The following is a 144179-nucleotide window of genomic DNA, read 5'->3' on the forward strand; positions in this document are numbered from 1 at the left end:
TATAACGCTTTAATTTCACGCCAGTTAAGCGACCACGCATCTGTTCCCAAAGACAGCGATAGCCCATTATTACGAAGGTGGGACGCCAATTAAAATCTCTAAATGCGGGTGCTCCGAGCGGACAAATAAAACCAAACGATTGCCGGCCTATTGCACTACTATCTCCATTTTGACAAACGCTCAGTAAGATAATACCGTTGTAATGAAACGGCTATTATAAGGGGAGGAGCCGATGGGAAATCGGTGGACCACCTTGCCATAGACCTCGCGACCTAATCCTTACTTTGGAGGTCACGAATTCCAAAATAGTGGCCGTTTCGAATCGCCACTTTTACCTCTTCATCATGCTCGTGTGACAGGTTGTCTGCTACAGGTATCATCTACTGGGGGATTTCACTTGCAGATTTGTAAATTATTGTTTACTTTAGAAACTGTTCCCTTACGAAGATAAAATATTTTTTCATAGTAGGGGTGGGGGGGGGGAGGTTTACCAATGAACAGGTTAAGACAATAATATTCGTTTAATTCAGTGATTTAGTTCAACTGTAGTAGTATTCTTGCTAGCACATAGTAGTATTGTCAGCACATAGTAGTAGTGCTAACATCAGGTACCGGTATTAAATGTAGTCAGTCCATTGGACGTTGCCAGGTTGTAACTATATACAGTCCACATGACATGAACACGAATAAATAGTTAAACATTTACCGATCGGTAAATTACGACAGACACAGACATACACATGTAAGTTTATAGTGACAAGTGACATCTAAGCCACAATTTGATGTAGGCCTAATACGACTATAGTTAAACTGGACGACTGCAGGTAATTAAACCATTATTATAGATATTATATTGTAGTACATGTATCTGGTTCATGATGGTAGCCAGTTGTAAACATAAGCACTTTCCGAGCAGTAAAAACTATATTGGTTTACTTTTGCCATTGTTTGGATTATTGCTTATTAAGTTTCTTTTAAAACATTACGACTTAGGTTGTAGGTTATACGACTTTTTTAATAGCACTAACTCAACTAAAATCCAACCATAAGAAAAATCCTCACGCATTGGAAGCGTACAAATCCATTCTGGTGGGGAGCGAGCTGGTCCAGTGGTTGAGCGCGGGACTTAGCCCCCGAGGTCCTGGGCTCAAATCCCAACAATCCCAAATTGATGTAGGTCTAATCTAAGTGATAATCCTGTGACCCTCTCTAGGCCTAGTCTGGAAAGTAATGTGGTAAATAATTCGGGGATCTAACCTAGAAAAACCCCCACTCTCTTAAATGATTACCTGATGATAACGTAGAAAACTCTTCCTAAGTATTTAGGACCAAAAAGGAATGTTTACGCCATTAGTTTTTGGGATATTCCGTTGTATCGTGATATCTAGTTTTTTATGTTAACTTACTACATGAACATAGTAATGGTAAAGCAGAGATTTCCCTCTCAACCTCTCCACATTAAACCTACGTTATCCCCGGCAGCATACCCTGAAGCCTCTCTAGCTGGGGATACAAAGGAGCCGAAAGACCAGGTCCAGATGAACAGTTGGTCAACGCGTGAGGAGGAGTGTGAATGTAAATCTAAATGTGAGTTGAGCAGAATCTGCAGTTCGTTGGCCTCCGTGACCACCACAGGGGTGATCATTACAATATCCAGCCATGAATTACCAAGCAAATCACATCATACAATTCATTGAGACGATTCAGGAGCCTGAGTTGAGTTTCATAATCGTATGAATCGTTTTATCATTGAAGTGGGGAAACTACAACGATGAGATGATTTGACATTGCATGATTGAGGTAGTTACAAACTATTACGTTTTTCTGTCATCTATTTGCTTTAGCATATACCTACTCTCACTCCGAAGGTCAATGCCTATTCACACAACGATGAACCCTAAAGATAATTAAACCATGCACAATATTTTTCATCAATAAGAAGACAAGTATGTTAGCAAAATAATTTGTCAGGATAAGGTGTGTCATTACAGTGATCAACCTTAAGTAGGTACTCTTTGTGCATAAAACAGTCTCATACTATGTAAACTATTAAGGCATCTTATCATTAAAGCAGTTAAGTTAACATCTTACATTAGCATTTTAAAAATAACATTGGGAAAGGTTGTGAAAGGAACTTGGCCTACATTGCCTATTCTTATATTTTGTATGAGTTGCGTTAATTTTCGAGCGTAAAATATTTGAAACTTGTAATTCCTATACACTTTTTGTCAATATACAGTTAGTTTCAATCTAAGTTCATACCATTGGCACTAGATAAAAACTATATACTATCATAAAAACTGCTGTAAATCGTAATAATGTACATCAGCCCTTTTAAAATCCGTCCACGCAATATTCAATACAAAACATGTAGTTGGAACTAGTAACATGTAATGAAGAATATAACGGTACTAAGCACACATCAGCGATTCTGTGCATGATCCATTGTGCAACGAGATGTGACATTTGCAGATCATGGAACCAGTTCCTGTAACCTGTTACTTGGAGCGGCTCCGCCCATCACAACGTTACTGGCTCGCGTTACGTGACGAGAAATAACGTTGCGATACGACAAGGAGGTAGTGAAGGGTTGTATGCTACAATTACGGCTCTAACTGTCCAGGAGTGTCTAAATATCCCAGGAGGATATCTTTCGTGTTGGCTGCTTCCATTTACATTAGAAATAAAAGACGAAATGGTTTAGAGTAATTTATAATAGTAATTTATAGTGTTGAAAATGCGAACACATTTAATAAATTAATTGTTTAGTAGGTAAATCGTAGAGTTTTATTTCGTAGCAAAATATGTGAGGATCATACATTGAATTCTTCACTTATCTTAAATTTTTTTTAACTATGTGACAACACTTTCACCCTGTACGGAAACTTGTAGTTACTGACAAGGAACTAGTGCAAATACAACAGTCAATGTTCAAACCAATAAATAAACTACACGATGAAATCTTTTATGAAATTTTCCATACACCTTTTCATTTTTAACGCTCGTTGGTTTAAAAATACAAAAACCCCTAATTTTGTATTCTATACCCAAATTTATCAAAATGCAATTATTAACTTGTATAATTAGTTTCTAAATGCGTATAATATACGTAATCAATAATTTTTTTTCGAAAAAGAAATTCAATACCCACGGTTATAAGGTGTATTTTACCTGGTATGAAGGAATATAAATCTATTGTTTTAGGAAATGCTACGCTGTTTGCAACACTCAAAGAAAGAGGGTGCCTTTGTACGCCAGAGATGACATTTCAGCCGCGTAAAATGTATAACCATTCATATACAAGGGTTTTAAAATGTCTCAGTAACTCTGTATATGGTTTACGCCTGTTTTGAGATAAAATACCACCGTACGGTACCAAAAAAACTATTATAAATCCACTGAACAACTTCTGAACACCCTAAGTAATCCATTACCCTGTTACTTGTGTTACTTGTCACTGCTACAAGCGATTACTTATTCTGACAGGTAACATGGCCTTGAATGATTATCCTCATCTACAGCAGGTTGCAGTTATCCCTGCTGTCACTTACCAGATCCAGTGAAAGTCTGGAGCACTTGCCTCGCAGCCGTTCATCTATTTATTGATGCACTTTTCATTTCGTTCCGTCGACTTTCAGACCTGTTCTTGATAGAAATTGTGTAAAATATTGATTGATGGGTGGCTAGTAATTTAGACGCGTGACTTCCAAAAGTTGTAGATGTTTCAAGTAGATTTTTTTGTAAAAGAGGATGAAAGAAACATAAACGGTTGGGGCTCATGAATGTTCTTTATGCAAAAACCTAAAGTTCTAATTGTAAATTCAAGCAGTTAGGCTGAACAACTTTACGGCACCGATTTGTATTTGATCAGAACCAGTAAATATTCTGTTTATCTGTATATCTATGCCAGTGGCATATTTTTCGTTTTTGTTAGGTAACTTTCCGTACACTGGCCTTCTTACTATCTGATTGTGACCTTTTGTTAGATAGCATAATTAATTGATATCCCAATGAAAAAAAGTCCAGAAACGACTTTGCTTGGTATTGAACCAGCGACTTTCAGATTTGAAGCGAGTGTTATAACCAGGAGACTAGTACCACAGAATTAATATTGATTCAATGGATCAGAAACAACTTTCGGGTCAAGACAGAATTTTGAACCATTTAAAGTGCACATAACGTCTGCCAACTATAATCTAAATTTATTTAATTAATCACATGAGTTGTTATGTACATTATTTCGTAAATAACTCACTGTTGGTCATAACGAGGTTTGCGTGCGGAAAAAGAAATAACATTATACAATAGAGAGAAGCTTCCGTTATGCTCTGTGGTGGTATGCTGTACAATATGCGCTAATCATGGTCTAATTAGGTTATGTGCCTCGAAAATTGTTTACTGACACGAAATGAAAGAAACGGATACATAACCTTACAATATTTTTAAATTTTTTAAAGCAATTGCACAGTGGTACTTAGGTTTTCAAATTGTAGTTGGTTCCAACTTTATGGTTAACTTATATTTCTACGACTGTATTCTCACAGGTAGTATTGGCATATGGTAAAATAAATTAATAACTTATTTATGAGAAGTAAAACATTATTTTACGGCAACTAGATTGTCTTTTGCATATTCACGGAAAAATAAAAAATACATTGATATAGTTCATTGATAACAATATGTTTTCACGTAGTTTCCTCCCTCCCTTTTGCTGTTTGAATACTCGTTCGTGGAATTTTACAGGTTTTGTACAGGACGGAGTTTTTTGAGAATGTATAGACTGATTTGATACCTCAACAGTTAAAGTTTTGGCCATAAGTACAAGTAAGTGTTGGAGGTGGTACACATTCATACAATTTCCGTAAATGAAGAAAAGACTGACGTTTGATCTATGACTGGTCCATTTTCTGGACTTTCACATGTTTCAGCAATGAGCACTATACGATCAATCAGTATTGACTAATTGCAGTTTTCATCCCACATTTTCTAAACACCCTATCAATGAAGTATCTTTCTAAACAACCCCGATTCTTATACAAAATCTACCCGACGTACTTACGTTCTAGCCAATTCAAAATGTTCTCAATTTTTTCACAAAATCCAACAATTGGGTGTTTTCAAACAACCACCAATGATCTTGCAATTTTCATCCTAGATTTTTCAAACACCATCAATCAAAGTATCTTTCCATCTTCAGATAAAAATATCTACTTGACTTTCCAGTCTCCGAGCCATATTCCTCTCCGCAAAAGGCCCGACAGAGATTCTCCAATGCCCTCTAAGGCCGGCCCACTTGTATAGCAGGTGCGGTCCTCACCTTTGTTTATGACCTTGCCATTGGGTGCCGTTTGCTCGGGACCGGTCCCTTGACCCCTGCCTGACCCCTGCTAACGGCCGCACGACATGTCTGCAGAACAGGGTCAATGGAAGGTGTGGTAATGGAACTTGAGTGGTGGTCATCCGCAATGGTCTGATCTGCATACAGATGTGAAACGAAAGGAACGTGGAATGGACACGGTGTAGTGGTGTATGCAGAGGAGAAAATGGCTTTATCTGGTAATACGAAGTTGAAATTTCTTTTTGTTCGTATGTTTGATATTTTTTTTATATTTATGAATTTTTACGGTAATGCCATTTTACAAATAAGGTACAACAGTCATTACAAGTAACTAGTTTTGTTGATTGCACTATAGTAATTTTCTAATAGTCATGACAATTTGAAATCTTCATAGCTAAATTACATTCCAATGTTGGTGGTACGGAAGCATATTTTACTAGGGGGTTGTATTAAACTAAGTCTTTACTAAGTTCATTATGTCCACACTATTTGTCTTTAACTTGAAATTACGACCCGATGGGAGAAAATCCATATGCAATTGTTGATGCAGTTCATAAACCTGCAAAAATGAAAAACATGTAGGCTATTTGTAGGGTTTTTGATACGGTAGATGGAGTTTAAAGTGATGTAGTTCAGAAGGCTTCTTAAATAAGTTGAGTTTAACATTGATTTTGTCACCAAAGAGAATTTGCATAGTGACACAGAAACAAAGTTATCAATTATACAAGTGTAACTATATAACTAAGCCTACCTTTATCTAGCTCGTCCTATCCACACTTTCCTAAAAGTTCCCCAGTTGATGTTAGGCCTGACACAGTAAACGCCTATGTTACGTCACTGTCTCGAGTTACGTGCAAACTTGTATCGTCAGGAGTGTAAATGTTACGCACATCTGGGGCGACAGTTACTGCTTTGCACAGTTGTAAATATTCGCCGTCACCATCAAAGCTTCGAGGCCATAACTTTCAGTTTCAGGTAGTTTCTGCGGCCCTAGGACACTTTCCATGGAGTAGTTTCCCTTCTTTTGAAGTAAGAGGTAGCTGGGTGCGAATAGTGCTTGCCTCGTAAACAAAAGATCGCTGGTTCGATCCTGAGAAATTAGTAGCTTTTTGATGGACTAGACTCAGCTGTTCTTGATCGTTGGCTTTTAATACAATGGCTTGGCTAAGAAACTTTGGTCTTAGTCAATAACAATGCTTCACAGATCATCTCAGTCCATTCTACTCTCAGCTTCAATTACATTTAGCTTAAATTACGCACCATAGTCTAGCTGTCTTAAAAAAGTAATTTATTTTAATCGAATTGAGATAACTTTGTTGAACGACTCTTTTAAACCAATAAAAAATGACATTAAAGAAGAATCAATGGCTAAATAGACTTATGCTTTCTAGTGTGTCTGTTGAGTACATTTAATGCAACAGTTCAAGGCAAATGATAAAAAGGCCACACGAACCCACCTAATAATTATAATCTAACCTAAAAGAGGTTTATCGGTGTGGTCGGTATAATACCAAAGTACAGTAAAATTATACAAAGTTACACAATCATGTTTGTATAAGTTAGCTTACATAAAATTAGATAAAGAAAATTTTAATTCTGTAACCTTAACAGTGAATGTGATTTCTTTATAATTCTGTATCACCAAACCACAATCATATGCATTTAAAACATCTGAAAATATCTAATATGTAAATGAATAAAATTATAACTATTTTATAACATTTAGCTGTTAGCAAGAGAATAAATCCAAGAGAAGTCGTTGCTATTGAGCGTGGATTAACCACAAATTTAAATAATTCCTTAAAATACCTCTACATCGGAATGAATTAACACACCCCTAAATCATATAAATGGCAAACAACACTAAACACGGAAATAAATATTAACCCGATAATAAAATACAGATGTTACTGCTATGTGTTGACACTTCATTTCGGTTTTGGCCCCTTAAGTGGTCAACTAAGATTGTAAAATCAAAAGTTATGGATGTAAACCGAACCGGTTGGTGATAGTTTAGACCAACTCGATCGGTCAGCTGTTTTAACGCCAATTAACTGTCAACACCCGGCGGCAAAGTTGTCATCGTTTCCCGCCAAACTAAATCAGCTGATAATTGGACTTTGTTGCTGCAAAATATAGCTTAACAAGCACGATTATGTTTTTGACGAGTTTTCAGCTAAGTACATCGGTTGATCCCTTAGCTTAGATAATCTTTACACAACATGTGAGTATAATGTGAAGAAATCGGGCGAGTTTATGTTTGTAGTACAGTATTATGATAATCTTATTCTACCATCGTTAGTTCAACCAGAAGCCTATCATCGCTTAAGTGTAATCCTAAAAACATACTCTTGTTAAGGGAGAATATTAATTCTCGTTTCTTAATCCAATGAGATGATTAATCAAAAAGTAACATGTTTTTAAATAACAAAAACAAGTTTAAAGGAAGTTTGCTTTTAATTTGTTAATCCAATATTAAACAGTTGTATATAATAAATAGCAATTACATTTTTATTCAGTAAAAAACACATTATAATATACCTTAACCAAATTTTTTGTAGTTTAAATCAACTTTTAAAACAATTCTTCTTATGGTAAATTGTAAAATCAGTATATTTGAACATTCTTTAACTGACTGGAATATAAATTCAATATGGTGACTCCGTTTAAAATGTATTTTTTTATTTTGCGGCCAGGCGTTTCTGCGACATACAAACCACAGATATCTTATGGTAAACTCTATAAAAAGGCAAAACGGTTTTGTAACCGTTCTGCCAACAAATATTTTCACCCAAGCCTCTAGTCTGTCTGATCTACATTTTCATCGGCCTTGGAAATAGCAATCCGATCAGAATTTATGTAAATCCCCGCATTTCTGTGTGAGCCAAGACGCACTAGTTTAGTGACTAGAGTCATTCTTGCGGACTTGGTTCTTTTTCTTTCTCAATTAGCATATACCCCCATCCTAGCAGACTTGGCAGATGCCCCTTGACCAGTTCATTACCGAGCGTCCTGGATGTTTCTAGGAATGCGTCGTGGAGATAGCCTCAAAAGATCCGACATTATTAAAACTTTCTATGATTTCACATACGTTTTAAATTAGCATTGAAATATTTGTTTGGACTCAATGGATTTTTGTGATTAATGTATCTATAAACCTAATTTTACGCAGATGTAACTGTGATGTAAAATTGTATTATGGATGAATGTTCTTTTCTCTACAGAAAAAAGAATTCTTTATTTGTACCGAGTACAAGCATATAGCTTACCCTTTAAAGAGGAATGAAATAATAGTCTAGTGATTCATTGCTTCGTTGATTTATGATTGGTACATTTGTTATATGCATCACGCAATTTTGTTTTACTTTTGCTTTATGTAGGAAATATGAAAATCAACTAAGAACAAGACATAATATTAATTGACACGTCCATCAACGTTTTGGTAAAATAGGTATACATTCCGAACTAACCGCTATCATTTGAAAGGATGTAAACACATTCGAAATACTCGTAAAAACTAAAATCACATTATATGACTTGGAAACGTTGCGGTATTTTCTCCACGGGGGAACATACGACTTTAAATTTATTTAAAAAAATTATTATTTTAAACCGGAGTAATTGTGACTTTTAGCACCGGCTAATGTGAATACATTTTCGACATACCTATGAATATAATCGACGTTCGAAGCAACGTAATCCAGTATAGCCAGGAAAAGCAAGCACTTGCTACACAATAAGTTCAAAATGTATGCTTTGAAACCTCAAATCCAACATCAATAAGCAGTAAATCAACACATCGAAAGCAAATGCTGTCACCGTATTTGATATGCACCCCATCAATTCACCATAACCGGAGAAACTGCACGAGTTCAACTTGAGGTATTCACGGTTGTTGTTCACAGACAGGCAGTGTTTAAAGTAAAAGTGCTGTAGTAAAGTCCAAGGCAGTAACCAGCTGGTAATAGAGTGTTTGACCAGCGATTCATGCGGTAGTTTATCCTTCCGCTGCCTCCAGCCGCGCCGGCGACTCCCTGGAGAAAGACTACGGGAGAGCAATTTGATTTATTAGAAAAGTTGAAGTGAGATTTTTGTGATTAAATATTTATTTCGAATGTTTAATTGATTTATTCAATCAAAACAATAATACGGTTGACCTCTATGGCCTATAGTGACTCATTTCGGCCCAAGCTATGTCTAACTGTTGTTATTCAGATGCATTACGTATCACTCCGCCAAACAAACATAGCCTATATTTTAAATTACAGAAATTCTTCAACATTTGAACCTGTATTTTAGTTAAAGGGGTATCTTTGTCGTGATTTATACAATATAACACCATGATAAACACAAATGAATTTTAAAACGATACATCAAATATTTGTTATTTGGGACTGTTTTTTTTTTTAAGTAAGCTGATGAATTTTTACAAATATAAACTTGTACAGCTGATGTAGTTTCTAATTGATTATTTTTCTCCCCAAGAAGAGCTACTTTAGCCCCGCTACGCATGTATTGAAAACTACCGTTGTTGCGGCTCTGTAAGGAAAATAAGTTTAGTGTTTGATTCTATTTATGAACTAGGTACTATATTTTGTAAGGGAATGCAAAATACTTTCCACAATGCCAAGTAATTTTTCTACTAATTATAAAATAAGTTCTGAAAACCAACTAGAATTATCAATTTTATTCAGGTGAACAAATTTTAACTAAACGACTATGATAATTTTTCCTAAAACTTTTTAAGTTTTAGTTGCAATAGTACAAGTTAGGGCATCTATTTTTCACTAGGACACTATAAAAAATAATATACCACACACGAAGTTAAAAAAGTGTGCATTTTTGAGAAAGAAGATCTTTAATTCTAAAGTAGTTTTCATTGCTTAAGAGGCTTTTCTTTTTTGTTCGTTAAAGTCCTTTAGTTTGAGGTTCTAAATACAAGATTAATCTCACGATTTCATCTATCACTTTAAACTTATAGTTGATACTAAAGAGAAGCACGAAGACCTAGAACCACTAAGTACTACTATCCCACAGTAGCTATCGCTATTCCCACGATCTTAGCAGAAGATGATGTCTCGATTTTACACCTCGCAGCCACCAACACTTCCTGCCTCCTCGCTGCACAATATCTCTAAAGACGGTCTTGGTCAATAAATACGCTGCTTTCTAATCGGCAAAAGATGGAGTTTGATTTATTGAAATGTTTAACGTGAAATCGAAAGCACAAAAAGCTTTAGCATTGTTAGAAAACTCGTGACTTTGTGCAGGGAGAAAAGTAATTTTCTTGCAAGTCTTGTTTGGAATAGAAAATAGTTTCTATTAGTTTTGTTTAAAATATATTAACCTATAAATCCCTGACAGTTACGTTGAAAAATACAATAGTGGGCTTAGACAGTTTCTTGCTTAATGATGATTTGATACAGAAAACATTGAAAGATTTATGATATTCACAACCATAACCTTTTTTGAGCACTCATTTTTGTGGGATATTGAGTTACATTAATTTTAACCACCCAAATCATAGATATTTGATATTGCAGTTTACGTCTGATTCAATTCAAAATCTGATGCCTCTTTAGATCAGTGGCGGTGCTAGGACCTTGTAAAGGGGGGCTACCATTGGGTTTGGCGGTGCTAGGACCTTGTAAAGGGGGGCTACCATTGAGTTTGGCGGTGCTAGGACCTTGTAAAGGAGGGCTACCATTGGGTTTGGCGGTGCTAGGACCTTGTGAAGGGGGGTACCATTGGGTTTGGCGGTACTAGGACCTTGTAAAGAAGGGCTACCATTGGGTTTGGCGGTTCTAGGACCTTGTAAAGGGGGGCTACCATTGGGTTTGGGGGTGTGGAGACATTTGGAGCGTCCACCCCGGAAAATGTTGGTGTTTGTAAAGTCTTTTGGTGACTTTCTAAAGCTATTTTTAACGTTTGGAACTGCATCCAAAAACCTGCGTAATGTTCGAAATGTATGTTAACATTTATTTTTCCACGATCCAACGGGAGAGTGGTGGGCTTTAGCCCCTGTAGCCCTCCTTTACAAGGTCCTAGAACCGTCACTGATCTAAACAGGCATCAACTTCGAATAGAATGATAAGTTAACTTCAGTAACACAGATCTATGATTTGGGCGGTTAAACACATTCCTCTAAATTTTCCTCAACCACCCAAAGGTCCAGCCCGAGCAGATATTGATGGATGCCACTCGTCCAAGGAGAAGTGTCGGGCGGATTAGCATGCCGCCATTTTCCGGTCGGTAAATCTGAGAAAGTGAAATGCGCGGGAAGCGATACCGGAAGCGCGGGATGTTCGGGGAAACGCCAAATCGGCCATAATGGCGCGAACATAATTATATATGAGCGACCGAAAGTGAGTCGGATCGCACTGGGTGACAATATTGTCAATACTGTGTCACAACATTCTTTACAGTGGGTAAACTCAATAGAACAGAATGTGGTGTGGTGGTATTTTCCTAATTTCTTTTTAAGAGGAATTTTTTTTTATGACTATTTGCTGGAGTAGAAAAGGTCATCTACATTACATTCGGTTTGTTTTGGACTTCTTTCACTAGCTTGATTGACCAATAGCTGTAGCCAAGCTACTGATAAAAATCACACAATGGTTAATAGAGATGGAATGTCCAAACTATTTAAGTACCCAATCGTTCTGACCCAAAATCATTATTTTCAACATGCATCATCAAACTATAAGCTATACGATTCTACTTTGACTCAAGTCTTCAAGTAAAAATATCCACACAATCCTAACCATCTTGATTAAAGCATATTGCAAGGAAACCTCATGAAACAAAAGTGGAGAATACTTTGTTTACATTCAACACTAATGATATTTTTTCTTTACAGAATGTTGACGAGAATGTTACAAAGGATATATCAGATGTCACTACAGTGAACGTCCATGGCAACCTTACATCTTCTGGTAATCCTCGCCGTCGCTGCTGTTTCCCAAGGTAAATTCCACATCAAACAAGTAGTGCATGGAATTTGATAAGTTGTGTAGTAATAAGTAAAAAGAAGCGGGATCTACGGGATTTGGAGTGTAGAAGAGGGTGGGATAACCGGCACATGTGTTTTCAAAGATGATGCCGTTCATTAATATAACTGTGCTATAGAGCTATGATTAACATTTTTTTGCTCACCGTACCTTACATGATGTAGGAAATCTTCAACTATTGATTGATTGAAATCTTTACTTAATCTGTTTCCAAATTGTCTTAAGCAAAAATATCATTTTGTTGAGTGTGTCACATTCAATTACACCTTTGAGAAAAAACTACGCAAGCTTTAATGAAAACACTGGTGACAGGTTGTTCATATAGAATGTCTATTTCACGTTCCTAATCCAATACCTCTATCAGAAATCAGATGTAGGTAGCGCTGGGTTTCAGTCCCAGATTCAAATCTTTCCATCACTATTCAGATTGAGCCATATGATGATGTGACCTACGACCTTCTTGGTATAGCCTGATTTCCTCCAGAAGAACGCAGGGTCCCATGGTGTACAGCTGGGTAAACAGCTGAGGATGAGACCGCTAGCCAGTGATCTCCGACGGCTGATGTGACGGTAGTTAAAAGCGATGATCAAGTGCAGTCACTGTATCGTCTCCGTTCCGGACTCTGGAGTCTTTGTTGAGCTCGATCAAGGCGGATCTAGACCTAGCGGGACTTTGGCGACGAAACATTAGGAAAGAAGAGACTAGTAGCAAAGTGGTAACAAACTGGAGGTTTGAGCAGTAAAAGTTGAATTCAATAACATTGCGGATTGCTAAAATATCTGCCTAAGGTGTAAAACAACAGGAACAAACTTGGGTGTTTAGTATCCATCCTAGGAAACTTGTTTTTATCATATATTAACCGACAAAAGTAGCCCTCTCATCCCATTGTAAATTTTAAAGCTAGTTTTTCGTCTCTAGTTCATGTTCGGTGACTCTAATCGCTAGAGACGAAATGTTGTTTCTATTATTTTAGGGCTATTTTCATGATTTGTGCTTTAATTTTTTGATTACATATCTAAGGGGCAAGTTATTATCTACGATTAGATCGTTTTGTTTGGTTAAACGATGTTTTAAATGATAGAAATAATAAACAAATTGTAAATAAAACACGACATCTACAGTACACTGGACGGAAGTAGCAATACAATTTGCTTCGAGAAATCCATTAAGGGAGTATGTTTTATCTGTTTTTATTTACTCATCCCTACTGGTTAGTTGTTTCGCCTGTTTAATACACAAATCTATGGAAGAACAAGTGACGTGTACAGCAACAACGCAGAGTTCTCGGAAGATGTAAAAACCGCCTAATTAATTGCTTGTACCTCAGTTCCACTGTGGCAGATAAAATATTCTTCCACCTCGTACGTTCTCAGTTCCACAAACCCGTGAGGCCATACATGGAGACTCCCAACGGAGCTGCTACCTTCAGTAATGACTGGCAATTGGCTATAAACCGATGGCGATTGGGAATTGTTGGATAGCTTAACCAACGCCAGCTGGGCAACGTAGGCACTGTTATGTGTAGAATCAGAATCGGCCCAGTTCAGTGGAAAGCAACCGATGATGCCTGACGAGCGGTTCAGGCTAGTTGATGACGGCTGCTTATGTTAACAGTGGTTTTGTAATTTATAGCTGCGTTATTGTTATTTAGTCTACAATTCAAATTAGTGGAGTTAGAGTTTCGACCTTAAGACTCGTCATATCGTCATACCCTAGGCGTACTTGCAGCTTAATCACTCGAGCACTAAAATCACTCGGCTACCCAATGCTATTGTTATAGATAGATAGGTAGGTCACATGGCTTACAACAGTTTATAATATAACAATTGCTGTAAATAATAATTTCCTAGGAAGGCTCTCGATAACTCGAAATGTAGAATTGAAAAGACCTTCCACAATAAGGGAAATAAACTATTTAAGTTTTGACAACGCTATTCAGAATAATAGCGTGGTTAGAGTGATGGAGAATTTATTTTTGACACTATTTATTGTCAATTATACTTAATTTCTTTGTAATACTTGTGTACACTCTTGATTTTTTATATGACTTGAACTTGTAAACCAAACATTAAATCAACTGTTGCATTAAACGGAATTGTTATGTAAAATCAAATATCACATTTGCAATTACCAATTTTAAAGATCGAAAGTATCCAAACTTAAAATACACCAGTTACAACACCGCATTGGACAAGATCTTTCTCGACGATTCTCATAAAGATCACGAAGTTGTTGACATTAAAATGCAACCAGTGGACCAAATGTCAAAGATGGGACTTTCAAATGCAACTTTCCCGTCCCATCTTTGACCCGCAGTTTATTGGGCGTTTATCGCTCGACTTGCAAAACTTTACTGCCTGGTTGATGTAAACCAAGGAAAATCACTTTACTGCTAATGATTCACTTGAGAAACCAGCTGGTGATACATGGCTTATCCGCTAACTAGGGCTAATCACCTGATAAAACAGCTGGTTAAATACCTATGATGATGTAAAGTTTGCTATCGTCCGGTACGACAGGTGTAATATAAACATGAACAGTGTTTCACTTCCCTTTAATAATAATGAGAGATGCATACAATCTGATAATTTTTTTCCGGTTTTGATGAAAGTAGCTTTTTGGTGGTTAAGACTTCGTAGTTAAGACTTTAAGCTTGGTTAAGATCTTCGAAATTAGACCCAGCTGCCCTTGATCATTTGGCTAATATACTAAGAAACAGCTGATCTTAGTCAGTAAGAAGGTTACACAGTTACATCGCCTCACGCCATTCCACTCACCTTGCTGCTATCTAGGTTTGCCTTGCTGTCTCAAAGAATTGTTATTTGATCAAAAAAATCAGACACGACGGTTGTCTTAAATTTCATTATGTGTCATGTTATAATTAGTTTCACTGGCATCAAACCACACACATGGTGCTGCGTACACTTTGTTCTTTAACACGTAAAAGAACCCCTAGACTCTTAAATCTTAGATAAATCCTTTTAAGTTCATCCAAAGTAATAACTTTAAAGTAATATTGCAGAAATAGTTTAATTTTTCACAATCCATAGTGCAAGTACTCAAATATCAATGTAAATTGCTATCGACCCCTTTTTCACACACAGAAAAACATTTTTTATCCAAGAGATTGTGCACCTCCTAACCAACCCACCTTTAAAGTCACTGAATAATATACGCTCGAACGCTAACCTTCTCTCTGTTTCTGATTTTCCTAACAAGATCGTAGTTGAGTTGTCAAGACACTGATGATTACATTCAACTCAGACTATCCACCCAATGATGACGTCATAGAACGTGACAGCTGGGCTCTGTCACGTGATGTACGTGTTGGCACGTGCCCGCCCATTCAGCCGCCCAGTCACCACGTACTAACGATTTTCATAGCTTGATGGGTCCAAGTGTCCGGAAAACTGGTTGACGGGTTCGCTCACGTTCAAATGTTTTACAAATTGTATACAACATTATTGTAATTGTAGTTTAGTCATTTGAATTTTTTATAAATTTTTGAATACATGAAATAAATAATTTCATCTAATTTTTTATTCGGTGGATGTTTGCCAGTTGTTCGACAACCTACTTGACCGTCAAACCAGTTGACTGTCATTAATGTATTTTACATTACAGTCAACTATCTTGTCAAGTGACTTGTCGCGCAAATGGTGCACTCCTCTATTTGATGGGTGTATTAGTTCAACATGCGCTTAAAGAGTAGGTATGGATACTAGTGATATGACAAAACCAAATCTCAAAACCATCAAAACTTAAGAAAAGTTTCGGTTTCTAGATTCGATAGGCGAGTTTCGAGATTGAAAAGTTTCGAAATTGAAAATTTTGGCCATTTTTTTAAACTGCTGAGATTTTTTTTTGTCAATATTATTGTTTTTAACACTGTTTACAAACAAGCTGGTAGAAATGGAGCAAACAGATCACCATTAACACTAATGAAACAAGTAAATTGTATTCTCAACTGCAAAAGGCATCTTAAATACTGGAACAACTTTCAATTCAGTTTCATGTCAATATTTATTAGACTCAAAGACATTTTTATTGACCGCTAAATGTTCAAATTATTCTAATATCATTATAATGTCATATCATCTGATCATTAATTTAATATCAGGAGTTCAAATTTATTTTAATGTTAGTTGCTTATAAAAAATAGTTATTATACATCGATGAAAAAATATGTTGTTTTGGGTTTGAAGTTTATCTGCCACATTTATGTTATTATTTCTGGATCAGGAGTCAATCTCTTTCAGTTTTGATAACATAATCATAATGAAAATTTTATCTTTACCTGTATTTTTCGGGTAACTAAAAAGTTTCGCGTTTAGGTTTTGAAATAAAAGATGCGGGATTCGATGTTTTAAGTTTCGGTTTTGGTTTCGAGATTAGAAATGTCTGGTTTTTGGTTTTGACCATCACTAATGGATACCTCAATACACAACAAAAAACCGCAAGATATTACGTACTTTCAAAATTTTAAACATGTCTATAGTCTATTAAACTGGAAAAGTCTTGAACTGCATACTGATTTGAAAGTAAAAATAACTTTTAATATTAAATAGTGAAGGAAGGACATAAAAACGATAAAAAATCAAACATAATTTTCTATTTACTTATTATTTATGTTCAGCATATATAAAAAAGGCAGCTGCTCTATCGAAATCGTGGTTAACATAGTGAAATTAACCATATAATCTTATGAATTACACTTGTGAAGAACTTCATAAAAAGAGTTCTATTCGTTTTCAGTGTTACACAATATACCAAACCATTATGTACACCCTCACAATGTATTAAAGAGTGTAACAATGGTTTCCCGCCACAACAGACGCCCGAGCCAGTAATTGCCTCTTTTCCCCGCCATTTGTTCAGAGTGTGCAGCGTTGTGTACTCTATGGTCTCGTCTCTATTGCTTTATGTCCCGCTGCGTCGTGTAACCGCTTCCTTCCTCAACCTCCGATAACAGCTGCTGCTGAGATTCCTTCCTTGTCTCTTCAAGACTCGAGGATGATTTCTTCCTGTCTTGAAAAGACACATTCTTGAAGAGATGTCTGTTTGAAACTTTTTTTCAAAACAGGGATAAAAATGTTAAATTATAATTTTTTTTGTAATGTAATGAAAAAAGATAAAGTGTAGAACCTCGATAACAAGTTTCTCATGAGTATTACCGGTATCACATAAGATTTGTAATTGAGGAATGTTTTAAATCAAGGTGCATATATGTGGTTAGGTGTAATACAAATTAAGTGAAAATTACACTTTGTTTACAAGGGTGACTTGCTAATTCCAATATTTTATTTTATTAAGATTTGCAGAAATGTACATTGGATGCAAGTATTATCATATTTAGTTTTATGATTGGTTTGATTGAAAATTATTTGATTGATGAAGGCCCCACTACAAAAATATATTTAGGTAAAAAGGACAACAATGTAATTCTTTGTTATAGCCCAACTAACTTACAGTAGTGATTTTAGACAATATATGCCATCAATACTGTACTTTGGTTCCTAAAATATCAGGTTCAATACAAGTTTCTAAAACATGAGGGAATACTTAAGCAAATAATATACGTAAACATTTGTACTAGTAATTAAAATTTATTTACATTCGAATATGTAAAATAACAATGAATATAGATTACCTACAATTACAAGTATTTCAAAATTAAGAACTAAATTCAAAAAATTTTTGAATTAATTAGTTTAACTAGTTTACGTTTAAAAGTGTAAACCACAAAACCAATTTTTAGACTTACAAATTTCCTTCAGCAGAAATTTATGCATGTGTACATCACAAACGTAAACAAAAAACATTTCAGCAACAAAAATTTTTTTTAAGTTTTAGCAACTGTAAAAATCAATTTAAATAATCACTCACCAATTGATTAATGTAAAAACCCACCTCTCTCAATGTCGCAATACTAACTACACTACAATAAGCATTTCCAAAATATTTTAAAACGTAATCGCACCGGGAACGATGGTCATCTGTCAAAATCCTTCGACCGTAGTGGCAAATAACGTCGGTCGTGACAACAATGAAGATAGTTGCGGATATTTAGGTAAAAGGGACAATGGTGCAACCACCCACCGACTCCTTGATATTACTGCGCAGTTGTAAACCAGAACATTGTCCACCGCCTGTTTGATAGCTCCGACTGTAGAAAGTGAAAAGATCTATGCCTCCCTTCACATTGATTATGCGTTTTCATTATCACCTTTCGAACTTGTGAGTTATGAGGCTGGGCTAAAGTGATCGCATAACCGACTATCGTAACTGTTACTATAGTTCGGCCGCTTACGACCTGCGCGCTAATGCTAAACCAATGCTGGAGGAGGTCGCTTTCTAAGCGGCCGAACTATAGGAAATTGTGAGCTGAATGACAGTTTGGTAATATTTTCATTGGTTGTGAAGGTCTCAAAGGAAGATTGTAGGGCAACCTAAAACGAACTTTTGTGTAAAAGCACAGAATATATTACTGGATGTGATATATTTGGATCAAGTGAGCTTTGTTTAGAATTGGAATTGGTTACGACGACCTAGAACAATATATAGCATTGTATTCAAAAGTATCCATCAGGTTACCATAACTTGAAGACGTTTGGTTCAATGTATTGTTGAAATACAATAAATAGCAAATAGTGTCGGACATGGTCATTCACAGGGGGGTGCAAGGGGGTGCACTTGTAACCCTGACTAAAAAACAAGAAACAAATGTAATACCCATAATGTTCTGTGATCAATTTTACTAATCAAAAGTGGGGTTTAAGAAATTTATTTATTTTAAAGTACTTTTATAATGGTAATTTTTAAAAAGGTTTTGAATTGATGTTTAAATCAAATAAGTAGTTGAAGTACCATTCTTTTATACTTTAACAAAACTATTTAAGAAAACAAAACATACATCAACTGTTAACTTATTTTTCTTTATTGTTTGGCTTGTGAATTTAACCGTATAAACTATACACAATAACTTCAAATAGCTTATTAATGTTTTTAACCGTATAAATAATACACAATAACTTCAAATAGCTTATTAATTTTTAATGTTGGCATATAGAACGATGACTGTTTTGGTTGGTAGTTGGTTATATGTGTTACCAAATGGCGTTAAAATACGTTTTAAAACACAATATTTTCAGAAATTTTCCCCCACTACACTATATTTATCGGACCCCCAAGATGTTTGTTAGACCTAAATATTGTACCCCCTGTTCCAAATCCTGCAAGCGCTCATGGTTTTCGATAAGTATTCTTTTGGCCAAAATGAAATTAGTACATTACACATCCATTGAGAATCCATAGCTACATAGAAATATATTTTCCATTATTTTGTTTCGAGTTGATAATTTTTTTAACATTTTTTGTTTAGGATAAGTATTTTGTATTATCAGGGTTTTTATTTGTCTTCGTTTATTTGGTGTACACGTTAGTAAAATTAATTATAATCTAAAAACCTTCGTTTTAATCTTGCAATTTGGAAGACTCAATTGTTGGTACAGTTATAGTGCTCGCCTAGCTTGATTGTTTTGACAAATATTTATCAGTGGTAAAAAAAAAAATGATTGCCTTAGGTTGAATACTGAGAAGTGTTCAGTAATACATTTCAGAAATCGCTTGATAAACACTCTTTTAAGCCACCAAAATAATGTAAATATACTTTTGGAAAAAAAATGATTGAATGATGACATTTGCCTCGTGTAAACTTTGAATGTAGTAAGAAGGGGTTTTCGTTTTTCGGCCCTCAGGAATACAATTCCTTACCTGAAAGAATTAAAAATTTAAGTTATAAGGCTTTCAAACAAGAAAAAACACTCTATTTGTAAATATAGGTTAGTTGTATTAGTTTTAATTGAATTATTTGTTCTATTTTATTATTGTATTGAAGACTGTTTACCTGACTTGAGTTGTTTTGAAAAGCGGTGCATTTTTGTACTGAAAACAGCTTCAAATAAAATACGTTTCTATTCTATTCTATTTATGGTCCATACAGTTTATAATGGTTCAAAACTGGACCCAGCTGTCCTTGAATATTTTTTACTTTTATGGTCCTGCTGACCAAACAAAACAGCTGATCTTTATCATTAACAAAGCTACAAAGATTATCTCACTCCATTGTATACCCATCCTTCACTCATATTCAGAATTTAACATGGACATCAGAGTTCGTCGCTGTTTTAAAGAATTTGATTAAGGAATTTATTTGCGAAAGCTAACTGGAATCAAACTCTCTAAAGATTTTAAACGGTTTGGTCACTCTGTGACTTGAACCCTTGACCTTCTGGTCCATAACGCTACCGTTAGGCATTCGGCACCTAAATACTTTACCATAAACTTGAGTTTGTAATTGTTGAAATTTCTTGACGCAATTTGCATTTTATGTCACACCCAAGTATACGTGATGTGCTCAATTGAACAGACACCAACCAATGGCAAATTAAAAAAATTAACAACAATATAATTTTACTCGTCCTACGTAATAATTACAGGTTGTTTCAATTTCCTAACGTGAAATTCCTATTGGATAAATTGGGAAGCGATTTCAAACACGAAAACGGTTGATAACGTATTTGATTGAAATGCAGGAATCGAGTTTTTTGTTACTAAATGGAGTTAGGTTTGGGATTTTGAGGTGGTTTCTTGCACGAAACATCTTTGCTGCAGTCAGATTTATTGGATGCAAGATCAAAACCCGTTAACCGGCACAAGCTTGCTGGCCGGCGTAGTTAGTTATCTTCAACTGGCACCTCTATTAATTTCAACGAAATAAGTTATACAGTCCAAGAGTAATTATTTAAACTGTCAACATTTCTTTTTACATATTTTATTGATGCAATTCCCATTAATACATCCATACTATGTTTGTTAGCATTAAGATATTCAAAGAATATATAAAAATTAAATGTTGGTGTATGAAAACGTGAACCCCACAAGACTTTTTTTTTAATTCCATCTATTGTTTGCGATACAGTAGAGAAAATTACTTACAGTTTGGAAAACAAATTTCAAACTAAATCATACTCTTTGTCGGACTCAAGCAATCAAGGTCATTGTAGTTAATCGACATTTTGACACAAATAAATATAGTTTCTTTTGTGTTTATGAAAATCCATTTACGCTTCTCTAAGGTTCTAAGGCTTTCTGTCTATAGACATCTTTGTTTGAAATTAATGTCTATGTACATATATTTCTTTAAAAAGTGGTTTAGCTTAAAGAAATGGATGTAATAATTAGTGTACAAAAAATCAGTACGGTAGGTTCAGTGATTTTCATGCTATTTACTTGAACTTCTAGATACTCCCCATTTAAAAAGCATTGAACCATAAAATGAACAGTTCTCCAATTTTTTCAACAACATGAATACAAATTTGTAAGTTTCATTTTTTTCAATTCCCTTGTTAAAAACTTGAACTGTATCACTACATCGAAGTTTGAGATGGAGGAAAAGAGATGAGAATGGCGGTACACCCTGACTCGTCTACAGTAATTACAACTCGGTGTCGAGATGTCCAGGAAGCACCCTACACATTCCAGCACACTACAGAACTTTCTCGTCACATGTTACACAGCACTCTAAAGTCTACGTCTACAGTCTACAGTCTAGTTGGATATAGTACGGACGTTTCTCTGAGCCACAACACTTCAGATGGTTTCTCCTTGGACTTGCCAACTGCGTCAACTTACAAATCGTCTTAACGCCACTCCTGCCATTAGCAGGACAGAAAAGGATATAACTTCCTCAAGTTAAAGATCCTCTTTGGGCAGATGTTGCCAACGGAGTGGGAAAAGATCACTAGTTGGGTATCAAGCACCGTTGCAGAATCCGTATTAGGTGTATTCCATGTGCCGTACGCTTTAGGAGTCTTTGAACGAATATGATGCTGGACAATTCTGTTTGTAAAGTCATATGAACTTTGTTAACTGCCGAGGCAAAAATAATATTGAATTTTGGTAACCTAATACGCAAGAGGTTTGTTTGTATAGACCAAAATTTCCGATGGATTTTGAATCATTTTTTGGGGGTTATTCCTGTTGGAATTCATCAAGAAAGGTTGTCCCTAAGAGGAGTGAAATAAATTATAAAAAAATAATGTTGGCCTACATCGAAATAAATTAGAAACTATAATAATAATAGACTTGAAGTCTAGAAGAATGATTGATTGCATTAAGCACGTTTTGCCAATTTAGGGAGATGTTTCCGTAAAAAGGAACAGTGCAGTTGTCATCCAAAATTATATTGTGGTGAAAACTGATAAGGTACCTAGAGACCTAGTTGAAAATCGGATAAACATAATTATTTGCTTATAGGAATACTTGACTCTAAAAATTATTCATAAATGTTTACACATGATACCAAACAGTAAACAAAGTCCATTTTCACCATCAAAAAAGGTGCATATACATTTAAAATTGAAACAGGCGATAGTGAAAAAGATATTTATCGTCAACCCCAAAGAGAAAATTGTGGGCTTAAAAAAGTGTTTGAAATTAAGCTAAACATAATCTAAGGCTAAGATTATTTTCAGTCTGAACATAATGTATTTATATTCTATATTCAGTTATTGCAATCGCTAAGGAAATTTTTATTGCAATAACACAACTTTAAATCCGAATGATTCAACTGACCGAAAAAGCTCTTCTCTTTAATCATTATAAACCGATACAACGTTACCAACTTAGTCACAAGATGTTATCCAGTTCCCTTTTTAATTCAACTAAGGAATGCAGCCCATAAGCCATTGCAACACCAACTGGAAATAACAATTACCCGTCGTTAGTGAGTCGAAACAAGAATGAGTTCGTTAAAATTTTTCAAGCAGCACAAATATGGTCGCGGATCTTCCTCATGTTTTGTTCAAACTGCGAATACCCACTCAATGCCGATCACGGACAGTCGTGCGTCTTACAACTATGTGGATCTTTTATGGAACCGAAGACGGTAGAGAACATCGACCCCCCGGTCTGGTGCTTCGATCACTAGTGGATAGTGGAGGCAGTGACATCTCCATGTAACTTTGTAGACATCACGAGAGGATAGTGGAGGCAGTGAAATCTCCATGCAGCTTTGTAGACATCACTAGGGGATAGTGGAGGCAGAGACATCTCCATGCAACTTTGTAGACATCACTAGGGAATAGTGGAGGCAGTGACATCTCCATGTAACTTTGTAGACATCACTAGAGGATAGTGGAGGCAGTGACATCTCCATGCAGCTTTGTAGACATCACTAGGGGATAGTGGAGGTAGAGACATCTCCATGCAACTTTGTAGACATCACTAGAGGATTGGAGTCTGTGACATCTCCATGAAACTTTGTAGACATCACTAGGGGATAAAGGAGGCAGAGACATCTCCATGTAACTTTGTAGACATCACTAGGGGATAAAGGAGGCAGAGACATCTCCATGTAACTTTGTAGACATCACTAGGGGATAAAGGAGGCAGAGACATCTCCATGTAACTTTGTAGACATCACTAGGGGATAAAGGAGGCAGAGACATCTCCATGAAACTTTGTAGACATCACTAGGGGATAAAGGAGGCAGTGACATCTCCATGAAACTTTGTAGACATCACTAGGGGATAAAGGAGGCAGAGACATCTCCATGTAACTTTGTAGACATCACTATAGGGGATTGGAGGCTGTGACATCTATATGAAACTTTGAAGGAATCACTAGGGGATAAAGGAGGCAGCGACATCTTCATGCAACTTTTTAGACATCAGTAGGTGATAAAGGAGAGACATCTTTATGAAATACCTAAGGCATATGGTAGTAACCTAAAAATATTGTATTTCATTAGTGGTAGGTGAAGTTTTGAAATTTACATGAGACAATTTGGTAGTTTCTAAGGTATGAGGTTGTAGTGATATCTTTAAGAAAATATTTAGTTATTACTATGGGGTAGTGAAATAATTTGATAATCACTAAGAATTCTGAGTAGTGACATTCCAGGTAAGAAACACTGTGTAATCATCAAAGTATATTATGAGGCACTTTAAGTTACGAGTACTGTATATTAGGGGTTTACAAGTTTAACGCAACTCATTTATTAGTATTCAAGGAAACGTTAGTGTCCAAATTGACCAGCAAAAAACTAGACCAAAAGTTTTGAATGTAAAAAAATTTCACGAAGAATGTTTGAAAAGGGCAACTGCACTATGTTCCCCTTTAACTATCACAGGTAGAAGAAATGTTTAGGAACAGGTTGGGCCGCGAAACAAACCAGAAGCTGTATTTGATTTTAAATTGTCTACAAGTTATGTTCATGAGGTACAAGTTATGTTCATGAGGAGTCCTGGAGGAAAGCTCTGTTATACCTTATCAATCTTGCCAAGTCGTAATTCCGCTGCACTCCGGAGGAACTTGCTAAGAGCTTCGATAACACCGAGTATACGATCCGGACACACGGGTCTATTTTACGAGTGTAGTGAAGTACGTCGAGGTATTTAACACCGGTCATTATGAATTGTAAATCGGGTAAATTTCTTCCAAGAGTAGAAATCTTGGCACATTGCAGATCAAGTTGATTTACTATTAGTTCTCCTCGTATGAATATTCCTCGCCTGATTATTCCTTATATGCTCTGCGGTCCTTGGATGATTTCATATTCAAAAATGAATCATTGGTCTAAATGAATACGTTTTGACCTTACTCATGGCCTAACCTAAACCATCTATTATATTCTATTGTTATAACTTATATTTTACTTTAAATAAATATTGAAAACTATAGAGTCAAACTTCTTGCTGAGGTACCTCAGTATCTTAGGAAGAATGCTGTAGGATGATAGGCTCAAATATTTTTATTTCACAATAATATCAACCTCGGATTAAGATATCGCTTGAAATATACTTAAGAATCAAAATGGTACAAAGTATAAAGCTAATGCAAAGTGTTTAAGGAAATTTTTAATTATTTACAAGCTTTACCGCAACAAGCACTCATATGTTTATGCAGAACACACCAACACTTTAACTCAAAACAATTAATCAAACTTATTTCTTCAATATCTATTCATGTTTAGTGTTGACAGATGAACACAATGTGTAATAAATAACGCGAACAAAAGAGTCCGTCAGCTGTCCCTTCATCGTCTGAAATAATTCACATCCATCAAACTGACAGTCAATCTGTCGTCTGCTTCCGCGTTGCGGCGGGAGAGTGGCGTTATGGCGGGAAGATGGACCGACCTGTACGGTGTACAATTATCGACCAATAGCACTCATCACAACGAACACAAAGAGTTAGAAAGTTACTGCTGCGTTATAAATTATAGTACAAAGACTACATTACGTATGTTGTTATGGTTAGAATAACTACGAAGCACTGTTCGTGACGGAGAAAAACTGCTTGTTACAGTTTTAGACTATTTGGATTAGGTTTAAATCAAATTAGCAGTGTATGATCATTGAATGTTAACCTAGGTAGTCCCATCTACGTTCACTGAGACAGTACATATGCCACTATCACAACTTGTATGGAATACTAAACCCTTACAGATGTACCTGTCCAACACATAAATATTTCACTAACGTTGTGAGCAGAAACTCTCTATCCTTCAACATTCGGTTTTTGGAGTGCGAGGAAATCATCGTGATTTTTAATAATGCTTTGCTGAAGTACTGACCCTCTTTCATCAAACTGACCTATGTTATTGACTGAACCAACATGTTGGTCATTGAAACCCCGATTTTGGTTTTGTTTTACAGTTTAAATTACTAGAAAATCTTAGGAATAAGGAAGCGACAGTTTCAAAACTGGAGTCTAAAAACTACGACCACTCGCAGAAAGAAAAGTTAACACCTTTAGACAAGAATGCTGTACGGGCGTTGAGTATTGTAATAATTCAATGACTGAAATGTGGGGTTTTCCGTGTCATAGAAACAGTTTTCAAGCAAACTTTTCAGCCATTGAAGAGACACATGAAGAGGTACATGATTAGATGCTGTGACTGATTAATAAAATTGTATAACACTGCAACCTCTAAAATGACGGTACCAGTAATCGCGCATTGGTAAGAATAGTTTAAGTCTTGCACAAAATAAAATGTTTTCTGCATGCATGAAATCGCCAACGTGTTACTATAACTTCTATTCACAATTTCCACGGTTGGGATTTCACAAAGATTCGCATTTACAACAATGTGAACACTATTCCTATCCATAAATTTGCAATATGAACTGAGCAACATATTGCATAGTTTGCATATTGGTGAAGAACTGTATTTACAAATTTGGGACGCGCGCCAAATATGACTAGAGTGTCTCAGAGTTAATATTTCTTCTGGACAACATTCCTACGGCTGCCGTGTAAGTTATAATGCTGGATTAAATTTATCACTGCAGTTATTAGTTAATATTTCATTAGGATGGAAATTAAGTGAAAATTATAATCTAGCATCAGAGAAGACCTGTCAAATTTTATTTTCGTCAGTATTTATTGAGTGTAAATAACGTGAAGTATTTATTGAGATTGCTTGTCAAGCTGTTGTACTTCGAAAAACATTGAGTTGTTGAACGACAGTCTATTGAAACCTTTAAACAAAGCTATAGATTTAAAATGTTTTATTTATCGTGAAATATCGAATAGACTTGTACTGTATAACCATAACAAAAGGGAAATATGTATCACAGTCAGTAAAAAGTAATATTACTTTGATAAATTAACATTTAGTTTGATCTTGATCAATTTTAATTCCTACTGTGTAAGTCTGTACGAGTTATAAAGTAAGATCTTTTGTTTGAAAAAACACTAGAGGATCATTTGAATTCTGTTTTAGCTTTGTACATGTTTCCATGATTCTTATAAAAAGATCCGACAAGGAAATAAAATTAGCCTCCACTACTTAAAATAATTTAATTTTATTATGAATTAACCAAATCTTTAATTTATTTTAACTACTTTAGTTCCTATTTAAAACTTCACCCCAGTCACCTTATTCGGGTAAAAAATATGTCTCATTTACTAGAATGTAGATATTGCAAAAATTGTCTCCTACCTCTAAACCAACGAACACTTATAACTAATTCAACAAAAAAAGAGAACGTAATTTATACTAATTGTTATCTAGACTTGTTATACATATGTTTTTGATGTCTATTGTTATTTTTTCTGTCATTCTTTTGGTCAACTGCTATTGTTTTCGTGCAATGAATATTAACTTATACTCTTCTCTTGTGTCTACCAAAAAAGATTTTTTTGTAAAAAATCTTTGTATCAGTTGATATGAATAAATAAATAAATATCTAGTTCCTACTTTTTCTATGTTGTGCGTGTAAATGTTACACAAGCAAGGCACTTTTTATATCAATTCTTATGTCTACTTTTCGTAGACATTAGCATTGATCTTTTACATTTAACCCCACTGCTAAGTATTTTATTAGAGAAAGTCACTTTGACCTCTGAATACTTTAACCAAATACAGCGCTGAACGTGAGATAAAGCTTTGGCACAGCATACTTCTCCTTAAGGAGCTGCATTTCTCTGGGTGAAAGAATGGGACTCTTTCTGGGCGTGTAAACGGCAACGTTCCACATTCTGGGTGCTCAAGTGCAATGCCGTGTACGGAGGTACACAGGGACAGTTGCAATTAATAACCTTGTCCCAGCATGACTCCAGCACTTATGTGTCCCCCACATCACATGAACAGCGTGCAGTAGTCGTGTACAGCTGCATAGCGCCTTCCGTCTCTACGATAAGCATGTTTAACATTCATATAGGTGGATAATGAGAATCTACTGCAGTTGGCTAGCGAGTATTCAAATGGTAAAGGGTCATGTTTGAGGAGATGTTTCTAGTATGCAAGCTGAAGTGTGGTGTAAAAGAATGACAATTTTCTAGTTTTAAAGTGACTTTTGTTTGGTTTTCGATTGTATTTAATATGTAACAACACAAATAGCTTGTTGTAAGTTTTTTGTAATCGGCCCAACCCCTATTGTTAGTTGACCTATTGTTATATTTATTGATAGCACAAATTGAAAGATTAAAACGAAGGTTTTTAGATTATAATTGAGGACGAACTACTCATATCTTGTTCAATCTATTTCTATAGGTAAAAATTTATCTTTAAAACAAACCAATCGGGTTTTCACGATTTCTTTCTGTAGATAAGGGGTTTTCCGGTACGACCTTGTACAAAACGATGAAACCTCATTCCTCACCAACGTTTAGGCCTCAATGTAGATTAACATCTTCAAGGTGACTTGACTTCACCACAGTTGATAAAAAGATTAATACATTTTTAAGTTTGCCATACATCGAAAACTACGAACCTACGGTATTTATGTCACAATTGCGCGGATCTATTATTTTGTAACGCAAGTTTCCTACCAATTAAATGAAGCAACCACAAGGGAATTGTAGGAATAAATCTACCACACATACATTACTCTCTTCCAACACGTTCACCTGCCCAGTAATGTCCTGGTTTCCTGCACTTGTCAGGGTGACTTGTACAGGAAGGTGAGAATGAGCGATGTCTACTTGATCCAGGTTACCCTTACGTCACCAACTGGAACTGTTATGGCGCGACATTTTCCGACTCATATCTGAGGATGTCTGGTTTTATGTGACAATCTTTCGCCATTTACTCCCTAAAGAGTTTAAGGGGTTTTAATTGTGTAACAAAGTGAGAGGGTTTTATAAACGTGACTGAGGTCGTTGGGCTTTAGTTTTATTTGGAATTTTCACTCAGGAGTTATATATTTTGGTTGAGTGGGTAGTAAAGAATTAGATTGCTGTTTACGTAACATATCGAGTTTGTAACAAAATGGTTACTTATGCTTGTTGTTTTTGGTAATATTTATGTTTAAATCGCTTTTAACGTAGTTTATTAAATTTAAACTAGTTCTGACCTAGTAATCGTCAAAATATAATTAAATTGTCTATTTCTCCCTAAATTACTGCAAATTAACGACAAATAATTAATTTAGGGTTGATATATTTTTGAAGGGCTAATATCACAGATAAACATACTAAAAACAGATTAGTAGACAGTAAACAGATAAACAGATTAGTAGATTTCTCGTCCTTATGGATTAGCTGAAGACAATGTTATTGTTAGTTCTGTCCTGTGCACTGTAGAGGTCGTGTTCTTCAGCATTTAAAACCTCGCTTAGCCAAATAAAACTATCCAATCATAAACAATAACTCGTCCCCTAGCTATTTAACCAAACAGCAAATCACAAATCATGAAATTACCCTAAAATAATCGAAAACATTTCGTCGACACTAGCGATCAGAGCCACCGGACATGAACTAGACACGAAAAATGAGCTACAAAATTTACAATGAGCTGGGAAGTCTACTTGTGTTGGTTAGTCTATGCTCGTAGTAAAGTGGTTACAAAAATGAGTTCTTTCATGCATTAGCAAAAATCGTTAAACGAATTACTACAATCAGCATTCCAATGGTTTTAACGCTTTACCACTTTAGCTACGTTATAGTATTTTAAATATTTTTAATAGATACAGTCCCAATTAACTATCAATTGCCAACTAAACAGTTAGTTTGCGCAACACAGTAACTTACGACTAATCCATCGACGCAACAAAACAAACTTTCACCAAACTGTTGAGATAATCCAGAAAACAATGAAGGCCAATTGTCCAACAATTTCACGACTAATTTTATTACTTACATAATTTGTCGGACGATCTTGATAAAGGACAGTTGACCAAGACGAAGAGAAAGAAAGAGAAAGATATAATTAGAATGTCCTTGGTCCAGTGGCATAACTGGATCTAGGTTATAGTCTATTGTTGACTCAAAACTATATCTAAATTACTTTATTGAGCGTGAAAACTTCAGTGTCGAGACAAAAGGGAATTGAAAATGTCAAAGTCGTAAGATGTAAGACTCAACTTAAAACTTAAAACTCAAAGCGTAGTGAAACACCCGTGTTATTGGTACTGTATTAGAATAAAAAAATCAAGTTGATATAATGCTCAATTACGTCACACAAAACAGGAGGAAAAATAATAGTGTGAAATTGAAAAAAGTAAATAGACACAAAATGAATTTTTACTATATTGTTTCTGTGGTGTACACATTTATGGTAATAAGAGCCTTAAATTTAGTCATTGAGTTTCTGCTTATAAATCTTAAAATCTATTTGTCACGTCATTACAGTAAAACCTTTTAAATTTATTATTACCTCGTTTTCAAAACGTTACCCTAAATATCTGAGACTTAAAATATTTCTGGCCAATCCTAATTGATAATGTTAATTTGTAAATGTATATAGGAAATGTATATTTTTGGCAAAAACTGGATAGTTGGAATTCAGCTGAACGCACCAAATAGTATTATTCTAAAATTCAAGAAATTATAAGTTCCGCCACATTTGGTAAAAAAAGTGTTCACAATGTTACACCCTATACAAAAATACAAAAAATTTGTCACAACAAAATAACAAGTAGGGTATTGTCATTAATTACCCCTTGCAAAGTATAGCCTTCTGATACGTTTAATCAAAACCATCATAAGCGGTACAAAACTTCAATAAACAATACTGCAACTCAAACATGACAGCGGGGAAAACAGATAATGGAGTGACTTAATTTATTACCAGAGCAACACAATTGTTAATGAGGTGTTCTGTAATTGGATAATGCATACGATAACCGATGGAGCTAGGGTAGGCTCTATACATATCTAGACATATCTAGTGGCTACACACGCAGGAGGCTTGATGAAGAGGGAACTCGCAGGAACGGAAATGCAATGTATGCAATTATCCACGATTTCTCCGTAAAGGCCTTCTTGTGTTCAGCCACCTAATGGGACCTGTGTTTGTAATGGCACTAAATGACAGATGTATGCCAGCGTAACTGGAAGAAAGTTTATCTGTCAGTTTATTTGTCGCGGTTAACTGCAAAGGTGATGTTCAGTACCTAATGAAAAATTAACACTCAACATAATTTAGCTATTTTTCTATCCAAAATTACTTAACTATTGAGACCATCTTAATACTTACAAAGTGAATATAAGATGAAGTACGGGATATTTACTCAGATAGTTAACAAAACTTTCAAAGTTGTTTCAAGCGTTCAAATTTGTAATGCTCACTAGCCAAAAGTCGTCAATGATTTGCGGGATTAAAAATCAATCCTTTAGGACTAAATCCCCACACTATAAGCCCTCAGTCTTGGCAGTCTTGGTCCTTTTAAAATCCTTACAACACACGGATATGATAGAGTAATCATGGTTTGCACCACCAGTTTAATGGTTTGTACCTTCAGTTTGATGATTTGTATCTCCAGTTAGATTAGATGGTTTGTACCTTCAATTTGATGATTTGTACATCCAGTTTGATAGTTTGCACCTCAATTTTAATGATTTGTAGCTCCATTTTGATGATTTGTACCTCCAGTACGAAGGTTTGTACCGCCAGTTTGATGGTTTGTACCTCCAGTTTGATGGTGTGTACCACCAGTTTGATCTTTTGTAAAAGGTAAACACGTGCTAACTTATCTAGAGCAGCAACCGTACTGAAGCCGTGTTCAGGACGTTCACTGCTATAACATGGCGATAATACATGTTATTATACCTACATCCTTCGTCGAAAGTGAACCGCTGCCGAGCGAGAGAGAAAGGATTAAACAACTTATAAACCAGATCGGTAGTTTAATTTCACCTGTTTGCAAACAGATCATTGTCTTTGGTAACGTTATCTTTACTTAATGTCAATTTGTTATCCATCTTTATCCATAACCCTAAATGACTATCGGTGTGTTTACCTTTATTTTATTTAGTTCTATGAAATTCTTTGACAACAACGCGTCCTCCTTGTATTGTTGAGTAATAGTAATAGAGTAATAATATAGTGAGATAATCTGTGTAGCTTTGTTTCTAACTATACCAGATTTGCATTAGCCAGGAAAAAGGATAAATAATCACAATCTACTAACATTTAGGATTGAACCAGCTACCTTTAAATGATCAGACGAGTACTATAACCAATCAGCTACCCAAAAATTGCATTTCAACAGCAGATGGGAACTAAACTGTAATCTCCTAATCCGTGGCATCACCGATTCGATCGATGATTGTGAACGTTGGTAAAATTTTTCTTAGGAGGTTTGTATATGCCACGTGATAGGAGCACGTCAATTATACAGTTTATATCTCCTTATGTTTGTACCCTGGTTTGGTCAACCTCCATGTTACCCTCGGTTTGTGGTGTTACAGGATGCCAGTTCTACCCGGCAGGCGAGTACCTCAGGTTTGTCCGGGTCCGTGTATTATACAGTTTATATCTCCTTATGTTTGTACCCTGGTTTGGTCAACCTCCATGTTACCCTCGGTGTGTGGTGTTACAGGATGCCAGTTCTACCCGGCGGGCGAGTACCTCAGGTTTGTCCGGGTCCGTGTATTATACAGTTTATATCTCTTGTTACCCTCGGTGTGTGGTGTTACAGGATGCCAGTTCTACCCGGCGGGCGAGTACCTCAGGTTTGTCCGGGTCCGTGTATTATACAGTTTATATCTCTTGTTACCCTCGGTGTGTGGTGTTACAGGATGCCAGTTCTACCCGGCGGGCGAGTACCTCAGGTTTGTCCGGGTCCGTGTATTATACAGTTTATATCTCTTGTTACCCTCGGTGTGTGGTGTTACAGGATGCCAGTTCTACCCGGCGGGCGAGTACCTCAGGTTTGTCCGGGTCCGTGTATTATACAGTTTATATCTCTTGTTACCCTCGGTGTGTGGTGTTACAGGATGCCAGTTCTACCCGGCGGGCGAGTACCTCAGGTTTGTCCGGGTCCGTGTATTATACAGTTTATATCTCTTGTTACCCTCGGTGTGTGGTGTTACAGGATGCCAGTTCTACCCGGCGGGCGAGTACCTCAGGTTTGTCCGTGTCCCGGAGTCCCTCCCTGTTGGAGGGGAAGTGCTACAAGTAGAGGTGCATCCTCGTCGCAACCTCACCATACAACCAGTAGATAAGGTAAGTCTTAATGTTAACTTTGGGGTTTAATTGGGCTTAGTTTAGTGTGGATTCTTCATCATTATTATATGAGCCTGCTGTATGTTATGTTCACATTTTATTGTTAAAACGAAGGAAATTTTCGACTTACTCTTTGTCAAACAGAAAAGTCAACCATGTACAGTAATGAAAATTTTCTCAACAAATAGGTACAGTCGTTTTCGCATTTAAACAATAGTTAGCTAATGTAGAAGAGTGTTTTAAACTTATATTAGTTCCTATGTGAAGTTTACCCTATACTATTTTACAATAATTTATTATTGCATAGAATAGCATAGCTAAGGCGTTACCTTTAATATTTTGGTTACGTATATTGGTCCATGATTTGTTTTGAAGATCGTTTCTTTTATTGTAGGTGAACAACCTACGACAAACAAACGATTTTTTTAGCGTCTTGTCACTTTTACAAAACTAAACTCTGTTGCTTGCAAAGTCAATGTGTATCATCAAAACTTGTTCTAAAATTAAAGTTGCAATAACTCTAACTTCTAAATATTTTTGCTTGAAGTCTAGCGAGAAACAGTGGACTGTTACAAAAACGAGACCTTCATACGGTTATAAGACGAAACGTGTACACTAGTAAAGAGGCTGTCATTGTCGATGGTTTCTACCAATAACGAAAATATTAAAATTTACGCACACGCAAAATGCAATAAATCTTCAAAAGGGGATAAGATTAAACTACCCAGCTGGGCGAAGGCCGGAAAGAAAGCCAGAGGACGAGGAGGCGAGGAGGACTGTAGAACAGGTTGCGGTGGTTCAAGGTCTCAGGACCCAAGGCCGAGAGAATGTGTCAATGATCTTTGCATAGTCATCTCCATCGACTGACTACTATAGCATGACTCTCAGCAATGCTTGATATTGTTGCAATACCTAATGTTTACACTCAATTTACTCCTATTCATTCATATTTGTTTGCTCGCTTATACCGCGACTAGTTCTTAGAACCCCATAACGGGTTTGTAAATTAAAAGGGTACGGGGAACGATTGTTAATAGTTGAACCGTGAGTTGAACGCAAAAATGTTCACACATAGCATTTCCCAATTCAACCGAAACGTCTCTTGTTAGTCAACCGATGTCAAATATCTGGGGAGCTGCCACCAGAGGTTACGCGACCTTTCTGGGGTGAAGATGCTTTTTGGTCCTATCTTTACATTATAGGATGTAGGTTCTAGCCCGGAACCATTCTGCACATTACTTCAGGCTTGGCTAGGTTTTGCGGGACTACCACTCAGATAAAATGCATTGGGAATTATCAGGATTTGAACCATGGACCTCAAAGGCCAGAGTCCCGCGCTCTACCATTAGACAATCTTGCTCTCCTAAGGTGAAGATGCTTAGGCACTATGTCCTCTTGTCCTCTCTTTGGCTTGCGCACCTAAGACTCGTAGAATCTTTAGCCAGAATATTAATTTCATGAATTAAGAATCCAATCATACAGTCTTGAATCATAATTAAGCCTTGAAGATTTCTTTGATATGAACCGGTAAGAGTCTAGCACAAACCAGCTTTACCCTCTTCTACTTCTAGAGAAAACTTGATAAATAAGACACAAGTTAAGGACTTCTATATTTAGTGATGTCCCTTGGTTTCGCAGGCGGAGGATGTCGAGTTCTTCAGGTACAGGGCCATCAACAAGACGACAGTGTCTGTACGGTTGGCTCAGTCACTGGAGGATCTTGTAGACTCTCCCAACCCCAGAAATGTGCTCAAGTTGCGACTGGTGTGTGACTATGACGATGGTGACGACACGGTAAGTCTACTGATGCTTAGTGGTATATACTTGAGCGATTTTGCAAGGTGTACAACCCCTTAGTCGTAATTATTGAAATATCCAGAAGTAAACACGCAATTTTTATTCTGGAATGAAATATTTCAACTTTTACCAAAGATTACATATGCTTGTTTTTACATATGGAAAACACCTATACATTATTATTTGTAATCACAAGTCGCTGAATTAAGAGCGAATTTGGTCGACCAACTAAAAATAATACGTAAAATTCTATATTCAATGAGATATCCTTCAATGTAGCAACAAAAATGGAATATTGTAAAAATCCTAGTAATTTCATGGCCATCTAATTGCTGTTGTATTAGTAAGTTAATTCCATTTCTTTCTATGCTGGCTATTCGATGATGAGGTTCATAAACTACGTGAAATGAACTGTACTAAGCTAACCTAACCTAACTTAAACGCTGCATCACACTGTAAAATAGTGACGGCTTTCTTGTTTAAGAGACCCAACCGTTAAAGAAACACATGAAAAATGTGTCAAAGATAGGTTAATTGAATAATCTTAGTTCCAATTGTACCTGGGTACATTTAGGTTATAATATCAATAGCAAATCCTATAAAAATACCTAGCATACTACTAGACTGATATCTGAGTTCAAGATGTGTGTTATAACAACTAAAACATGACGTTTGTTACACAGATAATGTCGTATCTATCAGTGACTGTGTATGTAGAGGACGTCAACGACCACGACCCAGAGTTTCTGAACACCCCGTACAAGGTCAGCGTGGACGAGCTCACCCCTACAGGTGTGTATAGTGTATACTTTGTATAACAACATAAAATAAATATGGGGTACCCTTCCTTCTCTGTGTAAAAAAGATTTGAAAAGTTATTATTTGACTTACAAGGTGATGTCTAAAGCCGTAAATAAGTTCATGTATAAAATAGCGCGATCAATGCTGCTGAGGTTTTTAACTTTTAAGCCATATCTAATAAATATAAACCATATCTGATTATAGATAAACTCTTGGTACATGCTTTCAAATGTTTGTAAACAATTGTTTTCGAGTACATATAATGTTAATACATACATTAGGCGTTATTTTTTTCTGACTGGAAGATCTTAAAAAAGAGTCATATGCATAAACAACTATATAACCCAACAAACGGGCAAATAAATATAAAAGACAAAACAGAATAGAATATAATTTTGCATTAATAGTACACAATGTAAACAGTACATAGTAGTTCTTTGAATCTTGTTCTTCCTGAAAGTTTGTTTTTTAATTTCATCAAATAACCCAAAAACTATTTTTACTGTAACTGTATGGTGCAACCTACCTTTCGCCTAAAACCTTCCCAAAACACCAATTAAATAGAACTTAAATAACCATTATATTACCAGTACCTCATTTGTTTCTTAGCAAAGCTTTGTCCAGAGGAAGAACTGCACTAATGTAACAGCTGTTTTGTGAGGTTTTGGCGGGAGAGTGACAGTAATGTTACAGCTGACTGACATCATATCTTGGGACTACTTTCCCACTCGGTTCACACACTTCTCCATTGTACAAACAAATCAACCAGTATAGCTGATACACTGTATCTACTTTGACAGTTCAATTTACTGTTCTCGCCGAATAACACGCTTTACGACTAGTTTATGTGTGTTTAGTAGTCAAAGTTTAGAGGTCTAGCCTTATATTATACAGTTAAATAACAATTAACCGTTTAGTAATCCGTTGGAAGTTGTATGTTAAGTTTGTCTCTGCAATAAACTGGGAATTTTCAACTAAAAGCCTCCCGTCTACCCTCGAATTTGAAGTACAATGTTTTGTTATGTCAAACAGTTTCCAAGACTTCAAAATGCCTAAATAAGTTAACGATCAACTCATACCTGCATCTGTATCTGCATAACTAATGCAGCTATAGCTGCAACCTGTAACCAGTTATTTTATTGTGGCTCGAGAAGCTTTTTAGCTAACGTTTTCACAATGCTTTGATACAATTATTTATTCACATTATTTGATAGAATATGCATTTCTTCAATTTAATTATATTTCAAACAATCATATTAAGGAGAAGTATTGTGTACAGAAATAACAATCTAACAAGGTACTTCATGGCTGTACCATTTACAAATTTGATTTTACAATTAAAAACAATATTCAAAAATTTTAAAGAAAAATATCGGTAAATATAGCACATTTTATTCCAAATCTGCCCAAAATAACCAAGGGTAAAAAAATGTTTTTGAATCATTCTTTGACTTAAAAACTCTGCACAAAGTCAGTAGTGGAGAACTGCCGGTTTTACCTCACTTTAGACATGTTTTTCCCATGTTATTCTTATGGGGATCATTTTTTGGCCACCAATTCCAAAAATCCTGATCTTTGCCCAAATATCCCTATAAAATTGTCAAACCTTATTTCTTAGTTATTCCCTATAAATATATTCGATATTAAGCAAAAAATAAAAAAAAAACTAATTATTTCATTTATTGACCCATGCATGTGTATATGTATAGTAGTATAGGTTGTCGCTGCCGTTTTTTGGGGTGCGGGGTTTTTGGGCCAACTCCCCCCCCCTCACCCCCTCACCACTCCCCTCTGCCCCATGCACAATTGCTAGTACATCTACCATTCCCCTTTCCAGTTGATATATTATATTTCTATTTCAAAATCATGTATGTGCGAACTCGGCTCATGGCGTGGGCATGCTCCCGGCTCATGGTTGTTTCTTGCCCCTAGTGGTGACGTGGTGAAAACGTCACTCACTTGGGCTTGCTCCTTGCTAGTCTTGGATCTGTTGAAGTAATTTTTACAAATTTTTAATTTCTAGCTGAAAATTTTTAAAATTTCCAAAATTTTGAAATTTTCGAAAAGTCTATAAATAGAAGTGACACAAATTTTTTTGTTATATATAAAAATGAGGCCCACCTGTCAACACTGCTCCGTGTCGCTCTCCACCAAAAGTAATATGATTCGTCACTACAAGGTAATTCATCAAATGAAGGTGAAACTGTGCAAAGTTTGTAATTTAATCTGTGATAGTAACATTGCTCTAAAATTGCATATATTACAAAGTCACAAGAGTTGTAATTTCTGTAAAACGAATATTGTTGGACATTTTAAAAGACATGTTAATTCTTGCATGAAATGTCCATACACAATGATTAAATTTGTTGGTGAATCGATTAGAACTGACCTTGAAAATACTCTGAAGTCTTGTCCTCTACCGATAAAATGGACTTTAGTTAGGAGAATCAAATTTATAAAATATTCAATGGATCAAAATGGTAAATTAGTTAATGAAAAAGAATGTATAGCAGATTTTCGAAGCCTTACTACCTTAACTATTGAGAAGAGAGATTTAAAGCCTCAAATTGAAAATGCACTTTCAAAGATTGATGCTTCCATACACAAATATCAAGCCCAAGGCAGTGGATGGATATATGACCATACTAAATATTGGCAGTTGCATGTTTACAAGTATAAACCCCTAACTCCAAAGTCATATATCCCCACACCAAAAAGTATTCAATCAAAACATGCTGTTTTAAATATAAAGAATTCTGACAATAGATGCTTTCTTTGGTTGATTTTAGCAGCTTTACATCCAAGGTATGCAAACAATGCTGACAAGTTGACAAGGTCTCAAACAAGTTGTCGCCGACCGTCCTTGCACTAAGGAGCGCCAGTGAAAGTACACAGGATACTGTTTCACTCATTACCGGCTTTGGATGGGAAGAAAGATGCGATTCGTTCGTATTTATCTGAAAAGTACATCATTAGAACACTAGAACATCCTGTAGAACCTGATCCTCCTCCACCGCAAAACCTGGCAAATTACACGAGCGATAAACTATTGCAATCCACAACCAGATCAACTTATCGCACGAGTTTCCAAATAAAGCATCGTTCAGATTAATATGTATAACTGGTTTAGTGCGTTTGAGGATCGGTTACTAATATCATGTTCGACGGCTCGCCAATCTGGACAGATCTAGGTATTAATTTGAAAACGGCACTACTGCATTCAGAGAAACGGAAACGAAATCACATGATGGAAATAACGTCTTAACCCGTGAAAATTGCTCGTATATTGATGATGGGACTTTGTCTGTGATAATACGTAATCGGTTCTGTTTATAGTAGGATTGTACTGATGAACAACAATAATATTTGAAAGCCTACGTTAAATGTTGAGAAAATCATTAATTTGGATTATATCCTTCCTACTAGATATATATATATATATATCTATATATATATATCCTACTAATATTATAAATGAGAAAGTTTGGATGTATGGATATATGGATGTATGGATGTATGTTTGTGACAAGTGAACGCGAAAAATACTGGTCGGATTGGGCTGAAATTTGGCATGATGATAGCTCACATTCCCGATTAACATATAGGCATATTCTTATTTCAAAAATCCTTTTGGGCTCCGCCCCAGTGGCTCTGGAGTTTCCCATGTTAACCTTATGAGAAATGGAATTATTGAATCTTAACAGCTGTTTCAATTAAACAAGTTGGTTCTGTTCTTTGATGTTCAATAGCATTAAAGTTACAAGGATTACCAACAGGGTGCAGCACTATTATTTCTTTTACATTTATGACAACAGCTAATTTGCAACCAAAAGGTGAGTGAGCGTTGCGAACGAACTTCAACCTGGAGGCGAGTTAGGGTAGCGAACGAGCTAACCCGAAGGCAAGTGAGCGCAGCGAACGAGCTCCAACCTAAAGGTGAGTGAGCGTAGCGAACGAGCTCCAACCTAAAGGTGAGTGAGCGTAGCGAACAAACTTCAACCAGGACGTGATTGAGCCATGCGAACGAGATAATCTTGAAAATTAAGAAGTTAAACGGGGCAAAGCCCGCGGGTTACAGCTAGTAATATTATAAATGAGAAAGTTTGGATGTTTGTGACAAGTGAACGCGAAAAATACTGGTCGGATTGGGCTGAAATTTGGCATGATGATAGCTCACATTCCCGATTAACATATAGGCATATTCTTATTTCAAAAATCCTTTCGGGCTCCGCCCCAGTGGCTCTGGAGTTTCCCATGTTAACCTTATGAGAAATGGAATTATTGAATCTTAACAGCTGTTTCAATTAAACAAGTTGGTTCTGTTCTCTGATGTTCAATAGCATTAAAGTTACAAGGATTACCAACAGGGTGCAGCACTATTATTTCTTTTACATTAATTTATGACAACAGCTAATTTGCAACCAAAAGGTGAGTGAGCGTAGCGAACGAACTTCAACCTGGAGGCGAGTTAGCGTAGCGAACGAGCTAACCTGAAGGCAAGTGAGCGCAGCGAACGAGCTCCAACCTAAAGGTGAGCGAGCGTAGCGAACGAGCTCCAACCTAAAGGTGAGTGAGCGTAGCGAACAAACTTCAACCAGGACGTGATTGAGCCATACGAACGAGATAATCTTGAAAATTAAGAAGTTAAACGGGGCAAAGCCCGCGGGTTACAGCTAGTAAATCTATAAATCAAGGGAATGTTTCAAAGAGATATTTGTGAAAATAACTGAAATTACGTTTTTATGTAGATTCTAATAATTATCATTTCTTACAAAAAATTGAAGTTGGCCAGTAGTAGTTTTACATGTCATACAATTAGGATATTGGCTGACCAATTTGTGGTACTAGTGCATCCTTATTGTCATAATTTGTTACAGATAGTTTTCTGTTTGAAGTGCACGTATTTTATATCTCTGTACGTCTTCTAACATGTATGTACGTGATCTAATATGGCTAATGTCTTTTAGCGTTCCAACATATCTGTACGTACTCAAACATGTATTAATAGTGATCTGACATGTCTTTACGTGTCCAATCATGCATGTACGTATTCACAACTTGCCTGTGAGTGTTCTAACACGCCTGTTGATGTCCCAGGTATCACGATATTCCGAGGTATTCACGCCGTGGACGGAGACAAGCCCAACACCCCCAACTCGGAGCTGCAGTACGCCATCGTCGCCGGCAACGACAAGGGCAAGTTTACGCTGGAGAACTCTCCTCGGGCCGCGCTGGTGCTCAGGAAACCTCTGGACTTTGACACCGGAGACACTGCCTTCAACCTCACCATCATGGCGGCCGTGAGTACCTACAGCACCTTGCTTTCGTTTTTGTCCTACCTTTACATCGTAGGACTCTAGGCTCTAGTTTGAAATCGTTTTGGCCACTACTTTAGACCAGGCACCATGTCGGGGGAAGAAGTTTAGACACTCGAGTTTGAAGCTCTACAGAAAAGTAACCAAACTACTTAGAAAAACACGGAGTATATTTAATTTTTTTTGTTATATTCTACGTATTCCTGTAAAAACAAAAAAAAATAGCTTGTTTAAAATTTTTTTATGGCGGCTGGAAGGTAGAAACCCCCGTTTTAGGGTATCAAAAATAATAATATATCTTTTTAATTCGGGAAAATAAATATAATTAATTTAATTAATCTACCCTGCTACTGACTTAAAAAATTCACACAATGTAAACTAAACGTCAGAACTACATCAAACCATACAATATAGGTATATTTGTATGGTTTCAGAATCATTACTTTACCCATAAAGTTTTTGTTGTTGAATTTGCATGTAATTTCTTCTCAAAAACAGCAAACGAAAAAAAATTAAAATCTTGTTTTAAATGTTGAAGGAAGACCACAATTAATTGGCGAGATTTTTACCCGGGTCTTTGGGGACCGTAGCACTTTTATCCTAGATCAGATAACTTAAAACGGTTGTTAGAAACGGAAATTGTTAACAAACTATGCTCGTAAATAAAGTATAGGAATTATTTGCAAGTTGTTCAAAGAATTACTGCAGTTTTTTTTGCTTGTTTTGTGATCAAGAATTTCCGTCTCTAGTTGGGAAGGAATCTGAGGAAACTATTAGAAAACCTCGAAAGAAGCAACAACTGAAAAATGCAAATGTTTGGAGCAGCAAAACAAAGAAGTAAAACACCAGGAAGCGATCAACATCCATTCCATTCTATTCAAGTGTTATGTCTATTTTTTTTAAAATATACATTTTTCAATTTTAGTCAATTGAATTTAAATTCAAATGTAAATATACACAGTTAAAATATGTAAACACACATTTAAACACCATGTTTGGACCATGTTTCAATTTTTTATTAAAATATACTTGTAAGTGAAAACATTTTTATAGGCATAATTTTTTAAAACGTAACAGGCTAACACTAAAAATAGTCAAATTCAGTTGCATTTTATTAACAATTAGATTTTTGTAATATTCACAATGATTTAGAGTTGTTATACTGTAATTTCGATTCTGCAATAAAAAATTGGGAATCCATTAGGCAAGGAAGAATACAGTTAAATCCAAGGAGCATCCCACTTCCTTTTCCAAAATAAATTATAAATGTCATAAATATCGCCAGGGAGGCATAATAGACTGAGTTTTCATCTAACTGTGGTTGGAAAAACCTAATACACCGAAAACATTTCCTTCTGCACTTATCAATTCCGCATTTTACAAAGTATTCCGACCCGCCAGGTTGGCCTTTTCCCGCGGAATCTCAAAAGCCGTGTCATCTTCCCGCGAGCACCGTAAACTCACAGTTACGCACTGGGAGGAATTTCGACCTCCGACCGCAGCCTGTAGATTACCCTTGGACTATTACCTCCGTGGAGTCTAGAAGAGGCGAGGAGAAGAGGAGGGACGATACGCAAGGTGTTAGATTGAAGATAGCCGCCATTACCACGGTTATGGACCGTTTAACTCTTTAAAATCGCGTTCCGGGCCTACCAAACTTTCAACTTACCGTAAACCTGTTTGAATTTACACGGATAATTCGATGTCTTCATTATACTATGATTGAATTTCTTTCACGTACTAATTGCTTGTTAGCTTGTGGTGATTAATTCCCATATGAGTAACGTAATTGAGTTTATAACGTGCTCTCTACTGAATGAGCTGTGTAATTGTGTGCTTTATACTTAAGAGGGTAATTTGTGGAACATCGGTTTACAGGCTTACGGGCGTTTGGTTGACTTAGCATGAGCGTCTTAGCTTAGGAACTTTATAATATTTTCCCAGGAAATCCTCTATACCTCGATTCAGAACGGCTACGCGATAGAAAATGGTGTGCAGTCCTCTGAAGAGTGTAAGAACTAAGAACGATATAAATTAGTGGAAATATATTCTTCTCAAGTAAATTTTCAAACAAACATCTAAAATCAAATTAGAGTGAATTTTAGAAGGAAGCGAGTAAATTACAAGTAATCGTTTACTCTTAGGGTTCTTTTGGAAACGTTTACCCAAAATGTTTGGTGACTAATGTGAAATGCTGTTGTATTTTTGTCACTCTTCTAGTAGGCTGTGTGATGATTTAAGGGTTTAATCATACTGTTCAAATTTTAATACTAACAGTCTCGTATGTGGTTATTGTATCATTGTACAATTCTTAGACTCCTACTGTTCTTTTTTCATTTAAAATAAATGCATGAAATGTGAGCTGCAGTACTATCCTTTTTGTAATATTAATCAACACTTTTCATAATTCAACATAACATTTTGAAGATCAAAAACGTGCGAGAATCCCCCTTTCTCTAGTTGACACAGTTGTGGATGGTGTGCGAAGGTGACAAACATCTGTAGGTAGAGGGCAGAGGTCAGAGGTGGCGGTCACTCATACCGCCTACATACAAACAACACTGGACCTAGCCTACTACCCTGCGGGACACCTCATCTGCATAACGGAACCAACTAGCGAAAATGTCGCAGAATGTGTCACATCAAGAGATATGCTTTCCTGTTCAGGAGAAAGCGTTATCCTAAAATGGGAGAAGGATTTTTACATATGCTGTTGAATGTGATTAATAGGCGATACTATACGGATTCTTATTTATAATTTAGTTGTCAACTCTTTATGGTGAAGTTATGTAGATAGGAAAGAATTGAGAGGAATTTTGACGGATTTGTTTGCACAAAAATATTGTTCTTTAAACTGATATTCCCATGAATATTAACTGTGTATGAGGTGGTATATTCCACCTATAGGGCCTAAAGTGACACACATTTCGGAACCTAATATGCTTGTGGTGAACAATATGTTTAGTTAAACTGCGCAATCAGGATAACTAAATCACAAAACAATAATTTCCTACAATGTTTACCTTTCGAAATTTTTGGCAACAATTCTCTCCTTCTTGAATTCTTACTTTATACAACAGCTGTTACCGTAATTTAGAACCAACAATTATCACTTCGCAAACACAGCTTAAATTGAAATCTAATGTTCATAAAAATGTTATATTTTATTGTTATTATTATTATAGTAACTGCTCCTAACGAAACGATGCTATTACATTTTATCAATCGGGACTATTTTCTTCTGCGAAACCAGCGTATAGTTACGTCTCCATCTTAATGGTACTGGTATCTAAATCAAAACTAGATTCCTCAACTAATTATGTGTCTGTTTCTTCTCCAATTACTCAATTAGGTGCATAAAGAAAATAATGCGCGGTTAACGTCACGCCCGGTTTGCAAGGTGACAAAAACGTAATTGTCGCGCAAGGATTCCAAGACAATTAGCAGCGACGTACAGTGACGTCATAAGACAGTTGTGTCTTTGTTACATAATGTCATTAAACAGACAGTTCACGGGAATGTGTTGGTTACTCTAGACAGAGAAATATTACACCGCAACGAAACCGGGCAAATTAAAAGTGTGTCGTTTGCACCAGTGTGGTAAAATGTCACTGTTTCACTTACTTAGTTATGAAATTGTTGGTACATTCTTTGAAATTAAAAAGAAGAGTGTTTGAAATATGTTTGATGAAATTACTTAGTACAATTTGTTTATTAATTTAACTGGGTACACAGTGAGCCATGGAGTACTGATTGAAATGCAAGGCACACGATAGCAATACAGGATTAACGCATGAAATAAAATAATAAATTATTAAAAATGTTTAAACCGTACATAGTTACGAATATAAAGAGGTTGAGTAATTGGTCCATGCAGATGTAACTAAATCAAATTATCTACTGATCTAAATGAATCAAGCAATTAATATTCAAATAAATTGTTCCTGATATGTAATATCATTGTCAGCGAAAACACAATTGACACAAATTTAAACTGTCTTCTTCCTTAACACAGCATCTATAAAAGCACTTAATTAATAGAAAATCAAATGTCAACTTCAACTTATATGCAAAATATATGTTTGAAAAACCCATCAATAAAACAAAATTGAAATTCATGTCGAGAGTAGACTCAACTGCAAATAACATTAGTTAGAATTTAAAGTGTCCGATTTTGGATACACTAATAAACATATTACGCCTTTAACCCTCAAAGTGAGCCTTAAAATATATTCAACAAACGATTTTCTCTCCCATAAGTCACCAGCTGTAAGGGGCGTTGGATAAGTGTGCCGATATCCGCCTGGTGCCCACAGCAAGTGATGACCGTGAGTAAGGGTCACAATTTGACCCCTGACCCCAACACTTGACTAACAGATTCGCGGCAACTGGCCAGGACAAGTTTCTACCTTCTACCATAACTCTGCAAGGGTCACGGTCAGCTGTTTATCAACGTCTAGCGGTCTTTGGACTTTCGTTATTTGAATAATCGACTCATCTTCTGATTTAGCGACCCTGTAAATATCTAGGACTGTTAGTCTAGTAGTTGTTACCATTGCGAATAGATCTAATTTCCCTCGATTTTGTATAGGGCAATGTTATAATTGAGGTTAAAAATGTCATAAGACAAATAATTAACGAATTCTAGTTAAATTATTGATTATTTTAAAATTTCAGATTAAAATTGTCGATTTCATTATGTCAATATAGTTTGGATTTTAGGTAAAGAGTAATGGAATTTTACAAAGAATGAAATTATAGTGTTAATAATGTACTGCGATTTGCGGATTCTTCAGCTACGGCCACGTTGCATCATTGAAACGCCATAGTTTGTGTATCGATCTCCCAAGATTTGGGAGTAACTTACGAAATACACCAGCGAACCCCAAACAACAATGAACACATCTACTAACACTACTACTACACATACTACTAACAATGAGCACAGTAAAAAAAAAAACACCCTGTATAGCTGACACTCTCAACACTTATAATTTCCCTATTTCTATGTACCATGTTTAATTCTCTCTCTTTGCGCTGTTGCAGGACCAAGGCAAGCCTCCTCGAGCAGCCACAGCCAACCTGCAGGTGCTGGTGACAGACAGTGATGACCTCAGCCCCAAGTTTACCCGTGACATTTATCGCACTCAGATCATGGAGTTCTACCCTATCACGGTCAGTGCACAACTAACATAGCCTAGAGATTAGATTTCTCCAATGAACAGTATAAACGCGATGTTGCGTTGACTCATATTCTAACACTAACAAAAATCCTCATCATTCGCATACCTATGCGAATTGGATACTGTAAAATCCTTGTGTAGTTGATTCAACAGAACGAGATTGCCACTCGCAAATACGTAAAACGTTGAACAATGTCTTAAAATGTTCCATTTGAATATTGTAAAATAGCTCATTTAAACTGTACAGATTTTTTTAGTTAATTTTAAAATACGCCAGTTTTTAGCAGACTGTTCCATTTAATTGTTTTTATTGAGTTTTATCAGTGTTTTACACATTTTGTAAACTATGTTTTCGGAAGGAAAAAATTTATTATAATAACTACTGTAAATGATAAATGTTAGTTCCATCGATACATAAAACAATGGGCCTAACCTAATCTACTCTTGTGTGGATTTGCAAATAATTATGAATCTATAATAAACTACAATAAGTTACAAGTTTTAACTTGTAATAGCGATATTTGCATCTGGCGATCAGCTGATTTAATATTAGTTTGTACAGTAGTTTATTATGAAACAGGCACCTGGTATGCATAATCTGATCATATAGAACATGTGTGTTATAATTTAACCGCTGATTGTTGTATTGTTATTTCCTTGATTTGTTATTTGTTAACTTTTTGTTGTTCACAATTTGAGTTCGTGGTTAAAGTGTGTCCATATGTTATGTATGTGTTTCTAAAGTTATGTGCTTAATGTTTACCATTAATTATTATTAGCGGGTACAGTGGTGTATGGATTATATAACCGTTATTTTTCTAGAGACCGTTGTATTTAACCACAACAAGCTCTATTGCTAGTACAATCATATACAAATTAGCCTACTTTCCATTATTACTCGTCCCTTTTCGCTGCATTACATGGTTGACAAGACAAATCATAGGAAGTATGCAAATATAGTTACTGTATGGTTGTCTTGGACATTTTGGCTCCCAGTCTATCCTCACTCCACTCTTACACGTTTGCGTTCTTATACAGACTTTGTTTTATACGTAATCTCTACAACTAGCAATGCAGTTTTTGTAATACTACTTTGCAATTTTGTTAAACCATTTTTAAACTTTTGGTTATGTGATTTCAAAATGCTTCATCTACATTTAATCCACCTATTTACAGCTACAAACCTTAGTACATCCTATTACATAAATGCATTGAGCTTATTGAAATAGCAGCATTGCCTGCAACTATAAAACAGGATTTATTGCAATTTTGATTTATAACTCCTAGGTCCCTAACTCCTCTTTAAATCTCTGCTAGTAACGGTAAAAGGAAGTTCAGAAGCGACCTTTGGCCTTAAATGCCGAAGGAATCTGCTGGAGCCCGACTGACCGCTAGAACACCATCCCATGGCCTCTAGCCATATGCTGTATTCACATGACTCGGCCTCTAGGCTGAGATACGACCTTGTCAATTTGAAGGAGGAACCTTGTTAGTGAATGATTTGTATAAGAAAATATGAGTGCACATAATTTACAACATTAATAGTGGTGTATTTTGTAGAAAATTCAGTAAAATTAAGAAATATAACTCATCTCAAAATATTGAAAAAACACATTTTTTATTGTTGAAACACTTTTTTATATTTGGCTGTTTCATTGTTTTAATTTTATCACTATTTGTACGTAACATGTACAACCTATTAAAATACATTTCTTCCATCACCACTGTATGTCGATTGTCGAGGACTACAATTCGTGTAAGCTACCTAAGAATTAATTATTTAAAACGAGGAACGAGGGCCAGATCGTCTAATGTCAGTCAAAGCAGTCTGTGGAACATTATGCAGCTGCGACCGGAGCTGTGAAGAGAACGAATCTGTAATAGCTGTTGGAGAAGCATCAAGGAATATTTTATTTGCGATCCGATATTTCAAAGATTTGCAATGCTTTCTTCTGCATTCTTGGGGACCTAGGAAATGATAAGGAATTTCCCTCTGATAAACCATGTAGTTTAATGAAAAATTAGTTTACTATTATCGGGTTGGATTTACTAAGAGGGTTGAAAAGTCACCAGGCTACGTGAATTGAGTATTTAAGACGGTACGGTTTTTTCTCAATAACTGATACCTTCAGACATAACCCGCTCAATAAAATCTATCGTCTAAAGTGAAACTCACAACAATCATATTTTTAACCTCTAGTCTGCGGAAGTCGAGGGCATCAGCTGGGCAATTATAGTTATAGACAATTAGAGCAGAGCGGCGCGAGTAGCGTTTTCACTCTCGACAACCGGAGTGGAGTGAGGATGAGACGTAACCGTAACCGCCCAGTTATGTGATGTGACGCATCCCTTTCACACCACTTGACTCCGCTTCACTCCTGAGCCTTGTGCGGGGCGAAAGCGCCGTTATCTTCAGCAAGGTCGTTCATTTTTCTAATGACGAGTAGAGTCCGAAGGTCAAATGCCTTCCTGATGTCGACGCTGAATCGAAATCACCTCATGAAGAACTTTCCCAGAAACCTTTACATTTTTGTAGTTTCCGTTCGTTAATGGTAAAATGTAGCATCGCAGATGGTAGTTTCAGTGGTTGAAATGTATAGAATGTGTTGCCGCTAATCAATTGGCATTTTTTGTTGTTTAGTAAGGTAGTAGAGGTTTAATGGAAGTTGTATGTGCCATTGTATAGATGAAAAATACGTGGTTTAAGCTATAGGCCTACTGTTGTCGTTTGACCTATTTTCTCCACATGTCATACCCTACCCTCCGTTCACGTTGAAACATATAATCAATTATTGAATTATGTTCAACCAACGAATCAGTGGCAATGTGAAATGATTTACCAATGTTCTTCATCTAAAAAACTGAAAAAAATCTTCTGAACACAATATTATATGGATTGACGTCAATTTAAACTAGTCTAGGGACGGGCGTATACAGATTACAGATTTATCACATTTTCACAGATATACAGTTATTTAGCCCCACACATAGTCCCAAATCGCAAGTGTTAGTTTGAAATATTGGAAAAGTCTCAGTTATCACAAAATCACACCTCTATTAACGTTTTACAGTCCAATAAATCAACTATATTTTATCTGAGGTGGAGAAAAGCTAATTTCCTTCCGGCCCAGTTACCGAAATGTGCGCCAAATTATGAATTTCGGTTTCGGTACACGCAAGTGAACTTTTGCAGAGATAAATCAACAATTTTACATCAACGACAATCTTCCTGTTAAGTATAGTGTTTTGACTCCGAGACTGCTTTGAATCGAAGGACGGATCAAACCTAACCTCAAACCTCACACCGAGATCAACATTCACCGACACTGTAATCAAGTCAGCAGTGTATGAATTCCCGCCACCAGTACCATATGATTAGCAGTTCACGGCTTCCTTGATTAGCACCGAACATCCTCTGTGATTATTGCTTCTTAATGAATCCATTGAAACAGTTATATACATTTGTGACTCAAATGACCCCCGATTAATCCTGTCTGTCTTTTAAAACGGGACCTGCACATCGACTAGAATAGAAGTTGGAGTATTTGCGGAAAAATGTACAGTGAGCTGTTGCTTTTGCATGTAATAGGAGTTAAGATTATTTTGAACCGGGTGATTTTGATGGGATTAAAAAATAACCTAGACCAAAGGTATCTCCAGATAAAGCCCCTAAGGAATTTTCAGGAAAAAATTCTGATAAATTGTTGACTTAATTAACACAATACACCTGTTTGCATAAATCACAGCTAACTCTTTTCTAATTTCATGATGGCTGGCCACTGGATCGTTAAAATTAGCACTAATAAGGTTTAAATTACCTGGCTACTGTCTCCGATCCTCGGTATAGTTTTAAGAAACTACAGCTGTTTCATGCCTTACATTGGCACCAATGGCTGGCGTTCACCAAACCTGATGATGTGCCAATGTAAGGCATGAAACAGCTGTAATTTCTTAAAACTATACCGAGGATCGGAGACAGTAGCCAGGTAATTTAAACCTTATTAGAACTCTTTTCTACAGGGTAAAAGAATCCACCAAGCTCTCAGGTTCACTCCTCCGATCCACGCATATGACCAGGATCGGTCCCTCAATGCTACCATCAGGTATGACATCATTGCTGGCAACGAGAGACATCTGTTCTCCCTGGACCCTCACAATGGGACGCTGTTCTTGGAGCGAGAATTGGACTTGGACACTCTTCCTGGGAACACTTTCACGCTTCAGGTAAGAGAAGAAGGATAAAAATGTGACAGTTTCATGTCCAATAAAGTATTGGTAGAGGAAACACATAATATAGTTTAGTGAGTATGTAGAGTGCACAGAGAAGTACAGTACTCGCAGCTAGTCTGGGCGCTCGGCCGCGCTAGGGCGGGGGGTGTAGAGGGGAGTGTTTATTGCTCATTTCAAAAAACATCTGGCCCACACAGCTCTCTGGGGTTGTTCAGCGAGGCTGTGGGGTGAGCGAGCCGTTACTCTCAGCACGGCTAGTACACAAGGGTCCGCGCGCCCAGACTAGCTGCGACTACTGTAAGACACAGAGGAAACATTCAATGGTACACTTAAGTGGTGTCTAGCGCTAGTGCTGGTGTCTAGGGCAATGACCCACCTCAGCTCTCATGAGTACAGTGAAGATAGCAGTGTGCCCTGTGCGATAGGAATTTCCGCACAGGGCTCGCCATTCAGGCTTATTCTTACCTGTTACAAGTATATTTTCCACCCAGAGCTGAAAGCGCTTGGTTGTACAATAAGCTCCTCCCCTCTGTACCTTATTTCTCTGTAATATGGTAAAGCTAACACCATTCATCTAAGGGAAGTGTAATTTTACATGTAGATCATAATTGGAAAATGATTCACGATTCACCAAGAGCATAAATCAGGCCGAGGGGTGCTAAAAACACGCCATAAAGTAAAAAAAGCTAAGAATGACTATTCCCTCCCCTAAAAATTGAAATGTGATTTATGTGATCATTGACAGGTCAAAGTTATATAGGACAAATGAAGAAATGTAATTGTAATTGAATTGTTTGGATTAATGTTTGAGTTTATGAGATTTTATGATACACAATTATAGTTGAAGCTTAATAAAAAAAATCCTATTTTATTCGTATTCTGAAGGCAAATATTATTTTCCTGCAGTTCTTAAATTTAAACTCAGTTTTATAGGATCTTCAGTAAAGTGTTTCATGACTATTTATAATATCCAGATGATACTGTACTGGCTGAGTAGCCAAGTGGTTATAGTGCTTGTCAAATAGTCGCTGGTTCAATCCTGAGAAAAGTCAGTAGCTTTTTGATACTTCAAAACTGGACCCAGCTGTCCCTCATCATCAGGCTTTAAATCAAAGTTTCTGTTTAAGAAAACTGACCTTAGTCACTAACAAAGCTACACACATCATTTCATTTCATTCTATTACTCATCTTTCACTCATATTCAGAGTCCTAGCTGTGTTAAATTAATGATAATTGTAAGTCCAAAAATGACTTCTTATTATTTATTGTGATTAATTTGGTAACAAGCACCTACTGTGCTTTTATCACCATGTTGAATAACTACTGCTAACTGTACTCCTGCGATGCTAATTGCACCTCACATTAGTGACACGAGTTTCCTGCAATCCATCCTCAATATATCAATTAAAATCAGGTTTTACTGTTATCAATTGCTTGTAAATGCACGTTTCTTGGCTTTTATAGATGCAGCTAACTAGCCACTAACCATTAACTACATTTTAGTGTGTGTTTGTTTGAATGTATATGTGCAAGTAAATGCAGTGGTAGTTGAATTCTTCTTGAATTATAGTCGATAGGGAAAATCAACACAGAACTCAATGCTGAATAAGCTCAACTACTAGATCTTTTCTAGTTACATTTCAACATCACAAACTCATTATCATAGTGATGCAACTCAAGACTGCAGTTTTCCCTCCAAAATTATGCATAAGGAATCTGTTTCAGAGGGAATTATAGACTTGATTTTTAAATTCCACATCTGTTCTCACAACACAAATAGTTACTATAATTATTGGTGAAATAAGTGCTCTAAGTAGGTCACTGTATTATTATTCACTAAATATTTTACTACCTTTTTCAGGACAAATTCTAGAAAAGTTAGTTTACATTAAAATGAGAAATGTTATGATAGTTACAAAAATTGGCTTAGAACAATTACTGAACACTTACTAAACAATTTCTTCTCAATATAATTCAGAGACCCTAATGGAGGCCAACACCACTTGTGCTAGTAAAGCCGCAAGTATATATATTTCAAAGCCCATAAAATGTATAGTAACTCTCAGCACTAATTGACTAAAACGTTTTAGTCAAATTATGTTTATGTGTGTACTTGTTGATTTGAACACATAATATCATTTTGCTCCTTAATGTGTGGGAGCAAAGTAGTTGATTTTAGAGAACAAATTTGAAGTGAAGTACCGGTATTTAATAACCAACTAAGAAAGAAAGTTTGACAATTCAAGCTTTCCACAATTAATTAAAGTAAAAAAAAGTGAAACCAAATAATGGTTCAGTTCTCTAATATTTTTTTTTCTTGATGGACATTTTTGCATAACCGATCAGTAGAACCTTCATCACAAGACCTTCAACTGCAATATTTAAGGTGAAGCTTCCAGAATTCTTTCCAGAAAATCTTCTATGTCTTAAAATACTCTTTGTAAATTACTCTTTGTAAGACTCTCGTATTGTTTCAGATCCAAGCGTCACAGGACAACAACCCTCTGAAGACCTCGGTTGCCCGTGTTGAGGTTGAACTGCAAGACATCAACGACAACAAGCCTCAATTTGAGGTTGACCTCTACAACATCAGCATTGTTGAGAACCTTCCTAATGGCTTCAGCGTACTGCAGGTCCTAGCCACAGACCAAGACCAGGTAAGGGAACTTAGCAGATGGATATTAGATTCTTGAATACAGTAGCGTTCAACTAATTTACATTTCCAAAAACAATTTAAGTCCTTTTATGTAGAAGAATAAGATGTTAATTCAGATTTTTAGATTCAAACACATATTGAATAACACAGCTCACCATCGGTTCACCCAGCTTAAAAGAAGTATTTCTTCAATAGTTTACAATGATATTCTGAAGAAAATAGATGGATGGAGTTCTGAATGAGACGTTCCAAACTGATAATAATTCACAAGATCTCTCTGCAGCTTTGGATCCATTCAAAACTTAATACTGTAAAAAAAGGCTTTAGTTTTTTTATCACTTGAGCTATGTACGACACTATAACTAACACAGGGCTGCTTTGGTAAATAGGTCCCCTAAACCCAAAGACAAAGTTTGCCTGGGGACGCAAAGAGAAACATTCCCTTGCAATAAAGGTGGAGGTGAGGAGCCCCCTCAGTTAGTTGCAAATCTCTCGTTCCCATATCCCACACGCAACCCGCACGCATGTATATAGTCATCATATACAAACCGCAGGCCTCAACTAACAATATGCCCTTGTTAAGTAGTTCTAATAGAAGGGGATACATCTCTTTAGTAAATGTTTCAGAATAAAAACCAAATAGTTTGGATAATTTCCAAACAATACAGGTCCAAAACCTATATTTCTGACCCCTTCTAAACTTAAAATCAATGTATTTGAATGAAATGTTCTCAGTGGTGATGACCAAAGTTAAGAATTTTTTTGACATAACCTTAATTCATGACAGCACATTGCAAGCAACAGATAGTTGTAAGGCAGAAAAATTGTGGAGAATTTCCCTTTACATTGAGTGCATCCAGCTATGGTTATACACTGATAAAATTGGTCGAGGCAATAAGGATAATTTTAAAAAGACTGCAAGATTCTGAACATTTGTTTTTATGATTTTAATATTTTAAAAACAACTTTGTCCACTGTCTTCCAATATTTTTTCTACAACTACTGAAAGTGAATCATGAACACATTTTAGTTTACACTATGATTCCTCCAGGGGGACAACGGGGAGTTTGTATACCACCTGGTGGACCCTTCGCAAGCTTTCAGTATTGATGGCCGCAGTGGTTGGCTGACTGTCCGCAACCAGGCTAAGCTGGACAGAGAACAGAGGCCTTCACTGTCCATGAGGGTGTTGGCTAGGGAGAAACTGCCCAGTGTGGTCACACCAGCTAGGTGAGTGTACTGCTTAATCTTTTATGTCTATTCTTATTGATATACAGAGTGCGGCAAAAAAACCTATCTATTTTCTGCAGCGCACTGTTCAGCGACAGGTCGTCTGAGGGTGGTGGGAGCAGGCTCATTAGAAAGCCTACACGATGTATCTATTGTCAGAGCAGTGGTCAACTGAGCAACGCGCGTTTGTTATAGTAGAGTCGTTTGAAAAAAAGTAATGATTAATTCATTGCAACTCAGTGGCATTTCCATGCATTCTTTAAATTAAGTCGACATGGAGAGGTTCCGTCGCGATTATCTGTATGGATAATCAACATAATTAATCAAACAGATTAATACAAATTAATCTGTAGTGATAAGAATTAAGATCGAACCTTAAAATTAGTGTAACCGAGCAGTCAGACATGTTCAAAGCAGATGCTTGTTTTTGGGCTTGCCTAGAGGACTGTTTTCCACAGCAGCACCATCCAATATTAATTGTCTGGGGTCCGTATCTGCTTTGGACGGCTTGTCAGCTTCTTTTGAATGTAGAAGCCGTTGTTCTAAAAGTTGGTAACCCACCACATGATTGTGCTACTTGAGTGAATCCATGTCGCACGGGACTGCCCCTGAGTTGCAATCACTGAATCAATACTTTTTAAATTCAATTCGATTACGAATGCTCGTTGCTTGGTTGACCACTGCTCTATGACCACAGATAATGGCATCGTATAGGCTTTACAACGAGCCTAGCCATTTCACTCTCAGATGACCTGTCGCTGAACAGTGCGCTGCATAAAATAGATCGTTTTTTTGCCACACCCATGTAAGTTTTAATGCTGATAGCGCAAGTGAAACGAACAGATGTTGATCCTTTTGGTATTAGCCTATGTCTATTCAATACTGAAGAAATTAACCAATTAAGTGTAATCTCTAAGACCATATTTCTACATGTTGAAAGTTTTGCTGTTGTTGCAGTGATTCCTTTGTGTCGGTGGAAGTCACTCTGCTTGATGCCAACGACAACAACCCGGTGTTTGTGCCGAGTAATCTGTACGAATTCTCTACAACCCCGAACATACCTGTTGGGCATGTTGTTGGCAAAGTAAGAAATTTATTCTTTGTTTAGTAGCCTACAGATTTGGTTTAAGTTTTGTACTGTTGCATCTTTGCATTTAAATCTCCCCCACATTGGACAAAATGTATCCACTATCCAATGTTATCCATTTTGATGGAACATTGAGATTTAAACAATGCATTTTAACCCTTGAGATAATAATTAAAACTCTACTTACTCTTGTAATAGGAGGATAAAATATTTGTGAAGGGAATGTGTTTGGCAATGGTGTGCGAGTAGGCTGGACGTGTTGTTAAACAATAACTTGTTGTGCTGACCTAACCTAACCTAGGCTGTTGTTTAATGTAGGCCAGTGCACTTGATCGGGGGGTCAGTTTTGTGTCTAAAGTCCTCACCGCCCTAACTTGAGGCAGCCCAAGGCCGCACTAGATATACAGCATGCGGCCATGGGCTGCCTGAAGTTAGGGTGGCGACTGACTTTAGTAGTAGTGTAGTGTACTGGAGGACAGGGGCTTGCTAGGGGTTCTGGAGGTAAGGTCCAGATAAGACAATCTTATGTGTTTTCAAAATTGGGGGTTCAAGAAATTTTTCCAAATTGAAGTTGCTTTTTCGAACTAAATTATTAACTCTGTTCCAGTCTACTATACCTTTTTGTTTGTTATTTATCTTTGTATGGTTTGTGGGCTGATAATAAAATTGGGTTTTGTGAGCAAATGTTCAGTTTAATTTCTGAGCAACGTCACCCAAAAGTAACAGTGGGGAAACCACCAGTTAGCCTGGAGGGTACCTGAGAGTGAAAATTTAAAAACGTACGTTTTCATGTCCCTGGCCTTTTACTTCGTAGATACTGGATTTGTAGTTTATTATTATGTGTTTTAATATTTTTTGGGACGGGGGCAACATGTTACACACATTTATTTGGTTTTAAATAGGTTCTAGGTATTTTTTTTGTATTTTTAAAGTCTCGAAATTCACGACCATGACGTGTCCCTAGGGTGCATTTTCCAACTTTCACACTGTTTTTAGACTAATTATTCATGCCGAAATATATAAAGCCATATTTTTATGTCATCAATGGTTATTAAAATTACAAAAAAGGAGCATATTATAATTTTATTGTCATTACAAACTGACTACCATGACAAAATAAGTCTGTCCCTCGATTTGGCGTCACGACCATTTGGGAAAAATTTTCAACTTTGGAGCACGACAGTGGCAAGCCTGGCGTCGATGGAGTCAGTTGGTTTTAGAGACTAGTTCGGGGTGTACGTCAGGATTGTAGTGCCGGTCGTTTTGAGTTGAAAGGAGAAATTACAAGATTAATAAAGGAAAGATTGTGTTTTTTGTAATTTTGGTGTGTCCATGACCGTACGTAGTCATTCGATGAAGTAGACATGGTGTTAATTTTTGTTTATAAGATATTTCAATTGCTAGATTAACCTAGAAGTCCACTTTGTATCCTCGAACATGAGGTGCAGGGCTACCGCCAGAACAGAGCCAAATAACACGTAATTTCACGACCAAAGTTTCACGACCATCGCGGGTTTTTTCACGACCAATCCAGCATTATGGATTATAGTGTGTTTGGTCGTGACAATAACTTTAATATAATTGTAAATTGAACAGTTAAGTTCAATTGAAACACATGTTTTTATTATAACTAACAGGATAATTGAAGGATTGTTTAGAACGATTTAGATTATTCCAGACAATTCACGACCGTACCGCTTGTCCCTGACCATCACGTTTATGATTTCTATCATAAAAATTTCAAAAATTAAAATATCGTCATATTTCAATGTTTTATACACAAAAGAAGCACACCTCTATACAAACATAACGATTTTTCGGGTCTCAGGTAAGTTTTTTCAGAGTTATACAAACTTAAAAAGATTTTATTGGCTTTTTCAATTTTTTGAGTTTTTTTATTTTTTTCTAGAAAGACCAAATATACCAAAAGCTCAGTGACCTATTTATTGTATAATGGTCATAAAAGTAAATAAGTTTATAGCAAAACATAGTTATAAAAATAATATTAACTATTTTTAATATTCATTTAAACGTCCGTTATGGTCGTGACAGGATTTTGTGTTTTTCCACTAAAGATGCTCTTTTAAAAAGAAACTACCAAAGATATTGCGTTACCATGGACATTTTATGAAACTTCAAATGTTAATGAAATAAAAATAATAATAAAAGTTTTGGAAAAAGGGGAAAAGAATTTGCAAAGTGCTTTTCCTGAAAACGTACGTTTTTAAATTTTCACTCCTATATACTCTCATGGTATAAAATAATATGTTTCATCCCTTAGAGTTAAGGTAACCCTTATTGCCAGGGCTCAAGTCCAACCAAGTCTTGGTTGTATAAAAGCCTATTTTTCCTATTGCGATAAATAATGAAACTTCTTTTTACAAACAATAAACCTTCTTTCAATACAGGAGTATAACAAATTCCACAAGAGTTTACATACACAAAATAATTCAATAAATAATTATATTGTTTCTATTTTTCAGGTACAAGCCAAGGACCCTGACCTGGGTCGCAATGGGATGGTACTGTTCCAGCTTCAGCGTAGCAACACGTCCGCTCACACCAGTCAGCTAACAGTGGACCCTCAGTCTGGCAATGTAGTGGTCAGTGACGTTCCGCTCGTACTGGGCAAACACACGCTCTTTGTGGAGGCGAGTGACCAGCCGGCCAACCCCAGCGAGCGGAGGTTCTCACTAGCAGTCGTCACTGTACTGGTGGAGCCTGGTAAGTTGAATGTTTTTATTAGGAGTTTCCTAATTACAGGAAGTTGAGTGTTCTATTTTCCACCTTTAATTTGCCTGGGTTCCTTCATTGTACTTGTACTGTGTTGAAGCTGAAATGCTGTGATTTTCCTAGTTACAGGCAGTGACGGCCCTAGACATTGAGGGGCCCAATCAATTGGTTGAAGTTCAAAGCGAGTCTCTTAATACCTGAAATATGGCTGTGAAACAGGCACCGCTTTGTTTACCTTTATGAGGATTGTTCAAAACAAAACATTACTTTGTTCTTAGCCAAGAAGGACTTGCTGCCAGACTTCGTAGGGGCCCCGTATGAGTTCTGGGTTGGTAGCGACGTCCCTGTAGGAACTTCCGTGGGTCAGATACGAGTTACAGACGCAGTCAACAAACGTAGAGTCCTCTATGATCTACTCCACAGCTACCATGAAGGAGGTATCAACTGCATTTACTATTTACTATTCCTTCAATATTTAAAAAAAATGATATTCTTTTAGGCAAGGTATTTATGGGATTCCAGCCCTATACCAGGGCTTTACTTTTGTCCAGTGATATCCAGAACCTGTAAGATATGATAAAAACTCACATTAGACTCAATCGTCTTGGAAAATCAAGTACCGTACGTAATTCAACAGCGGTAGTCATGGCTAGGCGTTTGACCCTTGTGGGGGATGAAAAGAAGTTCTACAACCTTGAGGAAGCAGGGCGTTTTTTAGGTCCAGAAAAACGTCAGACTAGATTTTCTAGAGGTTTGATTGTGTGTATGTGTGTTTGTTTTAATCTAATCTGGTGAGTTAAAGATATCACAAGACAAAAATAAAGGTGATTGAAGCCAATGGAACATAACCAATGTTCTTTCTACTTGAATGTGGGCAAACAAATTAAATTAGGTACCCTATACAAATGAGTTAAGAGATTCTTTTATTTTATTCATTTTCTCCTCATTTCAGTTGAGAATAAAAATCATTGATTCGTAGATTTTCCTCTGCCATATCATAATACGATCCTAACAATTAAGTTTTTTTATTTCGATTGAGCGATATTTTTTGTAAAACATTTTAAAACCAATACCCAACATGGTGTGTAATTTAGTTTAGTACTCAAACTATAGTTTGTGTTCTAATTTACAGTTCCCTTTGCTGTAGAGGAGAGATCTGGCACTATTACAGTGGTTGACAACATGGATAACTACGACAGGCTTTTGTACGATTTTGAAGCCGTCGTCACAGATGAAAAAGAGATCACGCTGATCACAAATGTCACAATACACGTCGTCCATTCCGACTCTGCCTTCTCCGCTGAGTAAGTGAAACATTTGATGGCTTCTGTCTTGCATGAGCGTAGCAAGTTTCCTTCTAATAGATTTGTGTGGCATTCATGTCAGTAAAAATGTTATGAATAAAAGTATACTTGTATGTTCCTTTAGTGGCATTGTCAGATCAGAAAATTTTAATCTTAATGAACAAAAATTGTTTTACTCGTCTTTAAATTACACAAGGCCGTAGAAATGTTGAATCAAAATGACAAATTATGATCACATTACAGATTTAAATATTGTCGATAATATGTAGTGTGAATCAGAAATTATGACCCCACCGCAGAAAGCCTGCAGACTAAGCGTATTTCCATTTGCCTGAGAAGATTTTCCACTATATTTCCTCAAACATGTCAGATTGATTCCCATTTAAAAATATTATTTTTTTTAAATAAACCTAAGCACTAATTAAATCTAATGTTATTTAAATGATAAAAATTCTTTCATGTTTCAGGAAATATTTTGTGAATATTTTAACAGGCAAATGGAAATTTGCTTAGTAAATGTGGATGATTTGAAAGTCTGGTTAATAATTTATTTAGTTTTGTCACTGAATGTTTTATTACTGCTTGTGCTCAATGGCTACATCCTAATGACTGACATAGAACATAACTATTGCTATGGATAAACTATTGGAACAATGATTTTCATGTATGCATATTTATAAAAGCTTTAGCATTGGAGCAAATTCCCTATTTCCTGAATTAAAAATATGCATGTATCAGTTGGAAAACTATGAAGCTTACACCTTAATAACTATCCATCTCTTACAGAGGTAACAGGACACGTGAGCAACGCCAAAAGGGTGTTTATGTCAAACAGTCCTAGCACTGGTGGCTGGGCCATTTAAATAAAAAATTGAATATATATAGTACTGTATAAGGATATCAAATTTACATTTGAACTTTGTGAATTGATAATTTACTAAGGTTGAAACATTTCTTTATTATTAAAAAGGTAATTTATAAATAGAAATAATAGTAAATAAATACATGCCATGAATGGTAGTATGTGTCTGTGGAAAATTAAATATAGTAAAACCATAATCTCTTATCAACCAACACATCAGAGTCTTATCACCCTGAAAGACAATATAAGATGTACAAGATCAGTGACATAATTTGTTTACTTTTTGTGGTTGTGAACATCAAGCGAGCAATGTCCCAAAACATTCCCGGCTTGAAGAAATCAAATGACAGTGTAGTAATTGATTTAGACTTTGATCATCAACAAAGAAAAGAATCAGAGTCGGCCTTGGGTTTTTGTAAGGCTACAGAAACTAAGCTGTTCGTCGATAAAACTTTCTTTATAAGAGAAATATTTTGCCACAAATCACTTTTAATCAGTGCTCCGAGATATTTTGGGAAGACTTTGAATCTGAACATGCTTGAAATGTTTCTAAGCAATAACAAGGAGATTGAGGATGTGACAAATACGTTCAACAAGACAAAGATTTGGTCTCATAGCAGTTTTGTGCGTAAGCATTGTTGTGCATATCCGGTGTTATGTTGTAGTTTCAAAACATACATTGAGGTTATAGACTTAGAATCGCTAGTGAAAAGTTTTAAAAATATTCTACTTTCAGTTTTTTACAAACACTTTTACTTGAATAACAGTAATAAGTTGAATAAAGATGAAAAACTATTATTTGCCAAATATATTAAGCGGAATAAAAACTTGACTGTGACAGAAGTAAAGGGCGGTTTAAAAGTTTTGTCTAATTTGATGGGTTTACATTTTGGGAAAAAAGTTATAATTCTCATTGACGATTATGATGATAAAATACTCAATAACATTTTCGATAATCATTTAAAAGTTCGAGGGAAAGAAAAGGATCAGTTAGAGAAAACAAAGGATATAGTAGGGTTCCATAGTGATGTTCTCTGTGGTCTTGTGAAAGACATTACTTATGTGGATAGAGTTATACTGGCAGGGATATTGACAATAAATATTTGCAATAGTTCGGCTGATAATTCAAACTTAAAGTACATAGCGTTTTTACGTGATGCTCGATTCAGTCAGTATTTCGGTTTTACCAAAGCGGATTTAGTAAAACTTATTTTCAAGTTTCGTCTGAATCGTGATGATAGATGTGAACTAACAGAGTGGTTCGAGGCGTACTCGTCAAAGTTTGGTGAGCTTGAAATATTCAATCCGTTGTCCGTGTCGGAGTTTCTGATGCTAAGATCTGGAAACGGCTTTTGGACTAACACTAAACCGTTCAGGATGTTAGGCATTTTGCCTTTGCTGGATAATCAAGAAATCTTAGGAAACTTTGTTAAAATAGCTAATAACACTATCATCATAGTGAAGTTCAAAGACAAGTTTTCGATCCAAGATTTGATAGTTTTGAAGAAGACGTCTGAAAATTGGTGGGACAAGCATACGGATACTGATCTCTTTTTTCATCTTATGCTACAAATGGGATATTTAACTTTCAGTAGTAAAAATTGCAGTGAAGTTTTAGGCAAGGATGTGTTAAGAGTACCAAATTATGAAGTGAGGAGAGAAATTGTCATGTTCGTATTTGAATATTTGGACATTACAAACAAAACTCAGCCTAATATTTTAGATTATTAAAAGACAAATAACTGGCACCTAATATCTTAAATATATTATCACTTTGAATTACACAATTTTGCGTTAATAATCTAATCCAGGCTTAATTAGCTGAGCCATTCACTCTAGGTACAATTATTATTTACTTTGTTATCGATAAAAAGAAGAACTGCATAATGCACTATTTTGAAAATTCATGTTGTGCTTGGATGATCTACTAAAGAATCTTTTTTGATTTTATTAGAAATATACTGAACGATTTTCAAATATTCACCATGTGCAACCACTTACTTATTTCCTCATTACCTAATGTTGTAGGTTATTGATTACGATTTTATTTCTTGAAAAAGACTTTCACTTCAATGTTGACCACATGGAATGGGAGATGTAGACAGTAAGAACAACCTCTTTATATTATACAAGTGTAATGTTTATTTTAATTGTACTGTTCTCTTAAAACACATCCACATTTTACCAAAGCAGACTAGAAAAATCTAGACAAGAGGTGAAAAGATTTCTTTTTAAAATATACATTTCTTCATGATTTGTATAAATTCGATAGCACAACAACATAACTCCTGTTGATAGAAAGATGTCTTTGAAGAATCTTTGAATCCATCCCCTTTGATCCATCAACTTCAAATGACCCACCGCTCAAATTAGTACTTGCCAATGTATTTAATTCAACAGCAAATGTTAGGTTGGGATTAGTTTTGACTCTCAATCACCTTCAATTCGATGGGAGAAATATCCTTTAATAATGGAGGAAAATTCATCACGAATCTCTCTATTGGGTATTCTAACAGCAACAGTATGCTTTAGGGGTCTCTTGTGTGATCTATCATAAGTCAAATAGCCAACATGTAGAAGAAACTGGAAGAAAATATCAACATCTGTAATGTGTTTCCATTGCTTGTTTATGATTCTTTTTAAATCTGTTAGTTGGTCGATCATAAAAATACCTTTAAACTTTATACTCACTGGTTCTGAATTTACAAGTTGAACTATTCTCTCTTGTATAATAGTATTTTCCATCAATGGCAGCATTATTCCTCTGATTGGAAATGTTTGAATCCAATATCCAAAAGGCAGTTTAAGTTCCAAAAACTTTGTTATTGCCAAAGGGTTGAACATACGAACATCAGTTTTTGGACTTGAATATCCATCGTACCACAAGTTTAAATTGTCACTTTCATTTTGTGGAAGTTTAAATTTTGTAATTAAAAATTTCACTTCTTGCTTGGTGAACCCGTAAAACTGTGAAAGATCATCATCCATCATGAATGTCACAGATTGAAATGTTATTGGACTTGAAGCATTCAGAAACTGTACTGGCAACGTACCAGTTATTAGCACTTGTTTTATTTGATGCACGTTTTTAAGTGTATTGCTAAATAAATCCATCTGGAAATTCATTATTTCCCTAGTAAAATGAGAGCTATCAGGATGATCTGAATTTTCCATACTAAACATATCGTTCACAATATTCGCATCGTACTCGTCTATCAAAACTATAACTTTCTTGTTGTGATGTAAGAATAAAGCATTAATCACAAATTGTAATCCAGTAACAATATCTGGTCTCTCCAACTCGTCATTCTCATGAATGTAGTTTGTAAAAGTTTTTCTTTCTTCCTCATTCAAAACTGGACTGTCTTTCAAATACTCGTGTTCAATGTAGATACCAAACAATATTTGTCTGTAGTAAGACTTCAGCGACTCTTCGCACGTCACTTCTAAACCGGTGTCAAAATTGCAATACAAAACTGGATGATTTGTCATGTGATTTTCAACAAACTCTTTGTCCGACCGAATATTTGTGTCTTTGAATATTTCTTCTATTTCAGTCTTGTTTTGGTCATTTCTCAAAAATAGACTTATCATGTCAAAATTAACTGATTTCCCAAAATGTCTTGGTGCTGTTATAAGCGTGGATGGTTTATTAAATATTACTTTGATCATATCGGTTTTGTCTACAAAAGTATTTGTTGACCGTATATCTGTGAAGTCTTCTAGTCCGAATTCTCGTTCACTCAATGATTGCTGAAGCACAATAGTAAAGACGAAGGAGGACAGTACAACAGAAGTTTTAAAAATGTACATTAAAGTGTTAAGTAATGTATAATCTGATAACAACTAATGCATGTCAATTATAGTCTAGTGAACTGTTTGACTCACCAAGAATTGTTTGAGATGTAATGAAGAATCTGATAACTCTTAGTTAAATCTATAAAATAAAAAAAATAAATATTTTTCACATAAAAGTTTAACTATGGTACACTTTAAATTAAGTTGTATAAAATAAAGTTTTTAACTTTTACTCTAATGCTAGAGTCTCCTAAAAGCTTTTTAGTTACATGGCTAGTGAAACCCATGTCGATCTCTGAATCATAGATGTTTCGCTAGCTATAAATACATTTTGTATTAGTGCTGAATACTATTTCGATTTATGCAGCACCTTATCCAGAGCTTTATTATTTGAAGCTAAGATTTGAAATTTTTTAAAGCCGTAAACAATATCTTACTATGTACACTATATCTGTTCTGTTGTCTATATAACAAGCTTTATATCCAATGCAAAATATCTTGACTAACGGGAAGAAATTTATAGGTAGTGATTGAGAGAACACACATACAATACAGGAAATTCTAGGTCAAACCATAGTCTTTCATTTGGTTCATCTTGTTTTTAGTTTTTCCACTCTTTCAGTAAATTAGTACATAATATATCTTTGGTGTGAGAGGAAGGTATGAGAGTAGAGAGGTAAAACTAGGACCGCTAGAATATGCCTTCATATGCGGTTTACAGTAATCAAACATTAGCTTTAGAAGAGGTTACTCTAAAAAACTATGATACAATATTGCCCACCTGCAAACAGCATAATACAAATCCAATATGAAAAGATACATCCTGATTGTATGATTTTAAAATGTTTTTCCTTATTTGAAAAAAACGTATTGTCCATGGCTTGGGTCTGAGAATTACAGGAAAAAGCCAATTTAAAAAACATTACTTGTAGATATATGTGCAAATGTGTTTTACCAGATGCATGGTGAACATGCACATCTAGGTGCCAAATAGAAACAACTTACCCACAAGTTTAATTTCTGTTACAGTAGCACCAATGAACCGATTGTGATGAAGTTCAAAGTCCGAGAGAACTTGTCCGGAGCTTTGGTAGGTCAGCTGCTTCCTGTCCGGAACACCACAGACCCGAGTCCCTGGAAGGGAGTGAAGTTTATGATCGTGAGTGAGCCGGAGGTGACAGAGCAGTTCGCCATCTCTCAGGACGGAACGGTTTACACCCAAAAGAGTCTGGATCGAGAGCACAAGGACTCTTATCAGCTGAGTGTGATAGCAGAGAGCGGTAGAGGGGTCATTGCTCACAGAGGATTCTATCAGGTGAGAAAATGTTACTTGAACTTTGATCTACAACTCTCTTTTTACTTTCTACGACTGTGGCAATTTTTGAAGGAGGAGGAATTGTAGGTACTCAAACGCTTTTTGGAAAAGCGGTTCAATTCTTTGTGGTTAAATCAGAGCCTCTTTAGTGAATCATACCATGACCAGGAAGGCAAGAGGTTTTTGAATTGTTGTTCGGGGCGCAAGGAAGAGAATAATTCCCTTGTAAGATAGTGGGGAGGGAAACAAAAATACCACTCAGGCCCATAACATGTTACATGTAAACCATCGGTCTGATTTACATGTAAGATATAGTTTGAAAATTTCTTGCTTTTTCCAAAAAATAACAATTGTTTGACAACTATGATAATTTTAGAATTCTTTTTACATAATATGTATTGGCTTAAATGGATAAACTATATACTAATAGTTGGGTAGCTAAGTGGATGGCTTTAGTACTGTAGTAGATTTTGAAGGGGGAACGCTCACCATTATGCTAAAACTGACCAACATAAAGGATTCTTGGAAAAGGCAGAGAGGGAGCGGTTCACTCACGTTCCCTCCCCACTACACCACTAATCAGAAGGTTGCCAGTTCGATCTCAAGAAAAGTCAAAATCTTAGTGGTCTTAGTTAAAAAAAGTAAAGTCTTAGTTTTAGTGGTTTGAAATAGGACTCAGATGTCCTACATCATTGAGCTATTAGTAAATAATTATGACTTATGATCCTTTCATAATATACGGTTTTCCTGGTAAAAAACCATTTACGGGTAAATTATTTTAGTAGTGCAAGGAAAAGCATGACATCTTACACACTAAACAGTTACGGTACGGCAGAAAACTGTGTTGTCTTGCAGCCGTCCACTGCCACTAAACCGGACAGTTGTTGCCCCGTGGCGAAGCGTCAATGGTGCATCATTTCAGGGAAATGACACTTTTAAATGAAAAATCTGTATTTAGAATTGATCCTTCTTTGATCCTTGGGGACCAATCATTTACCATAATAGGCTTACTTCAGATTTGAAGGAAACCACTCTGACAACTCTGATACATTGCTACATACATACTTTTCAAAATGTTTTATACAAGATATGTTTACATAAGGGACTGTAATAAGCCGTAAAAAGGACTTTATACTTAACAGATTTTCTTACTAACAGATTTTACTCTTCCTATTTCACAGATCCATGTAACTGTGGAGGATGAGAATGACAATGCACCAAAGTTTGCCAAACAGTTCTACTCGGGTCACATAAGAGAGGACTGTTTGCCCGGGTGTCGAGTAGCTATGGATGGACCAATCATGGCAGTCGACAGTGACATTGGCGGTAACGCTAAGTTCCACCTATCTCTCCATGGAGAGGACAGCCGATTGTTCTTCCTGGAATCTTCCGGTTATGTGAAACTTGTGGGGAAATTGGATAGAGAAATCAAGGAAAAATATGTTCTCAGAGTTGTGGCAACTGACAAAGGTAATTTGTTTACTTTTGAGGATTATCACATTTTTCAAAAAAAATTAAACCGTAGATGTGCTCCTGTATAAAGATTGCCAATCCTTAGCTAGGAATCCTAGGTAGGACGTAATAAGACCAGGGTTTTTACAATTTTCTGCAAATGAGCAGCAATCATCTTTGTGGAGGGGAGGGGTTTGGAATGTCTTTAATAAAAATACAATTTTAACCTATTTTAAGACTATGAAGTGCTGATGTTGTGTGTGCCCCCCAAAAATGTTGGTCACGGGACGCCTATGGTCGAGAGTAAAGATTTTTGAAATTGGATGTTTCTAAAAAGATACAAGTTAGTTTAGTTAAAGTTCAACTTACAGTTTTTTCTATTTTTTTCAGGAAACCTAACATCAGAAGTGGTGCTGACAATCCAAGTAGACGACGTGAACGACAACCCACCCCAGTTTGTCCAAATGTGGGTTCATCCTAGCGAAAACGTAGAAATCCCAGAACCAGTGACCAGTGCCGTCCTGGTGGTTGTGGGGAACAAAACAGTCGTGGAAGGCAGCAGGAGTCTCAAGGAGAAGGAAATACTTCCAGTAGTCTCTATCCCCGAGACATTAACTGTGGGATTCCCTGTCCTTCGGCTCCTAGCTATAGACAAAGACAGCGGTGAGAACAGTACGGTAGTTTATAAGCTGGTGAGCGAGACGTATATACCTGAGATATCTGTAGTGGCTCCCTACACGACCCATCACTTCACCGTACACCCTACAACATGCGAGGTTACAGTATCAGGTATACTCCCACCACAAACAGAGTTCCGACTGAACATAACGGCCACCGACGCTGGTGGTCTGGAAGCTTATGTTATTGCAAGAGTGTTTATCAAAGATGTGAACAACAACCCACCGGTTTTTGAAAAATCTAGATACTATTTTGAAATTGTCGAGGGAGAATACACAAGAAAACTTTTAGGACACGTGATGGCGTCGGATCCAGATTTTGGGGAAAATGCTAATGTCACTTATACCCTTCTGAAAAAGAGAGATAGCACTGCAAACTTACCTTTTATGATGTCGTTCGATGGAATTATTTCAGTAGTGGGAAAATTAGACCATGAAACCCAGACTAGTTATAATTTCCGAATAATGGCTCAAGACAATGGTCCAGTTAATAGAAGACTTCGCAGCACTGTTGATGTGGAAGTGAAAGTTTTAGACGTAAACGATAACCCTCCAGTTTTTCATAATTATAATAAACTCGTAAAAGCAAGACCAGTAGACTTATCAGGCTCATCATCAGTCTTGGTGAAATCGTCAGATATAATTTTGTTACCGTTATACACAGCTTCTGTCCCGGAAAACAGCCCACCGGGAACCAGAGTTGCTAGAGTTTCTGCTAATGATTCTGATTCACCAGTTAATGGCAACGGAATGTTTCTCTACCACATTCAACATGTCAGCAACAGGCAACATCTATTTGCTGTTGACTCTAAAGACGGAGTTGTCACAACTACAACAGCGCTAGACTTTGAGAGACAAAGTGTACACAATGTGACAATTGTAGCGTCAGATTTGGGTCATCCTTCTCTCAGCTCTACGGCTCTGCTCATGGTGACTGTGCTTGACGTCCCAGAAGAAGTGGATGAAGATATTCCTGGGCCGATATTCACTCATAGATACTATGAGCTTGAGGTAAACAGTCATTATTTTTGTTAACGTAAGCTTACAAATCACTGATAAAATGTTACTGGCTTATGTTATTTTATCTACCAAGTGATCCAAAATCGTTGAAAGGTGGTGTTGATTTATGAGAAATCTTCTTCAGAAGAGTGTCAAATCATCATTCATTGCAAAGTAGTGTTTTTTCACTACTCAACGATTCCAAACTTGGTAGACTAAATCTTTTATCCTTTAAGAATGATATTAATTACTTAACTTGAAAACTGCATTCTTACATTTGTTTCCTGTTTCTGAGTGTAACCGATTGTGTGCAATAGATTTTATTTCTTCCCTATGGCTTATAGGAAAGAAAAGGTTCCACAGTTGCCATTTGATTGCAATTCTAAACTCATTATTGATTGTTGTGGTTATTTATTGTTCAGAAAATATCTTAATTTTTCTGAGGCCATCTGATAAAGGTTAAATCAGTAAAATTTATCAAACACAGTGTTTCTGGTTTTTGGAGATCACGCCATTCTGATTGACTGTTTTTCAATGTGTCCATTATAAAAAAAAACTCATGGATGTCAAACAATTGATTGGTTATAGAAGGAAACACTTGAAAATATCAAATTTGATACTTGATAACTTAAAGTGAATTTCCCATATAAGGAATATGAGCTATTTTGTGGCAAGACCTGGACTTAATGAGCTGTGTCCATATTTCTAGTTTTGATATGCCACTCTAGTGTAAATAATACTCATTAACTTTGAATTCACGTCATGTTTTGTGGTGTAAAGAAAGTGTCAGTTGTAAGGTTCAGTTATTGAAGTCAATGTTTTGTTGTAGGTTGAAGAGAACACCCCTGTACCTCTGAAGCTGCTCACACTCAATGTTAGCCAAGACTTCCGTACAAGATCTGCCGCTGGTTTCACCTTCAGTGTCGTCCCTGGGACGGACAGCGAGTGGTTCCATGTGGAAAGGTGATTTTGGAAACTAATTAGATTAAAATTATATTTCCATGTTTTGCTTGTGATATTCCCATGAACACACCATAGAAACATAAGCTTAGTGTTTAAAAAAAGCTTTAGGACACTGTTTATCACATAACATCATGAGAAATGTTTTTGTACAAGTTGTAAATCTGGTTTATTTATGTACATTGTATAGGTTTTAGTCAGTAGCTCCTTCAATAGAAATATAAAAATACCCACAGTAAAACTAGAATTAAGGTGAAGTAGAGTATACCTGGCCCGTTTTTGACCCTGTCAGCGCCATGGGCACTACTAATAGTAGCGCCCCTTTGCAATACATATATATATATATATATATATATACAGGGTGTCCACAGACCGAGAAATTCTAGAACTATGCCTGAGATTTTTTAACCCGGAATTATGCGTGAATTTTGTATTTCTACCTGGAAATTTCAATTTACCGCGATTGTGCATGACAACAATGACATTTCTGTGACCAAGGGAGACGATAATATTCAACACACGGCCGCAATCACGGAAGACGATAATGTTCAAACGACTGCGGGAAACAGTCTGAATTTTGCCACGATCGTAGAAGACGATGATGATCCTCCACTCAACTGCGGGATATGATTAACATTTTGCCGTAATCGTGGGAGACAATTAATTACGATGTCTTCACGACCACGGGAGACGATTGTGATGTCTACATTGTCGCGAATGATGATTAGAATTTTACCGCGATACGCGCAATCAATCAATCAATCAGAAAAGATCAGAATGTTGCCTCATTCCCGGAAGCTGATGATGATCTCTACACGACCACGGGAGATGATTACCATTTTGCCGCAGTTGCGGGAGACGATTAATGTGTTCACACGACCATGAGAGATGATATAATGATGTCTTCACGGCCGCTAGGGATTATCAGAATTTTTCTGTGATCGTGCAAGATGAAGATAATGTCCACACGACCGCGGGGAAAAAAGATAATTTTGCCTCATTTGCGGCAGACGGCAATAATCTCCTCACGACCGCGGGGCGGGATATGTTTATAATATATTTCCGTGATCATGAAAGTCGATAATAATGTTTACTCAACCACGGGAAACAGTCAGAATTTTGCGACAGGATTCGAATTTGCAAGTGGGAGTGAGTATTTTGCGATCGTGGGGAACAATTACGATGTCTACACGGCCCGGAGGGATTGACAGAAGTCTACCGCTATCGCATGCAAATACAACCACTATTCTTTTACTTTCCAATTTTTCGGTGCCCCCTAAAAAAAATAATTGCCTCTCGCCATAGGCACGTGCCTACCATGCCTATTCGGTAAATTGGCCCTGGAGTATACTTTGTGCTTTTAAATACAGATACTGAATCTGTTGGTACTGCTCTGTTACTTGTGCTGCAATGAATTAACGAAGGCAGCATCAAAGCTTTTTTGTACTTTTGGCTTTGTGGCAATTTGAACTCATCGTTGGGAAAAAATAATGGACCTGGTAGTATTTAGCACAATTAAGATAACTATATTTTGGTCTAAAATAAAGTAAAAGAACACAATTATCCGGACTGTACAAAACAACTTAGACATCAATTTTATTAGTGGACAGAGAAAAATCAATTCCTAGTCCTCAATAGGATTGTAGTACACACTATATACTACCAATATCAATATCCTTTAATATTAAAAGAATCAAAACTAACAACTGTACAGCTAACACACAGATTTGTGGCAGGTTCAATGGATCGTTGTATCTGATGATCAACGCAGACAGAGAGAAAGTCACTCGTCTGGAGGTGACAGTTCAAGTCAACCCAGTCAAGAAGTCCAGAGGCTTTCCCCACATGATCTTCCCTGCCTCATCCACCGACTTGGGTAATGCTTTCATCATCTTTACAAAATGAAAGTAAACCCAAATCATAGAAATTTGTCACTTGCAAGACAAAGGGGCGTATCAAACGCCCCTTCGTCTTGCAAGCGTTGAATCGAATTACAGTAGAATCCCTCTTATCCGGACTCCTCGGGACCGAGGCCAGTCCAGATAACGGTTTTTCCGGTTAAGCCGACGTCCCCAAAAACTCATTAAAATGGACCGTTTACGGTGATATTCTACTTAAATTTATTAGAGCATTGTATTTAGACATGTGATTACTGGTCTCAAATCTTTCCCACGAGAACAGTCGTTACAGTACCGCCCACTTCCTGCCGATCTAGTCCGGTTAAACCAATGTGCCGATAATAATTGTCCGGTTAAAGAGATGTCATTTCCGTCCACTGTAGTCCGGTTAAACCGATGTCCGGTTAAAAGGTGTCCGGATGAGAGGGAGTCTACTGTAGTACATTTTTTACATTGTAACCACACAATTGTTATGAAAACAATTGAATCAGGCTTTCCTAAGACACTGTGGTATATGTTAACGGCAGGAAAACAGAAGTAAGTAGGCTACCCTCTTTTGTATCCATGAAAAAAGTATTTCAAGTATTGGACATATATCACCTTGGAAAAGTGGATGATCCTGATCAGTTGTAGCGTAGCCTAATACAATTCAGTTGTAGAACATGAAGATTGAGATAATGCTACTGTCTTTAATGTGGCTTACAATTTAAATTTAAGGCTATAACATTAACAATGATGTTGTCATATACATGGGAGACTCTTGTAAAAGAAGTATTGCAACTTTTATACATTTCTGTAAGATGGATTTTAGACAATATCCATCAGTATATTAAACAACTTCAGAAATGAAAAAAAAACATTGTAGTGGTGGGTAACATGCTTTAAAAACTGTGATTATCAAAAACTGCAAAAATCTTTAATTTTTAAATGTCGGAGCAAAATCAAAATGTTAAAAATCCAACCCTATGATATTGTTATAAAAATATTAACATATATTTGGTAGCTGTAGACATTGGATACTTTCAACATTCTACCATTGTTTCCAAATGCTATGCATTAAGCTGTGAGTCACTTATGAAAAGTAAACATCAGTTTTGGAATGGTTTCAGCTCCGAACGAGGTGAAGGTGGTATTGAGGATCAAGGACGCCAATGACAACTCTCCCCAGTTTCCCCTGAACGGACGACCTCTTGTGGCAGCCATTCCCACCTCGGCCACCTACGGCTTCCCCATCGCAAGGCTTCAGGTATGTCCTGGTATCTGTTGTGTAAAACAAAATAAACAAACTATCCCTCAATGCATGCTAAGAAGTATCTCACAGGCCAATGAGTATATTACTTTAATAAGATGGGAATTTTAGCTGAGGACATCTTTTGCAGAAAATGCTTTGAGGAGGAGGAAAGAGCTTTAACATATTGCCTGTTGGCTATTCGTGCAAGCCCTTCGGTAAACTTGTAGAGAAATTCATAAGAGTCCTTGGAGGCTATCTCAGTTTTTAATTTTTCTCCATGGGAGTCCATGGAAGCCAACGGCCATCTTGGATTTGTGTGCCAAGAGCAATGTTAATTTTGATAAATTCCAACAGCTTTGAAGAGTTATTTTCCATCTCAAAATATCTTTTAAAAGAAAATATCACAAAAGTTTAGCAATTTAACAATTTTGGATGATAAGTGTTTTCATGTAGGCAGGGGCACAATAAGCTAATAATAACAAGCATGGGAGAATGAAAAACAAGCCTGGCCCTTGATTAGAAAAATAACAAAAGCTTACAGCTTTCTCTATACCAGACTTTATTTATATCCTGGTACAGTCAATAGGATATTAATGTATATGTGTAGCATTAAAAGTTATCCCCCAATCCTTGCTAGGTAAATATACAAAGGATGTTATATTCTCAAAAAGCTTATATATCTAGCAGTCTTTGATTACAATTAATTTGTTACATTTTATGATTTGAAGTTCAACTGTAAATACCAATGGATAGAACTAGAAATCATAGAGAAATCTCAACAGTGTTTCACATTTATTATTCAACTCATTCAACTCTTATGTAGGGAGTAATACTTAAACAGTTACAGGGAAAAAGATAATAAAACCATCAAGTACACAAATATTCAAACAAATAATTGTACCTCTTTCAACGATTGTTATTTAAACAAATTTCACTATGTCAGGAGGTATACAATTTCTAGATTTTCATTATCACATGCTTGTAAACTATGATAATTTAAAACAAAAAACAATTTTAACGTTTAAATTAATTTATTAAACACAACTAACAAATGTGTATAAACACAATCAGACATTATTCCTTACGCACTATTGCGTTCTTGGTAGTAATTTGCACAAAGATATAGTACACCAATATTTAAATTAAATTATAATCTTTTAACATAATCAAATATACCAGCAGCAAACATTTTCCATTTATATTTCCCATTAACTAGCTTACACTGGCGGTTTCAAATACCATCAAACCATGGAAAAATAATAGCAGTGTTCCATATACCCAATGTGTGACGAAAGGCAATCAATGATATCTTGATAGGGTATAAAATAAATTGTGTCTGTAAGGGATATTGTCAATCAGCTGTGTCCTCCAGAGTATAATATAGAGATAACTAGATATAAGAGTCAAGGTTAAGAGACGTATCTCTTGATACACGTGTAAAGACTGAAAGACAGTAGATTAATCTGGCTCTCAATATTTTATTATTTACTTCAAGGTAAACAAATTCACCCTTTTCTTGTTTGTTTACGTTTCCTTGTCTAAAATTACATCTATACTGATTATGCATTTGGCTTTTATATTTTTTTTAACCTTTATAGACCTACTCTATATAGTTTATGACGTGCTGCGTAGGACTGGGGTACAGTACATTGAACAGTTTCTGCTATGTTATAGAGATTATCGTTTATTTAACACTAATACCGAAACCCCGGTCTGACAAGCCCACGGGAATTTTCACAAACGCATTATGGCAACACTGTTTACTTGGGAGATTCCATTCCCCCAATACCTAATACCTTTCCCCCTTTTCCTCCCCTACCTGATATACTGTTTGGTTTGTTCATTTCGCATGGGTGCCTTGAACCCCCTTTGTGCATGGGGTCCTGTCAGACCTTGACAGGATGTCTGTTCATAACATGCCCGTCTCAGACGCCCAGCGTTAGTGTATTTTAAAGCGGGGTCTCACAGGCCGAGGGTTTCGGTTTGTGTGTATCTAAGCGGGGTCCATTATTTTTCAAATGGGGTCTCACAGACCAGGGGTTTCGGTTAACGGTTTTCGGTTTGGCCTAGGTAGGGTTTCGGTATTAGTGTTAAACTGCAGATATAACAGAAGTTTATCTTTTTTTAACAACAAATAACAACTTCCGAAAAATTGTAAGTTGGTCTCCTAAGAGATAAATATGTAAAGTTTGTGATTTATGTTGATAGGTTTGTGTTTTATAGATTTTTACATAACAAAAGATATTTTATTAGCGTAGATGGATAAAGGGCTAGCTATGTAGTGCTGTGTACTTTCAATTATTGTGTTGTCTTTACTACAGTTTTTATGTTTGATTTAAATTGTTAGTGTGATTTGTTCAATAGTGTGTAAAATATGTTTTTTTCACACATTATGTTACACTATGATAGTTGATGTGCCTTTTGGTTTGTTTTGGTCAATAGTTTATGTATTTGTATTTCCCAAAAACTCTCTGTTGGTGGCACAATTCTACTTCATTTCTAAACACTTCAGGCTTCATCTTAAAACATGTGAACAAACGCTTCATTTTTTAAAGATATCGCTCAAGGATTAGTTATCTCCACAAGATTTATCTTAACATGGAGTATAGGAATTAGAGTACTCAAGAACAATTATTTCCTCCGCCTCAGGCAACAGACGCAGACGAAGGGCTGAACGCAGAGGTTCGCTACCAGATCCTTGGAGGAGAGGCAGACTACTTCACCATAGATGCTGTGTCTGGTCATGTAAGAGCTGTAGCTAGCTTCGCACACCAGGCTGGACATGTTTTCGGGTTTGACGTCAAGGCTACCGATCGGGCAGGAGCACACGATGGACGATCAGCCATTGCTAACGTCTTTGTAAGTGAATCTGAGACAAAATCATAGCTAAATATATTTTCTTTTACGCTTAGATTAACCCTACCTATGAGATGGAATAAATTTCAACCATGAACGCATGCAGGAATTTTATTTATAATATGGAAACCAGTATCCTGTTTTAGGGGTATGAGAAACGGGCCTTTATTTGAATACAGCAAGCTGCAAAAAATACTTTAAAACATTATTGTTTACTGTGTAAAGGCTTTAAACGTCCTTAAAACTTTTCAAAAACACTTATTTGTCGACACAAATTGTTTAAGAACATTTTGAATTTTAAATTAAATTTTTGTTGCTACCTTTGCCTGCTGTGGGCACCCATAATTTCAAGGTATGTGATGGTAATGCCTATACAGGTTGAACAACATAACTGTGCCCCCATTGGTAACTCAGAGTCTATTAAATTAAGAGAAAACAGTAAATGAAGAATTTCAACAATTTTTTTGATATAAAAAATATGAATTCCACTTTTCAAAAATGGTCACAATTTTTCATTAAGACAGCTAACTTTCTTCTCACATTTTCATCATAAATAGAAATATACCCATTTCTATAACCGAGTTAAATAGAGTTTAAAGCAAGATAAAGTTTGGAACTGTTTGCGGAGAGCTTAGCAAGCGGTAAGCTGTTGAAGTTGGCTCCATGAAGAACAATCACAAACAGATATGAAACAGAAACAAAGCAGTTGCAGTCGGTTTTGCTGACTTTACTCCCCAATTGAACTGTTTGCTAACTCTTTTATGGCTGCTATTCAGCGTGATTATCAGACGTTATTAGCAACTTAGTACGGTTACCAATCATGCTTTCAATTTGTATCATACAGAATTGTTTGTATTGGGTTTAAATTCAAATGGAGTGAGATTAAAAAACAAACTTTAATTGCTGATATTTAAAATTAAGATGGCTTTTTAAGTAGTCAATTTTTTGCCTTTGTTTTTTAATGCAGTAGTTTGTATATTATCTTATGCACATTTCGCCAGCTTGTGTGACATCTTCAAGGCGTCTTATGTTGTTGTACAGTTACCAACAGTTTAATGTGTATCAAATAAATAAATTGACTAAAGTGATAACGATGGTCCTACAATATAACAAGACACCATGAAGATGACACACAAGTTGGTGAAATGTGCATAGGATAATATACAAACCACTACAGTACTATCTTACTATTTTTTTTAAATGTTGCAATGTTTTGTAGTTAAATGAATTAATTTTTTCCAGGTTTATGTATTGAATGAACAGAAGAAACTTGCATTGATTATGAACGCTAAGCCAATTGATGTAGAGGATCATGTGGATAACATAACAAAGTAAGATTATTACTCAATTAACAAAATTGTAATGCGTTTTCTAACTTATTTACAATATTTAACACATTTAGTCATTGCAACATACTTCCTGTGTAATCACATCTATTGAATGAGAGAAGTGTATGTATGTAGTTTGAAAAATCTAAAACTGCAATCCACTATGATTTACAAAAAAGTTACTTTTTATGGTAATACTATTACGCCTCCTATATTAAAAAAATTATGCAATGTAAATGTACAGAGTATCATTTATTTTATTTCCTTTTTAACTTTTATTTTAGGGTGTAGCATAAATTACTGCTTGATTAATGACCTCTAATATTATTTTGGGCCTGCTAAGACTTTTTTTTTTTGCTAAGACTTTGGTCATAATTTTCCAGTCCTGGAAAGGTCATCATTTTGTCGTGGAGAAATATGGGTCTGTTGGCAATACTGGTTCTTTGGAAAAAAGCAGAGTGGGTTCCAATGCATTTCCGCACCACTACCTTACACCACTTTACCACTGGCTAGAACTCAGTAATCAAATCAATAAATGTTAGACTTGAACTCAATACTCTAAAAAAATTACCAATGTTTTGTGGGTCAGCAACAGGTACTAAATAATTTAAAATTTTTTTACTCTATGTTGTAAAACTATCACTAAAATTGATTGATTGATTTGTTCTATATGCAGAGTCCTATCTAACATCACTGGACTGGACGTAAGATTGAGAATGCTAGAACCGCACAAAGAGGACACAGGGGAATATACGGATGCGTAAGTATGACAAAATGGTAAAAATAGTGTATACTTTCTTTAAAAATATTTCTTGATACCGTATGAATGACAGTGATGGCATTTATTTAACCTTCCATCATTATACTAAATGTAATATCTGAATCTCTAAACATTCATTGACTACCAAAACACATATCTTCAGATTTCACACGATTTTGCTCAGACTTTCAACATCCTGTAGTTGTTCTGTTTAAATATGTTCAAATATGGTGTGAAAGGTTCTGTAACACTACATTTGTGCTAAAATGGTTCAAATTACCCTGCTCCATTTGATGCGAAAACTTCTTTTTCATTGTTTTCAACGGAACTAACGAACTTCAGAACGTTGAACGGATTACTAGATGTTTTGGTCACACCTGATGATGGACTCTAGGGGTCCGAAACTATAGTAGTGTAGGTACTTCTAGTGAAGGATAACCTAACAAAGTAAGGTACTTTAAACCATTCTGGCCCATATATTACACTATTTACACTCATAACTGTTAATTTTTCATTATCTTCTTCAATTAACTAGAAAATTCTTTTTACTGTCAATTTTGTTACGGCAACCCATATTTTATATTCAGCTAAATAAACAGTAATTGTAACTTAGTTTTAAAATTTTTATTCACAAAAAGAAATTATTCATAAGAAAGAACACTCAAACAATTTCCTTGGTTGGGGTTTAGCTGTAAGTTTGTCTTTTTTTTCCGTTATAAAACAAATGGGTTTTGTTGTTTCAGAACGGACATGTACCTGTATGCTGTGGACCCTATCATGAATGTTATTGTAGACATGGAGACATTGAATGAGTAAGTTGAGGTTTTGAATGTCATCTAACTGTGAATAACTATTTTGGCTTCTATATCTGAGATTATTCAAATACTCTTATTTTATTTTATTTTTTTTTATTTATTTGAAAAATCACAAAATCTTACAACATTTTAGAAACAAACTTGCTGCAAAAGCCAGGAAAATTTGGCTTGTCTGCACCTCATAGAGTTAAACTTGTTCTAGATAACAATGTACTTTGTCCCTTGGTCAGTCCTTCTCCATATTTATATATATACAAAACTGTAATTTTATTTATATAGATTATATTTTTACTAGTAAGATAATTAAACTTATCTGTACAAAAAATATATGCATTTGCAACTTTGTTGTATTCACAGAGTCTTGTTGTTTACAGAGTCCTAAGCTCAAGACAGGATGAGGTGAAGCGTAGTCTGGAGCCGCTGCATGTGCTGGAGGTTGCAGGAACTGGGGCAGTCTACCACTCTCCGCCCCGGGCCATCCCCCATCCCCCACGGGCCCCTCTGCTCACAGGGCTGGAGGTGGTGACTATAGTTCTCGGATGTGTCGTCTTCTTAGGAGCCCTCACTGCGGCGTTCTGTGTCGTGTGTCTCAGCAAGAAGAGGTTGGTTGGTTAAAATATTTTGATTTCTTATGGTATTTATGTACATTGTAGGTTAAAAGGATTGCGGAGATTGTCAAAAAAGTGCACTGTGACAAAACTTATGTTTGGATTTATAATTGAAATAAACCTAGGCTTGTTTTGAGATGGAACTCGGTAAACAAAGCAACTAATAACCTCTGAAATTAGATCTGATATCTTTTAATATTTTTCCCAGGTATCTTAATTAACACTCACACAAACTCATTTCACCACACATTGTTCCAATTAAAGTTTCGTAGTATAATTTGTTCCCTAGTTCCCTATAGGTTGTGATTTGATTACTTTACTAAACTGGAATAACCAATTATTATACTTCCATTTAAAAAACTAATTTTGTGTATATCGCTACATTTTTGGGAATCAACCAAACACTCATGATTGTTGGGTTCCTTTAGGTAGGACCCATACCAAACGGCAGGATTGTGTCAAAATAGTGTGAACACTAGAAATTTACCAGTACAAAACAGAGGAAACAATTTTTGCATCATACAAATTTTAATTGAAAATACATTTTCTGCAGAAGTAAAAAGATGGGAGGCGGCTACCCCATAAACAGCATCGACCTCTCTATGTCAAAGCAACGTCTGGACTGTAAGCCTCGCTCCCTCTTCTACTCTGGGGCCTTTGTCGAGGATACATCAGACAGTTATATCTCCCAGAGATCAGACTGTGCGCGCCACATGCGCCACGGGAGACACCGTCATGCGCCGTCTTGTGTGCGCCATCACTCTCGCCGGCGCGCACCTGCACGTTCACCTTCCACTAAGGTAAATTCTCAACTCATATTTTTAATTTGTATGAATTAATTAGTTTATAATGCCAGTCACTCGTGAAGGAAGTAGTTGACATTTTTTATATTGCATGGTTACCTCAAATCAGTTTAAAAAGTCAGTAATTAAGATAGGGTGCCAACTCTTTGCAGAAAGAAAGTAATGACATTTAATATTTGTCACATACAACATTCTAAAATTTATTATTTGATGTCTAGTCTTATGGAGAAGGTGTGTCTTCTCCATACTCAAGCAGATTTTTAGATTGTTGGGCTGAATCCTTTGATTTCTTAATTACCTTGACATTTTCCCCTGTCATAGGGGTCAACATCTTTCCATTGAATCAGCTCAATGCCACTAAAAATATTGACATGTCACAAGAGTCAGATCATTTTTCAGACACATTCTACACAACAAGGTTCATAGGGAATGAAGGCTGTGGTCTGAACCTATGGTCATTCCTCGGGTAGGATAGGAGGGAGGTATATCCCATTTTAGCAATGATGTATTTGATTGTGAAGCTTATGACATGTGGTTTACAAAAAATCAGTCTCATTACTTTCAAGCTAAATATTGAAGGTACACCTGTGTAAATTAAGCTGGAACCCATCAAAATTTGTAATACAAGCCAAACTTAAGGTGCTTTCCAGTAATGCACAGGCCCACAAATAAAATAAAATGTTCACAGCTGCAAAATAGCACCCATTTGCTCCTTAGTGTAAGAATCTGCACTTTACAAGACTTTACCCATATAGTTTTAGAGTTTTTTCAACTTAAAAAGATCATTTACCTATTTTGCCTAAATTACTGTATAATACAGGTCTTGTCACTGGGTTCAAAAAACATTAAAAAGATCACTCTGTTAGTGAATATTTTAATTACATGATAAATTACCTACTAATTATTGTTATGGGTACTCAGCAGATGCTGGAGCTGTCACTGGCGTCGCTACATTCGAGTGCACGTGACTCAGGCATAGGAGACCCTGGCAGACGCGGACGTTGCGCCTGCGGACACTCAACCTCGCACTCATCTGCCAACAGTAGCAAGTGAGTGACGATACTCATGGTGTGATCTTTGCTGGACCACCACTGGACTTGTGGAGCTTGTTTGGAATATTCCTAGAATCATTTATTTAAATTTGCAATGTCTCAACAATTTAATTTGTGTTTGGAAAAGGAGAAACTTGAAAAAATAAATCAACTGTTAGTTATTTTTAGTTCTGAATGTTCCAGAATTGTACGAGTTCATTCTTAGCTTAACTATTTAAGTAAATATATTAGAAATCATTTTACTGTATAGAGAATAATTTAGGCTTCAACGTCACAACTTTTTCAATTGTAAAAAAGATATTCTTCAAGACTTGTTTGGCAAATATTTACAAAAAATAATTGCATGCTGTATACTCAACAAGTTATGGATTGTTGGGTAAATTTAAAGGGAATATCCTAAATAAGTAACACTGTTCATGAATATTCACCGTTATATTTGTATTGATTACCGTACTTATAAACCATCCATATGGAGGACAAGAATATGTATACCATAAGCAAAGAGAATACCGGTAATGTTTGCAAGGAGAGTGAATATTATAATAAACACACATTACTAATGCAATTCAGTAAAAACACTCAAAGAAGTGTTAAGTTTTATTTATCTTTATTTGTTATTGTCCACACAAGTGATATTTTATAATGAAGAACCATTATTACTTTCAAAGTAAAGTGGTGTAAATCCCTCAGTTTTTGTAGATAGATTGGTAATCGAACCCGTCACTGTCACTCACACCAAAGGTGGAGATGCTAACCTCCAGGCTAATATCATTCCCATGATTGTCCATGAGTATTACGAGGGATCTAAGTTTTTAGACCAATACTAAGCCAAGATTCGCTGTGTTTCAGTGGCAGCTATGAAGATTCACTAAAGTCTCTCCACAGGCATCAAAGCCACAGCAGTGGGGGCAGTGCAGGAGGGGTGGGAGGAGGGGGGTGTACTGGACATGGCGGGGAATTCACCCTCCAACGTCACCAGCGGAAAGACTCCATCTCCATGATGCAGCCTCCGCCACCGCCATTCCCAGGCTCCGCCCTAGTACGGAGGCCTAGCGAACGGATGGTCATCGCACGATGAAACTCCTAGGATGGTTGATGATAACACCTCCGACACTTGTGTAAACATTGTACATTGTTAAGTTAAGTTGTTGATATATTTGTGTAATTTAGTTATTTAAATATGTAAAATATGTTTTTATAAAATTGTTTTTAGCTGTTGCCATATATTGTTGTTTTTTTATTACCTGACCACAGTGAACCACAGAGTACATTTGTTGGGCTGGGCTAGGACATTTTGCATTCTGTTTTGGGAATATCATGTAATTGATTACATATATTTGTGGTTTGATGTATTTGCTTTGCTGAAATTGCTTTTTACAGCCATTAATCATGTGTTAATGATTGTTTATAACATTGGTTAGCTCTGAAGACATAATAACAATCAATGGTTTTCTTTTCATCTACATCTTAGATGACAACTATATAATATTTGAGTTAGTTTTGCCTAGAAGCATTGTACATGTTCAACTTATTTAACAAATGTTCAAAAGTAATGTTTATTATTCTAAGTGTGGTGAAATTTTTCCTCTACCAACCTTTAAGTATGTTTACATCTTAGCAAAACTCAAAACCCCATCTTGAGCCTCCTTATATAAAAACAATCTTATGATCCTCAGAGTACACAACAAAAGGAAAATAATATGTTTATCATAGAATATCTTGGGTATTTTTATGCAGAGTAAATTGTATTTTATACTTTCTCCTTCGTTAAAAATAGATACAGTATTAAAAAATATATTTATATTCATACTTAAATTAATGATTGTTTTTTTCTAGACTGTTCATGTACAATACAATTATAATATCATGATCAATTTGGTACTCGATTTATATTCAAGGTAGTTCCTAATCAACTTGTCGTGTCATTCACATTTTATATTCATTTATTAACGTTAAAACAATTCAAACAAACAATGCCTGTAAATTAATAAAATAAATAATGTGTGATTGTTATATGACACTAAAAAACAAATAATTCCTTAAAAATGTCATTTAATGTATTTTCCTATAAAAAACTTAATGTAATCTTAATTTTGCAACTTCCAAAACCAAAACAAATAACCCCAAAGATGATGAGAACATCTTCCTTATTAACTCAGATAAGAGATGCTATTACTATTACCTTGTCAGAGACTTCATCAAGCTTAGCTCTCTCTTTAATCTTCTTGAATTCACTTCTTTTAAAGCAGCTAATTAAAATATTCATTTCCAAGGCGACTCCATAAACTACCTGTCTTCTAAGTCCTTTGAAGATTTTATTTCAAAGGCTTGAATGAAACAAGAAATTACCTTTGAAGAAAGTGTACTACTTTTACATCTGTTTGTGGAATATATAACTCTATATCAGTTGCTACAGTAGTGGAACAAAAGGTTACTGTCATTTCATCTCAAAGTCTGTTCTTGGTTGAATTATACCTGTGATTTTATAACGTTGTGTTTAATGGTGGAAAATCTTGGATAATTCAACAATTGCAGGTGGCACCTTTTAGCGAATTTCCCATATAATAAGTAGGGAATAAGCTATTACCGTAGTACTCATGGTAAGATCTGGATGTGGGACCGATTTTTTTTTTTGCTTTGAGGTCCCTAGAGGCAAAAAACACCATCGGTTCAAATTCATATATATAATGTTTGCAAGGAGAGTGAATATTATAATAAACACACATTCCTGTTTAAATATATATATATACGAGTATATGAATTTATTTGGTATATATATGAATGTTCGTTAGCACGATAACTCAAGCAAAAATGATCAGATTTTGATGAAATTTGGTTTAAACGTGTAAACCTACATTTATTCGAACGAGTTCGCGAACTAGGATGATCGGACTATGGGAACGGGGGTTTATGGGGGGTTTTATGGGGTAAAAATAGGGTTTTTCCATTTTTTACCCAAAAAACATAAAATTTAACAATTTATTTCCAAACCATTTTGTAGAGCTTCAAAAAACAAATAACTTAGTATATTGAAGTGTTATTATCCGCCTAATGGTTACGGAGAAAATTCCCTAAAAATTTCTATTTACTATTCCTATGTTATTCTTATGGAGAACAAGTACACTGTTGTAGTTTGCTCACTTATGAACATATTTTGATCAAATTTGGAAAATGTTTTTACCTACGACCGTTTTTTAAAGTAGCCATTTCAGTCCAGTTCTTAGAATTGAAAAGTTTCACTTTACAGCTGATCAGCTGATCAGTTGACCAATTTAATTGTTGATCCGACTTGTTCATGTTGATACTCGCGTATTCTTAATTAAGTTGGTGGAAGTCCAAAAATAAATGAAATATTTGCCGAATTGTACCTGATACAATATTATTTATGGTAAGAATGCTGCTAGCAATGTAATATTTAACGAAGTTTAACAAACACGTAATTACAGGAAATCAGCTGATTATACAACAAGTCGTTGCATCACTTTCAGTGGCAATGACAATACACGAAAACATAACCTCTCTAAAAAGTTATCAGTAGTGATTGTTAGTAATTAAATCCAGATTGATAGTAATTAAAAAAACGGTCGTAGGTAAAGTAGTGTACGCAACTCGCGTTAATAGTCTTTACGACACTCGTAGAAGTTTTTAAGGCACTCGCCAAGGCTCGTGCCTTAAATATTCTACTCGTGTCGTAAAGACTCACTTAACGCAATCGTTGCGTAAACTACTATTATTTCTTGATAACTATTAACATAAAAAAACACAGTTTTACCCTCCCTGATGCAGCAAACCTAAGTACTTGTTAAACTAATTCTTGTTAAATACGAAATAAATGTTATACGTAGACATTTAGTGTAAATCTAATCAGGCAGATTAGATACTGTTTTTATAGGTGTACTTTAAAACTTTCTGTTGTCTACTACAGTATTTGCTAATACCAAATAAATGATATGAGCAAGTTACTTTTATAAGGCACCCTTTATACTTAAATAAATTTACAATTACTGGAATCCAAAACACAACCAAGCAATTTCTTAATCATGGATAAAAAAACTATTGTGGGACCACATAAGTTTGCAGTTGAGGGAGGAGCCTATTTACCATATGGTTTTGAATGAACCAATGAGAACGGTGCGGTGTTGCTAAATCTAATAATACCAGCCATTTGAAAATATTGCTTTTATATTTTAATTAGAGTTGTCAATGGGCGATTTAGCAACGTCGCCCTAGCCTTGTCTTGTAATTGGCTGCCACCAACTGCAAACTTACGTCACTAGCCTTGTCTTGTGATTGGCTGCCACCAACTGCAAACTTACGTGGTCCCGACAATAATATTGAAGTATTGAAATTGGACCTTTAAATATTGTTAGGCTTTGTCAATGAAGCAAAGCAAAATGTGTGCATTTTAACATGTTTTAACATTTTAAAATCAATATATACACTGAGTAAAGCTTTTTTCCTACAGTTACCTAACAATATACATGTTCTCTCACTGATTTGAGAAAGCAAAGTGGCCAATTCGCTCACCAGTGAGACAATGATAACATTGTCTCACTCTAATTACTTTGTCTCACTCCAGATTTGCAACGTGAAGGCACGAAATAGTGAGCGCGTAACATGCAGGCAACGTCGTATGCGCGCAAAATACGTTGGCAGCACTGGCTGTAAATCAGCTGGTCAGCTGTTGTACTGTTGTATTTGTCACTTCACATTAAATGTTATATTAAAAGTTCACTTCTGTGTAAAAATAGGTTATGTTTCTTCACCAATTTATTTGTTTTATGGTAACTGTAGGAAAAGTATAATGTGCAACTCGAGTTCAAAGTACAATTGCCTCACTCGAGAAACCATTCCTCACTCGCCTACGGCTCGTTAGTAAGGATTTCTCTCGAGTGAGTCAATTGCTCACTTTTCTCACTAGTTGCACAAATAACTATAGTAAACTAATAATTAAGTTATATTAATAGTTAACTAATAATAATCAAATGGTAACTAATTAATAAATTAATATTGTTTCAAGAGAAATCAGATTCTACTGGATCACTTGCAGTCTGATTTTGTTAAAAAGTAATCAATGGAGTGTCACATGTCGTATTAGTGGAAATCTGCAGCCCTGTGATATATCCAATTACTGAACTGTATTTAGCTGTGATATCACCAACTATGTAGCTCTGGTAAGAGAAATACTGTTTATGATATATATACAGTCAACTATATTGTGTTGTTACTCTCCATGGGAGTTAACTATTGTAGAAAAAATCGAGTTCTACAAGTTGAGCTCTACAACTTGAGTTCTACAATTAGAATCTACACAATTTGAGTTCCAAAATTCGAGCTCTACTATTTGAGTACCACATATAAAGCTCTAATGATTTGAAAACTGTTTTTTTTATCACAATATATAAATGGTGATAAAGATAAGTGTACTTCATCTCTAGAATTAAAAATGAGTATAGTGTAGGCGAGATGCCCTTATTAGTTTTATCTGCAATCTTTGGTTTTATTATTGAAGCCAGACCTGGAAGATTTTTTAAGGCAAAAAGCTTGATATCGAAATATTTAAATACATGGAGCCAAAACTCTCCGGACTGGGCCTGTTATAGGACCAGGTCCTCTTCAGCATTGACAACTCTTTAGTGGATGTGCTAGGAGTTGAACCTGTCCCTCCCGCATCAAAGAACTTTACAGAACGATAACCATTGGGCTTGCAACACACCCTCATCCCTAAACCATCAAATGGTAAATGCTATTCAGGATCACACATGAAACCTTCTAATTAGCAAGACAAGCAACATAGCAACTCAACTTCTAGATACATGAATATAAAATATTAAAACAGTAAAAAAGCGAGCTGGTCTAGTGTGGTCTTCGGTCCCTATGGTCCCAGGCTCATATCCTGACAATCTCACAATCACCAAAGAATATCCAGATGACAATGCCACAACCTCTATAAATTATTTATAGGCCTGGGTTTAATTTTTTTGAAAAGTTTGTGAATTAGATAATAATAGTATCAAAACGCATTCTACACATACCACACAGGTGCACCTAAACATTGTATTCAGCTGATCCAAAAGCTTGGTAACCAAGCATGTTCAATCTCAATCAGTGGTAGAACATTGGTTACCAAGCTTAACTTTTCAATTAAAAAGTTTAAATGTATCAAAGATCCTTATATTTTAACAACTATTTTTTACGACTTAATTCCTGTTTCTTATAACCATACGAGTAGTAAAGTAGTGTAATCAACATGTTAGATAAAGACCCAGTTGTTCTTGTAGAGATTAATGGGTTGTTCAGGACTTTCCCCAGGGCGTAGTTGAGACTGTACTTTGTCGTTGTTTATTTTCTCAACACCATTTTTCTAACAAAACAGTTTCTCTCTTAAACTAACTCAATTACAGGTGAACACATCAAATCTTATGTTTTGTATTTTTTTGTGATTTAAAAGTAATAAGGGTGCCTAAGGAAAAGTGAACCCAAACCAAGGAATATTAAACCTAAGTACCTTTTAGCCACTTACACAAAATCCTACTTTTGTGAGTGCATTTAGGCAGTAATAGACTAGTTTATGAACTATTAAAAAAGAGGACAAATGCGATTGGGGTGGGCAGGAAAGAAATTTATAAAAAGAATAAAGTTTAAAAGGTATTAGTTTTTATATAAATAATTATCAAAATGTTTAGCTTGATTTTCGTGTTAAACATACATTGAAGTATTGCACATGGTTACTGCTTATTGTGTGTTAATTATGTTTTGTTTTCTATGTGAACATGATAATGCGGGCACAAAAACATAAAAGCATACCCTATCTTGGCACCCAACAATTCCTTTAAAATATTTTTATATGCATAAATGTATATAAATAAATAAATGTATAAATAAACGTTAGCTCACATTTGTTTAAGGCTTCAAATATATACTTAAATGTATATTAAACATTTAAAACCGCTCCCTTTCAAAACGTAAAAAATGGCAATGGCGAAAAAACACACAAAATACAGTAAAAAAATTACTGTATTAAATATTTGTTATTTAACAGCTTCCAGAAAATTTGTCAATGGAAACAATAACTATTAATTTTCAAAAGAGATACACGAGCTAAACTCTGTTCAGTGATTGGATTATTATAATTTAATCTAACGTTTCAACTTTGAAGTTTGCACAAAACATATTTAAAGAAATTTACACTTATTAATTTAGTGCAGTTAGCATAAAGCATAAAACATAACTTAAGTTTTTTTTTCTTGAACACAATTACACATCTCATTGAGCTTAATTAAACCTCATTTAAACTTTAGATTGGACAAAACTGTTGATGAGAATCTGTCAAAATGTAATTACATTTGTAATTAATAAAGATGCCTCGCAGCAAATAAACTCGCGATTCTCATTTCTAATCATACGACCGAACTATTTCTAAAATCAGCTCTTAAACATGAGTGGATCGAAGACTTTTCACGCTGTACATATTAGATACTGTATATTGAATCATTATTTTACTATTTTCATTTATCTATGTTTGTTTAGGTGCAATAATCTTTAACTGTAAAGGATTCTTCATATTTTTCCATATTTTAAGAAAAATAGGAAGCTTATAAGATCAAAATATCCGCAAATAAAATGTTCAATAAGCAAGATGTTTCCTGGATTGAACGGGGCTTCCGTTGATGTTGGTTCTCATTTTACCACGGGTTATTTTGCCATCCGATAAAGTTGTTTATGAATAGACGAACATTTTACTCCTAGATACAATAATACTTGGGTTATGATTTCTCTATGCAATTTTCCTTGTGTCCTAAACTATAAAAATAATTTGGAAGTTTTACTCTGATGTAGTTTTTTTTGCAGGTACAGGGTTATTACAAATGATGTTCATGATTTCATACATACATAAAATATAGTTTTATTTGTTATACAAATAAATAAAATGGTTACAACTTTTGAAAAACCCAAAAAGTTTCGACACAGATACACAGAACTGTAAACGCTCGATACGGGAACCCCTTGTGGTACGACAGATGTCAATAATGTAGTCAAGCTCTTGCTAGACTTTAAAAAGTGTGTCTATATCTATTGTTTCGATAGTATTGGTAATCCGTTGCTGGATCTCAAGTATGCTATCTGATAATGGTGGTGTGTACGCCTTATCTTTGATGTATCCCCACAAGAAAAAAATCAGGGGGTGATGTCCGGAGATCTTGTAGGCCAGTTCAGGGGTGTTTCATCATTATTCGAACCACCGAGCTCGTTCAATATCTCAGGCAGCAATTGTTAAGTTCAGCCCTACTACAAGTAACATTCAATTGCAGCCATTTCTCTTAAAATTCAAGTGTCACTTGCCAATACAGTGGTTACTAGGAGGACAATCGTTAAACCTGGTTCTTAAGTGTCGTTGCACACTAATAACAGATTGGTTAATGTAATATTCCAACTGGCAAAAAGCTTTCCTGCCTTCAAATTCAGCCATTACACAACACTTACAACAATTGACTTTACAAACAGCTGATATGTACCCAAACCAATGTAAATGAAACTTAATGAGTTTTTCTTTCCAATGGTACCAACTAAAATAGTCTTGAAACAAATTAACCCAGTAATATTTATAATCAAAATCAGGAACATTATTTGTAATAACCCTGTATGTTAAATAATGTCTTTGTAATATTGTCAAATGGTTTAATAGATTTTTTGAAAGGCATTGTTTTCCTGGCTTTAATGGTTTTAACTTGTACTATCAAGACTGGTGTTTTATATGGAAATTGTATTTTTAAACGCGTAGTACATAATAAATTTCAGGCCCTAGTGACGAAAAATACTATTATTGATAAGCATGTATAAATCAAAATTTTGTTTTAAACTGATTTATATTAACATATTTCATTAACTTTTCTATACTGGAGTTTTTAGAGCTTTCAATGACAAAATCTTGTCATGTTATACTGCAGTAAAAACAGGCTAGTATCAAAACATCCCTTGCGGGTCTAGAAAAGATCTTTTCCTACAGTTACCTAACAATGTACATGTTCTCTCACTGATTTGAGAAAGCAAAGTGGCCAATTCGCTCATCAGTGAGACAATGTTTCACTCTAATTACTTTGTCTCACTCCAGATTTGCAACGTGAAGGCACGAAATAGTGAGCGCGTAACATGCAGGCAACGTCGTATGCGCGCGAAATACGTTGGCAGCACTGGCGGTAAATCAGCTGGTCAGCTGTTGTACTGTTGTATTTGTCACTTCACATTAAATGTTATATTAAAAGTTCACTTCTGTGTAAAAATAGGTTATGTTTCTTCACAAATTTATTTGTTTTATGGTAACTGTAGGAAAAGTATAATGTGCAACTCGTGTTCAAAGTACAATTGCCTCACTCGAGAAACCATTCCTCACTCGCCTACGGCTCGTGAGTAAGGATTTCTCTCGAGTGAGTCAATTGCTCACTTTTCTCACTAGTTGCACAAATAACTATTTCCTCTTAGAGCAAAATCAATCAGAGTAAATGAAGTAAAATTATCTTGTTTTTAACTTTAAAATTGGTACGCTGATTTTTCCGAAGAAAATAGCTCCGATTTATATTGTTGTGTCATTAATAAGATTAGTGTGTGCTTATCAGCGATCCACATTCTATAATTCACAACAATATTGACATGTAAAAGGCTTGACATTAAAATATATCAGTAATTCTAATTCAAATTTATTATTGTGTTGGCGGAGTAATATATGTCGCATAAAGCGGTAACAGCTTACAATATAGGGACAAACTGTAAAGCACAATGAGGTTAGCTTAAAGATTAATGCAGCATACTATTAATATTAATTAACTCAGTGTAGGTAAAGAATATAGTTCACCACACGGACCAAAATGTCTTGTCGACGCTTGTTCATTTTCCGACCTCGTTGATGATATTTGCTATCGTGACAACAATGGGACATCAAACAGCTGATCTGCTGGGGGAAAACCACTTTTGTAAAATATCAACATAATTGAGTTATTTCCCTACAAGAAAATTGTTCTTTGAACAATATTAAAATGTAGTTTAATCCGTGGTACAACCGTTTAGCAGGCACGGTACTTGGTGAAAGTTCTGACTTCGATAGGCAATTTAACACTTACAACAATTTATTTTCCTTCAAACTAATTTTAACAATAAGAATTTCAGATACCGTATTTAGCTTCACTTTAGTATGTTACTTGAAGTAACACATCTACAATCCAAACAGAAGTCAACATCTTACAGCGCTGTCAAGTCTCAACCAAGTCTGAGATTGTATGATGTTGACTTAGTAGATGACGTTCTGTCTGTTTATTGAAATCCCTTTAAGAAAATATTACCTGCCTTAGAAACATATTGATCGTGAATATTTTTAAACATACAAGTTTTAAATTCTTTCTAAACAAACTCAATGGGGGTTGCACCATGTTGTTAAGAATTATAATTACCATCACATACAAATTTCGATCAAAACCGGGTTTTTTTTCAAAACTACACTTTTCGGTTTTATAGTTTTTATGGAAAAGTAACATAATTTACAATAAATTTTTGAACAGCAATTTTTACAGGAATGGGAGTGCTACGATTTTGTTCAGATTTTAAATGGCTAAAACATACAAAACTGTTATCAAAATCGTTTGGGTTGTTTTTGGGAAAATCTGATTTTCTGTTATTTTATGGGTTTTTATGGGAAAATCACCATAAAAATCTAAATTTCAAAAAAACTAAAGAAAAGCCTGGAGATACCATGAATTAGTACATACAGACCAAATTTCATTAAAATCTGACCACAGGCGTGGTATGTAGCTCTGTACACATCCACACACACACACAAACAAACACACACACAGACATCACTAGTTGGACTTAGGCTTGTGAGTCAAGAGGAATGGCAACTCTTTTTGTTAGTATTAGTGACTTGGCCTATTGTAAATAATACTGAACGGCTCAATAAATCTTGAATCTTGAATCACTTTGAAAACCTCTTTTTTTTGGGTTCAGGGGGGGGGCCCAAAACGGATTATTCACTCAAAAACTCAATTTAAAAAACTTTGACGAAAACAATACTTTCTCCATATACTATGTATAGGGGGGGAGAAAGTAAAAATGTCGTAGGTAAAGTAAGCAAATTGCGTAATTAGCCTTTAAGGCGCTAAGAACTATATTAACGTGATCGTTGGGTAAATTACTTTGTATTATTGGTAGTTTTTACAATACTTTGAGGTAATAAACATTGTAATTCCGAGGATTGCATCATTAGCGACAACACTGAACACTTTACAAACTCCCTCTCAAACTTTGACCTTTTCGAATCTCTGTCTCCAGCGTAACTAATGAATCTCTTTCGATGGATAATAATGAGAATATCGTAATGCCTTTGGATCGTTATCGTTCTATTACTTGACAGAAGGAAAAACAAATTATTATATAAACTCTTTCTAATAATATTTTTGAGTAATCACAAAATCTAAAATCAGGAAATCTAAATGTGTACCTTAAATTTAAATATCGTATTTGTAGTTATTCAAACATTTCACATAAAAAATGTGTGTTAACAACGCGGGTTGTGGTTTTTATAGCAACGCGCATTTGAATTTATACTATTTCAAACTTTTTCAACACCAAATTTCTTTTCATGGGGTTTTTAATAAAAAAATCAAATAAAAATAGGAGAAGTGTAAATTCATTGGAAATATTTGGGATAATTAAGGTATTTATTTGTGTACTGGGTTTTTTTTTATTAAAAACCCCATGAAAAGAAATTTGGTGTTGAAAAAGTGTTGAAATAGTATAAAGTCAAATAAATCCCCGTAAGAGACAATATTAACTGCCTTAGAAACATATTGATCGTCAATATTTTTAAACATACAAGTTTTAAATTCTTTTGTAAACAAACTCAATGGGGGTTGCACTATGTTGTTAAGAATTATAAGTACCATCACATAAAAATTTCAATCAAAACAGTTTTTTTTTCGAAAATACGATTTTCGCTTTATTTTATAGTTTTTATGGGAAAATAACATAATTTACGATAACTTTTTGAACAGAAATTTTTACAGGAATGGGAGTGCTACGATTTTGTTCAGATTTCAAATGGCTAAAACATACAAAATTGTTATCACAATCGTTTAGGTTGTTTTTGAGAAAATCTGATTTACAACAATGAATCTTGTTTTCAGAATGATATTCCTTTATAAAGACATTTTAGCCTACAAATTACCTATGTATATTGAGAATGATGTGGATACCTACTTAATGCCTTAAATTACAGAGTTTTTGCATCGAGTTGATGCCATTATACAGCCTGAATATAGCACCGAACAACGACCAATATAAGGGTTGTAAAGAGAAAATTTGCACTATTTCAACAGTAGTTTGTTGTATGTCGCTTATTTTCATTTTACTAATGATACTGGATTACAAACGTAAAGGACCATTCTATACGCTAACATTACGAAGGCTTGTACAGTTTTATTGATATATACAATATCCCAAGGGGTGTATATTTATCTATATCTCTATACAAATTGAAATGAAACCTTTCTTTGTAGAGAAAATGCTCAGAGCTTAGTCGACCATCAATCAAATTTAATTATTTTGTAAAGGTGTTTGATTAGAACAATTTCTAACTTCTTTTCACCCACAATTTAGTACGGTAATTTATTTTCCCTCTGTTACACTTCATTAGTTAAGAAGTGTCAGGCTATTCTTATAATTTTCAGAACATGGACAGTGGTTAATAGTTTAATGACTTATTTAAAATATATATATTTAAAAGTATAATGAAAGTATAATAAAATATATATATTTAAAATAAACTTGGTAATTGATATCTTTTTCAATTCGACAATGAATTACATTCACTGTACCATATAAATGGCTTGGGGGAGCGAGCTGGTCTAGTAGTTAGAGCGCGGGACTCCGGTTCCTGGGGTCCTGGGTTCAAATCCCCCCAAATCACCAATGGATTTTATCCAAGTGATAATGCCGTAACCCCTAGGTCTAGCCTGAAGTAATGTGAAAAACAATTCCGTGCTCGTGCCTAGCGTCCTAGGAAAAAAACTATAGGAATGACTAAATGTTGATACTGTAGTTTATCAAAGACCTTTACTATTATAAGAAGATACTGTAGCAGGTTGGAATCTGGAACTACTTAAATAAACTGAAGACAAACCAGATAAGTTAATAGAAAATAACCATTTAACGTGCTTCAAACCTCCTCTTACATCGTATAAATATTTATAAAAATTAAAAATAATCAGTTGTCATATAAATAATTACCACAACGAAATATTTTATCTTAGACAAACTCTTCATTAGTTTGTTCTTAAATTCGAAAAGACCCTCCAAAATCTATCAAATTTGACAAGAGGTCGCCGAATCTCTAATAAGCGCAGAGCCTCTTCGGTCTAATGAAGGCTTATAACAAGCCGCCCTAGAGATCTTGGAGATGTTTGATTATTTGTCAATATAAGAGCCGAGCGCGATGAGGGGACGCCATTTAATGAACGGGTCTAGGGCCTCTAGCAACTTTGTTGGATTTCAGCGGCAATCACAGAAATCTCCAATCAGTTTGTCAAAAAGCTCGTTTAGATATTCTAAGGGTTCTGTAATATTAAATATATTCATTTGTAGTATTCTTTAGTTTTCCCCTTATCAAGAACCTGGGTTTTTAATTTATATAGTTTATAAGAAATAAAAATGTTTGTATCGAATATTGTTTGTGATTAAAAAGTACATGTTTATAGTAGAGTGAAAGTAAAAATAGGAAATGTATTTCATATTTACAATTAATAAATATCTAAAAAGGTGTTTGTTTTTATTATCTATGCAAATCTCCTTGTTTATCAATACATTTTTGAAAAGGCTTAAAGTATGCGCACCAATTGTTACATTATACTTTTAGTTGGTACACTAATAACATTTAAATACTTGGTATCGATTAAATATAATATCAAAACATCTATATCGAAACCTTGGATGGACGTTTTTATTCACCTTGGAAATTGTTTGGAGGAAGTCTAACTCCCTCCGCTTCTGAATTAATAGTCAAATATGTATTTACAGCTAAACATATGAATATAAATGCATATACGTACATGCATATTTTAATAACTATAAAACGTCATAAAACGATTAAATTAATTATTGGTTTACCTTTAATAGTTTTGCTACAATTGAAAAAAATAAACACATTGATTATATTATAATAAACAAAGGAAAATCTTCTTATGGAGCAAGATAGGTTAACGGCAAGAAAAATAAACAATATTCATACCACAATGTTGAACTGAAAATTAAAAAAAATAACTAAAAAACACATATATATTTCTAAAACCCTAGCCTGAGATAAAATTGAGCTGAAATTTAAACAACTGAAAATACGTTGAATATGTTCCATTTATAAATCTAATGGAATCTACATACACATCCTGTAAACATTCTACTTCCAAGCTACAAAAACTCGATCTGGCTTGGTTTTGTTAATTGGAGGTCGGACATGGAGAAGTATAAGCTTACATTGTAACAAAGCGGATTACGTATTCTAGATGACAAATAAAATATAAAGAACATCTGACATTTCGAGGTATTCGCTTAATTAGGACAGTCGGGGCCTAACTTGTCTCTCAGTAAGGTTTTAGTGCAGACGTGACTTATTCCTGCATTAACCTAGAGACAGCTAATCCTGCCAGTTTTTAATTTGTCCTGCAAAGAACGACGGTTGTTTCAACGTTAAAAATTCCCTGTAACAGAAATGAGTTTTTTCATTACTAAGATTAACGTGTGATCCTTTTGGAAATTCCTTGCCTTAATTGTTTAAATGTCTTTGTCAATATACAGTATTCTTGTTTTAAGATTAAAAACATGTTAAGTAGCAATGTGTAAATTTGCTTCATTGAATCATGTGAATGAAATGTATATTGTTTCAATATAAATTTGCTTCAATACATTATTTATTTATTTTGTGTATTTATTATTTAATTAAAAAGTTACTGGAAATCAGATAGGTTTCAAAAATTTGCTTCACAACAAACTTGCAAAACACTTTAACAAGTCTTAGCGTGCAATTTTGTTCGTTAGGTATAAAATTGTGCTTTTTGAGAATGAATATTCTGTGAATACTCTGCTTGTAACAATAAAGGGAGATTTGTGAATTGAGTGTTTGCCTTTTAGGCTAGGGTTTCACTTATAAAGCTCCATATTTACAGCACCATAGTTTTGTAAGAACATGTGTTTCCAATAAATACATGCAGTTGTATAAAATGCAGCAAACCGGTTGCGATCAACATTTACCTGCATATAAACGAAAATATTTTGTTTTATACATAGTAAAAAGATTCATTGAGAGTTTCAGAAATGATTTCAGCAAAGAGTTAATGAATGTGTGACTGAATGTTCGGAACACAAAAAAAAAACATTAATATAACTCTTGTTAAAAAAATATACAGTATAATTAATTTGTTGTATGATATGTTATTTTTTATTGGTTAATTTATAGAAAACAAAAAGAGGTCCTAAGGCCACCTGGATAGAAATTATTTTAAATTTAAGTTTATCCTGTTACAACAAAAAACATCTAAAAAAACAGACACAAATAATTTCTTAATAGACAAATTTCAAACATTTGCCAATCATTAAACCACCATATTTACTCTGAAAAACAATTATGACAATAAAACAGTTGAAGTAAATGAACAATAAGCGACACAGAGTAGCTGACTTATCCTGCAATGCGATGTACAGTTTTCCCCAAACGACCGGAGATGAGGAGGAAATGGACGGACGTTGACGCGACGACGAGCAACAGCTAATTATTCTTTTGCTCTCCGAGAAAAAAGTAATTCAGCTTTCATTAAATGTCCATTATCTTTTTCACTGGATAATTAACTCGTTGTCGGTTTGTTACAGCATTTTTAATTACTGTGTGAATTTATGTTAAACGTTTTGTTGTGAGTACGTTATATTCGTGATTAATGTAATTCAATGATTTAGATTAGTTTAAAATGTATTTATCTAATCCATTAATTTGCATTCAATTTTATATAAAGTTATCGATAACGTTGTATTGCTTATATGTAACATACATAATTATTGTCTAGTTGTGGTGTTGTGTGCTCCATACAGAATTGATCCATATGAGAAGTTCCATTGGTTGTTCCACTAGTAATGTAAACTGTCCTTGATCATAACTTTAGCATTGAAACATGAAGTAATAATAATAAGACAGAATAGTTAAACAGCTGAATTAAGATAATAAATTTGTCGAAATGTTTAATCTTTACTACATAAAATAAAATAAAATATAAATAGTCTTATGGTTTTAACATTGCTAGATATAAACCACCAGCCATGGTGGTTGGGAACTAAGAAAGATTTCTTATTAAATCACATGATTAATTCTGTCTTATAATTGACAGTTAGTGGTTATAATTGTGTCTAATTTCAATATTTGAACTAATCGAACAATTTTTTTTGGGAATCATTCTACGCTTGGTGTTTATTAAAGTTAATATAAAATAGAAAAACTCTTCCAATCGTCCAATTAGTTTTTCTATTTTGAGGGAATGGTAGGAAAATTAGATTACTTTACCTGAAGGTTGGGATTTTGAAGATGATAAAACCATTCTAAAAACTATATAATTAAAAGCTATTTATAAAGCTGTAACGTTTTGTTTCTAACGAGCTTATAAAGTATAACAGACTAATTTTGATTATTGAATAAGGTAGTGGTGAATTCCACTTCTATTACACTAAAAAAACTTCATCACCTTGTGAATTGTAAATTATTTTAAGTTCTGAGCCATTCCTACGTAAAATCCTGCATATTTTACGTTGTTTTATTTATAAATTATTACTTTTTTCAATATAAACATTGATTTGGCGTGTTATCTTTAAAACACATAAAAATGTTCGAAATAATAAAAATGTTGGAATTTTTATTATCACATTGTGAAGCGAAGCAGTTTAAAATATGTTTGACTTAAATGAAGGCAATTCAAGGGTTTTACTATTGCACGCACTGTATTTGTATTGAGAAAGAAAAGTTAGGTCCGAGTGTAGATGAACGCTTCTCCCTGGCCATGTTTTGTTACTGTTCTCCCTAGGGAGCTGTTGTTTTCAGGTAATGTTCCTAGATCTACCCTCGACACCTGTATTTTTCTTCTGCAATAGTCAACCCATCAATTCTATCCTGAACAGTTTTTGTATACCTGCAATAACTTAAAAGAGTACAGAAAATGTGATGTCATTGGTCTGATCGTTGGGATGTCAATTTGAAATAGCTATTAGTAAGAATTAGTCTGATAACTGAACTCGAAATTTTTTATAAAAGGAGATTTTTATATTCTTACTTCTCAATTTATGTTGAGTTTCATGAGAGAATTCTTTCTAACGTTTTTAGATTCACCCTTGTTATTTTCTACAACTAGTTTAGATACTGTTAAAAAGCACTTGTCTTAGTTGCATAATGCTGACAAATTTTTCACAAGTGTGAAAAAATGTAATTTGATGCTTTATGTTACTTTTTTACATTTCAAACAAAATAAATAATAAATACTCAGTACGATAACAATAGAAAAAATATTAAATAAATAATAACATAAATAATTTGCTGCTAGAGTTAGCTTAAACGAGACTTATACTTGTTAAAATAAATCCTAATGTAATGCCCAAACTATTTACGCGCGAGAACACATAGCGAACAATTTCTTCATCGTAGTCTAGCAGTTAAAAATATTTTATTTAGCAAAATGTTAAGAGTTTGTGAATTTATAGCTACTATATTTTTTTCAGGGAAATGAACAATAATATATTAACAAGTAGTTCAAGTAGAAGGGGAACGGTTAAAGGATGTTATAAATAAGAGGTTAAATTATTCCTTCAGTAAAGAAAAAAAACTACCACCGTATAAGCAGTTGTAGAAGCGGTAAAGGTGACATGTAGGAAAAAGAATAGTACAAACAAAAGTAACGGTTGGGAAAATTGTAGTATAAACAAAAGTAACGTTTACAAAAATAATAGTACAATATAAGTAACGGTTGAAAATATAATAACAGTAATAGCAATGTGAATGAATCGTCTCAATGGTTGGCCATTACTGTAATTAAATGGAAGATTTAATTCAGTTGACAAGAAAAATTAACTGCCACTGAGTGACAAAGCGTCAACGCCTTGGATTTATTTTTAGTTACTTTTAAAATACGATTTAAATAGCTATTTATGTTTATCACACCTATACATTCATGTGTGTTTCTGATCAAATGTATAACGTTAATTATATTAGCTTGTAGAACATACATACTTTTAAAACCTTTAGAATTAAAATCGTACTTTAAACCAAACTAATTAAGTTACTTATAAGTTACTCTTCGTCATGTTTAGTATTAAATAAAAACTTCACCAATATTTCTGAATTTTTATTTTCATGAGGCCTTCGCCAGCTATGCTCAGTCTGATGATGCCAGCATAGCTGGCGAAAGGCCTCATGAAATTAAAAATCAAGAAATATTGGTGAAGTTTTTATTTAAAATTTATATGTAACATTCTAATTTTTTGATTTTTCCAAGATTATTCTGATTCTCTCAAACATTAAAACTATACTTTTCTTTATCAAAAACGAAATTTCATTTTGAGAAGTTTTTCAGAGAACATGTCTTATGATAAATGACAGCTAGGGGCGAGCCGCAGTGGGAGGGCGGGGGTTGGCAGACCTGTTGAGGCAAGCTGTGATTTATAACTGCGAACAGCTGATCTCGCTGCTCATTTTGGTGGGAAAACTGTAACGGTGTTTTAAAATTGACCATAATATTCTAGGGATAAATAATAAAATTTACATTGTAATTTTTGTTTATTTGTGCCATTGGCATTTTTACGTTTAAAGGTTAAATTCAATTAAAATTAAATATTCAATTAATGGGAACGGTCCAAACTCTTAGACATATTAATATGTAATGCAATAATTGTGTTTGTAGCCCTATGGCAAATGACAAGGATCCAGGACAGATATAGCTTGGAATCGAACTAAAAACGTTCAGATTTGAAGTGCGTGCTTAAACCACTCGACTACCCAAATTTTAAATTTTTATTGTGTTTAATTTTTATGACTACTATTATTCTTTATTTGTATAACGTAACAGACAATACAACAGTTTGTAGTTGAACTTTAGAGACTCATTTCTCGCATTTTTACGTACAGTAGCGACTTTCTTATTGGTTGATGATTCATTAAACCCAACTAAACCTTCGATGATAAAATATCATAATATTTAAACAGCAAAATGTATAATGTATAATGAGCCAGGAAATTCTTGAAGCAGCGGACACTGTATTTCAAGGACCACCGTGACCAATACAAGGTCACTGTATCAAGCGTGCTGTAAACAAATGGAAAGTAAAGGGCTGGAATGCTCTGGATTAAATGTTTTGATTGATAGATAATTAGAGAAGAGTTTGTGGAAAATATTCTGTAAATTAATCGCATGACTCTTTCCACTTCACTAACAAATCCACCTTGAACACCTTATAATATTGAAGTATATAGTATATAGGCCTAATAGAATTTATTTTAATGTAACAAACAATCCCAAGTGTGTACAACAGAATACGGGTTTTTAGTAGGTAGTCTGATCAAAATTGTTCATTATGTTTTTTAGCCTGAACTTTTTCTACACATTAGTTCCAGCTCATAGAGGGTTGTGGCATTATCAAATAGATAAAATCCATTGAAGGCAGGATCAGCGACCACAGAATTTAAATTTAATTTAATTATTTTAATTTTAATTCTGTGGTCGCTGGGCGGGATTGACCAGTGCGCTCCCCCAATTCTTAAAGAGTTTTTACCTCATCTCTCTGGAAAGGTATATAATAGACCACGTCTTAGAATATTTCTATGGATATCTACACTTTATACTGTAAACATTTACGAAACGATCAATATATAAAATATGTTTTAAGGCAAAGCTATTTTAGACTGGTTACTAAATGATTTTTAAATGTTAACACGTAATGATTTAAACTGTCACCTAATAAAAAAATGAAACGAACTGACTGCAACGCGTTAAGTATATTTCCTAGTATGTATATGTAATGTAAAAATTCCTTCTTTTAAAACCATACCCAACGTTTTTTTTCATATTACAAATCTTTCTTTTACACCAGCGAGTTTATATTTCTCATAAATTTTTTTGTTCCTAATCACTTTAAAAATACTACTGAAAGTATTTCGACCACGGTTTTATATACGCTAGCCTTGGTTATTTGAGCGTAGAAAAGTAAGTAGTCATGCTTTTCGTCCAACATTGTAGTTATGAAACATAAATCTATCAAGATAAACATCGCCGACGTTCTCTTTGATATTATTAGGCACGCACGCTCCCGTTTTCGTAATATAAGGATTATTTATTCGTCATGTTTATATTCCACTTGTTTTATGTTTCAGGGATGAATGCGGAAATTTTCTATCCCAAGTAAATTGATTTGAATCAATGTCTACAACATAGTCTTCGCCAATATTACCAACTATAGTTTTTCACAAAAATTTAATTAGATTTTATCTACACCATAACTTAGTAATAGCCCAACCCATAAAACACAGTTTCAGAAACAACCAACCATAAAAAGTGACAGATTTTGAAAATCAATACGATCGTTTTATGTAGTAGATTATAAAATATTTGTTCATGTTCATGTGTTTGTGTATACAGATAAGTATAAACCATTCTCCCCCAAGTTTGCTTGTACTAAAACTCTTTACTACTATCATTAAAGTTTAAACGAATTAATTACGAAAATAAGCAAAAAATTACCATAACATTCTATCCAATAATAGTTCAAACTTTTACGATTATATAATTTATCACCTCCAATACAAAAGTTTATTACAATTGGATAATACATTTGACTTCTACTGTAATCACTCACTTGACCATTTAACATACGATTGCAAAACTAAAAAATTTAAACATTCCCTTGTTTGAAAGATGAAATGCATCCCAGCACCATTATTAAAAATGTGTGGACAAGACAGTAATAATTCCACCCCCTTGAGGAGAACCGCACTCCGGTGATTGAGCTCCGCCCAATTAAGCCCATAACCTAGATTGCTTCTCACTGTTAAACTTCCTCCTTTTACTGCAGATTCAAGAAAGCTTCCATTATTCTAATTGGAGCGTTGTTCCAGATTGATTTATGACAAATTTAAACACTTAAAGTGTAAGATTTTTTTGGATACTGTATTACGAAATTCTATTCTGTTAGCATATCTTTTACTGAAGTACTATTGCATGGTAATTGATTTTGCTAAGAGTTATGTTTGGTTGGCGTTGTCAATCAGTAAACTGTTGTGCTAACATTTAATCGTTCCTAAATCTTTTGTAAACACACCTTGGAGCTCTTTAACCAGATAAAAACTTTCCATTTAATTAACAGGTGTTAAAAGGTAAAAGAGAAGTATATAGCCCAACTGTAAAACAAAGTTGTTGTAAGCAAAAAATATCCTGGCTTAAGAACGTGCTAATCATAGTTGGTAACAAACCTGACATCGCATTGCAAGTTAATGTGTCATTGATGTAAAAATCTAGTCTTATCCACCATAATCTTCCTCTCTATACATGTAAAGCACAATAAAACACCTTCGAAAAGCTAAGTGCGGTGGATTAAGGAATTGTCTATCAGTGGTCTCACTGACAAATCAAAACTTTCTTCGAGCCCTGGCCCGATACATCACTTTCGGTGTGTATCTTAATCTCAACAATGAGAGTTCAAATTTTAACATCAATACTGTTTGCTATAGGGAATACTAGAGAGATATAAACAAAATATTAAAAAAATAAAAACTTTATTGACTGTGATCAGGTTAGTGGACTAGAACGGGGGCGGCATGGACGACTGGGGCGTGGTGGACTACGGGGGCGTGGTGAACTACAGGAACAGTCCTGACGACGGGGACCACAGGGGCGTGTACTAGACGGGCATGATGAACCACAGGGGCATGGTGTACCACGGGCACCACGGGGGCAGCCTTGACCACAGGCACCACAGGGGCGTGTACTAGAGGTGCAGGGTGGACCACGGAAGTCTTGACTACGGAGACGGAGCTGTGTGCCACAGGGACCACTGGGGCTACGTAGCCGGGTGCGGCGACGGCGACAGCCACCAACATAGAGAACAACACCTGTAGAGACAGGAAATGTTAGTTGAAAACATTGGTTAAGAATTATTTATCTTGTGATGATGGGGTTGAAACCCATGTAAGAAAAGTATTTAAGGGAATTATAAGTGCTAAGTAACAGTTCTTTCTCTAAGCTAGAAAAATTGCCAATAGGTTTCGGTAAAAAAAACATTATATCTTTATGTCCCACCTTTACCTCCTAGGATGCTAGGCTCCTAGGTGCCGGAAACCGTTTTACACATTATTTTAGGCTAGGCATAGAGGGTTGGGTCACTACCACGTAGGTAAAATAGATCGATTGGTAATTGGTGGGATTCTAACCCAGAACCCTGGGGACCGAAGCAACGCATTCTCATTTAACATAACCATTAATCGAAATGTTTTATTGTTCTAAATTATTGTTCTTAAACTGTTGTATTATCTCACAATTTTATTGTATTTACTAGAATATATCATATTATATAGTTCGGGAAAATAGTATTTACACGTTGGGTGACTTATTAAAAGCTCTCAATTTTATCAAGTGTTGAGTATGTTACAACAAATCCGCAAAACCTCATTAAGGTCCTTGTTGTGGTAAATTATAGTGTTTTGTGAGTTCGATCATGATTCAACATCAATATTCTTTTATTTGTGTTACATTTAAATGCTAGAATGGAATCATATAAGATATTTTACTATGATAAACTTGTTTGGTGTAAAAAAAACTAAAATACACAAACTGCTGTTACAAGAAGGCCAATGCAATGTATCTTACAAATATCAAATTAAGGTTTTGATACAAAAATTACTTATTTATTACAAATCAGTTTCGATGATCTGTTTGAGACACGTAAATTTGGTAGATATCTGTGAGTATATTTATTATAGATACAAAATAGTTTTGATTCAAATTAACTATTGCAATAATATATGGAGAGTAGTTATTGTCGTTTTTAGGAACTACATTAAACAGCTTGGAGTAAAAGAAAAAACAGTTGTATTGCGTTTACAAATGATGGATATTTAAAATTTATAGTTTAATACCTGATATACTGCAGCAAAAACAGCAGTTTTTAATGCATGTGTTGCGGGTCTAAAGTAGTATCTTTACTCTCCAGGGAGTAACAATCTTTTTTAGTCTCTAGAGAGTAAAAATCAGGTGTTGTAAACAGTTGTAAATTTCGATTGTGGTAATCTATCGATCGAAATTATTCATCGATTGATTTATTAGGTAAGGCCTATTGTTGTCGATCGTTCAACGTATTGATGGTATAACGTACTGTAACACTATCGTAATAGACGAAAGGATTGAATCACTTACTAAACAGCTGCTTATTTACATTAGATGATCACAATTGAAAACAAGCAATTAATATTTAAAAAATCATTGTGTTGACATTTTTTAAATGTTAAACAAGTCTTGATAGCAAGCATATATTGTGTTCGGTAAAACACAGTATTTGTAGAATCTTCACATTATTCCAACACTATTTAATTTATTTAGCACACAATTTAAGGAAAACTCGTTGCAGTATTGTAGAAACCGGAAAATCATATGGGTTTTGCGAGGGCTAGTTGGGAAAGAGTTGTTGGGCGTTCATTCACAGTTATCTTACGCCCAATGAATTAGCAGAGTTTTGATTAGATTGAGAAGGAATAATTAACTATGGATTATACTGGAGAATGTTTTAAACACACAAGGGTTGTTCAGAAAGTAATGCACGTTTTATAATAAAATAAAAATTTCAACACGAAGGAAATGTTGGTACATACAGTACACTTGAAAGAGAATGTTTGAAGCAGTTAAACATATTATCACACTATATATAAGGCGGCGTATGCAACTATATCAATTCAATTCTAATTCAATTCAATTCAATTCAATATTGAAGAATGTACAAAGATAATGTCCTCCTAGTCTTAGCTAATTATTCCACACAGAAAACTTTCCCCCTAAAGAACGTTTTGTCATACAGTCCACAATATATTTGATCAGTACCCCAATACAAAAATCTTTCTTGTAACCTTGTTGAAGATCCATAATTTATATTTGATCTAAATGAGTCTCATAATAAATAAAAGATAAGTTTTAGACACCACTAAAGAAACAATAACAAATTACCAGTCCACATAATTTATTACATAGTTATTTTTATTATATCAATAAGTACTTACCAAAGCGTACATGTTGAGAGGAGTTGTTAGTTTGTAACTACTGACGCACTCCAGTGGGAAGCTGCTTATATGTGACACTTTGTCCTTCGAACATCTGGACCTGCTATGACGTCAGTGGGTCCTCTATGTATAGAGAGAGGAGGGGGAAGTGTACATGGGAATTGTATGATAAATTGTGTGGTAGAACGGAATGATAAATGTAAAAAGTGCATTGCACTTTTGAGGAAAGGTACATTGCAATCTTGCACATGTTTTTCGTGTTAGGCTAAATAATTTGTCGTACGAAGCGAATGTTTAACATAGTTTCGTGACGTTTTTGTATAGCTAAAGACAGTGGTTGCTAAATATAGATAACTAGATTTATAAGCATTTTTTAGAAAGACTGAAACCTCTATGCATGCCAGTAAGGATTTTAATTTGTATTGTGTATCGGAACCGCAAACTATGGACCTAAAACTATTTCTACCTATTAACCTATCTAGGTATGAAGGTATTTGATTAAAATGTCCCAATTAAAACGAACTTGTCTTCAGATTTTTAATCTGCATTCATACAATTTACACTAATTTGTTAACAGTTGTTAAACAGTTTGTTTTAAAAGTTGTACCGTTTACGTGTCGAAGTGTAAATCATTTTGTAATCAGAAATTACCCGAAAGTGGAAGTTTATTATCATATAGCCTTGTAGCCCAAACCAAACTGATTTTAGATTTTGAAATAATATGTAATTTAGTTGACACACTTCGCCACTTGCTATGATAGCATATCAAAACTGATAATAAATAAGTCCCACATATATAACTGCATTTTTTCACTCGTATTACATAGACAAAATTTCAACTCAAACCGAATTCAACATATAAAGCATTTTCTGAAAATACATTTTGCATACACTATATTTAATCAAGACCATCATTTCATCACAAAAAACTTTGATTATCTCAATATTTCTAAACAAAACACATTTCATATTCATCAATTTTTACCACAAACGATTTTGCTAACCTCAAGATTACCAAAGAAACCAAATTTCGTATTCACTAATTTTAACCACAAATAACTGTTCTCTACTCGAGATTCCTTAGGAAAACCATATTATATACACCGCATTTCACCATGAACAACTTTTCTAAACTCAAGATTTCTCAACACCACATATAATATACAACACAAGGCATTTCACCATTGGAATTTCGCTATACTCCAGATTTCACAAGAAACCACATTTACCACATTGCACCACAAACAACACTTTAAAAAAATAACCCCCCCCCTCCCTACAAACAAAAATACATATACCCCACGATTCCACTAAAAACCCCGTTTAAGGAATACGAAATTTCCTCACAAACCACGTTGAAGAATTTAAAAAGTGAGGAAAAAGCGTGGTGTGAGTACATAATAGTTGTGAATAACAAACAACAGGATTGTGTACAGTATACCTCTATAATCATTCAATACATCACAATTACTCCTTATTACCAAGTACATAACTAGCTGGTTAGCATTATAAAATTACTTGCCAGTAGTTGTGTTGTGTTGTAGGAAGATATATTTACATACAACGATGTAATGTAATGTAATGCAGAGAAAGATCACATAACAGCTGATTATCACAACAGCTGATGTAATGTAAGAGTCATTGTTACAAGTTGACTTTGACCCTTGCCTTGACTGCAACTGTAATTTTTTAGCGTCTCGTCGTAAATGTCTACTAAACATGTAATATTGAGCGTTCCCGATGGTTAATGAAGGTGTATATCGAAGGTAATTGAATATTTTATTTTATCGATTTAGAATTACTAGGTAGTTTGGTTAGATTACTTATAATTTGTTGTAGTTAGTAGCAACAAGTTAATGGTCTACATTGAATAAACAGTTATGCGTTGGTTAAGTAGGTAAATTAAATAGTACGAGGGGCCCGCAAGTGAACCGCATATATTATTAGGGTCAAAAAAATATAGTAATACTACAATTTATCTTTTGAAAACTATGTTTGTTTACAACAGATTTGAGGTAAATAAAACTACCAATGTATAATTTATAATAAATTAAGTTCATTGATTATTGGATCCATACAAACAACAACATATCCATATAAACAATATTTATTTATCTAGGCTACTATACTCCATCTTATCACTAGGGGGTTTTCGTTTTGGGTTTTCAATGGCTATTTTCCTATGAAAACCCCATAAAATAATGGAACAAAAACTGCTTGAACGAATTTGGTAATTTTAAAATTGAGTATGTTGTAGCCCTTATCTCAAACTATATTGTACAAACCCCATTGTAAAACGACGGTTCAAAACTCATTACAATATTTTGATTTTACCCATGGAATATCATAGTTATTTCATGCCTACGTAGTTTATATGGGTACACCACTTACACATTATAGGGGCTGTTGACCAGCTAATGGGATAAAGTACAATTCGGATTCCTGATGTAGTATATTTACAAAACAGAAAGATTTTCTCCTTTAAGTTGAGATGATGCCCTTAACAGTATTTTAATTGTTTTCTTTAAGCCCATTATTTTAGTATCTTTATGTACCAGCAGAACACAACCACACTCATCACTATCGTACAATCGTATCAGGAAGGATTACAGTAGATACAAAGCACCTCAACAGTCACGGCTTCCTTAAGCATGTCTATTATGTGGAACACATCCATTAATCAACGCAAGTCATCAATGGAGACACATTGGACCAGGAAACAACTGCGACTTTCTGAGGAAAGCTTTATTAATGAATGGATGAAGGCCAAGTGTGAATAGTGAGTTTATGGCGTTGTATTAGGATTTACAATGACTGGAGGTGTGTTTGTCCTTCAACGTAGCGACTAACTCACTCACACACACACACACACACACACACACACACACACACACACACACACACACACACACGGGATCACGTAGTAAACAGGAATAGATGGTATCTATGTCAACTGTCATTGCAGATATAGCCTTTAAAATCGACCAACTGTGATATATCTATGTTCCCTTGAATGAACTTCCGTCACTTTCAATCATGTTTATTTTTAAAGTTTCCGAACGATTATAATCGATTGTTTTCATTGAAAATTAATTTCCAATTTTTTAAATCATTGAATTTTACTTAATGTGAAACCCAAAGCATGGGAATTAATTTTGCTATAATAATTGGCGTTTCCTTGGACTCGCCGATGTCAAGGAGGATGTTGAGCTAAATATTAAGGGCATAGCAATTCCGATAGTGTATCTTTCAGTGTCTTCAGAAACACCAAATAATTCTTGAGGCCTCGTCAAATATCAAACTGTACAATCGTTTTCTTTTACAAAGTTGCCTGTACACTTTTCTAGTACCTAGCAATAAAATAAATATAAAAAAAAACATTCAGAGAAATTATAAGTATCATTAAGCATTGAGGTTTTGTAGGAAAAGATAGTAACAATAAATTTAGATATGGATATTTAAACAGATATTAATAATAGGCCAGGTTTTTGTAATTTTATAAAGGTACTGCAAAGCTTAGGTTGGTAGTACAACGATTAAAAACGCTGCAGAAAAAAAAACACTCGAACGAAATGCGAGAATATAAAGAATATAATTTTTAAATAGCTCGTGACACTATCGCACTGCACCATTTTAGGCTTTTTTAGGAAATTAAATTAGAAATTACTCCTCTTAGGACAAACATATTTGCTGATTCTGGTGGTTTAAGTGGACCATTACTATAAAGCGAAAACATGACACGGCTCTCCGAGTTTTCTCTGTATTTGACACTGACACACAAAGCTATGTAGCCTTGTTGTCTTCTTACAACAGAGTTGTCTGCTAAGTTTGTATATGGCTTCTAAAACTTCATAGGTTGTCTTGGATGCTTGTAATCAATTCAAAAAGTGTCTACAGCAGTTAAACAGAGGGCTCTTTGCATACATAATAGCTGTCAGTTTGTGTACATCAAGAAATGTATCACCAATTAAAAGAGCGGACAAGAAAAGTTTTATTTGTGTAAGATCCGATTTGAAAAGTTTTTATCAACTTCCAACTAATTGCAATATGCAGCGCTTCAGTTTAGAGAATCATAAATAAGTTATTGATATGTATTTCGAATAGCGGTCAACCATAGCAGAACAATATATTGAACATTTACTACGGACCTGATTTAGATTTACTTTAGATCACTTTAGACCTTAGAAATTTCGTAGGAAAAATATTTCTCATGTCTTAGAGTTGAAGTTGAAGGCTCTCAGCTACTGAATGTCTGCGGTTGAAATATAAATTAATATACATTTTGTATAAGAAAAAATATTACATGTTGAGGAAAAATGCTTAGTCATAGACCTACATCTTTTTCGTAAGAGAACGTATTACAACATCGTGCGCGAATTCTGTGGTACTCCTTATTAATATTTCATTTATCAATAACTTTTTTTCTACAGTGGATGTTTGGCACTCTAGAACCCAGTAAGCATAAACAGTTGTCTTAAGCTATAAACAGTTTTCGTTGATTCGGAGTTTAACTGCCGCACTTAAATCAATCCCAGTCACTGTTGTGTTCAACCACAGCCATGGAAGCTGTGTTATAGACGCAGTGTAGATTCTCATCACGAGTACACGGGCCCTGACCACTATAGGAGTGTTCTACTTTCCTACTTCCACGACATTGGCGCCTAGCAAAGCGACATCACTTGCCACTCCTTATCTCTACTTCCTATACTTCCCACAGGCCCATTACTGCCAGCTTACAGACCAGTTAGGTTCATTTATGGACCATAAATTGCGCTCAATGGTCCGGTAAGTGCGGTGTAAATTGTTGACTTTATTTTGCTTTGTTTTATTTTTGTGGAATATGAAACATTTGTTTGAATAGAAACATGAGTATTGACTTAAATTCACTGGGTGACATAATTCTTAGAAATATTAAATGTAATTTATTTATATCTTATTCCTGAACTTTTTTCTCCAGTTTCAATTATGGTCTCAATACTAAAGAAGCATTCGTCCATACCACAAAATATCAACCATTCTAATGCAGTTGTTAAAAAAATCTACAAATTTCGATTTACTTATTTTTACGACGATGACTTTAAATTGCATTATTCAAAGCTATTTCGGTGTGTGTTGTACTAGTTTTGATGTAGAAAGTCAATGGATTCTGTCGACTAGTGTATTTACAAGCCTGATAAAGCCCAGGACCACAATGGCAAGATCTGTGTAGTAGATATAAGAGCTGCATTGTAACTCATCCAGACCACTGAAGTAGGTTCAGTTGTTACTTGTATTTCCACGCCCCTCTTATGTTAAAGCCTGAAACCGACTTTGCAAACGTCCAGTTTGAGTTTTCTATTTTAAACATTGTGGTATTTGATGTCCGTGGAAAATTATCTCTTTGAAGTTGAGAAGCAAGTCGAGAATATATTATTCAAACATTTGTTGTTTTTTTTTAGTTCATAGAGCATAGAGGACTCTTTATGATGGAGGGTGGCTGGTTCAAAGGTTATTTGTGAAGGATTTCTTGTCTCGTGGCCCTGGATTAGGAGCTGCTAATTTTCAATAGGGTTAAGTTGATAATATGTTTGACCTAAGTTTGGAAAAATTATTATTCCGCTATGTAAAAATAATCCAAATAATATCCAAATCAAATAATCCCCTCCATCATAATCTAAATAATATTAATGTACATATCCTTGTATATTAAATATATTCATTGCAATAAAGTTATTCGGTTTCATCCTGCCCCACAGCTCATTGTAAATACATAAACCAAAGAGATGTTATCATAATAATCAATAAGTACTAGGTATCGATTTGTTTCTACGATTAATGGTGGTGGGGTCCATTTTTACAAGAAATTCGAAGAACCACCTTATTCTGTTTTAAGAAGCTCGACAGAGAAACTAGTTAAATCTTAAGTGTAGTTCTTAAACATGGTTACTGATCATTTGGGAAAAATTCACATTCATGTGTTTTCGCCAACTTAGTATGTAAAAAAAAACCACCTTTAGAAAAATCAATGATAACACCTCAAATGTATGAAACAAATAATTCGAGACTGTCACAGGTTTAAATAACCGCCCCTCGGACCTTTAAATCTTTGTAAAGGGCACATAAGTAAATAAAAATGTTGAAGGGTAGACCTTGATTTACAATTAATGCAAAAGTTATTTAATGAGTTTATGAGGTTTAATAAAAAAGTTGCGAAGCTAACAAAAACTTGTGATTAACGATGTAGGCTGGAAGAACACCGGAATGTATAACTACTTTTTGAAGTTATTTTGGAAGGAAAATAAATAAATTGACCGAAAAAAGTTATTATATAATGAGCTACTTTGAATCAACACAAACAAGTAAGAACTAATTGTGGACGTTACTAAACAGAACAGAATATTTTAACACAACCAAGGCTTTTAATTGCTCAATTTTGGCCTCTGAATGAAAAATAGTTAGGCAAGTTAATTGTGAATAAATGTATTTATAGTTTTAAGCTTAGATATGTTTAGGTAAATTTCATGTGATACCCAAAAATATTACGTTAATTAATCTCAGCGCACTTAAAAAAACTCTTAACAGTATTTAATTACAATTTTCCCTCCAAGAGTTGACACCTTGGGTATAATTAATTCTGCCAGCATTATTTAGTCTCCACCGAAGATTTGTGGGGTCAGCGTGGGGCTCACCTGACGTAGCCTTTATGGCCACAGTATTACCCACAATGCCCCATTGTGCCGCTGTATATGGCCACATTTACGTCAGCCTCACGCCTGATTTAGCCTCCGTAGCCTGCTCAATGCCAAGGCAAGCCAGTCCCCGTCTGTAACAATCGAGTCATTACGCCTATCACATTTATGTCTTGACATAAAGTTGACAAGTGAATAGTCGTTGATATATTTAGTTTAGTTTAATAATCATTATTTTTGTAGATTAAAGTTTTTTTATGTAATTTTGTATTTAAAATATTACATTGGAATTAGTTGCAAATTGTTAAAGTTTTTTTAAAAACATTTTTATTGATATCTGTTGAGGGATATCTGTCATATAGGGACATCTCGAAAAAAAAACTATAATTTATAGGAATGTTGAATTGTTTTTCACACTGTTTGAATATGTTAGAAGTTTAATTTATTCAAACTTGATCTTTTCAATCAATGGAAATGTATTTGAAGCAATGGATTCAGTAATGCATACAGAAATGATGACGTAATTAACGACAGTTTTTGAATTATGTCACATTAAATTCACAGCAACAGTCAATTCATTCAGCCATTCACCTTCATTTCTCAGGTCTTTTTAATCCTTGGACGAGATAAAGATGCTTCGACAATATGATAAACCTTTTTTTAATAGTAGCTTTCCGGAAATTAATACCCTTCTTCACTATACGTATTAGTGTTATTTTAAGGATGTGATAAAACTGTCTAAGAGGTTGTTTTTTTAATGTTTGTAATTGCGAAGAATAACAATTTTAAATTTATTAATGGCTTTTTTTACGCTAAGCGTTTTGACTTACACAATTTTCGGGAGGTAAGGATGAAAACGGGAGGAGTTTTCTTGCCTCCTGAATCGTAGTGTAGTCAAAACACTTAGAGTAGGAAAAGTACATAAACAATAAAATAGTGTAAGAGGAATCCACAGTTTTCTGAAAGCCAGATTTAATGAAAATACGGTCATAAGGGATCTGCCTACATGGATCAGTTTACTCTCCTAAAATATAATATGGACAAAGCATTAACACATCTTTTTCCCATGTGAACGAGCTAGTATTCAAACAAACGAGGTATAACCTTTGACTATTAATACAACTTCTGTATCCAATAGTCAATGGCATAACTTATAAATTCTCTAAAGAGTACTTTAGGTATTCACTAGATTCGTCGAAACCTCTGTATATTGGGTTACTTCGCTTTGATCTAATATTTAAATATAACTTAATTATTCAGTAATTTTACAGGCAGGGGATAAACATAATTCATCAGATATTAGCAAAATGAAGGAACCGTTAAGCACAAAGTGTTACTCTAAAGAACAAGAAATAAGATTAATGGGTCCGTTCTGCTCTTCCCCACTTGTTGCAGCTTAACTTGAATTGTTAATGTTTCCTTTACAACAATAACATTTAGTTTAAATGATATTTTACTACATACGTATATGGCGAAGTTTTAAAATCTTTCGTAGGACTTCTTTAAAATAGCATTTTTTGTAGAGGAAATGGTGTGGTTGTTAAAGCTATTTAAATAATATACCATGCAACTGTAAATAAACATTTGAATTTTATATGTTTGTATTATTTTGGATAAAATAATAATTATAATATTTTTTACCTTACTTAATTAATTTTATAAAAACAATAAATTCAAACACAAAGCATATATACAGTATATATTAGAGCTAAATTTAATAGCAGTTTAACGAACAAATAAAATAATATGTTAAATTAATAATATAATGTCAATAATATTAGGTGAAGTTGTGAAATTTGGTTTAAAAACAAATTAGCTAACTAAAGATTGATGGATTTTTACAGCTTGAAAATCTGTAAACTTTCCTACAGGGATCCTTTTATAAAATATTATGAAGCATTTATAAGGCCACCAACAAAAGTGTACACATTTAGAAAGGAGCGTCTTGTCGTAACTCATCGTTGTCTTCATAACATCTTCGTTAAGCCGTATCAAACACCTAGGCCTAACAAGAAAACAAAAGGGATACATCAAAATTAATAATCAGTTATCACTGTATTTAAAAACTTGGATGCAATATGAGTGCACAGTGAGGATATTAATGTATGTTAAATTGAATTTTAATTGCCTCAACTTTGCCATATTTGGCGATAAAATGTCATGATACAAGCAAGTTAGCTTATTATAAGGAAATCCCCCTCACAAAAATCACTACATATGTATTTTAAACATATTGATTGCATAAAAATTCGTCAAAATATCATATCGACAGATTTTAATACTTAAACACTTTTTTATGAAATGGCGACCATGCGAATGTAGGTATTTTAGGCCAAGTAGGATTGGAGATGAATGTAGGATGAGTGGTGCAATCTTGTAGTGTGGTCTTGTTAGTGACTAAGGTCGACATACTCCTTAGGCACAGCTGTTAATTAATAGCCCATACATCCAATAGTAGAATTCGAACAACATTTTTGCCTTGTAATTAACGAATTGGTATAATTATCAGGATAGTACTGCTATAGTCATAGTACTCACCGTTGCGGACGTAAATCCACACCAGGAAGTATCATATCCACAATTCATGCCTATAAATATCCACAACTCGTGACCTCCGAATAGCTGCATTACAGGACGACGTCACCGTCCCAGTCATTAATATGATAATTAAATATAAGTCCCTTCCCCTTATGTCAGTAAATCATTCAGGAAAGCACATCACAGTCAGTAAAACCAACCGTTTGTGTTATTAACAGCGAGGGGAAAGTCTAGCCATGACGTCATGAAATCTCAGACTCTCCTTATTCGGACTATTTGCTTTTACGAGCGTCTCCGTGTTGGAAAACTTCTGAAAGTGTGAAAAACTTGAACATTTTCCTTTTGTCACAGCTGTGGTGAGAGTATTGTGAATTCAATTGTTACATTGGTCGGATCTTGCTTTTTTACAAGAGTTCTGCCTTTGGTATTGATTGTAGTTTACAAAGCATATGTGTGTACTACCGCTAGCAAATATAAAATACTTTAGTATGTGTCATCATTATTATTAAGAGTTTTTAATGAGAGGTCAATTTTATTATTTGAATAAAAACACATTTTAATCAATTATAACAAACCTTCTGTAAAAAATTAAAATTATATTAAAACATGCAATTACTTGCCCAGTATTTGAAATACACATTAATGCATGATTCATTTATGAATTATTTGAATGGATGAAAAAATATAGTTTTCACACAAAATGATTTATACGAAAGTAGCCTAATTTCACTTAGTACAGAATAGAAACGTTCAGTATTATTATCCATTGTACAATAGAGAATAATTTATCATGTTAATTTCCCTACATCATGCTTTCGTAGTTTTAATATTGCATACATAAAGGTTAAGTAATTTAGTCATTATTTAGTTATAAGCAAACTTCATACGACTTACTAAGTATGCTTAATCTAAAATAAACTTATAGACCTAAAAGACCATTTTGATCAAGTACAGTATAAGATAAAAAGATCATCTAAAATAAGTTGCATGTTTTTATCTCGTGAACAATTTAAGTTACCATTCGGAGAGTAGGGTAGGCTATATAGCATCCATTACTTACACTATAATCCTGATTATTTTGATCCATGCAAACAAACTAACAATAGTGTATATCAAATAAGGTCTTAAACAACACAGAGTCCCTCATTTAGCTCTGTAGCTTTGGTTTATGTTAAAACAGACCTTTTCAGTCATAAATCGTAGATATTTAGTGTATTTTGTATAAACTTCATAAAATGCTTAAATGGTTAGGAAGGCTATGGTGAGTAAATTATCCGCAATCAACCATTTGGTAAAAATTAATAACAGAAAATAACATGGTAGGTTACAATCTGCATCGCTGGTAGTAGCTACATAATACAAAACACATTAGACCCGACCACAACATGTGACTGATGACGTCATCTTGCGACGAGGAATTGTCTACACCTGAAAACTGTATAATGTACTTGGATTATTTATTTGAGTATATTTTGATCCTGCAAATATATGCTTCGACATTGTAAGAAAATCAACTTGCTTTTAAATCTTTAAGTAATTTAGTCTTGTAAGTAATTGTTTGTATAGTGTTAGTAAGCTATACTGGAGCAAAGTGAAAAAAATTAATTAGGGCAAAATGTTGAAGCGTAATTTCCAAAAATTACATAATTAGTTTTAAGGTATTTGCAGTTGGAAATCCCGCTAATGAATAATGGATTTTACATCTGTTATAATACCGAGATCCTCAAAAACAGGTACAGTATTTGCAGTTTTACATTGTGTGTTTTAAATAGCTGTTCAAAATAATTAGGACGAAGAAATCATCTATATCTGAAATATCTAACACGAATATCTATCTGGAGAGGTAACATTACAAGAAAAATAATCCATAATTCCTTCTTTTTAATGCAAGATCTTCTAGTTAAGAGTATTACTTAATTCATAGAGCATTGCTTACTTCATAGATAATTGCCAATATAGGTTAATACTGGTTAATTAATTGTAGGTTAACCAATTAATATTTATAATAGTGTTGGTTACCTTACATCCAACATTGTTAGAGAGATAACCAAAACACACATTTAATGTTAATTTAGTGTTGTGCAAATAATCAATAGGACGATTCGATGATCTATTTGATCAACTAGTTTTAGACAATAATTCATCATAATCTTTTTTAGTTTTAAAACCTATCTAAAATTGTTTTAAAAAGGCTTTTTTTTAACTCCGTTTGTTAAAAACTTACATTCTAGATAAACATTCATAGTATTTGTTATTGTAGATAATTAATTTAATTTTTTACGTGTAATAATAGGAAAACCTTATAATACTTCAGGAAAATATTAACTCAATTAAAAATAAAGTGATCTTATTATTTATTCTCAAAAGTTCCTGCATCATCTTAATAAAATATCATGCCACATCATGATTAACTTAGTCAATATTCATTTAAACTAGGCTAATTGAAGTGATATGAACAAATTAGTTTATTAAACGAGGGAAATGACGGATGAAATTAGCTAATTCACTGGTCCCGGGACAATGCAGAGACTGTAAGCCGGGATCAGTGCAGATTTACACTGGATCCTGCTCTGAATATTCACTGTTGTAACTGAAAACTTTCCTCGCTTTCCATATCAAATAGGCAATGTTCTGAATACCCTGTGCACCATCGATAGTGAGTTTATCGAAATAAACCAGGGGAAATAATTGAAAAATAAATGGTTATGACAAAGAAGGTGTATGTTTCCTTGCATTTGTATTATAATATTTGTAATTATTGGAACAGGTTTTAAATTGAAAAAAAAACTGCGGATCAACCAAAATAACATTTTAAGTACTAGATGTAATTGAAAGGGTATTTGTTTTAACCCTTTCAAATTTAGTAGCCTGACAAGAGATATGCATTTAATATTGTAAAGATAACCTAACAAGACCACTACCAAAACCAGCCAGAGTGTTACCAATGGTTGTATAACTGTAAATGGTTTATAATTGTTTATATAATCAAGGGGTCACTAAAAACTATTAACTTACATATAGCTCTACCAAATCGTTTCATTCTGTTTGGATCAATCAGATCATAAAGCCAATTTACATTGGAGTATTTTATTCTCTTTGCCATTTTAGACCTTTGCCTTCTTTCTTGAGGTAAAGGTTTGTATTTACCCATGTACATTGGGGTCTTCATCTTCATATCTTATATTAACACTAACACTGCAAATTGTCTATTTACATAAAATATTTACACTCGTCACTCGTATCGTGATCGGACCAAGCAGCGAAATGTACATAGATTGAATACAACAAACATAACCTAACGAACCTAACAATACAACAACCTCAAAAACTAAGGTAAAAATGTAATTAATACGGTTCAAGTTCTCGAAACGGCCATTTTATTTCCCTAAAAATACCTAAACATATTCGAATATGACAATGGCTTGACACACCAAGCTACTCAAGTACTTGGAAGTGTGATCCATTGTCTGGCTCATGTTCATGGACAGCAGCCTTCTAGATCACATCCCTCAGTCCCCCATGGAGACAAACTTGACTCAGCCACACCGCAAACCTGTTCCTCGACAAAGATGACAGATGATCTTGCGAATATGTTAAGATGTCCTTGATGGTAATCGCTATATCTATAGATCGTTTAGTATGTCAAGGTGCGGTTTAGAGCTTGTACAAAATATTAGTGATGAGGAAAATGAGTCGGTTAACTTTATCGTGAATTGTCTGTTTGAGTTGTGACTCTATTAAATTTTAATTTTGATTTTTCTTGGCAAAAGGTATCTTATTCGTAGCTAAAAAGTGATCTACTGTTAAACTACTACTACATGTAAAAAATACATACATGTCTACTAATATATACATTTTACCTTTACTAATGTTGCATTTGGCAAAACTGATTTTAAACATCAACCATTGCAAATAAAATAATTTATAATTCTTTCCTTTTCATGTATGATCTTATTCATATCAAGAGTATTATTTACTTCAAAGAGTATTACTCATTTTATAGAGTATATTTTTATTCATAAAGTGTTACAAGCAAACGTGAAACAGTTTCAGCTAGATTATTAACTAGGCTATTAAGAACCATTCCTTAAAAATGCGATGGATAATTGTTCAGTAAACTTTAACCATTCATATTATTTAACACTCTATGTTTTATTTAATGTACATCTCTTTTCCTTGCAACTAACATGTGTTCTTAATCAAATTAAATTATTCTCTATTGCTAACACATGTTGTGTATCAAAAAGTAAATAAAACAGTGCTTGTTCTCCTATCCCAAAAGTGTGTTCATTTTTTCTCCCTTTTATAATCTCCATTTAATTTCATTCCCTACAAAACATTCATTGGTCCTAATCGAGCCTGGATTTTGAATTTCAGTCTTTGGATTCAATTTTCAGAACACTTTCAAGCAATCGAAATATCTTTATTTTATCATTCAATCTCTTTATGTTTCTCCCCATTCTCATAGTGTCACAAACTCTATCTAATTCTTAGTAAAGTTTCACTCCATCTGTTTTGTCCAATATTGCTACCAGATCAATTTCACTCTCAAACTTCAACAAATCAACCCTTCTCATACAAAATTCTTTTGAAAAGATTCTCAAATCTGTACAAGAGCTTGAAACACTTTCCCCCTCAATCTTGTCAGTGATACAAATCAGAACTTTAAACAACTTCTCGAACCAGTTAGAAAAGAAACATGAAGCATATGAAAATTACCTGGAAAGAGCCTTGGAACATATATCAGAAGAATTAGATTTGGATGCAGTAAGTGACACTGAAGACAAACTGCGACTGCTATTCGTCGAAGCCAAGTCTCGGATTGAAGCCCTTCTCCAACAGCAGCCGCAAGATGTTCCAGAAGAAAGTAAAGATTCAACAAGAATTAGTGACATCTCAGCTTCATCATCTGCTCACGTAAGACTCCCAAAACTAGACCTCATCACGTTTGATGGTTCTCCTCTACAGTGGGTAAGTTTCATCAACTTATTTGACACTAGCATCCATCTGAATGAAAGCATTTCAAACGTCACTAAATTTCAATATCTTCTCAGCGTGCTCAAAAATGAACCACTAAATCTCGTAAAAGCTTTCAGTAGCCTATCACTTCAGCCAATTACTCAATTGCCTATCATCTCCTCAGAGACAGATACCACAACACCCGAAGGTTAACTACACTTCACCTAAACAAACTGATCGACCTACCGGACATTTCCTCTACCTCAAACAAATGTCTCAGAACGTTCCTCAACTTGTTTTATGAACACACAGAAGCACTTAAAGCTCTTGACTGTGACATTACTTCTAACTCTAACCCTCTTTTGTCCACCATACTCTTACGAAAACTAGACAATGACCTTCTAAAACAACTAGAGGCTTTTAGAATTAATATAAAATGCGAAACACATTCTCTACCAGAAGTAGTCGAAATAGTCAAGTTTCTTAATCAAGAGTGTAACCAAATGGAAGACGCTGTGTTACATACCAAGTTTGCTCAAAGTACGAACAACCACAATTCAAATTTTAAACCCAAATCTTTCACATCCAAGCCCTCTTTCATTCAAGCTCAGAAAGTTACAATGGTCTCTACTCCAACTCCATCAAATCAAGACAACTCAAAAAATCCTTTCTCATTTCCCTGCTTTGTCTGCTCATCAACTGGCCACAAGGTTTATGCTTGTCCTAGCTTTCTCTCTCTTTCTTCAAATGAACGTTTTAAAACCGTAAAGGACAACAACAGATGTGTCTCTTGCCTCGGAAAACATGATGTTAAAACATGTAAGTCTAAAGCATCTTGCTTCAAATGCCACAAACGTCATCACACCTTACTTCATTTTGAACATGACAAGACATCTCAAGGTTCTACATCATCACAACCATCAACCACTCATGTTTCGAATGAAAAACCTACCGTATCTCTTTGCTCACAGGAAGCCAGTCCTGCTAATCAAATCCCTAAAACTGTAATTTTAGGCACAACACTGGTTAAAGTTACTGCTCAAAATAACGTTTCTCATGTGTTCAGAGCATTGATTGATAGTGGCAGCATGTGTGATTTTATTAGTGAAAAAGCTGCTCAACTACTGAATGCACCTAGTTTCAAATCCAACTTACAAGTAGTTGGTCTTTCTCAATCTCCAACTCTCACAAAGGGTATTGTGAACCTCACTGTTAACACACTGGCAGGAAAATTAGTTGCATCCAACCATGAAGTGCACATACTTGATAAAATATCTGTCAATCTCCCTAGATCTCAAATATCACAAAGAGTTCTATTGAAAGTAAAACCTTACCCCCTTGCTGATCCCAGCTTCCACTTATCAGGGCCCATTGACATGCTGATCGGAGCTTCTCTCTTCCCTCTTCTTTTAACGAATGAAAACTATTCTCTCGGCCCTAACATGCCTAACATGATGGGAACTCACTTTGGCTTTGTTGTTATGGGGAATGCACCTTGTTCAACCGATTCCCAGCCTGCCAACACTCCATCCATCTCTCTGCTCTCAACGGTTGACAACGAATTGCATAACTCTCTACAGAAATTTTGGAAATTAGAGGAATTATCTGTACCCTCAAAGATATCGGTTGAAGAGCAACAGTGTGAAGATCTGTTTAAAGCTACCCACTCTAGGGACAAAAATGGCCGTTACTTAGTTCAGCTACCATTTAAAGAAAATCATCCACCTTTAGGATCTTCCAAACTCATCGCAGAACGACGTTTTCACTCACTTGAACGACGTTTTACACTCTCTCCTGATTTGTATAAATCTTACTCTGACAATATAAATGAACACATCTCTCAAGGTCATATGGTAAAACTACCTCATCTAGATATCAACTCTCCTCACTATTTCTTGCCACACCATGCAGTTGTGAAACCATCCAGTACCTCAACTAAACTCCGAATCGTTTATGATGCAAGCTGCAAAACCAGCTCTGGAATTTCCCTCAATGATTCTCTCATGACCGGCCCTAAATTACAGACCAACATTTGTGATATATTGCTACATTTCAGAATACACAATATCGTTTTCACTTGCGATATTCGCCAAATGTATCTTCAAATCTTAATCAAACCTTCCGATCAACTGTTCCAACTCGTCTTGTGGCGTGACAATCCCTCTGAAGATATATCCACATACAAACTCACTCGAGTGACTTTTGGAGTAAATAGCTCACCCTACTTAGCGATTCGTACCCTCCACCAGTTAGCTGAAGACGAAGGTAAAGACTTCCCTGAAGCAGCAAATGTCTTGCGCACTCAGACTTACGTAGACGACATTGTAACTGGAGCAGACACTGTAGATGAAGCAAAGAACCTTCAAAATCAACTCATTCAACTACTCAACCGTGGACACTTTGAACTTCGAAAATGGACTTCAAATTCTCCCGAGCTTCTTCAGTCTCTTCCAGACACTCATAAAGACTCTCCAGTCTTTCTTGAAAATACACCTGATCCCCATTTCTCAATTCTTGGCCTACACTGGTCTCCAGACTCGGACAATTTTTCATTTCATCTCAACCTACCGCCAAAAACACTAACTAAACGTCACGTTCTCAGTCTAGTCGCTAAAATATACGATCCTTGTGGATTTCTTAGCCCATGTACTATGACAGCGAAATGTTTTATTCAACTTCTCTGGACGACCGGTCTACAATGGGATGAACCTCTCACTCCAGAACTTAGTGCAATTTGGAGTAACTTTATCTCAGCGATACCAGCACTTGCAGACATTCAGATCCCTAGAGCATTGAAAATCTCTCCAAATTCTAGTGTTGAACTTCACGGCTTCTCAGACGCCTCTGAACGTGGGTTTTCAGCTGTTGTCTATGTACGATGTTCCCAACCCAACGGAGAAGTGGCAACCTCAGAAGATCTGCCCACAAAGTGTTTCCCCTGCCAACTGTGGATTCGTGAACTGTTTTTGTTGAATCCACTGGGGATTCAAGGCCCCCGGTATGTTCAGTAAACTTTAACCATTCATATTATTTAACACTCTATGTTTTATTTAATGTACATCTCTTTTCCTTGCAACTAACATGTGTTCTTAATCAAATTAAATTATTCTCTATTGCTAACACATGTTGTGTATCAAAAAGTAAATAAAACAGTGCTTGTTCTCCTATCCCAAAAGTGTGTTCATTTTTTTTTCTCCTCTTATAATCTCCATTTAATTTCATTCTCTACAAAACATTCAATAATATGTAAAATTTATTAACAAAAACCTTAACCTTAACCTTAACCTTGAGACTAACCACAGTCTATTTGAGTCTAGTTTAGTGCAAAATTATATACGTCAATATTGAATCATGTACGGCAATGATTCTTTCTAAACACCAGAAACCCTAAGCTAAGGTATAGGTTGGCATTTACCATGTATTAAACTAATATACATTAGCACATACCAGAAGTCTTTTACATACGCTTAGAATTATATTGTGGTTCAGTTGTTTTGTTTCCTACAAATTTGAATTTTAACATTACTACAAGCTCGGATATCGATAAAGTTAGGTGTTATGCACATTAGTGACTGGATTATTTACGCAGTTTACAAGCATTATATACCGTAAAATGTATTAACTTTGCAGTGTGCAACTACGAGATTTGTGCTCTATTTGCTACAAGAACCGGTTGACAACTATGTGGTATGTGTTGGCATGTTGTAAGGCGAGAGTTTAAAAATCAGTAAATAAAATCTTAACTTATTTGAATAGATTAATGAGTTTGATTGGAAACCCAAACAAACAACTTAAGAGGTATACTTTATAAAGCTTGAGGAATCCCGGATGAACGGACTCAATGATTGAGACGATCAAGAAGTGATCCATATCCGGAGAGGTGGCGTTTACACAATGGTGATCTAGCAAAGCACCGCTCGACCAAGGTGGAATTGCCACTTACCTCCTACAATCTGTCACTCATCATAGCTACAGGTGATCACCTTGCTTGGAAACACTATGTAGTGTTTGGCACTTTTTCGTAGGGTTCAAAAGTTGTTTAGCTGTCAAAGCAAATAACCCGATTTCCTTTTACCTTTAAACGATTACGTATGTGCAAGACATTAAATTAAAACACCAAGTTTTTGATGAGTTAAATTTGTTTGGAGGAAAATATAAACCATATTTACCCACCTTAATCAGGTTATAATTATCAGTCAAAGGACACGATGTGTTATTAAAAATATGTTTTCATTTAAGTTCTTTATTTGTATACAATCTAACTGTGATGTTGGTTAGACAAATTTAAAGTAAGTTTCAAAGAATTGTTTTACAAATCTCTAGGTAAACAAATGGTTAAACAAGGGAGTTTGTGTTTTATGGTAAAACCCTGCTAACTAAAGTAAAATACCATATCATCTGCAGATGAAATCAGGTTTAAGATGTAAGTAACAAATTAGTCCTGCGCTTACCAAAAAGGTCAATTCACAATCGTGCGTTAGTATTTTTTTAATCTATTATTTTCGTCACGACATCAAACATCAAAACCTTTATGCTCGCCTTTAAAATTTGCTTTATGCTCATTTGACTCCTTAAAATCTACGACGGCCGTTAAATCTAACCGATTTGGGTTGCACATCTACGAAACGTGCCTAGGACACTCTGATAATTTTTAATGATCTAGTGATGATTTTCACATTGATGAATACATTTCAATGAGTCGCAAAAAAAGTAGAAATACTCTTAGTTACTAACAAAAGCCACTCGACGGGAATTCGTACTTTACCATCTTGGTGTATACGAGCTCTACGCCAATATAGTTTTATTTTTCTCGGTATTTAACCATTTACTTATAATAAGTGAGTACTACGGTTGTCAACTACATTGACAATATTTATGATTAACTATGTATCACCTGGGACTGGTATCATATTCGATGCCGTAAAACTTTATTAAAACTTTGTTTTTTAAATTTATTTTGATGCAAAATGCCCGCAATTACTGTATATGCTAGATAATGTTTTAACTAGGTTCACTTCAAATATACTTAAAGTCCATCAGCTACATTTCAACATTGCCTAAAGCCCTAATTTATACCGATAAACACAATTCACGCTTCCGAAGTCTGTTCAAAGTCGAATCAATGACCTTCTTGTTTGGTCCCAGGTAAACACTCCTGGCCTGTTTCCTCTATAGGTCTGTAGGACATGTAGTCTCAGCCAAGTTTCCTCTTGGTTCACCGATGGTCGTCATAGGCTGTGGGTCTGTTGGGCCGCGAAAGTGTGTGAAGGCCTTGTGATCCCTGCCCGGTCGGATATATCATCCACTTGACGTCCGCGGCCTCCGACGACCTGGCGCCGAGCAGCAGGAATTACTACATAATTAATTAACTTGTCATTAAAGAGGACAAGAGGTACACAATACTGGCTCAATCAGATAAAGGAACTGCGTGACGTAATATAATGTTTAAGACGTGTGCTAGTAAATACCGTATCGGACAAGTATTTTATTTTATCGTGCAACGTTTGAAAAATAGTTCGACTAATTGAGACGTCAATTTATTTAGCATACAAAGTTTCATTAAGTATTGTCTCATTTTGGAATTTACTCAATTATTGAGATTGGGACGCTACCTAGGTGCGTATTAAACCCAAATATGAGTGGAGGATGAGTGTAGAGTGGAATAAGATGAACTGTGTAGCTTTGTTATACTGACTTAAGACTGTTTCATTAGTCAGGGTAAGTAAGTCAGTAAATTATATTAGGTACATTTCGTTTGATCAAAAATGTATCCGTGCACCATAAAGCAAATAATTCCAATTTAATTTTAAACTTGTACATTATTATGTAACTAGTGTACATGTTGCTTGAAATCGAGCAATTGCTAAGAAATACTGGAGTTAATTATAAAGAAATAACTTGTTTAAAAACTAATAACGGCCATAATTTCCGATGGTTTTAAAAGAGTCGACTAAAGGGTTATTAACTAATGGAAATTCTCATAATTTACATAACAGTCCTATTCCAGTTTAAAGGGTTAATTTCTATAACTATGAAACTGCCCATGCATGGAAAAAGGTAAGCTTACAATTTAAGTCAACGTAAAAAGGCTGTCAGCTTTTATAATGTACCGTACCTAAGTTATTTAGCCAATTTGTAGACAATAAGGTGTAGGCTACATTAAACTCTATAGAACTGAGTTAGGCAAAAACTGGCAGAACTCTGAAATGGTGTTATTTATCATAGGCATACTCATGGCAAATCCTTAAAATAAAAATTCAATAATTAATAACTTATATCAATTAACTAACATCCAAAACTATACACACTTTTAATACAACATAGATAATTTACACATTAACTGTTCACAATTAACATAATATGTTCTTCTTTTCATTTTTAATTTTTGCTTCGCAACGGGAAAAATCTGTTACATAATCATTGAAATAGATTTTTAATAAATAATCTATCATAAAGTTTACGATTAAATAAACCCAAGGCACTACCACATAGTTGTTTTATTTTATTGATCAGCTGTCTGAAATTAATATTAACGAGAGGTCGTCCAGTGGTCGAAACTCGACCAAAAATATGTAATGTACTCACTTCTCTATTTTCACCCCACACTGTAAATAAAACATGTGATTGGAGATTCTTCCATTTGTTTTGATTTCCTGTTTATATTTCGTTGTTATTTCGTCACCAGCATGGCAACGCATAAGATCCATGTTAATTTTTTCAAATTTTTAAACTCATTTTTCGTCCTTATCTTTGAGCCTATTTAAATTTATAAAGGGATTCTGCACACCTACAGGAAAATAGCTTTCTAACGGTATGCGTAGATTTTCCCTACGATGCACACGAGCTGAGAAAAAAGGTTTTAAAGAAACATGCTTGCCTATTAATATATAGATAGATAGGCATTTGACAGTTCTGGTTGTTTACATTTAAATGCCAAAGCAAATGTAAACATTGTGAATTTTCTCATGCATCCATGGAGACGATTATTAATATTTAATTTCTAACAACAACTGGAGTTCCAAAACAATGTTTGTTTCCCATGTTAGTCTTATGGAGAAATACGAAACTTTAAAGGGCCCCAGGGCCTCACTCTCTAATTATTTACCTAAAAAGAAAATTGCCTGCACAACTTCACGTTACGCTCTTTCCAATGACACCAAAATCATGTCAATCGGTTAAGTAGTTTCGGAGGAGTAATTGTCACAAAAATCCTGCTTGCGTATTAAATAAGTATAGAATAGATGAGCATTATTCCAGTGCCAGCATACCTAGAACTTTTCCTAACAGAGATTCAAAGTTAATTTGCCAAACAAAATTAAATTATTTTACCAAATTTTATATTAGGCAAGGGTGAAAATGAAAATATTTGGAAAGTTAAAATGTTTACCTTTGTTTTATACCGATGATACCAGGTTAGGTTGGCTTATGGTAACCAAACATTTTAAATGAAAGTAAAATATATTTTTAATATACAAATAAATAATAACCTAACCTAAACTATTAATGTGGTCGGTCTAAAAAAACCTAAAGTTTTCAACACTTTTTTCATGTACATACAACATTAAAATTAGTAATCAATACCAGGGTCTACTATTTATGAATATTACTCCACCTTATGAACACCATCGGGTGTAATGTGATCAGGAATGTGATCAGAAGTGTAATGAGTCAAGGAAAGTGGGACAGTAACTGTTATATTTATCTTAATGGGGCAATAGAACAGATGCTGCAATGATTCTTAACCCTTGGAACATTGATGTAGAACCATGCCTAGATTGCGTGATTAGACAAAACAAATGGTATATAGCTGAGTTATTTGCTTCTTAAAATGTAAAATGTAAATGAAAATGTAATTTAAATACATGGTGGTAAAAAAGTCCCTGGACAGTTAAATATTTTAAAAAATAATGAAGATAGAGCTACAATACTTGGTACAAAGTTACAGGGCATAAAACTCTATTTTAACACATATTCAGTGATCCAATAACTCTTCAGGGGGACGGCCCACAAGGAGTCGGAAGAAAATCTTAAATGGAAGCATAGGTCAATATGCAAATCAAATTAAAGGTCTTTTTTAGTAGAATACAATGCCGCAAACTGCACTTCAAAAGGTTGATCCAGCGCAAAATGGCAGATGTTCAAAGATTTCTTGAATCCGCCATTTTGAATCTTTGAACGACTGCCATTTTTTACTCAGGCATTTTTTTGAGCTTGAATTTGTGGCATCGTAATCTACAAGTGAAGACCTTTAATTTGATGTGCATATCGACCTATTTTTACGTTAACAATCTTCTTCCGATTCCTAGGGCTTATCCCTGAGGAGAAAGCGTATAATAGCAATGTTAATAAAATTGAATCTTTGAACAACTGTCATTTTGCGCAGGATCAACCTTTTGAAGTGCGGTTTGCGGCATTGTATTCTACTAAAAAAGACCTTTAATTTGATGTGCATATTGACCTATGCTTCCATTTAAGATTTTCTTCCGACTCCTTGTGGGCCGTCCCCCTGAAGAGTTAATGGATCACTGAATATGTGTTAAAATAGAGTTTTATGCCCTGTAACTTTGTACCAAGTATTGTAGCTCTATCTTCATTATTTTTTAAAATATTTAACTGTCCAGGGACTTTTTTACCACCCTGTATAAAAGTAACGTATGATGCTAAATATTTCTCATTCTACAATTTTACTACGCTATTAATGGTTGGATATTCTCAGTTTTTATTTCCTCTGGCCTTGAGGTGTCTTACTCAGAACAAGTTTTATTGTTTTTTATTTTGTTCATAATTATTATTTTTTAATTGAATTATGCTCAAAATGGATGAATTGTTAACTACATAAATCATTAATGAAATAATTTGAAGTCGATTTTATCGTAATGGTAAAAACATAAGCTTCAGGTGAAACATGCCCTAACTGGTTTATGTTTTCTTTGCGTTTAAAAAAAATACCCCTATGAAATAGCAATGGTTCGGTACTTAATACATAATCTGTATACAATCTTGTGTTTATATTGAGATAGGCGTAGCAATATTCTAAGGTTTGTTTTAAGCTGTAAATGAAAGCGGGTGTTTATTGGAGAAAGGTTAGGGAAACCATGATATCACCTGTTATATACTTGAAAACTTAAATACAATTTGTAATCAAAATCCAATAATAATTGCTGAAAATATTTATTTAAATTTGTACAACAGCTTTGATTTGTTGAGGTTATTTTTAAAAAGGTGTTTCGTGTGCAAATACTTTTGTTTTTAAGCTAATCAAAATTGTTTTCCTACATTTTCTCTGCCATTTATATTATGTGACCTAGAAGTGAACCCCTCTCCCAAAATCATATTTAAACAATATAACAACTAAACAAATGCAGACGATGTTTTTTATTTACTTTTAAAATCGAATTGTTTATAGATCAATCGAACTATTACAGGTTTTATTTTTGTAAATGGTTTCATAAATATTTATGGAAGATTGTTTAACAAATTATTATCATATAATTAAAAAAAATACATCCAAATAGATGTTTTTTAGGATTTCGTCGCATCTTTAACGACACTAATACAACAAACAAATAAAACCCTTTAAGCAATGAACTATACTCAAATTTTACCAGACTATAAAAGATAATTGAAAATTAAAAATTTGAAATAAAAAATCATGAAAACACTTCAGTAAGCCTTATTTGCAGAGTACTCTGTAAATATCACCACATTTGAGATAACTGCCTCTCACTGGATTGGGAGCCAACTGTGCGTGAAGTGTCTGGGGTTGTGGCAAGGTCAAGGTCATTATAGATATTATATTTCTTATCAACAAGGTCCAGAGACCCGCCTCACCTAAGCTTCCTATTTACTGCCCTCTTAAATTACAGTTTTGTTAAAGTGTTAAGTTTTCATTAGGACATTCCTATTTTATTTAATAAAGAACGGTATTTTCCTGTTACAGCTAAGAATCTCACTGTAGTTAATTAAAAATTTAGGTTGATTCTAAAGGAAGTAATAATGCTTTTATCCTGATATTTTATGTTTAATTACTTTACCCTTTTTTCCGCTGCTGTTGGAAAAAACTCTAATGCAAATACAGTGAAAATACTTTTAAAAACTTACTTAATTTTTAAATTATCTATAAGTATATTGCTATTAAACATTTTAAAACAAACCTCCAAACTTATTTAGGAAGTAAAAAGATGTTTTTTAACACCGTCCTAAAGCTAATATTAGTTGTTTTTAGCTACTGATTATGACAAAGTTTGAAATATGAATCTAAGTCACAAAATGCCAATTGGTAACTTTTAATTGTAATTATTTAATTTATGATCGTATACAGGCAATTTATCTATCTATATATTAATAGGCAAGCATGTATCTTTAAAACCTTTTTTCTCAGCTCGTGTGCATCGTAGGGAAAATCTACGCATACCGTTAGAAAGCTATTTTCCTGTAGGTGTGCAGAATCCCTTTATAAATTTAAACAGGCTCAAAGATAAGCACAAAAAATGAGTTTAAAAATTTGAAAAAATTAACATAGATCTTATGCGTTGCCATGCTGGTGACGAAATAACAACGAAATATAAACAGAAAATCAAAACAAATGGAAGAAACTCCAATCACATGTTTTATTTACAGTGTGGGGTGAAATTAGAGAAGTGAGAACATTACATATTTTTGGTCGAGTTTCGACCACTGGACGACCTCTCGTATAAATAAATATACTATTCTTTGAAATAATTTTACTTGGATTTGTATTTCATAGAATAGTATTTTATATGTAGGCTATTAAAAAAAAAACCGTACTCAATTATTTTACTATTGTATCTCAGTACACATTGATTTATAGATATTTTTCGTGACTAATTCAGTTTAACTAGCGTGAAATTCAAAAACACAAGTTACTGTAATTAAATACACAGCTAGCATAAACCACATTGTAAACGTTAAATTACATTTACAAAGATTGGCAAGACTGAACAAATGTTTATTTGTTGGTCATTGCATTAAGATACACTCTTAGCGTATTATCGTTGATAAAATACAATGTATGTTTGTATTAATTAATTAATTGAACTGTGTATCTGAGTTGAAAGTTTGCCTCCAAAAAGGGTTCGATAATTTTAGCTTGGATCGGTTCTGAACTCAGTTGCTTCTTTATTGCGTGTAATATTAATTTATTTAACGAAAGGTTTGCTGTTAGTTCCATATTGTAAATTTTCTAGTATTGATACTGTTTCTCTAAAATGAACTATTTCATTATTTATGTTTTTAAAGTGTTTATTTAAATTAAATTGCTTTAACGTCAATGTAATGTATTTGTAAATATGTTTAGAGAGGTTACATAAGTTGTAAAATATATATAAACATTTACCCTGCAAATACATAACAGTTAAATACATTTACTGTAAATATTACTTCAATTTTTAATAGTTTTGAAGTTAGTGTTCAATTGCACAGTTTTTTTCGTTACATTTTTTCCTTAAGTAACGATTAGTGTGGAAGTATTTACAACATATACTGCAAGTTAAAATCTAACTATTTCAACTTATTTGATCAAAATGTATATAAGTTTATCCAAACTTAATTTAGGAAGGCTATCCAACCATTCAAAGGAAACTGCTGGAGTCGAGGAAATCGAACTCGACCCTCCTCTACACAACGGATATAACATATCCCTCCGCAATATCTACCATTGTAGATCTCAGCTGAGCTATATGGAAATTGCCACTACTGTTTAGCACTACATTCATATTGATTGTTTGGTGTATAATATTTGAAAGTGCCTCTAATCCCCCGGTACCTTCCCCATCTCAATGACAGTGATTGCTCGTTTCATAATAAGGCTCTTGCGGTCTGGAATAAACAAAATGTAGGTGCATTGGGGGTTTTTACATACAAAATTATATGTCTTTGGTAAAAGCCTTTATACAAGCTTTCATAGAAACAAGGGGTTATAGAATCTCTTATATTAATACGTGAGGGCCGTTTTTTGTGATCACTACTCCTCCCTTATTTTGTGGACCAATTTCGACGTTTAAGGTGTCAAAAGATTCGGCCCAATTCGTAGTTTTGCATTAAGGTTTTAGAATATAAAAGGTCCTACTCTTAAGGGTTGAGAGCCTTTCACCATAAGAATTACATTGAACATATTTAAAAACAAAAAACAGCTGTATATAAAAATAAACTCACCAGCTTCTTGGGAGTAAATATTAATGTTTGTAATATTCAGGAGGTTACAGACCAATCCAAACAGTTAATCAGTTTTGTTGAAAGAACAGAAAATTTCTCGAGTTTTAAGAAGAAATGTTGAAAACAGGAGGAGATTAAGAGGAAACCTTATACGTATGAGAAGAGTAGAAGAAAGGCCTGGTCGAACAGTAAGGAACCCAGGTACACAATCACTTGAAGAGATGAATAATTTTTACCAGTTCTGTTTAGCAAATTATTTTGCAAGTAAAAAAAATCATGAAGAATATACAAATCATGTTGTCACAGTGGTAAAGAAAACCTACCTTATGTCAGATCACATGAATACATGCAAGAAATGTTTACCGGTAACGGCTATAAGTCGGGAAACATTAGTATAAAACACAAAAAAAAGACCGGCTTCTAAAAATAATATTTTTACAATAAGTGTTTATTATATCGACCCGTTATTAATAGAGTGAGTATTTCAATTAGTTACATAAGCTTTGAGTCTTTTAAACTTATCGAAATCCAAAATTATGACTGTTATTACTGCAGTTTTAAATAACGCCTGTATAATACCGGTACTTGACAATTACCTGATTTAGAGCAACAGGCACACTAGCAAATATAAATACACAAAGATCACTTTGCTTAACAATTAAATAGCACTTAACTAGGTGGATTGGAAACGATCCTAATTTACATCTCCCACTGAAAACTCACGATTGTGTCATGTTTACGTTAACATAATGGAAATTAAAACAGACGAGGTATGGATTATAAACATAAACAAACGACCACTAGCCTATAACATATAACATATACTGTACTGTACTAATACCTGTAAGAAAAAATAAGTTTTTCAACAGTTTCATTTAAATAATAATACAAACTGTTTATTTTCGGGCCAGTGACGTCGTTGGTTTATGTCTATGATTGACACAGTTTCTCGTATAATATTCGTGGTTTACATATCAAGCTGCAACATCGGAAGTTTCACAGCCTCCTGGATCGGCTATCGGATAAGCCACTGCCTCCTGTATGTCCGGTGCCGCCCACTGAAGGCCACAGACGCTGCCTTCTATATATAACTCGACATCAGCATGTCTCAGCATGTATTCAGTGTCAGCTCAATACACAACTCTCACCATGCACGCCCTCGTAAGTCCCTAATTTTAGGTTACGATAAATTTTGTTTACCACAAGTTTAATTTGCAACCAACGTTAAAATGCCTCTATATAATTTGTTACTGTTAAAATGCCTCTATATTTGACGACTCACAACAATATGTATTTTTATGTTTGTTTGTGTTTACTTACACTATTTACATTTTTAAGTTTTTTAGTAAGAGAACGGTCCAAACCTAGAATTGTTTTTCACATTTGAAGACGAGTAGGCTTACTTGACTCTGAAAATCGTATATTTAATATTACTCTTCTTAGAATTAATGTGATTTTGTCAAAATTCATTTACAGTCGTTATGGAACTTTCGATTTTTATCTAGATCTCATAAAAAAAACAGTGCAAATACTAAAATTTATATGCAATAACACCAAATTGTAATGAGTAAATTCTTTACTTAAAAATATTAATTAAAAACTACAAAAAAATTATTTTCTCAGCAAATCCATTTTATCGTCGTATCCAACGAACATGTGGTGAAAATTGTGTTTTAACCTATCCTTTTGTACATAATCCAGACAAAAATGAGCAACATTCATAATTAATTAAATTTTATTACTGTACTTTCCAACTAAATTATGTTGCAAACTTTTTAAATTACATTAATACATAGTATTTTAAATGTTTGTTTGATCTGTGCATCCAATTATAATCCTAATACTCGTGTGAATTATTGCCAAGTGGTATTTATTTATATTTGTTTTCAATTTAAAGGTGGGTTTTAACGCTTAGCCGATTTTAAAACAGGAATAAATATTTGCTCCTGACTTCATGTTAATGTTTACCCAATGTGGGTTAGTTGGCGTCAACCAAGCACAAGATATAAATCAAAAGTTTTGTCAAACCATGCGAAAATGTACATAGACTGGTTTCTTCCATTACAAAATTAACGAGTGCCATAAAGTCCATTTAAATAATATCTGAGTGTGATGTAATTGTCATTGACTGTGTCCCACCCGAGTTTTGAGTGACGAAGAAATTGCTCGAGTTTTTAGTATAGACATACAGTTTTAATTAGGACCCATCTCTGTATGGGGCTAACGTATCTCAAAATGTATCGAATGGTAATTACGTAAATTAATATTACCTAAACCAAAACAAATATATGTTACAATTCCAGCAACAAAACATATTCTTACATTTCAGAAAAATAATAAATTGGAACACACATTTTTCCATTACCACATTAAATAATACGCGTGCACCACATAGAGCCTCGTATATTATTCAAATCTCAATTGGGGCAAGGAGTATAACAGAACAAAGATTATACACAGAAAATCATTTTTAGTTCTGTGCAAAATACATTGTGCAATATTCATAAAGGATTGTCATATAAATATATAAGTTACTTACTGTCTTCGCAATCCAGAAGTGAAACTCATCATACTATAGTTACTTAGGTACTTACTGTAAGACAATAGATAACTTATACATCTTCATGCAATCTACCCCACTAAAAAAACACGATTGTAAATTTGATGTAAAACGAAAAACTGTCATGAGTCGATATTATCTTTAAAATAGCTCGTATTCATGTCGACAACCTTTCTACAACCTTAAAATAAATGTTTATAAGTATTTCTGTATGAACCAACATCTTTATAGTACTGGTCTATTTCCTTATTTTATTCATTTAAAAATTTTTTCATGAGTTCCAAATTGATTAAATTCACCATTATAAAAAATTGTTAATATTGTTTATGTTTCAATGTCAATGTTACCACAATATATGTACAATGTATGTCAATGTTGTTTATTTTCAGAGTTGTTTGCTGTAAAAAAAATAGGTTTAAATATTTTGATACCCTTTTTCATTTTTCTAATCGATTGTGTTCACATAAATCAACCTCCATACAACATCCATAACCTAAAGTCCCACTGATAATTCATATAGTCTGTATGATTGAACCTGCCTCCTGACCCTCTGTCTAACTGGAACTTATCCGGGCCTAAAATCATAGTCCATTCCTTCATACAGGTTCCATCATACAGACTAGCGAAATCAGAGTAGTGACGAAACTAACATTAATACAGCTGATTCTCCAAACATACTTTTCTTACATGGGTTTCAACCCCATCATCACAAGATAAATAATTCTTAACCAATGTTTTCAACTAACATTTCCTATCTTTACAGGTGTTGTTCTCTATGTTGGTGGCTGTCGCCGTCGCCGCACCCGGCTACGTAGCCCCAGTGGTCCCTGTGGCTCACAGCTCCGTCTCCGTAGTCAAGACTGCCGTGGTCCACCCTGCACCTCTAGTACACGCCCCTGTGGTGCCTGTGGTCAAGGCTGCCCCCGTGGTGCCCGTGGTACACCATGCCCCTGTGGTTCATCATGCCCGTCTAGTACACGCCCCTGTGGTCCCCGTCGTCAGGACTGTTCCTGTAGTCCACCACGCCCCCGTAGTCCACCACGCCCCAGTCGTCCATGCCGCCCCTGTTCTAGTCCACTAACCTGATCGCAGTCAATAAAGTTTTTATTTTTTTAATATTATGTTTATACCCCTAGTATTCCTGATGGCAATATGTAATTCTCTTTAAATTTTTAAATTTCGTGGTAGATATTTAACACATACTGATACTTATTACATAAGCTGATGTTTCTTTTTTACAATCGGGCCTGGGCTCACTGACAATTTTGATTCATCAGTGAGGCCCACTGATTTCCTGATTTCCGGTCTATCTCCCTATCTCACTTATCCTTCCGTTGAATGTGTTTAGTTGTGCTTCATACGTATAGAGAGGAAGATCATGGAAGAGATGTTTGGTTTTTCGTCACCAGCACAACAAGTGGCAGGCGAAAATGAGTAAACTATGAGTATTGGTTTGCTTTTATTCATACTTAGCTTGAAATTCCACACGAAGAAGAAGCCTTAATAAATTAATTAGGTGAATAGAACGGACCAAAATTAAAGAGAGAATGATAAGTAGTGTCTAAAAGTAATAAACTGCTAGAATCCAATATAAGTTCTGTAGCAATGATCAATTATGATTTTGTAACTCCACATGGATAGTTTGTATTTAAAAATAATTGTTGAAGAAGTAGTAACATTTATACCCTTAGTAAATTTGGCAAAGGCCGTAATAAATTTGGCAAAGGCTATTTTACTTAAAACCATCCATAAAGATGAAAATTATTAAGATAATTATTTTAACAACCAAAAAGAGAAACCAATAAATTCTTTAAACTTGCGAAACATAGATCAAGATTATTTGAAACATAAGAACTGCCTCATTGAACATTGCATTTAACATAAAAAATAATATTCCAAAACAAATTGAATAACCACAATAGTAAATAGAGGTTCTTCTTATTTATTTCAATGGAAACCCTAAATTTGTCACAAACACTATACAGAAGCATATTTCCATCACTTGACTAACAATCTTAACCCATGTAATTATTTTCAGGTAACAATAAACATTTACATTATTGATGTGTCATAAGCACCTCAATAATCGCATAAGAGTTTTGAAAGGAAAAATAGTCCTTTATTAATCAGAATCCAACCGAAAACTAACCTCCACCAATTTGGAGAGGGCTACAACATCTTAATGGATTGAAAAATATATACGAAATGCTGTTCAATGCATTTCTAATGGGAAACCCTTTGTTCACCAAACTTCTCCCTGACGACTCATTTACTATAGAGACGTTATCTGGAATGGGTAAGTGGAGAGAAAGGGAAGGGAAATTTCTCTAGGAGTTTTAAGGAGCTGAATAGAAGTTTAAAAGACTGTTTTGATACGTCATGCTTTATTTTCATACACGTATTTAACATTACCGGTAATTTTAAAAAGCAAAGTTCGTTCAGTTTGAGCTGAAATAAAAATAATATTTTTTATAACTTATACAATTAATCATTTTTCAACTATAATTTAGTTTTTCACCATTTTATCATATTTATTATAGAAGCAATTCAGCTGTGCAGTAGAAGAAAGCTTTATAGAAGATATTTTGGAAATTATGGATCAACAAAGATGAGAAAGAAAAATCAAAAGTAGTAAAAGAAAAGCCCAAGATAATATAAAATTCAAACATTATGTGACAATATAAAGATATAATCGTCCGGATTTTGCTAACATCCTTTTAGAATATAGACTTTAAAATAATAGTTAGTTATTCTTAAGTGTTTGAAATGGTTTCTGAGAAACAACATAGTACTTTTAAAACAGAAATCTTTATTTTATAAAAGTTTATACATATTTTATTGCATCTAGGCACTATGAATTTAAAGGCAATCTCATCTCGAACAAACATTACATTATTTATCCATGATTGATAGTTAGCCTCGACAAAGACTGCCAAAAGACTACATAATCAGAAATTGCTCTTTAAATAAATAGGAATTTATTCAAATCTGATCGCCAATCACCACATATAGAACATAAGTGAACCCTTACAAGCTTGTTTATTGTTTTGTAAAGCTGATTAAGACATTTAACTACTACATTTTTATGATAAAGTGACCCAGTTAATTTACAAGTTGTTCTTTAGTGGGAGATTATACATATCAAAGCATTATCGACCATATTACCCAATCCACTCAATGATGACCAGTAGTGAAGAGGTGTTTCTTGACGTGAGGGTCGTACAGAGCTCCGGGCTTGACGGGGATGACATCAGACTGGGGTAGAGATACCAGTAGGTAGGTTTGCTTACCACGGGGAGCCACGGGGGTAGGAGCCAGGAGGTGCTGAGTCAAAGCTTGTTCTCGCTGAGCCAAAACGTCCTCACGCTCAGCTAAAGCTTGGGCTCGATGAAGCAGATTGTGTTCATACTGAGCCAAATGTTGGCTGATGTGGTCTAAGTTTCTTTGATGATAGTTTTTATGTTGTCCTGCCTCATTGAAATGCCTGTCTTCTTCAACTGCATGACGTGCTTCATCTTCAGGGACAGGATCGTCGAATTTGATGTCTTTTGCAGGATCCACTTTCTTTTGAGGAACTCCTGAGGTTAGGGCAATAAAAACTGCTAAGATCATCTGTGAAAGTAAAAGAAATCATTGAAAAGTAAGAATATATAAGTAAGAAAGAAATAAATGCTTTTTTAAGGGGTACGACCTAAGTCTAAAAGAAGACAGGAAAGTATTGCATAAGTTGGGCACTGAAGAACAATCTATATATAAATATTTAATAAATATTTGTGTGAATCACTAGTTAGAATTTAATATTTTATTTCAGTCTATTTTAATACGGTTGACTTGGTATTATTATAAAAGTGGGGGTCCCTCTTAATCTAGAGTAGGATGTTTGCGGCCATAAACTTAGGTACAATCTCATCGACAAGTTTGCTTGTTGTAAAACACGTATTTTGAATCGGTTTTACTTTATAAAGTTAGCATACAGTACTATATATTTTTTATCTGATTTAATATTTATTTTAAAAACTGGGTTTATTATAATAAACTTTGCCTGTTAGACACAGTAACAATAAACTTAAATTTATGATATAAATAATAAGTAACTTAATGTTGTCCATATAAATGATTTTGAATGATTTTACATGATCTTTTTATCACGTTTATGATATTTATGATATTTATTTTTTTATTCGTTAAACAATTTTGTAATAGTCCCTCTTGAACCAATCATTATATCAATTACTGATTTATAATTTAGATTATATTTGTTTCTTGAATAATCTTCACATTTACTATAAATCTTTCTCTTTTCATCATCCACTTCTAAGGGTTGTTTTTTTTTTAATTTCAAACCTCAAAATGGTTGGTTCATTTAGGTAATTTATATTTTTTAAATACAGTTATATTTTATCATATTTATCATGTACTCATGACAATAGATTATGTTACATATATTTTGATTGATTTCTATGATTGTAAAAATGAGGAGGGGGATTTGTGAAAATTAAGCAGTGATTATAAACAAACATTGTATATTAATTTAAAGGTAAGTAAAGCCCCTGTTTTGATATCGTCCAAAATCATGTCACTCATCAATAATTGTTGACTAGCTGAGGCAAAAGAACTAAAAAAGTACTTTCCAACTTATGCAAAAGTACAGTAACTAACCAGTTTTATCATCAATAAAGCTACACGATTTTGGCTTACATTTTGGTTACATTTTGACTCTTTTTTCACTATGGTAAATAACTAAAAACTTATTACAGTCTTAAATACAAGCTAAGTTAAGCTATGAGCATCGATATCGCAGCTAAAATATTAGTATTCAATGGTTTTAACATTTAAATGTAATAATGATTTACAATCTTATATATTAAAAAAATTTGGTTTTTCTTTTCCGAGTTCGTTTGGGTCTTCTACCCGACCGATTTTCATGATTGAGGTCTCAAATTGAAGGTATTCACGCACAGATTTGCCATCAAGCATCGGCATATAATTATCTATAGTATTACTCGGCTTATATGTAAACTAAATTTGCTCCCCATGTATTTCTTATGGGAGTTAAATTTGGCTTTTCTTTGCCGAGTTCGTTTGGCTCTTCTACCCGACCGATTTTCATGATTGAGGTCTCAAATTGAAGGTATTCACGCACAGATTTGCCATCAAGCATCGGCATATAATTATCTATAGTATTACTCGGCTTATATGTAAACGAAATTTGCTCCCCATGTATTTCTTATGGGAGTTAAATTTGGCTTTTCTTTGCCGAGTACGTTTGGCTCTTCTACCCGACCGATTTTCATTATTGAGGTCTCAAATTGAAGGTATTCACGCACAGATTTGCCATCAAGCATCGGCATATAATTATCTATAGTATTACTCGGCTTATATGTAAACGAAATTTGCTCCCCATGTATTTCTTATGGGAGTTAAATTTGGTTTTTCTTTGCCGAGTTCGTTTGGCTCTTCTACCCGACCGATTTTCATGATTGAGGTCTCAAATTGAAGGTATTCACGCACAGATTTGCCATCAAGCATCGGAATATATTTATCTATAATCCCACTTGGCTTATACGTAAACGAAATTTGCTCCCCATGTATTTCTTATGGGAGTTAAATTTGGCTTTTCTTTGCCGAGTTCGTTTGGCTCTTCTACCCGACCGATTTTCATGATTGAGGTCTCAAATTGAAGGTATTCACGCACAGATTTGCCATCAAGCATCGGAATATATTTATCTATAATCCCACTCGGCTTATACGTAAACGAAATTAGCTCCCCATGTATTTCTTATGAGAGTTAAATTTGGTTTTTCTTTGCCGAGTTCGTTTGACTCTTCTACCCGACCGATTTTCATGATTGAGGTCTCAAATTGAAGGTATGCACGCACAGATTTGCCATCAAGCATTGGCATATATTTATCTATAATCCCACTCGGTGTATACGCAAATGAAATTTGCTACTCATGTATTTCTTATGGAAGTTAAATTTGGCTTTTCTTTGCCGAGTTCGTTTGGCTCTTCTACCCGACCGATTTTCATGATTGAGGTCTCAAATTAAAGGTATTCACGCACAAACTTGCCATCAAGCATCGGAATATATTTATCTATAATCCCACTCGGTGTATACGCAAATGAAATTTGCTACTCATGTATTTCTTATGGAAGTTAAATTTGGCTTTTCTTTGCCGAGTTCGTTTGGCTCTTCTACCCGACCGATTTTCATGATTGAGGTCTCAAATTAAAGGTATTCACGCACAAATTTGCCATCAAGCATCGGAATATATTTATCTATAATCCCACTCGGCTTATACGTAAACGAAATTTGCTCCCCGTGTATTTCTTATGGAAGTTAAATTTGGTTTTTCTTTGCCGAGTTCGTTTGCCTCTTCTGCCCGACCGATTTTGATGATTGAGGTCTCAAATTGAATGTATGCACGCACAGATTTGCCATATAGCATTGGCATATATTTATCTATTATCCCACTCGGTGTATACACAAACGAAGTTCGCTTCCCATGTTTTTCTTATGGGAGTTAAGTTTGGCTTTTCTTTGCTGGGTTCGTTTGGCTTTTCTACCCGACCGATGTTCATGATTGAGGTCTCGAATTGAAGGTATGCACTCACAAATTTGCCATCAATCATCTACAAATATTTATCTACAGTATTACACGACTAGAACACATAATTTGATTTATTATATGATTCTTACTTCAATTTGAGATGTACCTTTACCAGTTTTAAATTTATAATCCTATATATTTTAGTCTAAGAACCTTCAGTTAAATACTGGCTTTCATTTAAGCTATTAGTTATTCAAATTGGACGAGTTTCAAGCAAACGCAAGGTGAAAAACTAATATAAAAAGTATTTTTCATAAGGTTTTAATATGGTTAAAAATCAATAGCTCCAGTATTGTTCATGTATTTCTATATGTTTTAGACACAAAATAATCAGTAAATTATAGGATTTAATTTGAGATATTGATCGTTTGAATTAGTTAAGCTCAAGATACTGTATTACTCAATCAAAAATTATAAATTTGATTATTTCTCGGATAAAATAATTATTTTAACGCTGCGGAGCAGCATGGGTCCTCTAGTTACTAATAAATGCAATTTGCAACTACTTGATAAATGCAATTCGTACAATACATCGTGAAAATTTGACAAACTGGGGTAAAAAAGTGGCATTTATTAACTTGTTTTATTTTTTTCATTTGTTAATTTTTATGTAGGCTATGTTAAAGGTTGTTAAGACTTAAAATCTTTTTTTATAACAGGTTAACTGATAGTGGAGATATTTATAAAGGTTTTAACATAGAAAATTGAACACAAAACTAAATATAATTAACTAGTATCTTACCAGGTGTCTCATGGTGGAGTTGGATTGAAGTATTGTGACTACATAATACTTTCAATCTTCACTATATATAGAGTTTTCTTCAACCTTGTCCTTCACGCATCTTGGTTTATGCAAAGCGGGAAGATATGTTATAATGGCTTAATATTCTAGAAGTATAAGATGATATATCAATAAAAATATCTTAAAAACAACATTTGGAAAACAATACGATGGACGCAAATAGTGACCAAGTTGTCACATATTAATTGTTAATGTGTAAATAACCACGACGCAGCGCACCTGCTACCAAAAGAATTTCCATTTGCCTTATTAGAATTTCACTCAAATAAAACATGTCAGATTTATTCCTTATTTAAATAACATTGGGAATGAGTAGTCAGGTTTGCTGCTACAAGGAATGTTTTATTTAGTCAAAATAAATAAACAAACAAGCAAAATACAGAAATTTACTTAATCTTCATAAGAATAACATTGACTCTTTAATTTATAGTTATTTTGAATTTTTGGTGTAACTATTTGGCGTTCAAAAACCCTTCAATGTTCAGATACTTAAGCTTTACAAATTATTTCAAACTTATTTGCGAAACATTGTGACTATGAGGACAAAACGTAAAAGGAAATCTGTCCGGGGGTTTATCTTACCATGAGACCTACGATAGTAGTATAATCCCTATATGAGAAATTCCCTAAAACGCACTTGTATAGTGCAAGTGTAATGTGGCAAGTTTTATTTTATTTTTAAAACATTAGGGTTTTAGAAACATTCAAATTTTCAGTTTTATTCGTTCAAATCTCCAACAAAACCAATCATTCAACAAAATGTAACAAATTTAGTTATTTCATCACTAGGGCACTGAACTGTTGACATTTGGCAAACATTTAACATATTTGGTTTGACCTGCGTCTACAATCCAACATGTAATTAATGAAATATTCATTTAACAATGTTCGCAACACTTTTCTTGCATATTTTTATGGTATTTAATCTCTCGACGAACTTTTATCCTTCGTCATTACTTACGATAAACCTTTACTTTTTCAAAAAATTACATAATTTCACTTACTGCCTGTTTAAGTATTTATGCGAGTGGAGCCTAATGACACTCTAGGTTTTACGTTAAACGTGAGTGATTACTCAAGATGTGATAAGCCGAGAGCGGTAACGACCTTGATATCCTCACTAGGTGATAACGTAGGTAATTATCTATGTTGCTGATTGATACTTAACTTAGGCAGCGGGGCGCGACCTATCAACGTTGATGGGAAATAGGCAATATGTTGTATAATGCATGGTTTCCCTAAATAGATACATGAAAGGTAAATCTTTTCACACTACAATGTTTTTGCTTCTTTTAGATACGCCAGCTTATCTTAGAGGCAAGGCAGTTAATTCATTTAAAACTCAATCGTTATTCATGTAGTTTTCAAATAAAAACCTAAGAACCTCAGAGTGTCAATTTCGTAAAGGCATAGATAAAGAGGTTGTCTCTACTCCTTTTATCTATGGTAAAAGGCTTATTATATCAAACTTATTTGAATATACAGGGTGAATTTTAAATGAGTTCCCCCCCTACTTTTTTCTACATTTCTTAAGATATCAACTTCGGACCACGTCAGATCATTGTAGTGTAGTAAGTACTTTATTTTGACTGGATAAACATTTTTGGCCGCCATCTTGGATCCGCCATATTGGATACAAAATTTTTTTTTCAAATGTAAAGGTAGGGTTGTGACCCGTTGTTTCAAACTAGAATTTTACGCTGATTACAATGCCGCAATTAGTTTAAAAAAATCTTAATTCGTTCTAAAGTTATGAGGACTTTTTATAACTTTATTTTTAGCCCATTTTAACATTGTGCATTTACAAACTAAGACCATAATCTCAAAATAGTGCTAGATAAAGATAAGTATACACCACCATTTATTGTCGACCTATTATCACTTGGTTATGACAGATGTATTTTTTTGGCCGCCATCTTGGATCTGCCGTTTTGAAATGTGATAAATTAATTTAAATATGAAGGTGGTGTTGTGACCCATCATTTCAGACTACTTTTTTATGCTGAATTTAATGCCACAATCTGTTTTGCATTTTCATATTTGTTTTTTGAAATATTGAAAATTTAAGTAAGATAATTTTAATATTTCATCAAGAAAGCCTGAGAAACAAAAACGGATTGCGGCATTGAATTCAGCATAAAAAAGTAGTCTGAAATGATGGGTCACAACACCACCTTCATATTTAAATTAATTTATCACATTTCAAAATGGCAGATCCAAGATGGCGGCCAAAAAAATACAGCCGTCATAACCAAGTGATAATAGGTCGTCAATAAATGGTGGTGTATACTTATCTTTATCTAGCACTATTTTGAGATTTTGGTCTTAGTTTGTAAATGCACAATGTTAAAATGGGCTAAAAATAAAGTTATAAAAAGTCCTCATAACTTTAGAACGGATCAAGATTTTTTAAAACTAATTGCGGCATTGTAATCAGCGTAAAATTCTAGTTTGAAACAATGGGTCACAATTCTACCTTTACATTTGAAA

At 34.6% G+C, this 144179-nt stretch overlaps 4 protein-coding genes across 4 annotated transcripts; 2 read left to right on the forward strand and 2 right to left on the reverse strand.

The window, feature by feature from the left end:
- Positions 1–32552: 32552 nt before the first annotated feature.
- On the forward strand, positions 32553–82136 carry LOC128989501 (cadherin-89D-like). Its single transcript, XM_054411396.1, has 26 exons — positions 32553–33308; positions 34947–35102; positions 35789–35897; positions 41004–41206; positions 46268–46396; positions 50425–50628; positions 53112–53291; positions 54342–54520; positions 55478–55604; positions 58091–58331; positions 58619–58777; positions 59473–59644; positions 65334–65619; positions 66801–67089; positions 67462–68759; positions 69577–69710; positions 71444–71583; positions 72715–72851; positions 75486–75695; positions 76935–77023; positions 77697–77780; positions 78524–78592; positions 78970–79197; positions 79757–80003; positions 80931–81055; positions 81908–82136. Exons 1-26 carry the CDS (start codon positions 32553–32555, stop codon positions 82134–82136), a joined length of 6180 nt encoding a protein of 2059 aa, XP_054267371.1.
- A 20734-nt stretch (positions 82137–102870) lies between these two features.
- LOC128990473 (A-kinase anchor protein 14-like) lies at positions 102871–105491 on the reverse strand. The gene is made up of 2 exons (XM_054412844.1): positions 105378–105491; positions 102871–103223 (listed from the first exon to the last, which is right to left on the reverse strand). Exons 1-2 carry the CDS (start codon positions 105387–105389, stop codon positions 102906–102908), a joined length of 330 nt encoding a protein of 109 aa, XP_054268819.1. The 5' UTR covers positions 105390–105491; the 3' UTR covers positions 102871–102905.
- A 27338-nt stretch (positions 105492–132829) lies between these two features.
- Positions 132830–135392, forward strand: LOC128989502 (A-kinase anchor protein 14-like). The gene is made up of 2 exons (XM_054411397.1): positions 132830–132877; positions 135040–135392. The coding sequence occupies exons 1-2, from the start codon at positions 132830–132832 to the stop codon at positions 135355–135357; spliced, it is 366 nt and encodes a 121-aa protein (XP_054267372.1). The 3' UTR covers positions 135358–135392.
- A 1676-nt stretch (positions 135393–137068) lies between these two features.
- Positions 137069–141658, reverse strand: LOC128990531 (uncharacterized). Its single transcript, XM_054412929.1, has 2 exons — positions 141630–141658; positions 137069–137888 (listed from the first exon to the last, which is right to left on the reverse strand). The coding sequence occupies exons 1-2, from the start codon at positions 141639–141641 to the stop codon at positions 137451–137453; spliced, it is 450 nt and encodes a 149-aa protein (XP_054268904.1). The 5' UTR covers positions 141642–141658; the 3' UTR covers positions 137069–137450.
- Positions 141659–144179: the final 2521 nt, after the last annotated feature.

Source organism: Macrosteles quadrilineatus, unplaced genomic scaffold (genome assembly GCF_028750875.1).
Source record: "Macrosteles quadrilineatus isolate MER2022 unplaced genomic scaffold, UCM_ALF_1.0 Scaffold_3__2_contigs__length_128488019, whole genome shotgun sequence".
Taxonomy (NCBI): Eukaryota; Metazoa; Arthropoda; class Insecta; order Hemiptera; family Cicadellidae; genus Macrosteles; species Macrosteles quadrilineatus.

Excerpts from the sequence above, each read along its gene's own strand:
- LOC128989501 (XM_054411396.1), top strand. The coding sequence starts at position 32,553 with ATGCCAGTTCTACCCGGCAGGCGAGTACCTCAGGTTTGTCCGGGTCCG. Across the intron at positions 69,711-71,443 it reads GAGTGGTTCCATGTGGAAAG|GTTCAATGGATCGTTGTATC; the intron begins GTGATTTTGGAA and ends GATTTGTGGCAG. Across the intron at positions 77,024-77,696 it reads CATGTGGATAACATAACAAA|AGTCCTATCTAACATCACTG; the intron begins GTAAGATTATTA and ends TTCTATATGCAG.
- LOC128989502 (XM_054411397.1), top strand. The coding sequence starts at position 132,830 with ATGTATTCAGTGTCAGCTCAATACACAACTCTCACCATGCACGCCCTC. Across the intron at positions 132,878-135,039 it reads CTCTCACCATGCACGCCCTC|GTGTTGTTCTCTATGTTGGT; the intron begins GTAAGTCCCTAA and ends CTATCTTTACAG.